The sequence below is a fragment of the Corvus hawaiiensis genome, chromosome 8, assembly GCF_020740725.1.
Source record: "Corvus hawaiiensis isolate bCorHaw1 chromosome 8, bCorHaw1.pri.cur, whole genome shotgun sequence".
In the NCBI taxonomy this organism is placed as follows: Eukaryota; Metazoa; Chordata; class Aves; order Passeriformes; family Corvidae; genus Corvus; species Corvus hawaiiensis.
The window spans coordinates 21,561,550-21,705,728 of NC_063220.1; the positions used below are offsets into that span (position 1 = coordinate 21,561,550).

Sequence of the window (144,179 nt, forward strand, 5' to 3'; positions counted from 1 at the left end):
TTGGGTGTGGGGGTTTTTTGGGGGTGTGTGTGTCTTTTATTTTTTGTTTTATTTGCTCTTTTCCTAATGTTTTCTTAATGTTCTCTTAGAGACACAGGTCTGAGTTGCAACTCTACTCCTTCCTATTTTGTGGGGGGAGAGAGCAGAATGGCAGCAGCCAGGATGCAGCATTTACACTTCCTCCTTCTCTCCCCAGCGGTGTAGACTGCTGCATGGTTCCATATGATCTGCTGATCTGCTGGATTTCAGTGCAAAGGCCACGGTCCCCCACTCATACAGCATCTCCGTGTTCATCTGCTTGCACCCACTAAAGGTTTTGTGAAAAAAGAACATGTGTCTCAGGACTAAAAAATCAGCATATCTGCTTTGGATTTTTGCATCTGTGATATTACTATTTCTTTAAAAATATATTAGTGTTCTTTTTGCACTCACTATTTTTTGCTGTTTTTAAGAAGACTAATGGCATTCGTTTGCTACTGTGGAATTGGATGTAATTTTTCTTAAAGCCTAACCAAAAATGCACAAATTCAACGACCTTGTTATCTGTTGTGTTACCCTGATCAATGTCACGGACATAATAATCTCTTTCCTATTCCATGTAAGAAAGACCTCATGCAATGCCATCTGCTCTTGCATTGGCAGGCTTATTTCCTATCATAACACGTGGCAATTGATATTTATATCTCATCTTAGCATTGGACATTTGACATGCAATCAAAGGGGTCCCCAGAGTATTGGAGTCCTTTCTACAGCCACTTGAAGGGCACTTGCTCTTAGGGTTTAAGCCTCACAAATCCATGAACCATGATTCTCTCTGTACTTCAGATATTTAACTAATGCTCCTGTATTGTGCAACAAGAGAGTTAAAAGGAGAACCAGACTTCAGTGTACAGTAGTGAAGGTTACTAAGGTCGCCCCGGGATTGTCTCAGCTGCAAGATTTGGAAAGCAACTCTGCCATGGTGATACACTTCATAACCATCGAGGACCACAATTAGTCCTCAGAAACACTTCCTGTACAGAGCTTTCCAGACAACAGCTAGCGCAGCAAATGGCCTTCCCTGCTCAAATTCACATTTGGAAACACACTTAGTGATATTATTTTAAACTCTTCCTGAAAGTTATAGAAGTAGTGGCTTCCTACAGCAGCAGAAGGAAGTTGACATCCCAAGGGATTTGTGTTGTGGACACCTGAACTGTTTGTACTCATATGTGTGTGTGCACGTGTGTAATTTCTTAAAATGCTTTGCCTCAGTTTTAAGCCATGTTTTTCCTCTCCTTTAATATTAATTTAAAATTAAATTATAGAAAGCACATTTCCTGTGTTCACTGTTGTTTCATGGACAAAAAAATCTCCTTTCACAAAATCTTTCAGCTACTCAAAGCAGTCCTGTCAGTAGAATGATTAAATTATGTTCCCAAAATAAATTTTCTCCATGTCTCAGTCCTGTGTTCAGAATCTGTTTTCTTTACCTCATTTTCAGATCTAATTTTCCCAGGGTTTCTATTGCATTATATTCTCTCTGCCTTTGCTTCCAGTCTCCAAGAGAAATGCTAATTAAAGACACATGGTATTTTTAGGCTGTATTAGTTAGACATTTTGATTGAAAATAGGCTTGCGTGAAGCCATGGAAAGTTGTTTCCAGGCTTCTTTTTTGGGAGAGAGATGCCATAAGCTTACTCCCAACTGACACGAAGGAGATGCAAGGAAAATATTTCATAGAGAGTGCCATAAGTACTGTCACCAGTACAGGCTGGGGGCTGATGTGCTCAAAAGTAACTCTGCAGGAAAGGATCTCAGCAGTTAGGTGGACAATGAGCTGTTCATGAACCAGCAGTGTGCCCTTGTGGACAAGAAAGCCATGGGTATCCTGGGGTGCATTGGGAAAAGCATCACCAGCAGGTCGAGGGAGGTGATCCTGCCCCTCTGCTCAGCCCTAGTGAGGGGCATCTGAAGCGTTGTGTCCTGTTCTGGGCTCCTCAAGACACAAGAGACATGGAGCTCCTGGAGCAGGTCCAGCAGAAGGTGACAAAGATGATTAAGAGACTGCAGCATCTCTCTTAAGAGGAAAGGCTGAGGTAGCTGGGACTGATCAGCCTCGAGAAGAGACCACTGAGAGGGGAATTCATCCATGTAAGTATCTAAAGGGAGAGGGATGAAAGGATGGATCCAGGCTCTTCTCAGTGGCGCTGGGCAATAGGACAAGAAGCAACAGGCAGAAACTGATGCACAGGAAGTTCCACCTGAACACAAGGAAGAATTTCTTTACTGTGCAGGTGACCAAGCACTGGAACAGACTGCCCACAGAGGCTGTGGAATTTCCCTCACTGGAGATATTCAAGAACTATTTGGATGCAAGCCTGTACAATATGCTCTTATGAAGACCCTGCTTGAGCAGAGAGGTTGGACCAGATGACCTCACCTGTGATCCCTTCCCAACCTTACCCATTTTGTGATAAGCATGTAAATCAGGTGCATGGGAGTACATGCATTAATATAGATATTTATGTACATATATTTAATGTATAATGTGCATATATTTAATATATGAACAATTCTTTTCTTACAGCTCATGTTTTGTGTGATAAAGGCAAGCATGGCATTTAGAAGCTTGTTCAGAAAGCAGTCCCTGCCACATGACTAGATGCAAGCCCACTCCATGACCTGATCCACGGCTGTGCTTCTCAGATCACTGTGTCCATGGTTATGCCAGGATATGACGACACAGCACGTGTTGTTTTCCCTCACATTATCACTAATTATCAAAAGGGAACAGTACTGTGTTTATACAATATATATCTTTGTTGCAACAGAGATGAGTCAATTCTAGGAGAGGAAAAGCTCAGTCACAGAAAAAAGGATGTAACAGGAACAGCAGATAACTTACTTTCATATTGCACATTATTACCCTGAAGTGTCTTATTACCCTGACACAAATTTTGGTCCTTCTTTCATGAATATAGGTGCTAGAGCAGAACCATTTCACAGGAACAACATGAAGATGCCCAATCAGGCCATGTGTGTCTTCTAGCACAGTATCCTGACTCTGATGGTGGTCAACAGTAAATGTTTATGAAAGAATACAAAAGAGGGACAAGAATAAAATAACAATTCCCAAAGTACATATGTTCAGCTGAAAAATCCAAAGCTGGAGATCTTCTTGATCTAGAAATAGTGTGTCTCTGTGTTCAACAGACCGTGATGGATCTATTTGTCAATTTCTTCAAATGGCTTTTGAACTTTTCTCCATGTAAGTTTTTGGAATCGATAATTTTTTTGATGATGATATAGTGAAAATATATCTCTAGTGAAGTTATAAGCACTTAATGTTCAGAAACCCTTATTTTGCAATTTACAGCTACAGGTAGCTTTTTTTTTTTGTAAATTCTTTGGAATGGAAGCTGGAAAGCAGAACCAAATCAGGCATCAAGGTTTAAGCCTTTTGAGACATAAAATAAAACTTTCAAACAGCAGCCACAGCAACGTCTTCTTACAGAATAAAGCCCAAAATTTCTTCAGTTAGGTAGAAACAACTTTACAAGTTGCTACATTTCCTATTTTGAACAGCTCTGAAATATAAAGGTGTAATTTAGTAGCCCTTCTACTAAATCTTTCACTGATAGCACAGTAGCAGAATCACTATGACTCGACTTTAACATACATTTGAGAGACTTGTGAATTGAAATTTAGGAGTCCTTTCCACTAAAACTTGCACTTTTCATCAACTTGAAAAATGTTGATGCTTTACCTAATGACACATAAATAATATACTCTTACATGTACCACCATACGACCTTAAAGGAACTCAAATTCAATTGCTGTTTAGACAGCAGAGTCAGTTCAAGAGGTTTGAAACACAGTGCAATCAATTCTCATTTGCTGACAGAACAAAGGATATTTCCTTTAAAAAGTTTGAAAAGAAAAATAGAATCTATTGCTCCCAACTTCACCTTGACAGTGTCCCAGGACAACAAGTACCCATGTCTCTTTCACAGCCATTCTTGCCTGAGCTATTCTAGAAAATGTATAGTTCTTTCAAAATCAGTAGGAAAAATAGCCTACAAATTATTTTCCTTCCTAAGAAGTCCACATCCACAAGAGGAAGGCTTTTCTAATGGCATTTCAATTTGTAAGACTTTGGCGTAATTTTCCTTGTTTGTTTCTAAAAGCCAGATTTATCCTCATGCTAACAAAAGGTCCTACGCCCAGTCTATAATGCAGTGAACAAGGGTACCACTTACAAACAGTGACCCACTAGAAATGTGAACCACATTGCACTCCCCTTCTCTGTCAGCTGCCCTTGCTGCTTTGGCTCTGTACTCCTTTGGCCTGTAGGTCACTGCTTCTCCATGTGCCTGGCTGACACACAGCTAGCGCTGTGGATCATGGAAATCAGATGCCTTAAAAATCTGCAACAGCTAACTACAAGTGAATCTACCAGCAAGTAAAATCTGTTGAGCCTTCACTTTTTTGGGGCTATGATACATGGAATATTAAAAGCTCTTCTCAAGCCTTTGAATCAGAATTTGCAGAATGTGGGGTCTAAATATTGGTGAATTTATTTCTATTGGGAGAAAATGTTCTGGCAGAATTTCAACCAGACTTGGCACTGAGCCCCAGTAATTTTCTCACAAATGTTCTTCATATGGGTTTTCCTGATAAAACTGTGATCCCAACAGATTGATATCGGCAGAGTTTAGATACACACTTGGATCTGGAATAAGTGCACTACTACACACTTAAAATAGAATTGAATAGCCGCACTTCTGTTGTTCAGGCCCTAGACAGTTAGCATAAACCATGCTTCTTTCTGCAATCACAGTGCTTGTATTTCATTCCATCACTCTGATGAAAACATGACAGCAATTACCTTTCTGAACAAATTCCTAAAAGCTCATATACTTCCAACTATTTTGTCCCTTGCTGTGCTGAGGATGGCTTCCCAGGCTACTACGGCTGCTTCTCTTCTCCCATATTTGGAAGTTGGCCTTCAGCATGGAGATCCCTTGTGGGTTTGTGTTTAAATTCCAGAGTCACTGTTGCACATTACCATTTCCTTCAGCTGATGTAAATCAAATACAGTATGAGTGAAAAATGTGAGTCTAGGCTTGGCTAACTGCTCTGCAAGGGGAACTGTGAAGAAGGCAGAAAGTTTGTCTCAGGAAGCAGCGTTTCACAAGCACAGCGGGACATTGCTGAAGCTATTGCCCCTCTTTTGGCACCAGTTTGCACACACTTTACCATTGAGCTGGCAATGCTGACACAGTATGCAACAGTAGACAACTCACATGGAAAATCTTGTTGCCTGGCATCAGGAACATTTTTCTATACACAGAACCCAAAACCAAAACAGGAATTTCCTTTCACCCCTGGCATTTTAGGGCATTTGCAGGAAACTTAGTTGTTTTAGAAGCTCATAATTTTTGCTTCTCATCCTCCAGCAGCTTCAAGACAGCAGAACCCAAACAGCTCCGAATTTCAAAAAATGTTACAATTTTTATGAATCAACTGTTGCATTTTGTAAGTGGACTGAATACTTATCATATTGCATATAATGCCTCAAATAGGAAGTATTTTGAAACATTTTAACAGAACTAATAGTTTATAGCCAAGCTCCTTTAGGACAGGATTTCCTATCTCTGAATATTGACATGGCAATGTCAGCTGTGTAACGGGGCAAAAAGCCACTAACATTTGACACCTACAGGAAAGCAAGGCAAAGCACAGGGATCTTCCCTATGGATAAGAGATTCACAGTTTAATTTCTAATAACTAGGAATCTAGCTATAGAGGAGAACAAGAGAAAGATGATCATGTTTTTGGTATATCGAAGAAATTCTAAAACAAAACTTATGGACATAACATGCCAAGCGAACAAATTTTTCAGGCCCAGTAATGTAGCATGAATTGATGTCATTCTGGATTCTTCCCTTTGCAGCAGGATAAAACTCTCACTACAGTCCTAATGATCTTTAAAACCGTAAGTGCCAGTGTTGAGTACACAGTCCTTTTCATAACACCACTGCATTTTATGTGGAACAGAGAACAAAAATGTTCACAAAGCAATCTTACAATGAGTCCTACTGAATTTTCCCCAAGTACAAGGTCCAATTATATGAAAATAACTGCAAGTTCAGGATCTGGGGGCAGGAAGAAGGAAGTATTTTTGCATCAGGTTAATTGCCTTTATTGTAATTACGTGAAGCTCCTCTGAGACACTTGAAGAGTTTTAGTCAAGATGTTTTACTGAATACAACACAGATAAGAAACTCAAAAGTGTGTCAAAAAAGTATATTTATTCTGTGGATTTATATCTCCACTGTATATGGAGGGAGTATATACATAGATACAGAAATTAAGTGCCATCTAGCATTTTCTCTTTTAAGTTTAATTTGGCCATTTAGTGTTTGCTGATGTTAGTAAACTCCTATACCTACTAATATATGGCTACAAATCTTTAGCCTGCATACTAAATCAGGTAATTATATAAGCCATAAAGAACCCATGAAAATGTTAAAGATCTCTACAATTATGCAGTTAAAAACCAATCACATACAGGCATATATTGAAAGAGTTCATTATTACTCCTTATAGTACTACTTAATTTCAGCCAGTGGCTTTTCAAGAAGCATTGGCCACTCTAAAGGCTTTGACTTTGTGGTGAATTTGAACATAAGCAGAATTGCGGAACCCCCGAGCCTGTTCATCCTGGAGGAGGGAAATAAATAACTTATGAGACTCCAAATCAGCAGAACACTTAAAATTTCAGACCAAACTTACATTTCCCAATACACACGTGCTTTAATACTTGAATAAATCAAACCCAGTATGAAGAACCACTAGGAAAGGAGTTGATACATACAAGCACCTAATATTAGAAGTTGGGAAAAAAGCCTGCAGAAGCACCGATGAACATGTAGCCGCACCCCAATTAAGTATTGTTTAGATTATCTTGGAAACTGATTTGGATACAGAGGTCTTGAAATGGAATTGAATAGAACTGCATGCAAAAAATACTTAGCCAAGGACTGAGTATCAAGATGAGTTCTTGCAAGGCAGACAAAAAATATGAGAACTTACTGTAGGCATCTCACCTGAGATATCTGACCATTTGAGTGCAAAGTAAAACAGGGGAAGCTTAAACTGATCAACAGGAGTAATTTAAAACAGCCTTTCCTTTATAAGGAAATACACCAAGACCATACAAGAAGCTAGTTGCCACATCTCAGCTGATAGATGCAGCAGCTCTGTAAACTGCTTGATGACAAGAGTCTTACTGCTCTCACAAACATGTTCTTGGAAAGGAATCGGAGAGCAGCAAAGGTCATTTAAAGCCAAATGACAACATCCATATGAAGTTTAATATTATTAACTTAAAACACATTTGAGATCTTCGGTTTATTTGCCTCAATTTCCCTGTGTCAGTGTGTAGAAATGACCATAAATATTAGCCAGAATCACTATTTGCAAAATGAATGTTTAAACTATTAAAATGGTCACCTACTGTGAATAAAGGACTTGGATTGTTTACCAGGTAGTCAATTATATTGACAACCTCTGAGCCAGTATACGAGTCAAGCTCCTGAAAACTACCTGTTCCTTTATGAAAAACCAAAGTCTACTGTAGGTTCATAGTAATGATAGCACAAGAGCAGAACGACCTTTTGTTTGCATTTACTGTGAATAGACTGTATAATTTTAACTGCACATACAGTACCATACGTGCTTTACATGTACATGATAATATATTTTCACTGGCAATTTTTTTAGAAGAAAAGTTGGAAAATGTTTTTTTGAATCTCATCCCTAGTTAGCAATTTCTAGAATAAATACACAAAAAATACATATTTAATATGCTTACCTTTCTTTTCTGTATGTTTCATGTTCTTAAAAACATTCTCTAAATTTTGTTGTTACAATTGTTGTGATACTTACTCCACAAAAAACCCACTTCAGAATGCAGTGTAGCTAATAAAGTATTTTGGGTTCAGAACAGTTGACACAGTAACAGAGAAGAAAAAATGAACCACATTTATACTCTTGGTTTCCCAGCAGAACTTCTAGCAAGAAGCCCCTTGCAGGAGACAGGGAATTGGTAGCAACCTTCTCTACTGACCTAAGCCCCACTACGTCTGCAAAACAACAGAACACAGCTAAAGAAGGGCGGCTGGGAACCAAGTGGTGTTGTGTGATGAAACAAAGTTCGTATTCTATTCAACAAAGGAGCTGGATGACAATTGTGATGTAAATTTTCCAGCTGTAATAGGCTGCTCCCATGTAGCTCAGATAGTGACTGATGATGAGTCAGTGTACAAAAATTCTGAAGTAGGTATCATTGCAGTTCCTAGAACACAGCCAGCCAAGACGCAGAACTAAACAGAACCTAACCTGGTTTCATGGCAAAACTTATCTAAATAATGGCAAGCACTTTGGCAGGCCATCGTGGTGAAGTTACACTATCAAACACCTTAGTAATCTGCTCTTTCTTTCTCCAAGGTTGTCATTTATTAGCCATGAAATGTATTCCTCCTGTGCCCGTTACCTACACACTAGAGCAGTATAGTAATACCATTCTACAACAAACTCATGACAAATTTAAAATTTATGTTTAAGGTGGATTTTACCACAGAATGAAAAAAATCCTTATTATTTAAAATTCAATCATCCATTTGTTACCCCTTAGATTATCCAAAGTTAATGCTTGATAAGAGGGAAATGCAGAACATCCACTGATCAATAGTAGCCTCCAATCCTCCAGAAGCTGATAAAAGAGACTCTAAACCTTAAATTTCAACATATGCTTAAATCTTCATAGGATCAAGACATTGATACAATCCAGTTTATGCAATATATGAAGATAGCATTCCTGTACATTTTCTCAGGCAGCTAATTAGTTTTTACTCAGAAAAGTTAGAAGTTGGTGCAGTAAAGGAACAACATCGGATCATTCCAGGGAAAAGTGATTAATCACAACCAAGTGTATTTGCCTAGAAAGCATAATTCTTCTCTGCTGTGGTACCTAATACTGAAAGTAACTACTGTAAGACAGAGGCTAGTGCTTCGAGCTAATCAGACACACTTCACTTCAATGAAGTATTAATACTAACAAAATACCTTATAATTGCAGACAACTGCAGGTTCACGAAGCTCTGCAAATAGTTCAGTTCCACTGCTCCTGCCACTTGCAGCTGCAGTGCCATGTACCCTGAGCATGGGACACAGAACTCTCCAAAAGACACGGCGGCAGAGGATGCATTGCAGCTACGCTTTGTGTAAGCACACGGTGTCCTCCCTTTTTCTACCTAAGCCTGTTACTTCTGCCATTCGAGCATCTCACTTACCTCAGTGGAAGTAAAGAGAGAATTCCTTTGCTCTGTTAAAAGACTTGCCAAAAGAGGAGAATTATTTGATCATTTGGGTCAGAGAGACATTATGGTCCTAAAGACAACGGAGATTTCTGTCAGAAGAGTCTGCTGACATCAAATTCTCTGCAGAAATGGGTTTAACTGGACTCACCTGAGTGCTTATGAAATACTAAAAGACTTGGAAAGAATGCCTTAAAAGCTAATCCTTTCATTCTAAGCACATTAACTTATTTGAGATGCTGGTCACCACTGCCATTCTAATAATATATACTACTTCTTAATAACGCTAACATTTTGAGTGTGTGGAAAGGAAAGGAGATTTTGCATCCCTTTGTTTTGTTTGATATGCAATACTTTATTGGAAGAGGACAAAAGAAATCACATTTCCATCCTGGGCTTTATAAACAGAAAATACCCCATCTATTATTACTTTCTAACCATCTACTAGGACCCAATGAATTAATGATTAATGTAGAATCTGGGGAAGCAATATCACAGTAAGAAACTGAACTTTTTGAAAAAAGTACCTGCCTCAAAGCTGTTACTCATATGGCATCAATGTCACAGCTGTGAATACTGCAAAAGAAAGAGAAAACACTGAAAATTTAGTACTTCAAAAGAAAAAAAAACAACCAGAAAAGCAGTGTTACATATATTGCCGTTAATTGCACAGAATTTTGCTGGATGTGGCTTCAAGAATTAGGCAGCCACAGCAACAGCATAGAGGAAATTTGTGATAGGCATGCAGTACAGTTACATAATACAGAGAATAAAATTTAAATTTTGTATGGGCAAAAATTACACCAATATAAGCAAAATAGTGAAACAAACCCTTAATACCAACACATCCCAAATACAAGTAGATTTTGGTTCTGTAGGTAGGAAAAGTTTCAGGAGGCCACCAAAAATTTCCATCTGTTCTGTATTTCAATTTGGCTGTAGCAACTGTACCTATTTGAGCCACCAGGTCAGACTTCTATAACGATCAGATAACACTTTTCCATTATATATGAAGACATATGCGTGAACATGCATATTTCAGCCATAAGTCAGTATACACAATTCTAAATCTAAAGCAATTATTTTTAATCAAAGTGCTTAGCTTATGTGCAAGTCCCACAAATGACTAAGTATGTGGGGTTTATTAAGTTTGTATACTTCCATAAAACAGAATTTAGCAGATTATTAGACATGGACTAATTGCTTTTTGTAATTCCCAGCTCCTGCACACTGCTGTCCAGAAGGATTTTTATCTATTCTCATTATAACTGATCCATAGTATGTGAAAGAGGAACTGCTAGGAATGTGTATACTAAAAATGGGACCTGCTATACAGCCAATAGCAAACAACATAAACAACTCTTACAGTGCACAGTTCAAATAACTTAAAAGACTCATCACTGCTGAAAGACTGATACTGTAATTATGTTTTGCATGCCAATAGCATAATTTGATTATCTGTTATCAAGCCTACAGGTATACTGCTTTGCAAACCAAACGGGAGTGTACAACATGGAAATTCGTAATATGACTTCTACCACTGGAGAATCAATAAATACACAGAAATATAATTCCCAGCATACTGAAAGAGAACAGTAACCAAACCAAACAAACTTCTGAGCTAAAGGTGTTGCTAAGATTTCTTAACCCTGAACAAAATCTGTTTTTCATCGCTTTTTAGGCCTACAGCTTGTAACTGTCCCTGTAACTTCAACCATGACAATGCTGGTACAAGTTACAAAGAGATCCTTGAGCCCACACCAGCCTTACCAATTTAATTGATCTTTCTATATGTCCCTGTGTCTTCTGGTAGGCCCGGCTGCGTTCAAACATTGCACAGAAAACACACTGTTTGCTCTGGAACATTTCAGAGTGCAACCTAGTCTGACAGGGACATTGATTTATGGCTTAAAATAGCAGCAGCACAAGGATAAAAACATCTAAAAGCCAGCAATAACTTTACAAATCAGAACCTGTGCTCGTGTCATCAAAGAAAAGAAGAAGGGCAGAGCGTAACTCCTTACTCACGTTTTATTTTATTACCACGAGTGCTGCCAGTGCCACAAGAGACCCTGCCCGGGGTACGCCGGAGGGCGGGCAGCGCTCGTGAGGGCTCACAACGAGCTGGGCTGGGACTGGCAGCCACGCTCTCACACCGGCGCCACGGGAAAGCGGGGATTTATGTTCCTCTCTGACCACAGTTAGTACTCCTTCTCCCAACACCACGCCGCTCACCCAAGCGTATTTAAACAAGCTCCTGCTGTTACCGCCAGTCATAGCGGTAAAACCCAAGCCGAGGTTCACTCTCCCCGTACATGCCACCCCAGGCAGCCCCACGGGGCTGCTGCCGCTGCCTCAGCGCTGTCCCGCCGTGTCCCCTCAGCCCTGAGGGGCAGCATGCGGGGGGCGGCACAGCGGGGACAGCCCTCCCCACCTAAGGCGAACAGGGAGCGGAACGGCAGGGACAACCCTCCCCACCTGAGGCGGAGCGGGGGTGGAAAGCAGCGCCCGCAGCCTGTCGCCACTTTTCCTCAGTGTGGGCGGAAGCTTATGGGGCCGCGCCCAGGGCGGGCCGCGCAGGGCGGGCTGCGGGGAAACCGCACGCCCCGCACGAAAGGGTGCGCCCCAAGCAGCGCCTGGGGACAGCTGGCCCGGCCAGGAGCGCAACCTCCCCTCGGCCACCCCCATCCCAGCGATGCCCAGCCCCACACACCCGGCGGGCCTCCACGCTCCGCCTCAGCCCAACGGAGCGAACTTGCGCCGGCAGCGGGCGTGGCGCAGGAATCTCGCCGCCCTCGCCCCCCGCTATCTCGGCACCCTGGCCTTGATCGTGTCCTTATATGGACACCAGAATGCCTGACGTCATCTTGACGCTGGGAAACCAGCGCCCGCGCAACCAAGCTTGGTTGGGAAGGAGGGTGGTGCGGGAAAGGCAGGGGGTGGAGGGGGAAGGAGGCTCTGGAATGTTGATGGACGCGGCGTTGCGCCACTGGGAGCGGCGGTCCCAGCTCAGCCATTGGGCGAGGCGGCCGGGGGCGGGAGCCGCGGGAGGGGCGGGTTGTGGCGGTTGAAAAGCCGCCTGGCTGAGGAGCGGCGCCAGTGCGGGGTGGGCGCTGCTAGCGGGCGGCAAGGGGGCACCGAGTTCGAGTCCTGCTTCCGTGAGCCTGAGCCGGCAGCCGCTTCTCCGTGTGCTGTACTCCGCACCGGGGCGAGGGGAGGTCGGAGTGGTCGTTTGGTTTTCTGTTCTTTCTCTTTTTCCTCTTTGTGTGGAGGCCCCGGCTTTCTCCGTGGGGCGCCAGCCCGCAGAGACAGAGTTTGCCAGGAGTTTGTGCTGAGTTCGGGCCCCGGCCCCCCGCCCCGCCGCCGCCATGCCCGTCTTCCACACGCGCACCATCGAGAGCATCCTGGAGCCGGTGGCCCAGCAGATTTCCCACCTGGTCATCATGCACGAGGAGGGGGAGGTGGATGGAAAGGCCATCCCAGACCTCACCGCCCCCGTGTCGGCCGTGCAGGCCGCTGTCAGCAACCTAGTGCGGGTGAGTAGTGGCGGCTGGCCCGCCTTCTCCCGGGAGCGACTTTGGCCGCCGCGGCTAACTTGGGAGTCCGGCGGCGCCCGCCCGCCCCGGGCTGTCGCGGACAGGTGTCCCGGCCTCCGCCCCGTGAGGACGGGCCGGGCGCGGTGGCGGGGCCCGGGTAAGGGTTAAGTTGGAAGTCTGTCTGGACCTCTGCGGCTCCCGCCTGGAAGCCGCCTTCGTCTTCCCGCTCCGGCTGGCGAAGGAGCCGGGAGAGCCGCGCTGCGGAGCAGTGAGTTGTCCCAACAGCCAGTTGCTCACCGTCTTGGGGCGAAGAAGCCTTTGCCCACCTGAGGAGCGGCATCACATTAAAAGTGCAGTCAAGCGCGGTAGTTGCTGCTGTTCCTACCCGCCCCGAAACTCCTCACAGATGGCTCTGATACGCTGTGTGGTTCTCTGCTGCCTAGGAAACTCTATTTTAAGTGTATGCGCTATAAAAGGCAAAATAGTTACTTGGCGTGAGCCTATCCTAAAAAACCCAAACCCAACCAATAACAAAGCTCAAATTTCCCAGGCATTTGGGTTTCATTTTTAAATTGGTGACGGCTGGCCGTTCCTTATCAATGCAGGAGTTGATGCAGGACAGACCTGTGGTTTCCAGGCAAAGTCTGGAGCTGTAAATTGTTCTTGTTACGTAGCCTCGAGTATGAGTTACTGTTCGCTTGTGGGAAGCTAAAGGTGATAGAAATTTGGCCTCACTCTCTCGACATCTTGAAGGCAGTTATGCATAGCATGTCTCTTTAAGATTTGAGTACTTGCAGTATGGACACTGCAGCTTGAGAAGTGCAAGTGACTAATACATTTGAAATGTTTTAGTCCTATTAGCACTTTTGTAATCAACAAAAGAATAACGAACTGTTGCAAGACAGAAATATTTTCTTTGATATAGAAAAAGCACTGTGACATTGCCTACTCTTCTATTGCATTGAGAATTACCTGGTGGTACTTACATTCACCTTTGTTAAGCTTGTTTACAGATACTGAACTCATTTTTGGACACCATGTGTTGCTTGCTCATTTTGAATCCTGTGAAATTCTGAAGTAGTTCTTGGCAAGAAATACCCTTTGCCAGTAAACTTTGCCTTAAAATGAATAGCTGTGCAAGTTAAAATACTGTGTCACTGCTAACCAATGTGTTAATGCACTGAAATCATGAGACTTGTGGGCATAAGAAGCTGTCAAGATGACTAATGTGTGTGATGTGTTTATCACGTTTTGGCCTGTAGTACTTGCTACCGCTAGAATAACTTGCCACTTAGAGGTTTTGCAGTTTACTACAGTGTAACTATATATCTTGGTCGCCATGACTATAAATATTACAGACTGTCTAGAATACTTGTGCTTCCTGCTGACTATAGAAGACATTCTTCTTTTTATGAAGAGCACTTGTTCTTCAGCAATTTGCTGATGTAATAGGTGTTTTGGCTGTAAGGGTGTGAAGCCTGTGTATATGAAATACTTTTCCTTGAAAGGAAGACATTGGAATAATGCTTTGCTTCTGTGAGCTAACTCTGTAACACTGGATTGTGTGACTGTTTTTCCCCACCCCACCTTTCTCTCAAAAGAAACTTGATGTGATAAAGTCTCATTTATTAGAGAAATGCAGAAACAGAATTGGTTTCTTTCTGCAGCTTGCTAATGCTAGCTCTTCCTTCATTTTGGACTGTTTTGGAAGCCTCTGGTTCTCTTGCCTGCTAGTTAGATAAAAAGAAAGATAGTTGAATTATTTTTTCTGTGTTTATCACAAAGAGCAAATAGAAGTGGTGTAATCTGCAGTGGTAATTACCAGGAAGATGCCGTGGTCTGTTAAAATGCAGCTTTGACTACATTAGGAAAAATGCAGAAGAAAGTTCTGTTTCTTGTCTGGAGCTGTGTTTTCAGTGCATCATTCTGAAGTGTAAAGGTGATTTATGAAACAGCAGTTTCACAGGAGCAGGAGAATTTGTGCAGACAGGTTCTCGAATTACGAGCCTTCTGGTGGCTTCCCAGGTGACAGCAAAGATGGAGTTGTTAGTACAACCAAGAGAGTAATGTAGCTGCTGGCTTGTTGCGTTGCTTGCTGTCTGGTCAGGGTTCTTAGTGTAGTGTGAGTATCACAAAGTACATAAAGGAAAGTACTGAGGAGCAGGGAGTTTTTAAATGATAAATTAATGATAATAAATTAATTATTATTAATAAAAATAATGATTAATAATTATAAATTATTGATAATAGCAGCACTACTTTTCAGTTGCCCAGCCTATAGTAAGGATTCTGCAGTTTGGAAAATGCAATATTTAATTGATTTAACTATTGTGTCTGTATTTAACTGCTGGTAGCAGTGTTTGAAGTGTTGAGACCCATTCTTGTGGAAGGCATAGAAGATGTACTGTGAGAGAAAATGGGCTAGAAAAAGACTATATGGCTATAAGGAAGGACCTATGTGCGATAACTTGAGCATTCCTGAGACGGAGTTAGATGGAATACACTATTCAAGATGGAACAGAGATTGATAGATATGAGAGTCTTAATTTAGGACTATTAGATGAGTCAAAAGGGAGTCCTGCTCCTAAACATCCTGACTACAGACCTCTGTAAGAGAACTTTCCTTCAGCATGCATTCCTGTGTTTTCTGTATTTTCTCTATTTTTCTGTATTTTCTGTCCTTCATGGTTATCCTGTATTTTAAGGCTTGCATGAAGCCATCTTAAATTACATGGGTTTTTTAATGTAAAGTTTGCACACTCAAGTAGAGCTACCATAGAGATGCTTCCTTGTCAGAACCTAATTGTAAAGTAATTCTGGGGAGGAGATAGTCCAAGTCATTGTTGAAGTTAATGAAATAACAATCTTTACAAGTTAGTCTCTCCTGTGGTAAAATACCAAAGAAAGATTTGGTATTCTGTTTGCAATATGCAACAGTTTGATTCCACTGCATCTTGATTATTCTGTTGAGGAATAGCTTTTGCACAATAATTCTGAAATAGTTTTGAAGTATTTTGGTGAAATTTCTTCACTGTGGGATAAAGTCCTTGTTGCCTGTGCAAAAATACAATGTAGAAGTAAGCATCAGGAGCTTTTTTGCCCAAAAATCAACTTGGACTGGAGCCAAGAATTTGAGGGAGAGGAGAGGCTTCAGATACCACAAGACTGAATGTATTACATTGGTCCTTTTTTTTAACTGAAAATCCTAATGTTTGTATTGGCTTATATTTAAAGTGGATGTGTGCCTCTTATGGAAAGGTTGGCGCTTGGTATTTCTTTAGGCTAAAAGATGTGATACTGTAAGTCAACAGAAGTGGTGCTGTTCGTGGGTAATAGTCAAGGCTACCTAATAGATATGGAATAATTTTGATCTTGCTAAATATCCTATTAGTTCAGAGGAGAGTGAAATGAAATTTTGAGTTCTAAGTTGTCAAACTTCTCAGGGAGGAAAAGAACCATGTAGTGATTTTCTAGCTGTTTCAGGCTTTTTTTTTTTTTCCCTAATTGTTTGATTTTTTGTTGGTTTTATTTTTTTTTTAAAAACTCATCAGACCTCTAGCCTATTTTAAAAAGAGGGATTTTTATCAAGGATGACTGCTGATGACGCAGAAATGGTAAAGCAATCACACATGTTATATAAATAGTTTTATTTCATGGAGGAGAAAAAAATTGTGAGTATGAATTTATAAGCATTTATGTTCAGACCAATGTTATATTATTGCCAAACAAAGCAAATTCTGCTCTGATGTTGTAAGCTCCATACTGCCTTCTATGGATTCTGGCATTCTGTCAGTACAGGCACAGCCCGCTCTGGTCACTTTTCTGCTGTTTCAGACAGAACTGCCTCAGAGCAGTGTTGCTGTTGCCCTGCCAAATACCAACAATACCATGGGTGAAGCTGCTGAGTTTGACAGATTGGGCAGTAATTCTCTGCATGAAAATTAAGGTAGTAGAAGGGACTTGGAAGGTAGACATAATTTAAAATACTGGAGCAGGCTCAGCAGCTCAAAGAGGTGTTGGTTTTTCAGAGTCCAGGCTGTTCAACAAGGTCAGTGGTCTGAAAGATCTGACCTGCTTTACCTGAGACCAATTACTTGAGACCTACTCTGTTTTTGTGTCTTTCATTTTCATAGAGCTTAGGACATCTGAGCAAAGTGATGCTCCTGTGAAATCTTCATAATGGAAGATTTAAGACCCTAATGGTAATAAATGAAGTGGCTGAGATCTTTCATAACAGAGATCTGCTCTGAAAAAATAGTGCTTGTCTATTTGATGATGCAACTTCTGCCTTTCTATCCTCTGTGCTGTCCTTTTGTATGTGGATCTGTTTCACAAGTGTCTATATGCAGCCAGTTTCTATTACATTATTTTTTAATGGGAAAAAATTGCTTTACTCTCTATTAAATGACTTATGACCACATTTCTTGAGAAGGTGTTACTGTTGGATGCTGTGATATGCCTTTATTTACCTATTGAGGTTTGGAGGCTTATGAAATGTTACTGACACCTTTCTGTATCTCAGTTAGTAGCTTTGACTAGCTATGTCAGGCCTGGCTAGGTCAGGCTAATCATCAGGAAGGGTCTCTTAGGTTATAAATATCCTGTCTCGTAGTCAGGGTTTATCAGATGTTTCTTTTAAGTAGATCTGGGCCAAACAGTATTTAAAAATGTAAATAAAGGCAGTCTAGAGTAAGTTTCAGCTTAACTGGAGGTTGTACTTGATGGGAGCAAGACCCTATAGTACTGGGTCAGACAGTCATGTGTGTCAAAGGTTTTTGTGACTTCCTGAAGTGGTGAGGTCAGTCTCTTTAAACTGCTGCCAGCTGAAGCCCACCCCATCTAGGCACAACTAAAACTACCCAGATAGCTCTTAAAACAGATGGAACTTGATACCAGTACTTTGGCAGAGACATGAAGTTTAAACCAAACAGAAAAGTTAAGTTTGGGAGTATTGCATTTAGTGTAGCTATTGCAGCTGTCCTATCTCTTCTTAGCAGAGGAAGAAGCAGTAATCACCTGAAGCCACTGGCATGTTCCGGCTGTATATCCACGGGCCTCTGACAGGTGAGAAGTTGCCTGGGGTTGCAGGGCCATTTGGAACAGGCTGTCCATCTTCCCTGGACAGGCTGTAAATTGCCTGCTGATACCTGCAAACCACCAACTTGGAAATCACCTGTTTAAATGAATTTGTGAGGAACGCAGCCTGCCTTGAAATCCTTGTCATTGTCATGATTCCAGCAGCAAAAGTCAAATACATGGATAAACACCTGGAATGAGGAGAAATGGTCTGATTGTTGTGGAGAGTGGATGGTAAAACAGCTTTATTATCCTAAAGTTTTCTTTCGGCATAGCTGACTTGCCTGTAACTCAGGGTACAAAGAGAGGAGTGAGCTGTTGTGAGCACCTTAGTGTTTCTCTTTTTTAAGGGGAAAAATCAGCTTGCAATATGTTTCTATATTTATGTATCTCAGAAAAGGATGGAGAAGAAAGGAAAAAGATAAGCTTTTTTCCCTTGCAGAATTTTCTGTGCAGCCAAAAGATGACTCTAAAGGGGGTTGTGGCTTCTGCATTTTTTCTTGATGTTTGTAACTTGTTGTGGGATATGTATAGATCTGTGCCTCCCCATCTCCAGTTTATTATATTGTTACATTTTGAAGCTGAAAGAAATGGTCAAAAGAGCAGATCTCGTGAGAGAATGAGTCTTTTCACTACAGGTTTCTATGTCTTATCTATGAGTAATAGAAAACTGTGATTAGTGTACAAATAATAAAAATTTCCTTTTTTTTTGAACTAGAGTATCCTTCAGTGTACAGCAATTTCTTCAGGGATCATTTGCCATATTGTGGGAACTGTCCATATGCTCTGAGAAAGGGGATAAACCCCATTAGGGTGTGTGTATGGGAGGGGCTGGGAGAAGAGTGATTAATCAGACAGAAAGCAACTTTGTAATAACAAAACACCTCATAAACTGCTTTCTTGCTTTTATCTGTTAGGAATCATCTTTACTTAAGTGATTAATTAGTTTCTGGTTTGAATGGAATAATCTCCTTGTTCTGTTACTGCGTTTGGATACACCAGTCTCCTCCGTCAGCTTTAGAAGGATTATTTTGTTCTCTCTTCCTTTGAATGTGCATAGAGATGGTGAATGTCTCCTCATATGCTGCTTAATTTTTGGGCATAAAAACTGGGACTATTATTGTGGAATGGATAGTCTTTAAGTGGCAGTTGGACTAAAAAGTTCCATATGCCAAGAATCTGGTGAATACCACTCCTGCTCTGGAGAACTTACTATATGCTTTCTGCTGCATAAGTCAATTATACCACCTCCTGTGGGAGGAGTTAAACCTGTGTTAAGGGCCAGTGTTTTTAGCAGTTTATTCTTCCTGATTTCTTCTAACTTTAGAGAGTGATGTAGTTTTGCTTTGTACTTTGAAACAAGAAGATGCTTTTCTCCATATAGTGATATTGGACTGTAGATGTGGAATTCCTTTTAGAGGCTAATGAAAAATTAACCAAACAAAATGGTTCAGATATGTGTAACTTCAGAACATAAATGAAGTAATTTATAAGTGTTTTCCCCTTCCCAATGTAGTTGAAATTTGGATTTATGAAACAAATCTTTGAGAGGACTAGGTGGGTGTGGATCCAGACAGTGGTTTTAAAGATGTGTTAGCAAATGTGGTCTTAATGCTAGTTACTGGAAATGATGCCAAATGATTTTTCAAAGGAGAGAATAGGCCAATTCTAGTCAGTTCTTGCCTTGAGTACTGCTTAATTTTGGTAGTGGCTTTGCATGTAGTGAAGACTAACTTTTTATCCCTGCTTCTCTGTTTTCCACTTGCGTGTGTTTCTCCTGAGCTCCTGTTTCTGACTGCATTGCTGTACTGAGCCTTACTGGCTTGACACTACTCACACTGAAAAGCAAGTCAGGCTGGCAAACTAGACCTTAAGAAACAATGTAATTTTTTTTCTTTAGTGACAAATTATATTTTATCGCTTGCTCAGTCAAATGCTGAGAAGTGGTTCTTGATACAGAACTTCTCTACAGCCACAGTTCTTAATTTCTGTGAAGTGATAGCCCTCCTGACATTTGTCTTTAAACACAGCAATAGGAGTATTGTTGTTATTGAATTTGAACAGTAAAGTGTTTTTGATGTAACTGTATAATTGTTAAAAGTTAATCCACTACATTAATTGTAATGTTTAGTTGTATAATTTCTTCCTTAATTTTTATGACAACAGGTGAGAGAATTAACTCTAAATATTGTCCTGTAATTGGAATCTAGAGTAACAAGTGTTGAGCCATGGTAATACACCAGATGAGTGAATATTGCAGCTACCTTCATTTCAGAAGGTACTCTGTGGATGCAGGGTGACTTGCTGCATGGGGAGATAAAATGATGAAACGAAGGCTGGATCTTTTTTACAGTTACAAATATTTCACCAATAAGTATTTCTTCCAAACACAAGCCTAGCATCCTAGCAGCTCAAAACTGAACTTGGGGGGGGGGGGGAATTGGGGCATGATCCTACATGCATAATACTTGGAAGTAGGTCTGGTTTGTCTCTGGGGTAAATCAGACCCTAGTGCTTCTGTGAGGATATGAAAGACTGACTAGACAATCAATAGAGGGGGCAAACTTTTCCTTTGCTTACTTTGCCTAATAATTAAAGTCTACTGAGGTGTGACTTGTACTTGCCCATATACTGAGACTAGAACCAAAGATTTGTGTCAAAATACATTGAACAACTCACTTTGTAACAAATCTCTTATTCAGAAGTCAGTATTGTTCTGATGCTTCAGGAGAGCTCTTTACAACATGAATAATGAACAGCAGTGGATAGTGAAGGGGACAGAAGCAAAAAACTGAAAACCTACTCAATATCAAAGCCTTTCCCGAGTTAATGAACCTGTCAGCATGTTGACTCTTAGTTGATGATATCCAACTCTTCCTCTCACTGAGAAAACATGTGTTGGAACAGTTTCCCAGTATCCTGATTTCATGGGTAGAGTAGGAAACTGGTGATTCATGATGGGTTTCTCCAGTAAAGAATGGAGAAAAGAAACAAGCTGTTTCTGTTGGTGTTGGCCTAGGATACTTATGAGGAGACCTATTGTAATAATGTGGTATTGCATTCTCAATCAATGGTTATACCCACAGAATAGCAAATGTAGTTTGAGCTTCTTTCACCAAATATAAATTTTCCTTGTACCAAGCTCTCAGTGGATCCTGGGGACCTGGGATTGCTGAAGGCAGATTGTGCTGGTTTGGAGAAATTGGAGGAAAATATCCTCTGATAGAAGGCAGGTTACAACCATCCCTCCCCCACCAGGTTCAGGGTAAAGAGCTTTCCTTAGAGGAAAGTGAAAGAGAGAAAAAAAACTATTTAACAAACACAGAGGAAAAGAATAATAATGCTGAATAAGAAAACCTCTCTCTGTGAAGAGAAACGTGGGAAGATTTCAAGAGTCCTTCTGTAGGTGTGGTCTCTCTCCTCCTCCTTGGAGTTGGGTCAGTGCTGTCCCACCTCTGGGGCCTCGGTGGAAAATTCTCCCAGTGTGTTCTGATGTTGAAACAGTCCAGAAGAGAAGAAGGGAAAAACCGAAGTCCCAGGAAAACAAAGTTCAGCTTTCTGTCTCCCTTTGGAGAAAAGGAGCCGAAAGCTGGCTGAAAAGCAGGAAGGGTGCTTCCTCTGCTCTTCTCGCTGCAGCAGCAGAATGCAGAGGAGTGTGTATCTGTGTCCTTGAACAACTGTTTTGAGGAGTTTGCTTGGTCTTTTTCTCTCCCCCCTCTTGGGCTCAGTTTAAAGGCACAGAAAGGCACAGGATTGATTTCTGGGCATAGAGCAGCAATAAGGGATATACATCATAAATTCACCCCAAGACAGATTTTCTCAGAAAAGACAGAGGTAAGTAAGTCTTTGAGTACATAATTTTGTGTGTTTTGGTCAGACACCCATACCTATCCCATGGTGGGCCTGCATTTTACCTGGTCTTTATTTTGCTGCTGTATTTACACAAGCATTTTTTGTTGTCTTTCATGCCCCTCCGGAGGTTCAACTCTAGATGGACTTTGGGATGGACCCCATCCTTGTATGCTCAGCTAATGTCTTTGTTCCTCCTGGCAGGAGTACTCTGTTCATTCCAGCAGGCCTCCTGCCACTTTTCCTTGTCTTCCTGCTCATAAGGATGAGCCAGCTTGGAGTAGGTGATCTTGAAAATCAACCAGCTCTCCAGAATTTCTCTTTCTAGGACTGTATTCCATATGATTTCTCCAGTTAGGTCCCCGAAGAGGCTAAAGTCTCTTCTGAATCTCGGGCTCAGATTTGTCTAGTTATTTCCTTTCAGGATTCTTAATTCCACATCTAATGGTCACTCCATCTGACATTGGCATTTCCAATCAATGCTTCCCTGTTTCTAACAGCAGAGCACCTCCTGCCTTTGGCCCCTCAATTTGTATCTACTAACAAACGATAATTAGAGCTTACAGTCTGTGAAAGGAAAAGTACAGGCAAGCAGTTTTTACATTAAACTGATTTTTTGTGATGGCCTGGGAAGGTTTGATTTCAGCAAGTATTGCGCTTAATATTTGTCCTCGGGTACATATGGTGCATAAATAAAATTATGAATAACAGAGCTGAGAAAGTACTGCTTTGGTGAACTTTACAAGCTTTATGCTCAGATATCTTTGTGTATGCAGCTTAAAATGTTTGCGTATGTTGCAGCTGTTCTGGTCTCATTGCTCAGTGTTTAACTTCTGTTTGTGGGAATAGTAAAATACAATGGTATTCAATTTGAATGGCATTTTTGTAGCTGAATCTTAGCATGAACTAGTCAAGCCTGCCCCTTGTTAAATGCTGAAAAGCATGCAAGAAAACAGCTGTGGTCATTAATTTCATAAATGGGTATAGTCACAGAAGTGCCATAGTAGCAGTATAAGTAAATGGTGGTTAGTTCTGTACACCTGAACTGAGAGAGGCATGCTGATCAGCTTAGTTAAGTCATTGTATAGTGGCAAACTTTAATGAGTGTTTTTAGCCTTTTTTTTTTAACTGAGTGCATCAGAATGGGAAGCTTGTTAAAGGCTGAGCCAGGGAAGTCCATATCAACTTCCTTGCCCATTCTCATCTTTCAGCCATTTGCTGGGTATCAGCTGTTCAGTTTCAGAAGTCTGACTCTTACTGTCAAGCTGGGGAGCTGTTAAAAGCTGTCATCTAGAACTTATTTTAGCTGAGCTGCTTCCTCTCCTGTCTTCCAAACTTTTCCTGAGTTTGGAAGAGGCTGCATATTGCAACTGTTTTAGATGAGGGAACCATTAATAAAACTCCCTTCTCTTATGCAGGCTTTGTTTTGTTCACCTGTACAAATACTTGCCAGAAGGAGCAGAAGCTAACTTTAACTAGGCTGATAGTGAGTACACGTGAGACACAGATATGTTGTGAGCTGCAAGAGTTTCTGGGTGGATTTGGTTCTTGGTGACCACAAACTTGATGGTTAGAACAAATGGACTTCTTATAAATGAGTATAGTACCTGTCTGTGCATAGGCAATGAATAGTTAAGCTCTTCAGCACAAAATGGGATATAGTAGTACATAATTGAGTGAAACAATTAATGTGTTAATTGTATGCAAGCTGGCATGTTCAGCCTTCCTATTTAAACTCTGGAAACCTTGTGAGTTGCTAACAAACATTTGTGTACTTGCTTATTGGAGGTTTTTGATACTGAAGTGTGTGATGCACTGAATATTTATCTAAAGAGTTATCCCTAGAAAAAGACTGCTGCATCAAGCACCCACATGGAAGTTACTGGAAGTTTAACTTGTTTTGGTGTGCTTGTTTGCTATTAAAATCATAGGGGTTTTTGTAACTTTGGTCAAGATTAATCACAAAAGAAGCTTCGTGTTTCAGCCTCTGAATGGGTGATACAGGTGTCTATTTGCCCTTCAGCTAAGTCTTCAAAAGCTTTTGTTTTTACACTTGATAAGTTTTCTTCCAAGTATTGAATGTGCTCTGTGACCGCTTTCTCAAATTACTGCATAACTCTTACAAGTTTTTAGGTGAACTAACGAATTAAACTGACTAGTGTTTGGGCTACAGTAAAAATCACTTTCATGAGCCTAGCTGTCTTTGCAGCTTTTGCAGCACAATAGTTGTGCTGAATAACAGAGATGAATAAATGGGGTTTCTCTCGAACTACAGAGTAGTGGCAAAACGGTCACTTTTTATTTAGCTTACCCTGATAATATGACAAAATAATGGATTGTGAAGGGCTAGTAATTGCCAAACCACTGGCTTAACTGTAGCAAGTAAAGTGCTCTTTGAGTCTTTGCCACACCTATAAAATTCTGTCTTTCTCAAAAAAAATCAAAGGTGGGAACATCAGTAAATTTTAGGTAGGTTTCAGTTAGACTTCAGTTTTTCTCTGAGGGGAAAAAAAAAGTAATAACATGGCATTTCTTTAATTTTTCTTCAGTTAATGCTGGCAAAACCTGCATTCGTTAGCTCTCAGACTACATTCCACTGGCCCTTGAGCTGTCAGACCAGCTGAGTCCAGCCCACCACCCATGCATCAGGAAGGAAGGAATTTATCTTTCTGTTGATCTGATTTTTGGTTTTTTTCCTCCTCTTCCCGGCTTGACATTTGTGATGATTGTAGTTCAAAGCTGGGGAATAGAAAGTGTTTTATCTGTCAAGTGCAAGTAAATTTCTTGCATAGCAACTTTGCTTTGACAATTTGGAGGAGGGGCTGGGGGATATAGTGGAATATCTGGCCTGTTCTCCAGTTACTCAGGGTAGTGAAATGCTAAAGATACTTTGTGACCCTGAAGTGGTCACTAACACTACAAAGCAATGTCGCAGCAGATTTTTATGTAGTTGTCTTGCACTTTTTTTGTTGCAAAGGACAAACTTTTCTGCATGTGGTTTTTTAATTATAAGCATCACCGAAATATTTAGAACTGACTTGGTTACTGTGTAGCAGTGGAGGTAATAAACTGAAGGCATTTGTAAACTTGATGGATCTAGCATCTGCTCTCAAAACTGAATGCAATTCCTTTCTCCAGAGAGATTTTCCTGTTAGCTTGCTAGATGGCCCAAACCCTTGTATTTCTGTTTAACAGTATAATGGTTGTTCAGAAAAGTGGTTCTCTTCTGTTCTGTTGCTATTAAATTTGGAGCAACTTCCTCAAATACAACAAAATGTTGGGAACAAGGAATTGCTTTTAGTTGGATCTGCAGCAGTACTGACATTTCTTTTCCTAACTACATTATTGTCACTAATACAGAAACTTCATCTCTAATATATTTATTTCACCAAGATTTAAAGACCTTTTCATTAATGTTTGTTAAACTTGTAAGGGGATTTTAACAGTTAGAAAGGGCCCTTTGATGTATTTTTCCTGCTGTGGAGTTGATTTGTCAACCTTCTTGTACTGTGACACAGTTTTGGTTTACTGTTACATGTGAAACGGATGATTTTGTGTGTTTGTATAGTGCCTGGTATGATGGAGCTCTAAAATGCTAATAAATTGCAGTGAAGAAAACAAAAAAAGCTGTTGTTTTAAAGAAGTTGAACTTTCTCATGTCTTTTTATGATTAAGTATCAAATTTAAATATTCCTTTTTAAGACCAGTTTATAGAGGCTTTGCTTCTCTGCAACTTCTGAACTAATGGTGACTAGGTTTATTCCTTTTGTATGCAAGAGGTGAACCCAGGCTTTGACCAACTTTGCCAATCACAGAACTTAAGCAGTTTTAGTCTACATATTTAAATGGCACTGGACTGTAACCTTCAAATTGCTTGCTTATATTACCTAATTTTCCCTCATGGTGTCAACAGAGAATTGAGTATAGCTCTAGCATTAAGCTACTACTGGTAAAGTCTATCCTGTCAAGCATGTGCAGAATCCACTGCCTACAGTAACAGGGCCAAACAAATCCATTGGTATAAAGAGAATTGCCACAGATTTCAGTATTATGTGAGCTAGGCTTTCCAGTAGGGACTGCAAGGGTAGGAGTAATGCTTTCATAATGTTTTAATTGGGTGAACATAGAGAAATTCAATGTAATCTATATTAATGTTAGTCCAAAGCACTGATTTAGAAGTAGGGTTGCTTCAGCAGTGATTTGGGTGGAAATAGGTTTTAACAGATCAATGCTGACTGTAAAAGTGGCTAAGAGTAGATTCCACTCTAGATACATGGAAAATAATAATTGTTCTGAGAGAGGAATTAGGTCTGTAGAATGCATTATATGATAAAAATTCTCAAAAGAATCAGTGACAACTCAGAATTGGATTATACTACTCTTACTGGTTATGTCATTCCTTAGTAGAAGATTTTAACTACACTGGTAACACTTACTTCTATGCCATAATTTATAAGCTTTTACTACACAAAACCCCAAACCCTTAGTCTCTTCAAAGTGTATATTGTTTTTCACTATGAGTCAATAAAGAAATAGCAAATGCCATTGAAAATAATTGCTTTTAAAGCTTTTTTATGTGAGAGTGGTTTGTTATATGGCCTTACAGTAAGCTTAAGACTTATTAAAAACTAATTTTAACAGCTGAATAAGTCTTCATCTAACTTGAACTAATGCTGAAGCAGACACAATTTGATTTTTAGTATCCTCTATCAGTTCTTTCTGCTGAGTGTCTGCTTTCTAATACTTTGCAAATTCTTTGTGGTGACTCCGCATGGAAGTGGGTCATCTTCTACATGTTGAATTCCTTTCCAACCTGGTGTAAGTGGTCATGAGCACTGAAAGCAAAATCAAGCTGGAAAATAATCACATGATATCAAGTTTCTGACACACGTTTTCAATGGTGCTGTAAATGAGTCCCTTGGAAAACAGCCTACCACATCTATATAAATTCTCTTTAATGTAACTAGATACTGTTGTAGCTAATTAAAAGATTGCATTTAACCTGTGAGCAGTGATTTACACCATGAACTTAGTGTGCACTAGAACTAACTATTAGTCAAGTAAAGTGAGGTTTATGAAAGACAAACTGTCCAGTGTGCTACAGAGGGTGGATAATTGCTATAAAATATTGTGTAGCATGTACCTTGCTGGTCAAGATACATTTGCTGTGGCAGAGCTTATTGCAAAAGATCAATGCTGTGAGTTTCTGTTGCTTCAGCCATATATTAGTGAGCATGTAAAGATAATCTTAATATATTAAAACATAGTGATAAATACTACTTTTATCAATAAAGGAATTCTACATGAGTGTTTTTTTTTCTTTGTCATGCTTATAAATTCTGTTTTTCTGCAGAGAACCGTTCCTGCCATGAACTTAGGGGAAAAACAAAAAAATCTGTTCTCTGGAACCACTGATGCTCTAGGTGGGAGCTGGTAAGGGCAGTGGTGCCACTGTTTCTGTGGAAAAGGGAAAATCGGTGTTGAACAGTCTGGTATTCAGAAGTCAGTACAAGCATATAACAACTGGAAGATCCTAAAATTCAGGGCCTAGTAGCCATCCTACGTTTTCCATTGTGGCATATTAAAATGCCTCATTTAGGTAACAGTACCTGTTAAATCAGCAGTGTTTTCATAAAGTAACATGGGTTATAAAAGGTAACAACAGATTTTGTAGTTAACTAAATGGCAAGGTGAAATTAAGGCACTTGTATTGGACATCTGCCTTGTAGCTCATGTAGTCAGTTACTACTTGAGTAAATTTCAGATGCAGAACCATAGAGAAAGAAACTGCTCTAGTGTTCTACGTTTGAAAGTTACCCAAGAAGTAGCAGAGAATACATTTTTTTGTCTTTGCTTTTATTCAGCTTCTTGAATATCTGTGCAAACATGTGGATAAGTGGAATACTAACTTATTATTGTTACACAGATCACAACATAAGCTAGTTTGCCCTTCTGATGAAGGGAAAAACAGGCTGGGGAGAAAGTCAGTTATTACCTATGTGTAGCTATAGCTTGGGTTGATTTAGAGACACTGCAGTACAGTATTTATCTGTATCAGAATCACAGATTCTCATAGGCAGCCCTGCTGTATCTGGAGCCAAATCTGCCTTCCATTTGATATAATCTATGAACTTCCTATGGTGAGACCCCTTGCTACTACTTGACTACCAACAAGGCCAAAAAGCCTCAAGATTAGTGAATTTTCTGGATGTTTCTACTTGACTTAACAGTTGAAATGCTGGAAGGACAGGATACAGCTCAATTACCTGGGTCAGGATGGAGATTCTTATCTGCCAAAACCCTCTCCAACATGGAGGTATTAGCAGATTGTCAAAGATGGTGTAAATCTAGCTGCAGAATCATGGTGTTCAGTTTCTTGTTTTTTAGACAGGCATCTGAATAATGAGAAAACGTGGCTCCAAAATCATGTTTTCTTTTAATACAGTGCTAATATGTGTATACACCTGCAGCAGGATTTATGTTAAGAGGTGCTCTGAAACTTGTGACCACAGATCTGTGTACATGGAAATGAACTGGAAGAGCTTTTGGAGTCTGCATGCTGTTTGGTATGTGGTGTTGTCTTTAGATTTTCTTGTAAGGTAAAGGTAGCTACTTGCAGCTGTCAGTCTCATTGGTAGACTACAGTTGCTGTATCTTATTTTTCCTGGTGAGTTTTGTAAATGCCCAAGGGCCAGAGATGACTTACATGAATTATGTTATTTGACTGAAGTAGAGTTGTCCTAAATGTCCTAAAGTAATTTTAACTTGAAGTACTGGTCTTGAAAAAGAAACTCTTCTCTTAATAAAATAACTCATTTCCAAATTATAATAGTTCTGTAAAAAGTCTCACATAATGAGTATGTGTTTGTTTCCCATGTGTTAAGTTAATCCTGTAATTAGCCAAACCATCCAGGCCTTAGCTCTGTACTGGTAAAGGAGTTGATAGGTACTAGCAGCATGAATAAGTCTTTTGGTATCCAAATGATGTTGCTTTCTATTTTCCATATGGTTCTTGTTTTATAGTTCTGTATTTTGTGAACAGCAGGATTTCCTTAGCCTTAAGCCAGTTAAATTTTTCTTAATCACCAATGTAGACAGGTAGGTCAGTTTGCTGCTGTTGGGGACCAGATGGCTGGTGTGTTCTAATTTGCTTGCCAGATGACTTTGAAATTGTACCTTGCTATGGCTGGAATGCAGTCTCCAGGGCAATTATGAGAAAACCAGGAGTCACTATGCAGCTTCCATGCTGGCTGAAAGGACAAGTGGATGATAGGCTCTGATTCAGCAGTCTCCTTAGCGTTCTGCCTGGCTTCAAGGAGGAGTCATGACTGATTCACTGATGGTATATGTGCAGTGTTCACTTGGTGTAAACTAAAAGCAGGAGGAGAATTTAGCTGCACATTTCTTTGGAGTTTTTTCCATCTCTAATTGCATTGGCTTATTCCTCTACAGAGAAGTAGAAAACTCTAAAAGCTTCTTAAACCAGTGGTAAACTCACTAATTGCAAGTGACATATCAATCCCATTTATAATTCAAAGCAAGATGAGTAGAATGATGAAGAAATTGGAAATTTGCTTTGTTAAATGCTTCTGAGAGCATTTGAAGGAAAAACAAAAGTTTGTGTTTTAAAAAAAGGTTGTAGCTTAAGACTGACTTTTGCAGGCTTATTGAATGAGAAGGATGAAATTGTGAGGAGTGACCTGTAAACCTGTTCACTTTGATTTTTTTAAAAACACTTCAACATTGCTTGACTTTCCTATTCAGAGTTTGCAAAAGTCATGTGTTTACTGGAAGCTGTTTGCGTGTGTTAATTTTTGAGTGACTTGTAAATTTAGATGAGACAAAGTAATTTCATGATGTACCCCAAAGCTGTTTAACTTGTGTCTGACAAAGTTTGATGCTAGGCTGCCATGCCAGGATGTACACAATCCTGTTTTGATATATTTGTTGTGGGGTATGCCCAGCCCCTGCCCTGGAGGGATGTCAGCTGAGATAAGGAGATTGTGTAATTGCCCAGCAGGACTCCCTGGAAAGGCAACCACTTCTTTGGTCACGGTGAGAAAAGACAGACCCACAATCCTTCAGGAGACCCTATGCAGATCCTTTGTAACCCACTGGCCTTTACCCATCCCCTGTATCCCTATAAAAGCTAGCCCTGTGCCCCTGTGAGACGCATATGCTCCCTCGTAGCTCCCCGTCGCCGGAGTACAGATAATAAAGCTGCCTTGTGCGGAACCAGCTACTCAAGCCTCTCGTCTCTCTCTGGTCTGGCTTGGCCTGGAGGCTGCCCTGCAGAGCTGAGCTGAAATCACGAGCTGACAATCACTAAAGAGCTGACAGCTTCTGCACGGGCCCTCCTAGGCAGCAGCTGAGGGAAGACACCGGGCCTTGGGAAGGCAATTCCTTTCCGGACTATCTCTCCGGACCGGTCACAGCTTCCTGGGTCAGAGCCACTGACCCCCTCACCAGCTGTAATAATTTACCACATAGATTATGGCAGCTAAGGGTTAGGCCATGATAAACATTCACTCCAACATCTGTATTTCTAAAAGAGCTGAGCAAAATAGATTGGAATACCAACAACTGCATCTTCTTGATAGTGTAAGTAAAGACAGCATGGGTGGCAATCAAATTACTGTGACTGACAAGAACAAAGGTAAACAGCCAAGTCCTGTTCTGCTTCTCTTTCCTGCCAGAGGTTCTTCCTGAAAACTTTCAGTGTAATTGTGAAACCAGTCATCAGAGCCCAAAAGGAAAACTGAACAACTGTAAAGTAGTTACTGAGCCCTTGCCACTTCGGAAGCCACTGAGACAAACCAGTGTCTGAATCAGTGTGGGATAATGGACCTGCTTTCTAGGCCTTCAGTGGACAAGCCTTGTCCAAGGGGTGAACTCTGAAAGGTATAGGATTTACAACTGGGTATCATTAATTTCAGTCATCATTTTCCTTTTGTTGTGTGCAAGTAACACCCCTCAGTATGGAACCTTAACTAAAAATTCTTTCCTGAAGATTTAATTCTTTCTGCCCATGTTGTATATTTCAGTCTTGACTGAAATGTATGTCATCTGTGCCAGCAGGGAATAAGCATAAATTTGGTGTAACTTTGGCTCACTTCTAGCTCAACTTGCATTTTTCCTAGTTGTGAGATCTGGGCCAGTGTTACTTTGTTAAAGTGCAGAATGTGTGGAAAGCCCTGGTAATTCTGTTTTGAGATGCATTCTAGATGTAGCTGTGCAATGTAGAGACTGTTGTCACTGTAGAATTAAAGCAAATACTTAAGTTTATTTTTTCAGGACAGACATCTAAAGAAGTTGCAGGGAACTTGATGGCACTCAACTGGTGAATAAGACATTTTTGATGTGAGATTTAATGTTCCTACTGTTGTGTCACAATCCTTCCTGAAAGCTTGCAAAACATGGAAGAATGCATAAACCAGGGAGTGGATTTTTATTGAGTTGTCCTGTGGTAAAGTTGCTTTTACAGCATACAGACCTAGGTCACTTTGTGTGGCACTTGGGTTTGTCAAGCAAAACTCATACTGCAGCTTATTTCTTGGGGGAGATGTGGGGGTCTGCTGGTGTAACAGCCAGGGCTGTTATGTGTTCACTGGATGATGATGAGGGAATATTTTTAGGCTCCTTGCTAAAATGACAGATGTTTTAAATTAAGCTTCTGGAACATTGCAAGAACTAATTCTTCTAAGGTCATCTTCCCTTTTAACAGGGGAAATCATATAAGCTGTGAGGAAAATGTTACTTCCAGCATTTGGCAAATTGTCAAACTGGTATTGTCAACACAGGCATTCAGAAGAATCTTTGTGTAAAAAAAAAAAAAAAAAAAAATGACCCTTAAACAATAAACTTTGGATTCCCATCTTAATTATTTGTGTTTTATTTGATATGATACGTTCAGGTTTTACTTTCAAACTGCAGAAGTAAAAAGGGCTAGATATTATTGAGTGCTTGTCTGTTTAAACATACTCTTATAGAATTACAGAAGCTGAAATTATTTCTCCTTCTCACTGAACAGCTGTTGTTTGCTATATCCAGCAGGCTAAGAAGGTGGTGGGCAAGGGACATTTTCTTGTTTTTCCTTCAGTAGAGGCAGACGTGACAAAAAACTGCAAAACTTGTTATAAGGAATAAACTTTTCCTGATGGAAACGTTTTCTTCCTTCTTCTCCAAGGAGAAAATTCTCCACATCAGAAAGCTTAAAGCATGTACTGGTCTTCTATTAACCAGTGGCAAATAGGACTTGCAGGAGACTTATAAACAAGGTTAAAGACCAAAAGCAGCAGGAAACATCAATCTCTTCTTCCTGCTTATAGCTAAATTCCTAGAAAGGCTTTCAGTGGCCATATATGCCCTCTGACTTGTGTGTGTCCCATTTCCTTTAAATTTCTTGACTTGGCTGCCTCTTGGTCCCTGCTTTTTTGAGCAGGGAGCAAGAAGGAAAATAGCTCACTCTTTATTCAACTGATTTGTCTCTATCTCCAAAGAGTTTGGAAATTATTATGGATGGGTAGAAGTTGTAACTAGGAAACTGTCTTGGTAAGGTTTGCTTGAGATCTCCCCTTACTCTATAATGTGCAGTGTTGAAATTAGGGTTATTTTAGTGTGTTAGTCAGGGCAGTTTCTTTGGAACCATGACTAATTGCCACTCCAACATTGTGTAATAGCAGGAGCTTCTATATCACTGTCACTTCCCAGTTAGTTAAGGAAAGATCATCTTAGTAGGTAAGAATATCTGAAACCCAAGTAGGAATCCTGTTGTTTTTTCTACATCTGTACTGTGGGCTAGAAATAAAATGTGCTTCTCAGATGATTGTTTTATATTAGCATGATGCTGGACAAGCTGCCTGTCTGAAATAAGGAATGTGTAGATACTACGTCTTCAAGAAAAAAGCCCCCTCATTTTCTTGGTATTGGATTGTGGGGAGGGTAGTTGTTACCTTGTGTTACGCTGCAGTGTGTCCAAAAATTGTTTAGGCCATGTAGAGTTCAAGCTGAAGAAACAGGATCTTGTGAAAACTAAGTGGGAAACAAAGCAACAAAAACCCCTAACCACAAAGCTCGAAGGGCAAACCCACTAAACTTTTTTGAGGATGTATATTTTTACTCATGAATGCGTCTTCATGTTTTGAGACTTTGCCTGTTAAATGTTATATGGAGTCCATTTGTTCTTTACATGCCATTTCTATACCTTGGCCACAACTGCGAACGGCAACAACTGGAAAGGTTAAATAACAGCTATGGCAACAAGGTTTTATATTTAAACAGATTCAGGAAGTGCATTCTGTGTTGGTGCTTAAAATAGGGTTGAAAGTCCTTTTTGCTAGACAAGTAGTGCACCTTTTTAATTGAGGCATCATAGAAGCTGCTTGAAATCTTGTGTCCTGTCTGTGTGGTATGTAGTGCTGAGGATATGAATGGACTTGGAAGAGAAATGTCATTGGAGTTCAGGGCAGTTTTTTGAGATTAAAAATCTCCAGTGTAGGCTTTATTTTTTTGCATTCTTTAAAGATTTACTCTTTTCGCTACACTGAATTATATGCAGATTGGTACAGCTGCAAGAAGATAAATCTTGAAGGCATGGTTCTTGTAAATAAAGTATTGCTCTTCATTTCTACCTGCTGCCAGTCTTTTGTCTAATGGTGTATAGTCCAGAGTTACTGGGAATTACTCAATTTTTTGTGTTGTTTTGATCATGCACATATCCATGCAAACTTGCGAGAAATATAAAGAATGTATTTCATGAGTGCAATGGAAATAATTAGAACAAAGCAGCCATACTCTGTCATGGGTCATGAGATACATTTAGGATCGTGCTCCTGAGGCATTGCCATGAAGTTCAGGAGTCAAAGCAACACTGCAGTGCTGTGCATTAGGAGGGTGCATGAGTGTTGGCGAACCTACTGTGAACGCAAGAGACAGAAACCTACCATAAAATTCCAGATCTTTAACTTTTTTTGCTCTTCCTTTCATTACTTTGAAGTATCTGTGTGACTAATTGTGAGTGTAGTACTAACAGATTTAAAAAAAAAAAAAAAAAAAAAGAAGTAGGCTAGGCTGAATCTGTTTGAAGCAAATAAAATACTCAGGCCAATGTACTTCTGTGAAGTTCTTCTGAAAAGGAGCAGACCAGGGAGAGACAGTTTTTGGCAAGCAGCAAAAATTTGCAAGGAAGCAGTGGTTCTGGAAGGCTGTACAGCATTAGAATTGGCAAGTGCTGTGCATACTGACACACTACATCTTCTGTCCAAAGCCAGTGAATCTCTTAAGCACCAGCTGATCAGGGATTTTCAGGGCTATCTTGTCTAGCTTGAGCAGGTCTGGCAGTTCTTAACACAAAGTAGTGTCTGGTTTAAAGACCTTCTGCTTTGTGATGCCTTTCTGAATAGCTTATTCAGCTGGAAAATACAGCGAACAAAGGAGCTGGAAATATTTTGTCAAGTTGGTGATCTCACAGTTCAGAGAGTCAGCTACCAATTATAAAGACTTCTATTGTGTAACACAAGAGCTAGTGTATAGAAAACTCCAGATCTTACTCTGTCTTTATTACCCTCTGCATAATTATTTTTTTGCCTAAAGGATGGTGTGGATGTGGGGTGTACTCTCAGTCATTAACTACATTTTTTCTAATAGACTAAGTTGATAGCAAAAGGAGGGTAATTTTTTTTAGCTTTGAACTTGATTTCTGACTTGTGGGGATTAGAACGGAGGGAAACCTTCAGAGTTCAGTGATTTAAGTTTTTACAACTAAGTGCAGGAAAAGTATAGTATTGTTTCTGTGGAGAGTAGGAAGAGGGTAAAGTGTCCTTGTGTGTCACCATTTAATTAGTAGAGATGTTGATTGGAAACAACTTACAATTTCTAAAGCATTAAGTTAACCCCAGTATATAGGGGTCTCAAAAGTAGACACAGCAACAAGAACCTGGTGAAAGGAGCTGTCATTAGTGCAAAGCATTTTTGTTGTTATTTCTCTGTTTGCTTTTATCTGGCCTTTACATTGAAATTTTGTTTCTTAAGTATGTCTTTTTCTCCTGCAGGTTGGAAAAGAGACTGTGCAGACAACAGAAGACCAGATCTTGAAAAGGGATATGCCACCAGCATTTATCAAGTAAACTAATTTTATTGTAAATCTTGTATTGTGGGTACAGGAAACCTGTTCAATGTCAGGAACAACCTCTGGCAGCAGGGATTTGTCGTGTTACATTCTGTATCTATGAGTATATACATATGGTATTTTTTCCTCTAAAAATAATAAAGAAATCAGAGTAATAATGGTACTTAGGTGTGTGTTGCTGTAGGTGTGCTTAACAGTGTCAGAGACAATGTGGTGTCTCAATCTTTTTCTGTTCATTTGGCTGATGGAAAAATGTGAATTTGTCAGTATAGGCAGCCGATAGCGTTACTGCCTGGAAACCTAAGGCACGTGAAGAGCTGCGACTTACTGCAGACAGTGCAGTAGAGACAGTAAGTCCGCTTACAGCAGGCATTCTTAATTCTGTGTCTTGGTGTAAAGGACAACTGACTTTCTCCTTCTGTTGTCTTAAGTCTTAAAAATGATACATCCCACCTTGCTGTGGAATTCTCAAGCTCCTTATTGCCACCTGACAGACTTCTATTGAAGTGACTTTCCTCTGCACTCTACTGTCTATGGTAACCTCTTTGTTAGTGTTGTCCAGTGTATATGCAATTACTGAATATTTTACTGTTATTTCCAAACACCAAACAAGCAGACAGTAAAAACAAGAAAACATTGAGACAACTGGGAAAATAGTAAAAGGAGGAAGAGAGGTGATGTCTAAAGAGAAAATTTATAGTAGGCAGTGAAGATGGATTTAGTTTATTGCATTGTAGGTTGACAAAATGAATAATTAAAATAATGCTTAGGACCAGGTGGTATTAGCATATGAGTTCAGGAATGAAATAGCTGAATTATTAGTGAAGTAGTCTGCCACTTGAGTATGTCAATCAAAGTGATGCTACAACCTGAGAAACTTTCTAGGGAACTCTGGGGAACAGGACATGTAGAGGTCTGATGTCCTTTTGGGGCAAATGATTAGAAATTCTGTATTAGAGAAGAGAGACACCCCACCTATCTATGGTGTGCTTTGGGTGAATTGACCGTGTTTCTGTGGAGGGAAATTCTCCCTTATAAATCTGTTGGTATTCTTAGAAATATCACAAACAGGGGAAAGGGTAGTCCATGTGATACAGTACACACTGATTTCTAAACTTGGCACAGTCTAGAGACCTTTAAGAAAGTGAAGTAGCTGCAGGGTAATTAGAAAGATTTTTGTATAAAAAAAGAGAAAATTCAAAGTGGAAGAGTATATGGTTAACCATGACAATGGCAGGAGGAAATCAGTAGGACTGTGGAGCTCTTTATTGGGGGTGTGCTTTTCACCATGTTAATAAATGCTCTGGAGACAAGGCTGACTTGTGAGGCAAAAGTATTTATGAGTGACCCCATGTCTTATGCAGGCCAGAGAGGTTAATGGATGACTCTGGGAAATTACAGTACCTTATTAATTGAAGTGACTTGATGTTAACTGTGGATTAAATTATTTTTAAGTACCTGAAATTATGCACACTTGGGAGAGCAGCAGGTCTAATGTCAGATAGGATGATTGAACCTACAATTTCCAGTAGTGAGCAAGGTCTTGGAGCTGTTACACATTGGTGAGAGCATCCTTACCTGGTCATAATGGTCAAAAAGTAAATAAAGTATTAGGTTTACCGTCACAGAATGAGAGATCTAAATGTCACGGTATGTTTTTCTTCCACAGCTTGAATACTGCGTGTACTGGTAGTCACACAATTTTAGAAAGGCTGTAGTAGTGCTGGAAAAAGCTCTTAGAAGGGCTTGGAGAACAAAAGCATGGAATTACTTCCGTATGAGGCAAAGCTGAGTAGACCAGAACTCCTTAGCATGGGAAAAGTGACAGAGGGGATTGAGGCCCTGACAATATCTAAGGAGGTATGAGTTGCATGGAGAAGATGAAAACTTATATTTTTTCCTGTGCAGAACTTGATAGGGGAATTACTTTAAGCTAGCAGTTTGTAAGCCAGCAGTAGGGAAGATTCTTTGTACAGCTAGTTGTGTACTGTTAAAACTCCTTATGTGGGTTTGGAGGTTAATAGCTAAGTACTTAGAGGAATCCATTGTGGGTTATCAAATAGACAAACTGCAGGAAGTCCCAAGAACTGAAAGTAGTTGAAGGATGGGAGAGTGCCTAGAGGAACTATGATAAATGCTTATCCTGTTCTTAACCTTCCTTAGGCTTTTACTTGCAGCTACTTTTGGAGACAGGATACTGAGCTAAATGGGCCTTTGATACAATCCACTACAGTATTTATCATGCTGTGTTCCTGCTGTGTGATCTTGTGTGGCTGTAGAGGAGTTCGATTTTTTTGAGGGCAGTGTTTGTTTAATGCAATAAGATCAAAGCTTTTTTCTTGCTTCTTAATTAACTGTATGCAAACATGTAATTTTGATTGTGCTAATTTTCTAGGATGTGGGGAATTTTTAGTTAATTTCCAGCTTCTTGTTCACCTAGACAAGTAAGGGATTAAGGAGAGAGATTTTTTTAAATTGCTGTACTGTATTCAGCCTTTGATCAAAATGTAGCAAACTGTGCAAGACTTCAATAATTAAATTACTGTAGAAATGTGATACAAGCACTGCTGAACAGTACCACTTTATGCTGGGTGCAAGAACTTTTTCTGCAGCAATTCACGACTGTGTGAACAATGATATAATGTAAAAAGGGAACCAAAGCTATCTGTTGTAGTAATGATGCCCACTTCACATAGTACTTACTATTCTAGATGCAGTAACATGAGCTAGGAATGTCCAATGGCTTTTATGAATGATAACATGTTTCATTTGTAGGTTTTTTGTTAATCTCGAGTTTATATCAAAATGAATTAGTACATGTTAACAGTTTCTTGTTAACATGGGGAGTATATTGTCCACGGGTATCTTGGTTATGGGGACAAGCGATAGTCGCAGGTGAGCTGCAAAGGGAGCCTTACCTTTTACTGCTGTAAAGGACAGAATTTAGATGCAAGAATTGAAAGAGATGAAGGTCTTTTTTTGGTTTTGTTTTCCTGAGAAGGAGATTTTGTTTCTAAAGCATTAATTCAGGAACTGGCATTCATTTTTAAGGGAGTGCTCCAGCAGAATTTTTACTGGCACATGGACGATGGGTAAGAAGCAGTACACGTGTACTAGCACTGCATTCCCTGTTTGTCTTTCCTCCATTCAAAAGGATCACCAGTCTTGGAGGATGGAGAGAAGATCTGTTTATTCTTTTGAAAGACCTGATACTGGCATTGAGGGTTTATAAGGAATATATATTATGGTAATCTGTAAAGCTTTTCAGTAGGAGTGTGATTGTGCAGCAAAATAACTTGCTGGCTGCTGAAAAGCTATCATGCATCCCTTCACTTGCTACTGACATAAACCACATTGGAACTGTTGACTTAGAGTTAAAAAATGCTGAGTTCTTTATCTTAATTGTCTTAATCACCAGGGAGTATGAGTAATGCATATAATTTACATCAGATGTTTTGCAATATGTTCCTATTACTTGTTAAGCTTCTCTTGTAAAGAAGGGAAGAACTGCAGTCTCTAGGCAAAGAACAGCGTTACACTATTTGTTTACACTGAGAATAAAAATTTATGTTTAACTTGCATGCACAAGCTCATGTAACAAATCAAGCAATAATGCTGTTCTGTGTTAACATTTTTTGGTAGCCAAGCTGTAGCTGCATTGCTGGTACCTGTATTAACAAATCACTGTTAATGTAAAATATTTACTTTTTACTTTATGTTTCTGAACTGCAAGTAATCTAAACTGTAGTGGTTAAACTGGAAAACAAACTCTGGGAAAAGCAGAGGTCAATCCTTAAACCTAAAACCTAAAATGATAGTTTAGCATAAGCTACTTTTTTTTTCCTCATGTTTTGTAAGGAATACATTTAACAGTGATGAAATGATTGACTACCTAAAGTAGTATGGTTAGGAATACTGTGACCAGTGTCTTCCCCGCAAAGAATCTGGCTGATGTTAAGACAGCTTTATTGTAATCGTGCCTCAAAAATAAATATACCTTTTTTTTATAAAGATACGTTGTTGGTTTTTTTATGTTGCAATATAATACAGAAATTAGAAACTTCACCATAGCAATGAACTTCTATTTGAAGCTTCTGAACGTGTTTGATTCCTGTGATAGAACAAGTGGTTCATTGCATTTTTAGGGGTTTTTGGTTGTTTGTGTTGTTGTTTTGGTTGGGTTTTTTTAATGGAAGTAAATTAATACCTTTTTTTCCTAATCTTTTGCTTCCTAGGATGTGTGCTTTGCAGGGGATGAAGTGTGTCTGATTTTCAGACACCACTGTGCTTTCCTTGTGCACAGCTTATACTCCTGAAGTATTTTAAGTGCATTGGGAAGTTTATACAAAATAGGCGTTATACTAGTGAAATTCAAATTTACCTTTAAGAGGTTCAACCCTAAAAACTATAAAAGAAAACTTTGAATCTTTAGAAACACTATTTTCACTAATTATGGTGACTTCTGGTGTAATACACATTTATGTTAATTCTTTTCTTAACAAATGAAAAAGCCAGCCTTGAGATAATTATTAGTATTAAACAGATACCCATGAAATTAAACTGTAGGAAATTAAGTATTTCTGAGCCTATAGCTCTGAGCTGCTGAATAGGTGATTTGTTTAATCCCTTTCTTGGCAGAGTTGAAAAGAATAAACGTGAGAAGCAAGCACGGAAATCTAATTTAGTGAAGTCAGTTGACTTTGATAATACAGCTAAGTGCATTGCATAGTAATGAGCAGACCCTTTCCACTTTCTGCCTTGAAGTCCTTCTGCATTTCTTGCTCAGTTATGAGTTCCCACCATCTGATACGCTGAGCAGATGTCTCAGAAAAAGAGCAGGTTATGATAATGCAGCTGGTCCAATTTGATCTACTCTAGGGAGCTATTAGCTGAAAACTTTACTTTCTGGACAAAAGTGTTTTCCTGTAATGGGTGTCTTATTTCTACTGGTTAAATTGAGATGTAACCATTAAGTTCTAATATTTGTGTTAGCAAAGAATATGGAGGGGAAAAATGGGTTAACTGTAACTTTCCAAAAGTACTTAACTAAAAGATGATAAGAGAGTGTATCCAAGTGTTCAGTAGAAAATGGGCTATGTGACAAGCATGCAGAAATGATGGTAAGAGGTAGCATTGTTGTAATAAAAGTGTTCAATGTTTGTTGGATCCTCATGTTACTGAATGAACACCTGGCACTCATGTGCGCAGAGCCTGTGTATTACACTACACTTAAAGGAAATGGGAGACAGTGGAGGAAAGTCACAGTGTAGTCAGTAACTACAGTCATGAGTAGCATAGCTAACATGAAAGGGAAGTCTGAATTTTGTATTTTGCAAAGTTGTCACAAGGTAATTTAAAGAGAACAAAACCAAAACATTTTCAGTCTTCCAATTTTTGATATTTTAAAATTGTTAAATGGTTTGATGGAACCTAATTTCAGAGCTCATTTTCTTCTTGGAAGTACCTTTTGTGTTACTGTAGTTACATACTGTAATATCTTGCTAAACCTTTCTGCTTTTATGTCTGGCATTGCAAGCTGCATTTGAACATTGTACCTTACCACTACATTTTGTGGTTATTTTAAATGCTCTTTCTAAGAATGTTAACATTCTGAAGACCTGGACTACAGCTTCAAAGAGTAGGGCACAGTGTCTTGGTTTTCTTAAGACTGTGTTATTTTGTCTTAATGTGTAGCTGTCATTTAATATTTATTAATGGCGACTGCTACTTGAATAACAATGCCTATACAAGGCTGATAAAAGTTAACAGTTACTTTGATTGTGAAGTCCTAAAAGAATAATTGTTTTGTTCCCTGTCCTTGAAGCCTGTTAAGGTATTTTGCTGGGTTGGGAGCTCTCCTTAGTGACACTGTACTGTGTGCTCTATAAGGGGTACATTAAACATGGGAAGATTGTGTGACCGGTGAAAAACTGGGTTGTATGGTTGCTGGTGACTTCCTTGTTAGAATAAATACAATAAATACTCTTGCCTTTTAAACTTAAAGGTGCAGAATGATCAGTTTGCTTGCGATGCTTCAGGTGGTAAACTTAAAAATAAATCCAACATTTCCTCAAGTCCGTTGTCATACTGACAGAAGCTAATCAGCAAGTGTTGTCTGCTGGCTTTCCACAGAGTGGAGAACGCCTGCACCAAACTTGTTCGGGCAGCCCAGATGCTCCAGGCAGATCCTTATTCAGTGCCAGCTCGTGACTATCTCATTGATGGATCAAGAGGAATCCTTTCTGGAACATCAGACTTGCTCCTGACATTCGATGAAGCGGAGGTAGGAATCCCAGCATGACTGACATAGGTGCCTGCACAACAGTTGTAAGTTAAAATGTCCCCCTAAATAGATGAGCTGAACCGAACTGTTGAATAGATTAATGAGGGTTTGACCATTTTAGCTTGATTGGAAGCATATTTTGCATTTCTTTCTGTCAGAAGGAGCTTAGACTTGTTGCTCTGTTTTGTTAGGAGCATTTTTGCATGACATAATGTTTAGGTGTTGCCTGTGATTATTGCTCAAAAAGGCCAGATCTCATCAGCTGTCTGATATCTTCCTGATGCTTTTCTGTATTTCCTTCACCACACCCCTTACTGATCCTTATATTTTCTGTATCCCTTCACTGAAAAGCCCCTAGGCCACTTTCTAAGTGTTTGTCTGGCTCATTAGCTCAGGTAATTTAATTGGCCTTGGGGCATGAGAGGTAATACAAATTTGGACTGGCTGGCTGGTCAGGCAGAAGATGTATTCTGATAAATCTAGCAGTTGCTACGTTTTGGCTTCTGCACAAGCCAAAAACTGACTCAGAAGTGCTTTTTCTCCATCCTCATATGTACAAAACCCCCCCCCCATAGTTGCAAGGAAGCTTAAATGTCTTATATTTGAAAATTTTTTTTTGTTACGAATCATAGTTTTGATGCTCTTTCTGGGCATGTGGAGTCTTGCTCATTTCTAGATAAGAAGTATCGTGCTACAATGAAGAGATAAAGCTCATGCTGTTAGAAACGCTGATGTTAATCCTAATTTTGCAACAATCTGTTAACCTATGGAATTGTCTTGCTCTTCTTGTTGTTGTGAGTGGTCTAACATTGTATTCTTGTCTAATTTAATCAGCTCATGGCACTGTTAGCATGTTCCTCTGAAAGGAGGAGAATGCCATGAGATTTCTCTGTGGCAGTTCTGATTCTCATTATTTTAAATGTTTTTTAATAGAAGTGTTACAGGACTTTCAAGGAAGTTAATAGCTTTTAATCTCTGTTTCTAGTGTTTAGGAAATGAATTGACTTTTGTGAAGTTAATGCTTTGTGGAACTCACCTGACAACTCCTTGCTAACCAAAAGAAAGACATTAGTCAGGAATGATTGACTTTTCACAAGTACTTAAGTTGGCATGTGTCTGTCCTGTGTTTCAATGTAAACTAACATTGGGACAAACTGAAATGAGTTTCTGAGGAAGCTTTGATCTGTTCCAGGTCCTGAGGACTGCATGTGGTTGCTACATATTAAATATTAATTAACTTTCTCTTTGATAAGAATTTTATGTAGTGATGTCAGAAGTTATGTGGTTCAGGAGGTTAGAAGATGTACTGACAGACTTATTTTGGAATCAAATGTGAACTGAAAAAGTTAAGCTGAGGCAGAGGTCCAGAGGTAAATTAAGTACAGCCTTCACAGATTTTTCTGGAAAGTTTGAGGTGTTGGATCTGTCTTCTCTGCTGGAATGCTGAGTAATGCTTTATCCATATGTAAAGCTGTATGGTGAATGATACTTCCTCTGAAAGCTTGAAGTCTGCTTTTTATGTAGTTTTGCTTTGTGATTTAAGTTAAATATTTTAATTGATGAAATTGCAATAAAAACTTCAAGCATGACAGCATACATAGATGAAGTTCTTTCTAACCTATTTTCTCAATGTTAGCGTTCATTTACCTTACAAAGTGAAAACATTGGAAGTAGGATTTTGCATTTCTGAGTAGTGGAAAGCTGATTAAATATTGGCTTGTCATTACGGAACTTGACTCATGGCATTTTGGGTAATTTACACAGTATTTCAGCCTTTTGTGATTGCCCATTTGTCATGTTAGCAAATGCTGTAACTAAACTGTTCTAATAACAGGTTTGCATTTCTAATTCAAGTGTAACTTAGCTTTACCTAAGGAATAATGGCATGTTCCTCTTTTAGGTCCGTAAAATCATCCGTGTCTGCAAAGGAATATTGGAATATCTCACTGTGGCAGAAGTGGTAGAGACAATGGAGGATTTGGTGACTTACACGAAGAATTTAGGGCCAGGTTTGGTTTACTCCAGTCTTTCATAAGTATACTAAGAGTAGTCTTTTCCACTACTTTGTTTTCCCTCCAACACCTTCCTCACCCAAGTTTTTGAATGTTGGGACAATGGTAAAGCAGTTGCTTTGCAAGTTTCTATTGGAAAGACTGACTCTGTGTGTTTCGTAGTCTCTTCTAAGAAGGCAGATGATGTTGGTAAATTATATGTGCTACATGGATGATATGTACTATACTTTTCCTATACTGTGAAGGAAGTAAGTATGCATTAGTAAGGATAAAACAAAAAAAAAATGAAAAAGCTGTGTAACTAAGCACTCACAGATATAAAATCCATTAAGCTGATAAAATGTCTGTACTGGCTGAGATAGATAGCCCAGTAGGAATTTCTTGGAATAGTATAATCTATATGTCATATATTAACATCTTAATGAGGTTGCAGAAATAGCTGTCTTGAAGTATAATACAAAAGCCCAGCTGTTACAGCAATTCTTTGTTCGCTTTTTGATGCTCCTTCACTACTCGTTTACTTCACTGTGTTAAGTCACACTTTCAGTGGTGGAAGTGATTGGTCTCAATCTCTTTATTGTTGTAGAGGAAACCTACCATTAATCTGCGTCATCTGCTATTTCAAATGCTTTAGCTTCAGCATGGAGTAGTTAACAAAAAGTTAACACCAAGTATTTAACAAAAACATTCTGTAAAATTGAGATGTGGTGGTGGCAGGAAGTGTAGGAAGATGCTGGAATTAAAATTACACTGAACTAAAGAACGCTTATATAAAAACCTCGGGAATCTAGTTAATACTTTATAGATACATGTGTAATGTGCTAGGTGATGAATGAAATGAGCAAGAGCTATCGTGGCACAGAGCATGTTTCTAGATTATCCTGTTTTTATTTAACACGTGTAGACTTGACCTTGTTTCTAGATGTGGAAAAACTTTAAAGTTCCATATGGAGGTAAAGTGTTCTCTAAACGTTTATTTCCCATCAGAAGTTACCTTCAAGTTTTTGTCTCATTTTGAACAGGAAAAACATAAAACAAAAAGGGCAATCTTCTCTTTTCCTGAAACTTTTTCTTCAACTTGGTATATACACTTCTAGTTTCTCTGTGGTTATTGTCTTACATGTCTTTAAAATGGAAGTTTCCCCTAACTTCAGTTTGCTCTGTTTGGCTCAGTTACCAGCATTTGGGTCTTTTCACTGAACCTCGCAGGCGTAATTTGCTGTTACATGTGTATGACAGAGGTCTTGGGCAAGTGTCTTAGAGTGAGATGTAGGCTTGCTACCTTTATTGCAAATAATCTTCTCTAAATTCACGGTATTCTGAATAAATAGTGAACCTTGTGCTTCTGGAATGCTGTAGAAGCTCTGTCTTTGCCTGAGCTGGCTGCTGCTCAACATTTGCAGCCCATGCCCACAAAATGCCTGTAGTTCTTGTTCCCTGTAGTTCTATTAATGGGCATCTGAACTCGACCATTCATGTCAGTACTATACGAATAATAGGAGTATGAGCAGGTACACTTAAAATCAAGGAAGTGCTTACAGGTTTTGTGTTGGAAGCAGAGAGGGGAACATGGTTACCTATTAAGGCTTTTGTCATTTAAAAGGAAATGTGGTTCTGCACAGCTTGCCTCTCTGTGCTGTCAGTGTGATGATCCTACTACTTTTCAGTGATATCACAAAAGCAGTGTTAAGATGCCTAAGATACTAACCAGCAGAAAGGTAATTCAGGCAAAGAATACACAGCTTCCTTCCAGTTTTATATCCTGTAGGAGGAGGAGTGGGACCACAACAGCACCAATTTAAATAATCTCAAGTTTTTATGAAGCTGTGTCTGAAGTTTTCATGTGCGCTGTGTGGTAAACCTCACAAGTCTTAGCTATTGAAAATAGATCTGCTCTAGAATAAATTTAATTCTTTTCAGGCTTCTAGGGTACTGAAATATTTCTATCAAATATGAAGTATAAATAAATACAGTTCCTGATCTCTGGTAGAACCTCAAAGCAAACAAACAAAATCCTGATGTTTCCTTTTTCTGTCCTTCACTTAAGGCATGGATCAAATCTTAAGAGAAAAGATGACACCCTCCCCCCCCACCCTAAATCAGCTTCCAGTGTTCATTAAATGACTTCATGTCCTAAAACAGTAATTTCAAGTATTGTCCTATTTTATTGATAGGATTTTAAATCAAGAATTTTAAGTAGTCCATTCTACTTTACATAGTGGCTAGGTTTTGAATAGGTGACTTCTCTGAAGTATCTGGAATGTGTTTAAAGTAACAGCTGCTAGCTAATAAAAAAATTTTTAAACTTCAATATAGTTTTCGTCAATCATTATGCCTTATTCTTGTTTAGAAATCTCAAGTGTTTCAATGTTCAATTACTTTAATCCTTAGGAATGACAAAGATGGCCAAAATGATTGATGAGAGACAACAGGAATTAACTCACCAGGAACATAGGGTTATGCTGGTAAACTCCATGAATACAGTGAAGGAGCTATTGCCTGTACTTATTTCAGGTATTTTTTGCTTTGCTTTTTAATACCATTCTGAATTACTGTTTTGAACTGGAGTTCCAATGTCTTACGTTTATTAAAAATAACCTTGACATCTGTAATCAGCTGCAAGTAACTGTGCTTCCTGTATTAAAACTACAATCTCTTTGAGATAAAATGGTCCATGCAAAAAAAAAGGTTGCATATGAATGCAGTAGAAGGAAAACTCAACCACTGATTGGTTCTTGCATGTACCATTTTCTAATCTCTGGTATTTTCACAGCTATGAAGATTTTTGTAACCACAAAAAATTCTAAAAGCCAGGGAATAGAAGAGGCCTTGAAAAATCGCAATTTCACAGTAGAGAAAATGAGTGCTGAGATAAATGAAATAATTCGTGTATTGCAACTCACTTCGTGGGATGAAGATGCCTGGGCGAGCAAGGTATTTTCATATCTACCTTTGTATATAGAAGTCTAATTTTTGTCTGCTGTGTTTTACCCTTATAAACTTGTGCTTTTGAGACCATGGAAATATGTATTTGTGCATCAGTTTTGCAACACTGTGTAATCGCATCATATAATCTCTTCAAGGTCAAATGTCTTCAGAGATAAAGATACTGATTGTATCTTTCAAAATGAGCTTTCAATGAGCAAAGTTAAACTAGTGTGCCATTTGAAGGTGGTTCAGTGGTTTACTGCATCTCAGTGGTCAAACAGAAGATAGATTTATTCACGCTTTAGTTTTGGCATCATTAGGAAGTCCTGGAATTCCACTCAGAGAAGGATTTTTTGCCTGTGTATAATTACCCTACCAAATCATTTTTGACAGAGGAAAGTTAGGTATAAAAGTTATTGTTCTGTACATTCACCTGGTCTTGTAGCTAGGCATTCCTAAGTGAGATTGAGATTTTTCTTCTAGATCCTGCTAGAAAAGATAGGCTACTGTTGTATTCTTTGTGCAAAAGGCTTGGAATTGAGAAATTTTAGTCAATTTGAGGGGATTCCTCTTTGAACAACTGCTCCTTTTCCCCTGCCTCATTTTTATTCCGGACATATGAGAGTAAATTTCAGGTGTTCGTCTTGTCTCAAAGAAATCTGTTAGATTGAACAGGCGTTCTGGGTGAGTGTGATGCCTGTGAAGCTGGCATAGGGACAGGATCAGTTCCTTACAACTCAGTGTTCAGCTGTGTGAGTGACTGCAACCACTTACCTGGAGCTAAGTGCTGCTCTGAAGTGATGCTGAAGCTACTGAAATGTCTGGAAGACTAAAACAGGTCTGACAGAATCATAAAAGTGTTGTGGGCTTACAAATAAATGCAGCTGCATAACTGAAATTCCTGACAAGTTCTTTTTGGATTTTTTTTTGAGTACTTGGAAGTAAATTGCTGAAGGTATTTTTTTAAAGGGTTAAGGCTATGAGCAACAAATAACAAAAAATTTATTGCGACCTGAAGCCAGACTATTTAGCAAACCAAGTCTTGCAGGAAATCTAACATTGATATAACCAAGACAAAAATCACTTTGGCCTATGTTGTGTGGCACTTGACCCTTAGTTTGCCTCTTGAGTTATTTTGTCACTATCACTTCCTTATTATGACTACTGTATGCATCTTTGTTTTTGTTGTCCTGTTTCTTACCCTTTTATCACCTTTAGAAGGTAAGCTTTCTTCCACACCCTCCACCTGTACCTTGTATTAAACCCCAAAAAAGCATGTCTGTGGGATTTTGTGCTGTGTGCAGACTGTGTGCTGTGCAGCTTCTTCGTGTTCCAGCTGTGACACTGGCCTATCTACTTACATATATACACACAAAGTATTAAAAGGATCCTAACAGCTCTGTTTAGCTGTGTGTGAATTGGCTGTGACTAAGAATGGTAATTGCAAGCTGATCTGCATTAAGACTCTTTCTGAATCTGATTAGAGTTAGGGCAAGATTTTACAGCACATTCTTGCTGAATGCTTTTGTGTTAATTTGTTATTAGTCTCTGTAGTGACAAATAAAGGGTCCAGTCAGGCAGGAATGAGCTTTCTGCATGGGCAGAAAGCTTTATTAAGCCAGGAATTTTGTCTATTCCTTAGTGTTTTACCCACAGCCTGCCTTTGGTTTAGATGGTTTGTATTCTTTAGGTCTAGGCCTAAAACTGCAGTCTTGTATGGTTGCTTTTTCAATTCAGTTTTATTTTTGGATTTAAGCTTTCCTGTATTTTATGAAATATGAATACAATTTTATTTCACACAACAAATTTGGAAATTTTTGTGGTAAAGAAAAATGTCTGTTGCAAACAGTTGGCAATTTAGCTTCAGGAAATTCTTACTCATCTTGCTAGTGAGGCAGATTAATAAAGGATTTAATTAAGAAAATAGTTGGTATTGGAAAATGTTGGTCGTTATGCTTAATGCATAGATATGTTGTGTGGATTAGTATAATCAAAGTATCATTCTGTTCTGAACTGAAAACTTTTTAGTTGCATTTTGTTTTTGAATTAAGGTATGCTGATGATTTGGAACTATAGCACTGGGCATTAATCAAACAATGATGACAAAGCATTTGAATTGAAAAATGCAGTGGGATGAAGAAGCAGAAACTAGTTTGCTAGTGGCCACCTTTTACAGACCTTACCCTGTATTTGCACACATACCTAACAATTGATTTATTATTTTGCTGGGAGGGAGATGAAGGAGCTATTTAGTTGTAGTTGAGGTCATGTTGCATGCATGTTGTGCCTGGTGGTCTAAGGAAAGATTTTCCCCATGCTTTTCTGGAATAAAGTAAGGTGTTTGGGGATGCCCAGCCTTGAATTTTTATTCGTGTAGTACATGCTATTGCTGATGTTGGACTTTATTTTATGTTTATTACTCTATCTTGAGGTATTTATACCTTGAACTATCACAATCTGTCTAGAGATAGTGGAGAATGAACAAGGTATGGAGCCAAAGTTGTAGGAGTTGTAGGTAAACTATTTTGTTGGTCTTTCTAGACTCTGGAATGCACATTATTATTACTGGATTGCAATAATCTCTGCTTACACTGGATTTTAAAAATAGTATGGTGCTTTAGAATTGAAATGCTATTTTTGGCCAAAATCTTGGGGGGAAAAAATGTATCCTTTTCTTTAATTCATAGCTTTGAACCTTTTTTCTTTGAATTTTTCATTTTAAAGAGGAATTTAATTTTCTCTTGTATATTATTAGTGCCTATTTTTAAATAAATTTGAAGTGATACTCAATGCAGACATCTTCCATTTCCATGGAATTGGAGGGAGTTAACAGCTGTAAAAAGCTGAGAAATATCTAATATCTTGCAGGATTGAACCCTGAATGGTGACTAAGCTATCTATCCTGCCAGAACACTGGCTTTGCCTATTTCTTCTAATGTTGCCTTCTTTGGTCATGAAATGCAGATATACTTAGACTAGACCACTTTATTGAGTCAGAGGTTGTGTCTACATCCAGCAAGGAATTGTGTAGGATTTATTTTGCTCTTTTGCATAGCAGAGCCAATACCACCTGCTCCCTGAATAAGCTCAAAATTCTTGGTAGTGGCAGAAATGATGCATAAAAGTGTCTTAAATAATATTTGCTTTAGGAATTGATTTGGAAAAAATCCAACTTGCTCTTTTCCCTTCAGACAGTGTTGCCCTAGTTGTTTAACTTGGTTAACTGAAATTGTTTATCTCTTCTGAAAATGTAGTAGTGCTGATTTTGTTAATGAAATTCCTTTTGCCAACAGGAAAACTGTTGGCAGGGAGAGGAGAGAAGGAATCAATTTTTGATGATAAAACTATATAACATTTTTTTGCAGGATAGCTGTAGGATTTAAAAAAAAATTTTCATGCTTGCAACTGATATTCTGTTGGCAAATCCCAAAGAGTTAAATTTTAAACGTATTTAACTGTTTAGGGAGGAATAAGGTATTTAAACAGCTACAGAAATCAGGACTATCAAGACACTTTGAAGCAGTGAGACCTTGAGCAAGTTGCTGTGTTTTCTTAGATTACTGTTTCTGCTTTTGTCTTCCTTCTTCTTTCTTAAACAACCTGAATTGGTGGATACGTCCAGACATTTCAGTATGGCTACACCTTTGTTGGTGGCCAAGTGTATCTGACACGAGACACAGCTCTGGCAGAAACAAAAGTGCTGTACCAGCAAACCTAGTTAAGGATGCATTCTAGTCTTCTATTGCATTACTCAGCTCATTGCAGTGAAAACTCCTTATCAGGCTGAAGCTGAGAGGGATTCCTTGGGCTGTGAAGATGGTAAATTGGTGCTTTAAGAGCAGTTGTATTGAAACACTTCAACTGCTATGCTAGGATTTCACCATGTTTTTTTAAACAGGAGAAGGGGACGGTGTTTTGACAACCTGAATGCAGATATGGGACACAGGGTAGCAGGACTTACCCTGCAGAGCAATCCAGTTATGTAACTTCAGATGGATCCTGTTGCTGCTTGGGTAGTGCTGGCAATTACAAATTCATGAATGCAAAAGCTGGAACACCCGTGATCTTGTCCTCAGATGTTAGACTTTAGATTCAGAGGCTTCTATATAATTCTGCTGAAACTGCAACCCTGCAGGCAGCTGAGACAACACAAAAGCCTGTGAGAGTAAAAAGGGAGGGACAAAGACAGTTTTCCCAACACTCTCTTCTCCGCCCACACCTATCATCTCATTGACACAATAAGAAACATCTGTTGCCTTTTAAAAAATTCATTTAGTTGTTTCAAATTATTTCTGGGTAGACAGGCCTGAATTAGACCATTCATTTCAAACTAAAGTGGCTTCAGCCTGATTTAAACAACAGAAAACAGTAACACCTACTTTCATAGGTAGTAAGATTTAGATATACATTTGAAAAATTCCATTAATATTTACTTGTCTCTTATCATACATTAAACGCACAATTCTCAAGCTATAGAGAAGATGACTTTTAAAATAATGAGCCCATCTCCCACCCCTAGCTGCATGTCCTATGTTTTGGACGTTTTTTTAAACAGGTCCTGACTAAGATCTGAGATGCAGTTTCTAGATTTGAGATTGAGTCAGCCAGGTGAAAATAATTCTGCTTTCGTTACTCTCTCTCAGGCTGTGATTCAAGAACCTTTAAAAATACTCAACAGTGACACATGGCATCTTAGAAAATTGATTGCTGAATTGTATTCTAGCACCTTATGAATAGCTGACAGACCAACATGCCTGAATAAAAATGCCAGAATATTCAGTGTTGTATCTTTGAGACTAAACATGCAGAACGAGCAACTCCACAAAAATGTGGGGTTTCTTTAGTGTTGTCAGGACAGCACATGCTATAGCAGATACTGACCACTGATGGTAGTAAGCTCCTATTCAAAAGGTTGGATGTGGGCAGTCTGATTCAGATGACAGCGTGAGAGCCAGGCTTGTTTTTATCATCTATATACCAATCATGGGATGTTAGATGCATTTCAAATAATTTCCATGATAAAAAGCTATTTTGGCTTTTCCACAACTTTTTATGTAGGTACTTGTTACTGTTTTCACTGTCCTGCCGTTTATGTAAGGTGGAAAACTCGTGGCCTCTAGTGGAGAGACGGCACATGAACAATGAACGGTGTGCAGAGAAATCAGAATTGGGAGGTTGTTTCTCCTGCAGCCAGAGGTGTTGGATAGTAGTGGCATACTAGTAAAACAGCTTCTTTGATGCCTCTGGCAGAGGAGTTCAGGGTTTTAAACAGTCACATGTAAATATGTGTGTTTATCTCTAAAGACATTCAACTCCGTATCTGAGACTTTCAGAAATTAGCTGTTAGTCTTATTTTTCTGTAAACAGTAACTGTTTGATTTTAAGCAGCAGAGCAGGTGAAAAATGCAGATGTGCAGCCTCTTACCCTGAATAAGTAGTAAAATTCACTGGGAAATTTCCATCTGTGGAGAGTTTACTCCAGTTACATTACAACTTTTCTATGTGCCATGATGTAAAATGGAACTAACTCCAAGATGCGTGCTTACTAGAGCTCCAGCTTTAGAAATTAAAGCACTAGTAAATGAAGAAATAGAAAAATCACTAAAATTGCATGCATAGTTTTTGCATTTTGAGTGAAATGAAAATGTTTGTTCTAACTGGAAAGAAGCAATTATGACCTGCTAGTTTGAAAGTGGGTTTTGAACTGCTTATACGAATGTGTTTTTATAAGTAGACTCTGCTTTATAGAACTTCTATCAGCTTGGGTTGCATTGATTGCTTGTGCTTCGATTTTTTGTTTTGAGAATAATTTTGCTGGTTTCTCTTTTGTAAAGGACACTGAAGCCATGAAGAGAGCTTTAGCCTTGATAGATTCAAAGATGAATCAGGCAAAAGGTTGGCTGAGAGATCCAAATGCACCTCCAGGTAATATTTAAACAAAAATGGCAGCATAAAGTATTTTGATTTTTGAAGGCCTATTATTTCTGTTGTTTAAGACAAAATTGTCTTTAAGCATTAATAACCCTTACATAGTGGATCATTCTGAAGGAGCCTGTATTCATTCCTTTCTTTAGATATCGGGTATTGAACAGGTTGTGTCTAATGACCTAGAAAGCTTTGCTGCTTCTCAGTGGTCTAAAAGATATATATTCTGTAGGACATACATGTTCTTAATTTGCATTCCAGCAGTAAGCCCAAAAACATAGGAATTTAATTGAACAGTACTTAATTGCAGCTGTGGCTAATATTTAAAATCTCTTCTGTTGTATTTTCAAATTTTTATAACTTGAGATTTACCTAACAGAGTCTCTTTAAGTGTTTTTCTTTCAGTCTTGACATAAAATTTCTAATATTAAAATCTGCCATAAATACTCTTAATTACAATCACCTTTACTTATATAAGGGGTTTGTTTACCTTTGTATGTATCTTTCAAGCAAATAAAATTTGGTAGGGGCCTGTTCCATTTGAATGTTGAAAGGCTTTATCAGATGAACTTCCTGTGCAATCAAAGCCAAACTACTACAGTTGGAAAAGTTGGAGGGAATTGTTGTTTTTTGGTGTATGTCTCAGTTTTTGATAAATGTACTTTCATGACTGAAATGAATGCAGTTCATATGTTGTGACATGGGGATACCAGGAGATTTCTTACACATGTCAAGGAATGTCTTTGTTGCTGTACTAACTGACCCTGCATCTCAGGGGATGCTGGTGAGCAGGCCATAAGGCAGATCCTCGATGAAGCTGGCAAAGCAGGAGAGCTGTGTGCAGGCAAAGAGCGCAGAGAGATTCTGGGCACGTGCAAAACCCTGGGGCAGATGACCGATCAGCTGGCTGACCTCCGGGCTAGGTAAAGCTCTTACTTGGGATGGACACTTCTCCAGTGCTGTTAAAATGTTTCTCCTTAACTTGCAGTTGTCACTTCCTAACCTGTAGGAAAGCAGGCCAGAAGTGTATTTTACCTTTTTTACTTCAGTCTCTTCAGTTCTCTTCTACTTTCAGTCTCTCTAATAATTGATAAGAATAATACGTTTTAAGAAGAGAAATGTTAATTGCATAACATGATGATCAGAATTGCTCAGGTAGATAATTCCGAATTTGCTTGCTGTCAAACACATAGCCTTCCTCCAAATTAGGCAGAAACGAAATTTTAAACTCTCCTGTTAAGTCTGTTCTCCAAAGAGGATATACCCCAATTACTGTAAGATACATACATATGCTACTTTTTAGGTGTTTTTTGGGATGTTAGACCACATATGGTGGTTGTTGTTTATCCTACATTGACAAATTCTGCTGAACTTTGTGTGTCACATGATTAAGGCAGCTAAGACATTTTATTTTATTTTTTTTTATTGACTTGCAGTCCTCACTTAGATGAGGTGAGGCTTTCACTCCTGCAGATTCTGACTCTGCAACAGTCTATAAATTAGGAGAGAAGAGGCCTTGTCTTGGGTACTTTAATGGAACAGTATCCTTAAATAGCCTTACTTTGTGACACTGAAAAATATTTATTCTTCTGAGAATGCTAAGTGTCACATTCTGGAATAGGGAAAATATGCTCTTAGTTTTTATCTCTTCTGTTCCTCAGTTTTTGTTTCCTTAGGGAGAAAACAAAATCTGATTACATACTGTATCTCTTGCAACAATTGCTGGGAATACTCATAAACAGATTTTGTTGCCTCTTCACTAGAAAATAGCTTTTGTCAATCCTGAGCTGAATCTGTGGTGCTCTTCTTGTCTTGGGCAGAGGACAGGGTGCTACACCCATGGCTATGCAGAAAGCCCAGCAGGTGTCCCAGGGGCTGGACTTGCTCACTGCCAAAGTGGAGAATGCAGCTCGCAAGCTGGAGGCCATGACCAACTCTAAGCAGGCAATTGCTAAGAAGATTGATGCTGCTCAGGTACCACTAGTGGTTAATAAATACTTCAGAACATGATGACATTACTACTGTTAGAGCTGTTGTACTGAACTACTGTAGTTGTTTCCAAACAAAACACAGTTACTTGGTAGGAGGAACATAAAGGGGATACTTGCTTTAACAAAGAAAAATCTTAAATTCAGTAATTTACAGCATTCTGTGAGTTTTGCTTCAGTTGATGATCTTTTTTGGTAACTAACATGGCATTACTAAAAATGTCAAGGTTATTAAATTAAAATGATGGAACTCCCTAAATTTGCGTATAAACTAATCTGATTAAAGAAAAGAATAGAAGAGTTTCAGATTAGCAGACTTACTTGTGGATAAAACTGGAGCCCTTTCTTTGGGCTCTGTTTTAGGAGTGGAGTTCCTAAACTTCGTATTAATGACAGAACTTCGTATTTATGACAGAAGTGAAACGATGTTAATGAAACTGCATTTTCTTTGAATTGATCCTTTATTTTTGTAACTCTTACTATCCATCAGTGGTCTGTCTCTTACCCAGTAGTGATTATGATGGTCATCAAATAATAAACCTTCTATATATACACCTTATCTAAATGTGTATATATGTCTATTATTATCAATATTATATATGTATCAGATAAAATGGTAATGGGATGTTTTAGGAAGAGCTCTGTGAAAATACCCAACTGGGCTCAAGAGCGTCTGTTTTCATTTTTTTTCTGAAAGCCACATATCAGTCTCTAAAGGCACTAGTTAAATTTTACTTCTAAAATATGGTTGGCAAATGTTGAGGGGAGAGAGAATGTAAAATCTTTGGGGAGATTTTATCTAGTTTGATGTTTTTTTTCAAAACAGAAAAACGATGAGGCAACAGAATAATTTCATGGTACCTACAAAACAGAAACTGCTTTTGAGAACTACTTCCTATTAAATAAAATTTTGAAAGCTGAATTGGTATTTCTTTCTCTGTGAGAGCATGTATAGAATAAACATCACTTTTTGTTTTCACTTGTACACAACTTCTTTCTATGAAGAATTGGCTTGCAGATCCTAATGGGGGCAGTGAAGGAGAAGAGCATATTCGGGGAATTATGGCTGAAGCAAGGAAAGTTGCAGAACTGTGTGAGGAGCCTAAAGAAAGAGATGATATCCTTCGTTCCTTGGGGGAAATCTCTGCTTTGACAGCCAAGCTGTCAGATCTGCGACGACAGTAAGTATTAGTTTTATCACAGTTTATTTATTTGAATGGCTTTCATGTGCAGTTCACGGTGCTGAGCAAGATCAGAATATTGATGATGATAATAAACCCTTTTTAGTTGTTCAGCCTAGTGATTTCTATCTCAAAGCCTAACTTGCAGTAGCTTCCTTAAAAAAAGGTAGCCAGAGACATATTACATGGAAGTATTTTCTTTCTACTGCCTATGGAATATTTGACAAGCAAACCGAAGCCAAAAGTGAGCTTGTTTGTACTGTCAAAACAACAAGGTAATGGGAAATATAAGTTTGGTTATACAGATGGATGTCATCACTGTTTTTTGCTAAGCAGCTTACTAATATCAAGGTGGAATATCTTCCACTTCAATCACTGTAAGTGTTTTAAGCTGTAACTGATGCCTTTTCTTGGTCTTAAAGTCAAGAGTCAAATACTGTTAGAAAGGAAAAAGGGATTTTACCTTGATATTTATTTTAAGGATCCTTAGGTGCACATGTCCAGGTCTAATGCACTGAAATGCACACTGCAATGCACCCCCAAAAGATCTGGCATAACATTACAGGTCTTACTAATTAGGATATCTATCCAAAATTCCCCAATGAGAGGCTTGAATGAGCCCCCCCCCCTCAAGGAGCCTTCCCCTGGATGGTTCTATCGTAGTTTACAGAATGTGTTCCGGAGAGGACCTTAGGGTCTGGGGCACACTAACCCCTACCTACGAAGCTTCTAAAATGTTTCATCTCTCAGCTGAACAAACAAGTCCAAGAATGTAGGCAAAAAGCACTAAGAATACAGAAGTTATAAAAAGGTATAACAGGGGTATAAAAGAAAAGGCAAAAAATCATCATGGCATCATAACTACAAATGATACAAAAGATAAGATTTTCAGAAATTATATTTCTGTATCAGTTTTGCAAAGAGGCTGATTGAGAATGGCAGAGGAGAAACAGTTATTGTACAGACTGCGATCTTCGTCTAAGGCTGGTTGCAATACAGCAATAAATATTTCTCTTGCTCCATTAGTTAGTTGTTTTAATCAAGTTTTTATTGAGCTTTAGCTGCAGTAGGTCTTAATGTGCTATCTTTTGTCAAGTTTATATATAGCCTTTGGTCTGTGGCTGCTTACTTTTCTGCTTGTAATCTGTATGGCATGATAGCAGTTGCTTGTAAGACAGCCATGGAAATGGGAAATCAGTTCATACACCAGTATTGGTAATGGCAGTACTGTGCCTTCCCCCACCTCAGTGCTGTGCTGAACATATGTAATATCCAGGTACCACAGCAGAGAACTGCTCCTCAGAGTCTCAACTCAAGTGTCAAAGTCAACCTTATTTAGAAAGACCAAGTACCTTTCATTGTGTCTTCCTGCTGAATTTGAGACAATCTGTAAATGATCTTTATATGACTATACTCTTTTTTTTTTTTTTTTTTTTTAAATACTTAGTGGGAAAGGTGACTCTCCTGAGGCTCGTGCTTTGGCTAAGCAAATAGCTACATCACTTCAGAATTTACAGTCCAAAACAAACAGGGCTGTAGCAAATACTAGGCCAGTTAAAGCAGCTGTCCATTTGGAGGGCAAGATTGAGCAAGCTCAGAGGTGGATAGACAATCCTACAGTTGCTGATCGGGGAGTAGGTAAGTGTTTCTCTGTGATTTTCCCCCCAGTTTTACAATCAAACTTGTTACTAATTTTTGTGGTGGAAACTACTGCTCCTGAGGATGCATTGAATGTTCACTGATGTGGAGACTTGAAGATTTATAGCTAAGTCATGACTTAGATTATAGAATTAAGAAAATTATAGAAATAAGCTGGCCCATGATTCTCTTTGTGTTGTTTCCTAAAGAATGGGAGAACATGTGCTGTAGAGAAGACAAACTTAAGATTGCTACTTGCTTTTCTTATTATGCAAATATTGTATCTCAAATTTGAATTTATACCTACTCCAGAAAATTGAGTAATTAACTCCTTCAGAGAAGAGAAAAACACTCATAAACCTGACCTAAAAGTATCACTTCTTGTATGGTTTCTGGGTTATCTGAGGAGAATGCTACTAATTAAAGAGAAAGGGGATCTGATAATCCCAGTATGCTCTCGATGAGAGCATGTGGTTCAGGAGTTGCTGGCACTTGGCAGGATACTCATAAGAAAAGTAAGTTAAGAATACAAGAGATGGCAGCAGTGCTGAGTGATTCTTGGATAGTCCGGTGCTGTGACAACTTCGTAAGTAATTTTAAGGTTGATCACTAACTTGGATTACTTGTGGGTTAGCATTATCTTAAAATTATTCTTCAGTAGGTCTTTGATGGACTTAATACACAATGAGTTCCTTTAAAAGAATACTGCTGTTGTATCCTTGAAAGAATAGAGAATTACATTCCTGTGAATGAGCAGGAAGCATCTGTAAGTGAATGAAGGAAATTACCCATGCTAAAAATAAATTTTTTTACAGAAAAACTTTCAACACACTGTGGAGGCTTTGTAAGGTGTTCCCTACCCCCACTGTCCCCTCCAATCCAGATTACTTGACACTTCTTACTTATGGCTTCTGGAATTCTTGGAGAGGGCATTTGGCTTTTTAAGTTATGTTTTCTACTTGTCTTTTCATTCCCTCTTGCTGCTTGTCTTCTAATGATGTGGGGATGAATTGCAGTACTTGGAATTTGCAAGTGCTTTCTATTGGAGTTAACAGAGCAGTTATGTAGAAGTACCTGACAGCTGCCATGGTTAATTTTTGTCAGACCACTCTAGTTAAAAAGGATGCATCTCTAGCCAGAGTTGGTAAATTAAGCAAAAAGAAACTGGAGACAGTTGAATTCCTCTGTGGTTTTGAACTGTAATTACTCAATGATAAACTGCAGAAGATCTTTCCTACCACCTAGACAAGTGTTCTGAAAACCCCAAGAATTCGGATGTGTGCATATACGTGTGCAGCTCTTTGTGGTGCCCCGGTTTCTGTGCCACTGCATGTTAATGGCCGGTGCCCTGTCCCCCTGCAGGCCAGGCGGCCATCCGGGGCCTGGTTGCCGAAGGCCGGCGTTTAGCCAATGTCATGATGGGACCGTACCGGCAGGACCTGCTGGCCAAGTGTGACCGCGTGGACCAGCTCTCTGCCCAGCTGGCTGACCTGGCGGCGCGAGGGGAGGGTGAGTCCCCCCAGGCCAGGGCCATCGCTGCTCAGCTCCAGGACTCGCTGAAGGTAAGCACCTGCTCTCGTGCAGGCAAGCACATGATACACGGGAGCACTTCTCTCCTCTGGGGAAGCCTTGTGTGTGAGAGGCATCTATGAAAACAGAAATGCAGCTAAGGACCTATTGGTTTAGCTGAGGTGTTTAAAGCAAATTTTCTAGAAAGGCCTTGTTATCATGCCATAGGGGTTAATTTCAAATGAACAATTTGGAAGGAAAATTCAAGTCTCTCTTAAAAGGAAATAGTATGCTAGCATTGCAGATTTGAGGGACAAGGTCTTGAATCATGCTGTTCATAGCTTCTAATGCTGCTTCAAGGAGTGGTACGTAAGCTTTGTATAGTTCTAATTATGTAAAAAGTGATTAATTGGTCACACTTTTAAGGTAATTCTATCTTAATGTCTGCCATTGGAATGGGCATTTTTCTTGTAAAAGAAGGTTTTATGGGATTTGAACCCCTACAACTTTATATCCTTCTATCATATGGTAATAATTTTCCACTTTTTTAAGGATCTTAAAACACGAATGCAAGAGGCAATGACCCAGGAAGTTTCTGATGTTTTTAGTGACACCACAACTCCTATTAAATTGTTAGCAGTAGCAGCCACCGCTCCCTCTGATGCTCCCAACAGAGATGAGGCAAGTATACCCAAGTATACTTTCTTTCCATGTACAGGTTCAGCTGTTGTTTAATTTTACCTGAATTGGTATTTTGAAAAATAAATCAGTGTTCTGAAAAATGAATTGGTATTTTTTTATTTTAAGTTTGTGATGCTTACTAATTCTGGCTACATAATGTTTACTATGCAAATCTCTCTGGACTCCTGGAGACTGTGAATTGTATAACCCTGGAAACAGTGGTAACAGTAATAACATTCAATAAATGGCAAAAATGTCTCCCTGTGTTGTTGGTACCACATGGCCTTCAGTGGGCTAAAAATTCTTGTGCAAAAACCACTGACACACTAGTTGGTAGTTTTTTATATCTCAGCATTACATAAGCTGATTACAATGGTCAAATTCATGCCAGAATTAATCAACAGATTACCGTTTTCTCTTGCTGGATATTGTTTCCTGTACTTCAAAGCCACTGGCTGCAAATGAAGTACCTAAAATGCAGTGTCTGGAAGTTCTGTTTGGCTACTTTGGCTTTTGGCTACATGATCAAAATAATTCCCAAGGCCTTGGAGAATTCAGCTTTATGGCAGGATAGCTTTTTGTCCAAGTGTTCTGTTCCTTGAATATCTAAGGACTGTGAAAGGAGGTAATTTTTTTCCAGTGTGAATTTTTGGGGTGAACCCCCTTATTTATCTTTCTAATATAGTTACTTTTGGATTATGGGTTTGAAGATAAATCTCTGAGCTAAAATAGTTTTAATAGAGTATTTCTTGCAGCAGTAGTCATCAGGAATTACTGAACTTCATACCTTGAAACTATAAAGTGTGTATATATCTCCTTAGTTGTCCCACTGAGTAAGTAAAGAAGCAAGTCTGGTAATGTAAAGATTAAAAAAATCAAATGCCTTCAAAGCTTTTGTGTCCCTTTGCATTCTCTCAGGATGAATTAAGTAGGGATGTTATGAAGGTGTCTCTGACACTTGAAAGAAATTTTGTATACTGTTAAGGTGGGTAGGGCTTTTTAAAATGTTTTTTTTTTCCTCTTTTGACAACTAGGTGTTTGATGAAAGAGCAGCAAACTTTGAAAACCATGCTGCTAGACTGGGAGCTACAGCAGAAAAAGCGGCTGCAGTTGGAACTGCCAATAAAACCACTGTGGAGGGCATTCAGGCAACAGTGAAATCAGCAAGGGAACTCACCCCACAGGTGCTTGCTGGGTTTGAAGAGCTGTTAAAAGGGCTGGGGATGACCTCTGGGGATTTTCCTTATGCTTCTCTTCTAGAAGAAAGATTTTAATACCAACAAGGAACATAGTGCTGACACTCTTAAAATGGGAATGGCAAACACTTGCATACATTATACTAAGTAGAACAAAATGATCAAATGACATGTTTTACTCTTCAGCTCTTGGATAGAAGTGTCTGTGACTTGAAACAAAATGATTTTGGGGCTTGGTAAAATAAGTAAGTAGAAAAAATGCTCTCTTTTTTTTTCAAAATAAACTTCTATCTAAATGTTGGTAGTGTGATAAATAGTGCACTTTAGTACTTTCAGGAGTTGTTTGTAAGATAGATTAGTAGGTAGTTGAAGTTCCAGGAGAAAGTATTTGTGCCAGCTAATTTCAGAAGCATGGTAGATCTTCAAGGAGCTAGATGTTGCTCTAGAATTAATGAACTAGTTTTTCAAATGTGGAGCTACACATCCAGTCCTGAAAAAACAAATGCATTTTCAAGAATATGTGTAATGTTGATGTGTACTGATAATTAAAAATGTCTTCTGTTGGCAGGTAGTATCAGCAGCTCGTATCCTCCTGAGAAATCCTGGAAATCAGGCTGCTTACGAACATTTTGAAACCATGAAAAACCAATGGATTGATAATGTAGAAAAAATGACAGGTAAAGTAGGAATTTCTGTTGATGATCCTACCTATGGCTAACTAGCTTGTATAGATTTTTCTCCATTCTGTGTGGGTTGATGAAACATGCAAAAAATAATGACTGATTAAAAATAAATTAAGAGAAGTGGGAATGTGCTCTCTGACTCCAGGAATATGTATATGTTAGAGGATACACAAAATAGCTGACTTCTTATGTGTTAATACTGAGCTGTAGGGGAGCAAATCCTGCTTTAGTTCTTTTTTTGGGAAAATCAGAATATCATCATTTTTTATTGCAGCTGCTATTATAGCAGTATATCACTGTGACAACTTGAGGTTTTCTTCTGTATAATCTTGGCATGTTGAAATAGGACAGATAATTAACTGAAGGAAAGAAAACATGTTCAAAATACTGTAACAGCCCAATGAATGCAGAGAATAAGACAAAGCTACTGATCCTGCTGAGGCACTGAAATATTCCAGTCCTTCCCAAGGGCAGATCCTTTGCACTGACCTGCTGAACAGCTGAATGTATAGTACCTCCTCCTTCATCCCAGTAATTAAATCCTGGGTATTTTAAATCTCACTGCCTTGTCACTGTGAATCACCCCTATGTAAAAAGCACAGCCAGAAGGATATTTCCTTTGGAATGAATGGGAGAATACAAAAAGTACTGAATATGCTTAAAGAAATTTGGTGTGAAGAAAGAATCTCTGCTGCATATACTATGTAAGAAAGTTCTTGAGTGAAACAACATTCCATGGTAGAGGAGTAGGAGCTTGGGGTGTCATTAACAAGCTTCAGCATGATTACTGTCGCAGAGGTACAACAGAATCAGAAATTAAACTGCAGTAGTACATTTGGGCTGATTTCCATGCACTTCTCTGCTCTTCTCACACCCCAGTTTTAAAATACTTACTTTTCTGGTTTTGAACTATCTTTGGAATACCAAATACCCCTTTCCACAGATGAAACTAGAATATTAATGCATTTAACTTTTATTCTAGGGTTGGTGGATGAAGCCATTGATACTAAATCTCTGTTGGATGCATCAGAAGAGGCTATTAAGAAGGACCTGGATAAATGTAAAGTTGCAATGGCCAACATGCAACCTCAGATGCTGGTAGCTGGTGCCACCAGCATTGCCAGACGAGCAAACCGTATCCTGCTGGTCGCAAAACGGGAGGTGGAAAACTCAGAAGACCCTAAATTTCGGGAGGCTGTTAAAGCAGCCTCTGATGAGCTGAGCAAAACTATATCACCCATGGTAATGGATGCTAAAGCTGTGGCAGGCAACATTTCTGATCCTGGTAAGGATTCAGTCAGCTAATTTAAAATGTGCCTTTTACTGACGAGAGATGATGTGAAGTAGTGCTCATTTTTTCTTATACAGCTGTATATCTCCTTTTATGTAAATATTGTGTACACTTACATCTCAGAATGATGAAATCAAGCTCACACCATTAACTGCTACATCCTGCTGTTCTAAAATGCAATCAGAGGCCTTTAGCATATTCAAGGAAAAAGCATTCTAGTATGATATGCCATTTCATATCCTTAATTAGAAGCATTTGTTCCTAGTTTTAAGTAGTATTACTTTATATTAAAAAAATTACACAATTTTTTTTTACTCTAAAAGTTGTTCAGGGAATTACTTTGGCTATTGATAGTGATTATTACTCAGCCAAGGCTTTATTTTATGCATGTTGCAGATGACACTAATATTTCAATTCAATTCATGCAAGTCCACTGTAAACAATTTGGTAGTTTTTAAACACAAATATAAGTGTACTTGGCACAGTACATTATAGAAGTAATTTTTGGGGGTAGTATTCTAAACATTACCGATTCTATTAAGTTGGTGTTAAACTAGTAACGAAATTTTTGTTTAGGTTTGCAGAAGCGTTTCTTGGATTCTGGATACAAAATTCTGGGAGCTGTGGCCAAAGTCAGAGAAGCCTTCCAGCCTCAGGAACCAGATTTTCCTCCTCCTCCTCCTGACCTTGAGCACCTTCATGTAAGTGCAGCTAGTTTGTAATAAAATACGCAGTTGTCATTGATGTGTGGACTGAAATTGCTTAAGTATATTACTATTCATTAGAAATAAAAGGTATTGTCTGGCTGGCCATGCATACAAGTAGCCTCAAGTCTAAAAAATACCAGTCCAGCATTCAAAAGGAAAGATTAAAACGTGGTATTTTCTTTAACAGGATGCACTTGAAAAACTGGAAAAAGACCTGAGGTCATACAGTCATGTCTTGCCATGACACCACCCTTTACTCAATCTTTGCTCTCTTTCATTGCACTGATGTTTGCCTTCCCTAGCTGACGGACGAGCTCGCTCCTCCCAAGCCACCGCTGCCAGAAGGTGAGGTTCCCCCGCCCAGACCACCACCACCTGAAGAAAAGGATGAAGAGTTCCCAGAGCAAAAAGCAGGAGAAGCAATCAATCAACCCATGATGATGGCTGCTAGACAGTTGCATGATGAAGCCCGGAAATGGTCTAGCAAGGTAAGAAGTTGTTGTAAGTGTTTTGTGCTAAAAGGATTCTCTTTTATTTTTATTTTCAGGATCAGAGTGTTTTTTCTTATGACAGTGTCTTTCATAGACTAAACAGTAAAAGCACTGCTCAAGTTCAGAGTGAACTAGGGTCAACTGTTCTAACACTCAGAATTGCTAGAATGCTTTATTAACATACCCCTGGGGACACAAATATGCCCTGTATGCTAAGCTGTTTGTGATCCTTGGTGTTGGTATTGCCTAGAGAGTAACTAATACTTATGCCTGTGCAGGCTGACAAGCTGATTGCTATATTTAAGTGACTTTGAAAAGTCTGTATGGAAAAATCAGTATGGATGTTGCAGATACCAGCTGCAGGGATCATGAGCTGGTTTGTCTTTATTCTGGAAGAAGCTGCAAGGTACTTTGCAGTTAATGTGATGCATTTATGATGGGAAGAATGACCACATATAGGTGGCCTGGTCTCATTCTTTTTTGGAGTGAGTCACATTCCCTATTAAGGCTGAAATCCTGAATTTCCTTCCCATTTCAGTGCTGTGATGAAGAAGTGTGAATTTGTCAGTCTTGTAAATGCTAACATCGCTTTGTTTTGCTTTTCTCTCATCTCCTCCTTCTCTTCCCCAAGAGCTACATTTTTCCTCTGGCAGAAGCTGAGTGCTGAGTAAGAACTTCAGAGATTTAGGCTTCTGCAAGTGTAAATTAAGGGGTCACAATTTGGCTTTTAAAATCTTACCCTTTCTCTGCACTAAATTAGGTGGTAAGGAGACAGACTTGAATAGCTTACAGAATCAACTTTAGTGCTATGGGCTAAAGGAACATCTGTTTCGGAAGTACAGATAAAATACAAAAGTTTCTGCAAATCAGTTTGGGTGTCTCTTATGCAAGATCAGAAGCTCTATTTTCCCCATACTTCCAGATATCCCAAACACATTTTTATATTACTAAAGGGACAGTACTGGAATGTATTAGTGATCTCAGAAGGTAATTTTAAGGCTAAAAGCCTTAATTTCAGTTTCCTAAAAGTGTTTTGATGTTGAAATCCCAGAACTGGTAACGTAACAATAGAGAGTAGGTAATAAAATGCCTTTACGATATATGCACTATATGCATTCTAAATTAAATAGTGCAAAGCCAAGCACCAGTCCTTAAAACTCCTTGCTGATTATGGAAGAGCTCCAAGCTCAGAAACTTTAGATTATAAAACACTCTGTTCATTGCTGCTTCTTTAATTTGAGACCAAGAAAGTTAGCCTGGCAATTGTCCTTCTAATTCTTCTTTAGCAGTAGGAGTTTAGTTATTCTCACAGTATGTGTTGGGAGAAGTTGTTTTAAAAACACTTCTGTAGTCTCTGAACTCACCTGATTGGCTGGAAGAGAGATTGATGGACAGTGCTACTGAGAAATATGGATTAGATCTGGAAAAACAGAACTATAAGGTCTTGCTCATATGAAGTCACAACAGACTATGTGTCAACTGTCTTTTGCCTTTTTGCAGAATCACTTTAGTCTACTGGTACTTTACCTGTAGGAAAGTGGGGGGGTGGGTGAACAAGTACTTAGTCTTTGAAAAATGGTGTAACATTGTTCATTCTTGTAAGAATGAAAATCTGATTTTTCTCCTTCTTTACAAAAGCTCCTCTTCACTGAGTGGCTTCTGGGCTTTCATGTACTCCATTTTTCTCATGGAGCACCAGCTGAACAATGTCTATTGCTTTAGCTTCCCCCTCATTTGGATAATCAGAAAATGAGGGGTATTTGGATACTTTTCATTAGATTAAGACTTAAATAAAAGCTGCCTTTGAAGGTGAGATGATTTGGCCTTACAAGTGTTACAACTTCCAAAATTCCTGTATGTTGTTGTTGACATAGATGGGGTTTTTTTCTATAAAATGCTGTATCTTAAGCAAAACACAGTTGCAAATGCAGAGTTTTTGGTAAGGGTACCTTTACTTTTATCACACTTGGCTTTAGTTGAACAAATAGTTATTAAACTTGTAGACTATTTCTGTATTGAAATGTTGCTGTGTTATTAATGCCTGTATTGTTATACCTCTTACCTCTTCCTTGAGATCTTCTCTAACAAAATTTATTTGCTTGAACCCTCTTTTTTTTTTTGTTTTGAAGGTAACAGATACAACATATTGTGTGGCAAAACAATATCATATATTTCATAATCCTCCTTTTTAATTAATTCCATTTCAGTCTTCTTTAAGAACTGTAATTCACAGTATTCATGGCATTCAGCATCACCTCTTCTTTTTCCAACCTGGTGTTGCTCTTTTACATGTTCTGTGTGGTACCTCAGTACTCGCTTCTACAGCATCTCCCATCCCATCTCTTTTTGTTACTCTACAGCAGTGTCAGTGGTTTTTCTGTGCTCCTGCTATCTGCTCTTATCACATACATGAATGGGCTTCCAAACAAAGCTTTGTATCTGCACAAATAACACAGTCATCAGCTGCTGTGCCTGCTCCTGTGCAGTCAGAACGGCTTCCATTGAGACAGAAAATCCATTCATTTCATTGTTGGCTTGCTAGTAAAATGTTGTTCTGTGGGTCAGTCTCTGTATGAGCTGAATGCTCAGATGGAAAATGCTGCTGCATATTTGAATTGTAACTTCTTAATATTTTTCATAACTTTGGTTAACAGGTGAACTGTTTCTTTCTGCTATATTCCTTCCCCTCCTCCCCTTGACCTGATCCTAGAGCTGCCTTCTCAGATCCTGAGAGGCCAAGAGGATGTTTTGGTCACTAAAACTGCTCAGTTTGTGCTCTTCTACCAAATTCTGCTTCTTGTACTAACTGTCCCGTTTCTCCACCCTTGCTGCCACCTGCAAAGCCTGATGTGACTGTGATTAATGAAGCGGCTGAGGCTGGTGTAGATATAGATGAGGAGGATGATGCAGATGTTGAATTCACTCTCCCCTATGACATTGAAGATGATTACGAGCCTGAGCTGCTGTTAATGCCAACCAATCAGCCCGTTAACCAGCCCATTCTGGCTGCTGCTCAGTCTCTACATCGGGAAGCAACCAAGTGGTCTAGTAAGGTACTCCTGAGTCCCCGGGGACTGATCCGCGTGCATCCGGCCACTTGGAACGCTGACACATTTGCATCACTCTTGATCCCTGCTGGGCCCCACCATCCTGAATGAATAAGTGTATCTGCACTTCATTTTAAGGACTGAGAGTGGCTTCACGAGTTTGCTAGATCTGTTTGTCAGTGCCGGATTGAAGCTTGATTGGGGTCACTTATTAATATTCAAAGACTTCCTCTCCCTTTGCATCTGCCTGGTCTTCTTTGTTATGGCAGTTTTCAAATTGTAATAGGGATTGTCTTCCGCCCCTTCGGTTCCTTTTTCCGTTCATGTGGGCTACCTGGGAAGCCATGGTTAATGGTTTCTTAATGACTTCCGGATACAGCAGAGTATACAGAATTCAAGAAGTCATTTAAGGTGTCTGTTGTGCTTGGCCTCAATTGATGCCGTCAATTAACATCCCTTCCAACAAGGAATGGCTTTGTATGGCAGTGTTTATGGAAGAGACTGCCTGACTGCTGGCTTGCACTGGGCTGTATTGCAAATGCTGGTCTTGAGAGAATTCGTTTCTGAAGAAGCTGCACTGAATGCTATTAGCTGCTGAATTGAGATCCTGTCTATATGAAACCAGTGGAAATCTAACATGAGGTTCAGACGTTCACGAGTAGCCTGTCTTCTGTCTAAGCACAAAATGTTTGCAAGACTGGGCACTTTTCGTAGCATGCTGCAAAAAATAAGGTTGGTGTCCCATAAACAAAAGTTAGGGGCGTGTGCATATGTATGTGTGTGTATATACTTATGTAGAGAGTTATACTAAACCATTTTAATAAAAAGGGCTTTAAAAATGTTCTTGTCCTTTTCAGATTCTGGTGCTTGGATAACTTGTTAGACACTGATCCTTCTACGTGAAAACATGGAAAAGCTTTGTGTTATGTCATTTATATCCTAACTGGTTATAGTAGCAAACTGTTTAGCTAATAGGTCACGGTAACGAATAGTTCAGCTGTTTGTGTCACTGTATCTGTAAAATGCCTGGGATATGTTCTTGAACTTGCTCCTAGTGAGTCACAAAAGTGCGTGCACAGCATAGAGGAGACCTTGGCTCAGCTGGGTTCTCACTGTGTACTCTTTGCTCTGAACTTCATTGGTCATCATCTGTGGGATTATTCCAGGGAAAGTGTGTGGTAATACTTAAACTCACTCTGCTAATATTTCATCCACACAATAGGAATGCTTCAAGGCACCAAAGAGTTCTCTTTTGACTAACAACTTTCTAAAGGGAATAATATAAATATACTAAATATGCTAACAGACTACTAACAATCAGCTAGGTCTGCTTTCCCTTGCACTAGGTTTCTCTTTGGAACAGTGTATAAGAAATGGGTTTGCCTTGGTCACAATTAATTCACATTTCAAATATTTCTCAGATGTATTTCTGTGACTGTAATTTTTGATGTACAAAAACCATCTTGATTTCATTCTAAGAAACATCACTAGATTATCTTTTGAACTACCATGTTCTTCTCTCCTGGAAGCTTTATTTTAAATGGAGAGATTGTATCAAAAAAGGTTTATTTTCAAGGAGTAACTTTAAAAAAGTAAAAGTTGCATCTCATTTCCACATTACTGGTGACAAAAGTTTTGTATTCTCTTCCATTTATCCTTTAACATTACTAGCAGCATAGCTGATGCTTTAACAACTTCAGTTTCAGATGCCACTGAAAATTTCATGCTCAACTGTTATGACTACAACTGGTTTAACAGGTTATTTAGCACATTTTTTTTTTAACTTTAAAAGAAGTCTTTTTTGGGGGGAAGACTGGAATTTCAAATGCTAATAACATGCTTTATTTTAAAATCTAATCAGCAGAGCAGTAACTCATTCCATGGACAAACTAACACTTTACAACTTCTTTTTCAGTTTCAAAGTGAGCTTTTTTCCTGAGTGTTAAGAAAAAAAATGTCAGAAACATGTACTTAGTACAGATCTTCCCTGTTCCTTGAAGAAACCTCTTCTGTGTTCACAAATGGTTCTTCCATCCTTAACTCCTTCAGAGTGTTCCTACCCAAACGTTCGCTGCTGCTGAGCGGTGGCTTGCCAGCGTCCTGGCAGGAGCAGTGACCGTGTTGTTCCGTGCAGGGGAACGACATCATCGCGGCGGCGAAGCGCATGGCGCTGCTCATGGCCGAGATGTCGCGCCTGGTCAGAGGCGGCAGCGGCAACAAGCGCGCCCTCATCCAGTGCGCCAAGGACATCGCCAAGGCGTCGGACGAGGTCACGCGGCTTGCCAAGGAGGTGGCCAAGCAGTGCACGGACAAGCGCATCAGGACAAACCTCCTGCAGGTAACGAGGGAACTGGGAATGCCTCAAATGCTGCTTTTGCTGTTCCTCTCTGTGGGGGTGAGCACAGGAGTCATGCCAGTAAATCAAGGGGATCTTCCCTTGGCTTGTAGAGTTTTGTCAAGTTCTGTGCTTTTAGATCCCATGAGAATGTGTGTGTGAATATATATATATTTATATATATATTTATGTGAATATATGTTCTGTAAAGCTATAATTTGATGTCGAAAGAGCTTTTGAAAAAACACTGTGCTACAAATACTGATCTGTCCTAGGTCTGCATTGTTTTGTATTTCATTCACTCATTCCTTTGCATCAAAGAATAGTACCAGAAATGCAACACTTCTAAGTTTTGTCAATCTCAGCCAAATACACATCATACTATTCCTAACCAAGCAGACCTTTGAGGAGTATATGGAAGAACAAAAAATGTTGGCTCTGTCCCAAATATTCCCGAAGCAAGTAAAATAAGATCCAAATATCTTACCAATATTTATCAGATAGTCTTAAAGGTTATAGGATCACCTCTATGCCCATTCATTTTCTACTAGTAAAAGAAAATAAAAAAGTTTATCTGAAAAAAATGGATGCATAATGTATTGGTTCAATTTACAATGTGAAGTGGTTTTTATTCCTACTAGGTCTGTGAGCGAATCCCAACCATCAGTACACAGCTGAAAATTCTCTCCACTGTCAAAGCTACCATGCTGGGCAGAACTAATATCAGTGATGAAGAGTCGGAACAGGTAAGAGGTGTAAAGACTGATGGTAGCATGGAATTGTTGATCACTTTTATGGGGACACATGTACAACCTGTTCTATCAGATGTGTTCTGGGAACTTGATCTTGAAGCTTACCTCAGTTGTTTAGGGAAGATAACTTTTGTACAGCACCTTGTTTTCTGGCTCAAACGCTCAAAGTTTAATAGAGGAACGAGACAAAAAGCTACTCGGGTTCCAGTTTTGCGATGAACAACTTGTTAATCTCTTGCTTTGCTGGTAAAAAGCTGAGGGAAATACTCGGCGCCACAAGACGCCGCAGGCTGGACCTGGGAGGGGCAGGGGCGCCCTCAGGTGGATTCTAGGGGAAACGTTTATTTTCCAATATCATCTCGAGTCTGCAGCTCAGTTACCTTCAAATTCATCTTTTCAGGAGAAATGCCGCAGCTTTGGCTTCTGAGAGAGTTTATTCTACTTAGTGACATTAAGCTTTTATTCAGATTTTGCACAAATATATGGTGAGGAAGAGGAAAGTTTTGTTTTAATGAGGATAACACTTGCTGGCTTCCAGAGACAGTTACTTTACTTATATTTTCATAGTTTAACTCAGCAAGTAGCAGACTTAATATATTTGTACTGGGAGTCTTTGTGCACAAAGTGTTTTACATGCTACTGTCCTAATCATGGTATTTACTGATATGTTGGAAATTCTTCTTTTTCTTGACAGGCAACTGAGATGTTGGTTCATAATGCCCAGAATCTCATGCAATCTGTGAAGGAAACTGTGAGAGAAGCTGAAGCAGCATCCATTAAGATAAGAACAGATGCTGGATTCACTCTTCGCTGGGTCAGAAAGACCCCATGGTATCAGTAAATACTTGCCACATTAGTATTGTTTTCTGTAACATAAAATGCCTTTTTTTGGAAACTTCAGAAGAGTTATATTAACAGCAGAAGGTGCTGTATACATGATCTTAAGATTAGCTTATGCTAATGCCCCATTCTAAGGGTATGAGTTATAAGATAATGCATTTCAAATGTCTTTGGAACACATTTGATATCCAACACCTCTAATTTGCTGCCAACAGTAGACAGTTCTTATAATTTAATTTTTTTTCAAGATTCTGTTAGTGAACTCTACTCCCAGAAGCACATTTCATTTACGCACTGTATATTCCAGTAGTTTCCATGTGATGATATAAAACATGGACCTCACTTAAGCTTGTCTTGAGAGTTTAGGACACTTGGTTACTTGGCAGTTTTTTAGGGACAATCTTTGATACAGAAACATTCAACTTTTCAACAGGATTTTAACTGGCTGTTCTAAAACCATGCAGAAATGATGGAAGGTGTGGGGTTTTTAATTAAAAGGGGGAAGGTGGGGCAGCCGAACAGTTGTAAACTGAGGATTAAAACTCCATGTCTGAAATGCTATTTTTTTTTTTGCTTTTGATTCTTACCTGGCAACAGTACTTTTACAGAAGCTGGAGCTGTCTCTGTCCCTCTCCTGTCACCCTGTAGGTAGGCATTCCAGAACTCTCATACTGTACTGAAAGGTTTTGCAGAGAATGTTAGTGCCACACTGTTGACAGCTTGAGCCTTATGGCTGGAGACCTTAAATCATGGAACTCTTTCCTTGCTCAATTCAGCAATGTATTGAGCTGAAAAATCCTGGTTCTCTTAACCTAGCTGCATGTCCAGGACCAGAAGATGCCACATGTTGGCTCTTTTCTTTCTGAAAACCAAATGAGCACATGCAATAATTCTTATTTCCCTCTTCCCTCCATCTGATGTGATTCCAGCCGCTCCAGGTGGAAATTAAAAGATAAAGATATTCAGTTAAAAAATACCTTTGGCTTCACTGCTCGTTTCCAACAATGCATAAGCTTTTTGAAACCTGAGCTCTGCAGGGACATGAAACCCTCTTTAGGTAGTCTGGTGGCTACCAGCAAATGATGGTTCCTAATGCAGCACATACCTCATTATTTTTACTGCTTGTGGAGTTTCGAGTCTCAAAATCTCTTTTTCAAGTTCTAGTAATAGTGAATTGAACAATTGTTCCTGTATCTTTAAAAAAAATCCCAAACAAAATGACAACAGTAAAACCCTCCAAATTCCCTCCCCTTACTAAAATAGATTTATGATGTTTTATCCTTCCATAATTGAATATGCCTTCATATATATATATATATATATATATATATTCATATACATTCATTTAATTGCCCCATAGAAAGGAAAACTTGTTTGAGAATGAGTTTCTGCATTTGCAAGGAACACTTGCAGACTTTTGCCCAAATCAGCACTGACCTCATAATACCCTCTTAATTTGCTGAGAATTGTTGCACGATCAAACCACCTTGAACAGAAGTGTCCTTGTGGAAAAACTTCTCAGTCTTAACAGCTCAAAGGAAGAGACACAGCACAGTCAGCCGTCCTCTACCTGCCTGCAACAGTTATTCTACACTTGGACCTTCTCCCTTCCACCCCCTTCATTGCACTGTTATCTAAAAAGGGAAGTTAAACTGTTGATAATACAACTGCCTCAAACTGACCTCAGCAAGAGAAGGCGTGTGTTCGTCTTGAATTTGCTCCTTGTGTCTGGGTGAAATATGTGGTACTTAGGATCTTTCCTGAGTACTCTCTTCCTGCAGTTACCTGCAACAGGAAGAAGAAGGAAGGGGTGCCAGAGCCTTAACCTGGATGCATTTGATTGGTTTATACCAGGTCTTTTAACATAATTTTAATGTAGTAATTTCTATTTAATAGTAAATAACACTGAATAAGTAGGGATTATTTTAAAGGGATTTTCTAAATAGTCTTCCTGTATTGCTTTTCAATGCTTCTCACATCCCCTCATCCCGCTCCCCCATCCAGGCTTCTCTGTGAGATATTTTTTTTTATTATTATTTTAGCATCACTGTTTAGTTGCTTGAATGATATTAATGCAATATTACTAATGCCTTTAATACATAATTGTTTATGCCAAAGATCACTTTTTGTTTATTGAGGAATGTTTGCAGGAGAGTTATGAATCATGGTTGCCTTTGATATTCTTCCAGAATGTTTGGTCTAAGTTCTCGAACTGTTCATAGAAGCCGAGATACTTGTCCACCTTATGCAATTACTGCATTTTTGAACACTATTGGTCTTTGGACCTGAAGTGCAGCAGAAATTTGAATAAGACCGTGAATGTCACTTAGAAATGTTTTACCACTATAAAACTTTGTTTATAAACCAAAATGTATTGTATAGCCTAATGTTTTCAACCTTTCTTTGGTTCTGTTAAAACAATAAAAATGCATTTGTATAAATGTCAGCTTCTGAGTGTTAACGATAACAGAGCAGTGGATGATGCTGTAAGAAGAGCAGCAAAGAGCTAAACCAAAGAACAGTTGTTTCTACATGTTCTGAACAGAAAAAAAGTGCAAAGTTTCTCAAACAGAAGATTAAACAAAGGGGTTTTGTCTTTTATGCCTGTCAAACTAGTAAATAAAGAATTTACTGGAAGCTGTGTTCAGTGGGAGAAAACAGGAGATTTTCCTGAGGCGTGACAGTAATCTGCTGTATTCTGAGAACTTGAAAGGGGGGGTTTGCCTGGTCCTGTCAGTAAGGGAAGAATGGCTACTCTGACCAGCATCATGTTAATCTGAATTTTACTTCTCAAATTGAGTGGCAAGGGTGATTAGCGTGAAACCACTGGTTTACTTCCTTCACCTTAAGAGCCTCTTATAAACACTTTTTCTTGCTAAAAATTTCTACCAGCACACAATGTTCTGACTTGGTGGAACCAATGTTTACTGGTACTGTAGGACCAAATGTAGCCCCATAGTGCCAGAGGGCACCTGGGATTTAGTAATAATTGGTAAAATTCAGAGTTTTGTACTGTTTACACAGTTCTCTCCATGTCTGAGAGAAGATGAGACCCTGACAGACAACCACGTTTGTCAGCACTCCCAGAGCTGGACACGTGGAGAAGGGGAGATCAAAACTTGGCAGTGCAACTCCTTGCCAACGATTTCCTGTGATTCCCTAAGCTCTACTCTTCATAGAGGTGCTGGTAATTTTTTTTTTTTTAAACAGAACAGGAACACAGGCCCCCTTCTGCAGTTGAACTTCCTGTGTTTGGAGATAGAGCAGGAACCAGCACATGTACAAGTAAAGGTATTGGCCTTAGAATACAACCATGTCCTTGACAAAACACATCTCCATGGCCAGGCTGGTTTCCTACCAGGTGAGTGCAATTCTTGATTTCTGGTGAGTTCTGGTGATGAGCTGGGAAGAATGGTTCCAGGCTTTCCCCCTAACAGCTTTTGCGCCACCTTCCCTGGTGCCCGAGGTCCCGCGGGCAGGCGGGGCTTGTTCTGTCACACGCGGCAGGCAGTGCTGGCCTCGGGGCTGGAGCTCTGACACTTCTTTATGTCCTAGCTCAGGGTGTCAGCTCTGAAAGGCCACGGTGCAGCATTTCCAGGCTGCTAATGCAGAGAGCAGCTCCAGCTGCTCAGACTGCAGCTTGGGATGTTACCAGTTACCTCTGAAGACAAGATTTCTTCCACAGTTACAGTAACTGAAGGATGATGCCATTTGCTGAAACGCAGAGCAGAACTGTAGGATGAGTATTGAATTGATGGATGTTTCTTCAGTTGAAAAAGGCAGACTAGAAAGTTGGTAGCTTTTAATAACCAGGGTTGTGTCTACACAAATGGAAGATCTTACTAGATGCAAAGTTACAAACAGAGAGTGTATGCTCATTTCTTTCTTACTGACTTGCTGCCAGCGTTTGGATGGATTTCTCCTCCTCTTTCCAGACTGAATCATTTTTTGTCCTAGTATTTGAAATTTTGACTACTAAATTATTTTAGTTCTTACTCTTCTTCTGAAGCAAAGTTAGTACCTACTTATCAATTTGTAAGCCAAACAGGTTAGAGAAATAAAGGGTCTCCAGTATCCCACCCTTACTGATCAAATGCATGGTTTGGAACCTGATAGCTGCTGTGGAGTATGTTTTGGTTTAGAAAGATGTTTTTGTTGGTGTGTAACAAGAAGTTCAGTCAGCTTTGCTCTGACTGCTGAATCTTTGAAGTATCCTAAATAAGTAGTTGTCCTGCATTTAAAAATAAAATATGAAAGGGACATTACCTGTCATGCTCCTACCAGCCTTTTTAGACTCTAAGCAGTGCACAGTGAGCAAGTTCAGTAGAGAGGTAGCAAATAGTCATTGTTTAATTGTGTATCAGGTGCCTTCTGCTTAAGAGCATCATGAATCGTTTACAAGAGCATGAACATTTCATAAGATGAGACGTATTTGCAGTAGAGTTCCCTTTATTTCAGAACATTAAAGCACACAACCATTAAATACACTTGACACTTCTATTGTGCTATCTAAAAAGCTACTCTTGAAGGTACACACTGCGCAGATCTGGTGGCATCCACTTCAAACAAGTGGAACATCTAAAAGCAAAGGCTTCACATAAAAAATAGATCTTACTCTCTGCAACTGTATTCTTAAAAAAAATGATGGGGATGATGAGATTGAATGGAAAGAAAGTGGATTACTGAAGCAACAATCACCTCCCAGATTTAATGCAGGATGTTATTTTTATCAGCTCATCTGCAGATGGCAGAAAATGAAAGCTGATTAAGGCAAATGCTTCTTAAGAAAGGCGATTTCTTGTAAACAACACAGAAATTATTTTTTACTTCATCAGAAGCTTTTTCAGGAGTGACACTTGCAATGTCCCAGGCCCCCGGGGGACCCCTGCCCCTCTCACTGCTGCTCTCTGTTTCTGAAGGGATTACATGCTGCTTTGTGGAATGCAGCTTGCAGCTGGCTGTGGGTGGAACTGAGCTTTCTTTGCAGGCGGCTGCAGCAGCAAAACATGCCACCAGAAGACTTTTCCAGTGACCTGTAGGGCCTTCAGAATGTGCTTGACCTCAGGGCTTTGGTATCTGACTGGCAGTGTAGTGTTTGCAACATTTTGTGGGTTGCCCATATCCAACTATTCACCAGCACAACAATTCAGTAAAAAAAGAGTGGAAGTGTAATAGAAAAAAAATACCTTACTTTAAAGCCATATTAAGAAAAACTAAGCTATGCTTTCATTTTAAGAGCTGCTGTGCACAAATACTTTGATCCCAAACTAATCAGTGTCTATAAATTAATGGGCACCTAATCAACATAAGTCACTAAGCAGTCAAGTTTTTTTAAGGGGAATTTCCTCAGCATTTTCTCATGTCCTGACTTGGAATTTTCCTGCTTTTGTAATATATTTGACACCTTTAAAAGGCTTGTATTTTTCTCCATACATGTCTAGGCGATTCACTTTCAGTCCTGAAAAAAGACAGAGACAAGTACAAAGTTAAAAGCAGAATACTAGGACAGGAATCACAGCAGTCTGATTAGAAATCCGGCTGTCTTGAAGCACATTAGGATTGGTAAGGAAGCTCATTTTCCTTTCTTTCACAAGTTCATCTGGTTTGAAGTGGCAGATGAGAACATTCTTGTCACCTAATCATAGCTGTCTTGGCAGGGCAACACCTTGTTTTTCTTCTACACCATATGCCAATATCCTCCTTCCAAGAGATGAACTATGGAACAAACGAGTATCTTCCACAGCTCCTGTACACTGCACTCATTGTCCATCATGGAGATGAAGCAAAGGACAAGTTTCAGAATTCTTTTCACTCCCAGTCGTAATTGCAAGAACCAGAAATCCCTCTACTATTCCCTGAGGAAGACCAGTAGCTATTAATTGCCTATGGTTTCAGGTTGTTCCATGCTTTCTCACAGGTCCATTATCTTTGGCATCCAGGTGCTGGACCAACTCTGTCTTGCTAGATTAAAACCAGTTTAGAGGTAACTGCAGGATTCTGTTCTTATACAAGAACTAAGTGTTACCTACTCAAGTAGTCTAGGACCCAAAAAGACCATAGCCTGGTCCCTGTCCAGAAAGGTACTACCACCAACTCTCATCAACTGCCTGCAGTCATCTTCCTGCTCCTCCTACTCCTCTCCAAATGTGAGTCCTTGCACTGTTAGAGCCTTAATCCTGCAAAGCTTGCTCGGAGAAGCATTTTACACACGGACAGCTCACATGATTTAAGCGTTTGCACACTGAGGCCTTGTCTGCTTTAAATTTACTTTTGCACTTACGCTATAGACTTCATTCTGCTTTTACTTGCAGATTGTTTTAAAGATGAAAATCTAACCAGCTCCAGAAGGAAAGAGTAAGAAGGGCGTTCTCCAAAATTAATGTAAGTTTATGACCACTAGAAAGAGCTTTAGTGATAGGAGGCTAAAGGAATTCAGGAGCAGCACACTAAATCATCATCCATTGATCTTCACTAAACAGATACATTGCATGTTTAATGCAGTAGTCAAAAAAGAAAAATCCATTCTTCTGTGTACTTCTCACAGTCTTTCTTGAGCAAAACAATTGGGAATTCACAATTCCCATCAAAGGAATCTTCCAGCAAGGGTAACTGTCAGGTTTGGGTAAATCAGACTTTGTAATTTTGGACCAAGCTGACTTCAAATCTGCATCTCCAATTAAATGATTAACAGTTTCCCAATTCATTTCCTACTACAACTCATTCTGCCAACACCAATTTCATGTAACACCCTGCCACTCACCTGAAATTGCAAGCTGTTGTATCTTAAACTGGATGTTTAGACTTGGGTTCTCCTCTGGCTTGGGGGCTCCAGACTGCAGATTCACTATACCCTTCAGGTTTGGTAGCTTTTGAGGGGTAATTTTCCCCACATCCCACGTTAGCACCTTGTTAGGAAGGAGAGAATAGCAGTAATAGCATTCTAGGAAACAACCTCTGAGGTCAAGTTCATGTCCAGTTTTAGTTTGCAGGCTGGGTACAGACAGTAGCCTGGTAGCCCTGAGAATTACCTGACTGGCTGTGAGAGGGCTCTTTCAGGTATGGGGTCTTTTTCTCACCCTGTCAGTGTTCCTTTGTGGGTCTGTGCACTGAGAAGATCTTGTTCCCTTTGCTAAGGATGCTTGACCCTGATGTCAGTTTGGGTCAGCTGGATCCATGAAGCCAAGACAGAAACCAGCACAAAGATCATAGAAACTTAAACACGAGAATGAGGAGGGTAGGAGCAAGGCCCTGGACCAAAGGAGATGTCTCAGACAGATTTTCTTAAGGCTCACTTGTTTGCCATTGATTCTAACACTCTGGAGAAAGTGGAACCAAGCAGGCACTTTACTCACCCACAAGAGGTGGTTGGTTTGTTCTTATCATAAACTGATACATGCAGAAAAACCTCAGTTCTCTCTGCTTCTACAGATTTTTGCAGTTTCAATCTACCTTGTTAGCCCAGCTCTTGACAAAAACACAGTTAAATTTATTTCTGCAGAGAGGAAAGCACACCTTAAGTGTTTTTGTCAGTCTTTTTCTTTTAAAAAGATCAAGGTCTATTGTTTTTGAAACAAAATGCTTCTTGGAGAGCTTTCCCTAACAGTTTTAATCAATTGCTGACTGTTATATTCCAAGGGCAGCAGAAAGAGCAGGGTATTAGAGCCAGCAGAATGGTTTGGCTCAAACTGCTTTTCAGCAAAATGGCTTCTGGGTACTAAAAGGCTTCAGGAGCTTTAGGAAATTTATGTCTCAAACCCCAACTCAGAGGCAAGAAAGCAGGAGCCCAAAATACGTTTTTTCAAACACTTTATCCTCCTGTGTGCCTTTAGGCAGATCTTTTGGAAGAAATTCTTTTCTCATCTCCTGCTCCCAGTTTTTCTGGCTACCTGTTTTCAAGGCTGGTGCATTTTATTCAGATAAATATGTTTTCATAAGATAGATTGCAAAATCTATAATGGCTGAAACTATCAGCAAAATACTGCTGCATCCACTAAGGAAAAATATTAGTGGGTGAAAGAGCAGGGTGAAAAGAGAGGAAGTGAAGGAAAAGGATACTGACAAAGTCAGAAATCACAACTGGTGTGCATCTAAGTTTGAAAAAGCAAATTTTAAAGTTAAATTTTTATATATAAATATGCTGAACAGAGTTTTCTGCTAAGTGTGGAACACTGCTCCAGTGTGCTGCAATATGGGTGACTTGTTGTAATGCCATCTTCAATATTTAAATAAATAAAAACGTAAGACTTACTTTAGTAACTGGGTCAAATGTATAGCTGCCTTGTGTAGCAGTGAGGTTCATGTTAAGTACGGCCTTTGGCATGTGAACTGTCATGACAACTCCTTCTACTGTTTTCCCCATATTCTGTTTTGGTCCAATGGTAACATCAAATCTTCCTGAAGATGTATTTTCCTTAAAACTGATCATGTGCTTCACATATACAGGAATTGCCACCAAGCTGAAAAGAGAAGACAGTAGCTGAATGCATCCTGGCTACTTCTCTACTTGAGAAATTAAAGCACTTTCTCATAAATAGTTCTTGTGTTTCTGGTAGGTGTTCAAGTTAGAACCAGTTTGTTTCAGAAGTGACAAGTGAAGTGATACTCTGCTCTTCAGCATCATTACTGAAGTGATTTTATTAGCAGAGAATCACAGGGAAAAAAAATTTCTTTATTTTCTTCCAAATATCTTGTCCTATTCTCTCTTCCTTCACCTGCTTTTTTTTTAAAGTAATCTCACTGAGCCAAATCTCAGAAGAGCCACTAGTCAGATCAAGCTTTAGTTTGCAGCTATCTGCAGTTAGACTTCTTTTGTTTTATTTGCTTTTATTTTTGCTCTTCATGAAGCTCAGAGTCCTCCATGTACACAGAGACTCACCCACAAAGCATCTAGCACCAACAATGATTACTAGGAATGAATAGCCCTATATTGCTGTCATATGTGATTTATTCCACTTAAAAATTATTGCTGAGTATCTGCAGGTCACTGAAAAATGGTTTTCTTCTCTTAGTGGGGATAGATGAGACAAAACCTGAGCACATGCATTTTAGAACAATGCAAATTCCCCCCTTAACCAGGAGGAATGTGCTGTCACTCAGGTGGAAAGCAGCAGGTGGTGCAGCTGGAGAAGCAGTGTGTCTGCAATGGAAACGTACTTCTGGGAACTGACACGGTAGGAGATCAATCTGAAATTGCCATCGGGAGGAATAAACGAAAGGACTCTCTCAGACTCCCAGCGTTTGAACCGAATACACGGATGGAAGCTGACATCATCCAGCAGCCGTGGGTTCTGGAAGGAGTGGCAAAATGGTAAGTGACATCTCACCAAGTACCAGCAGTTTGAGCTAGCTACTGAACTACACCCAACTCCTATTTCTTAGACTCTGAGTAGCCAGTATCAGAGACATGGTACTGAGCTAGATGGATTTCTGATCTGACTGGGTACAGCAGCTCCTGTGAGGGTATTTTTATGCACAGACAAAAGCCATTCCAACTACTGAACAATGCAACTGCTACAATATAATGCAAAACTTGTTACTTTTCATATGTGTAACACATGAAATAGTGATAGTGCTCTTGAAATTGTTTAACTCTGATCACTAAGAAAAATAAATCCTGAGCAATTAAGATTCCCAAACATAGGCTGAATTTACCATGAAAGACAGAGAAAGATCTGGCATTCCTGAGAGCTTAATACACGAATCAATAACGCCTTGGATTTCTGCAAAGACTGTGGAACCTGCAGGGAAAAACAAGATACTTGACTTAACATTATTATGAAAGGCCTAACAGATGTGGTGAAGTGCAGCTAGAGGGCACAGGTGACATTTGCACAACACTCAACAACATGCCAAGCCCAGCTAGGGAAGGTCATTCCAGTTACCTGTGTCCTGGGCAGCTTGCTAAAATACATGAGCCAGAGCAAACAGCCTGTCCCAAATTGGCTAAATTATACTTATACCAGCTGATACACAGGACTTGTGCTTGAACTGGTTGCCAGCAAAAAGCAAATAAGAATTTTGTGACACACCAGCTCTGAATCTTTTCTTTCACGTCTGTTCCCAGTCTCCAGAAAACTAGCAAGTTGTGTAGTGGTGCAGGGAAGTTGAAACACATCGAAATAGTCAATACCAAAATGCAGTAAATTGGTGCTATAAAGCTCCAGCTAACCTTGGCTTTCACAAATAAAGGCTGTTAAATAATGAAATTAAATATTCATCTTGATATTAAATAAATCTGTAGCAAAAGACCCCAACCCCCAAAGCAAGAATACCAAGCATTTTACCCAGGAAATGCTCATTTCCTGAAATACCTCCTAAGTACAGAAAGACATAAGCAGGACTCTGGACTAATTAATTAGCTCCACATGCAAAGGTAATTTTAGAAGATAGGTAGAAACTAGCTCATCCGGGGAAGGAGAAATGGTGACTTTCTACTTAGTTTTAAAAGAAGGAATCCTGTTCCAGCTTAAAGCAGTCAACCATATCTCTATGAAACAAGGTAACTTCCCTATTTTAGTGGAGCAACCTTATCTACTTCTTAGTCCTAGTGAAGGCTATAAAGAAAGGCTCTTGCATTGCTGGTCCCCAAAGGATCAGAGCAGAAAAGAGTAGCTATGACTACTGCAGCAGATCCTCAGTAGGAAATTAAACACTTGGTGCACACTGATTTGGTCTGAAATACACATAAAAACACACCATGGTCTTGATTGTACCTTCTCAGACTAAGCACTCACACTCCTGGGAATCCTAATGAGCTTGGACAGTTACACAGTCATCAGCATATTCTATAAGGGCCCTAAAAGGGCCACCTTCTTTTAGCTTCAAGATGGGGAGAGTAAGAGCTGCACAACAGCTATTTATGACTACCCACTTAAACAGCGGCCAAAGCATTTGTTGGTGTACAGAACCAAACCAACACTGACGCTGCTACAACAGCAGCACTGAATGAAATGATGAGAGGTTTGCTCCCTGCCCCATACCACCACAAAAGGGTGTCCTGCAGTTTTCAGCCTTGCTAACTGCTGGTCCCAATACTGAACAAAACAGCAGGTTCCTGCCCACAGCTTTGCAGTTCTCTTTTTGCATAGTTTTTTTCTTTTTCTTGGCACAGAAGTTATCAGGTTCCTCCTCCCAGTTAATCTCAGAAAAAAGACTTTTGTATTTGAAAATTGTATGTTTCATTCACAGAAAAGAAAGGAGTATTATTATGCTTCATAATATCTGGCTCCAGTTTAAATGTAAGGAAAACAATACTGTCCAGCTATTTTGCACCAAGTTTATCTTGCTGTCAGAAGAAAGCTAATGAAAGATTCTGTCTTGCTCACTTGAGGGCCTTCAAGGACTACAGTACGTTGTTGGCAGGAATGATGGGAGATATATACAAACAGAAAACATGCTTCTTGTGAATGTTCTTGAAGCAGCCCAGGGCATGTTGCTGTTTTAAGATAAACTGAAGAAATACATTTAGGCACATAATTTTAAATTGAATATTTCTACCTAAGATATAGATTCATGTACATAAAACATGCAAAAAATAAGACAGCTGGATTGTATCCTCTCTAAACATCATTAGCTATATGCAAACACACTTAAGAAACAAATATTAGTTTGTAGGGCGTCTTACCTGATTTGTCTATAATCGCATCAATTTCTTCAATGACATCAAAATAGGCTTCGTTGTTTGTGTATTTTACCCCTGCTCTGCGCCAAGGAATGTTGGACAACTGTCCAGTGGGAAGTGTGTCTCCCACATTACTACTGCCTTAAAAATGAAAAGGAACTCAAAATCAACAATTAATTACAAAAGGAATGTTTCAACTGCCAAAATTAAAAATCAAGGTAAGGCTTGCCCCCAAGAACTGTAGGCTAGAACCTGAACCCCTACAACATTATTCGTGAGGTGACGTTAAGGCACTGGGGCCATGTGCCCAGACTTAACAGCTTTCAGACTACATTTTGCACAGCAAAATACAATGCTCAAGTCAGCAGGAGGTTTGAGTGGGAGTAGATGTGGGGCTAGATATTGTGAAGGATTTCATCACTAATTAAAGACATGACAGCTCCCTGTGAGGGCCTTAAGCCTGCTTCCCCCTTCTCCTATGAGTTTTAGCAGTATAACTTCAGGGCTGAATAATAGGTAAAAGTCATTAGCAAGAAAGATGTAAGAAGCCTTGGGGAGGCCTCCCACAGTCTTTGCTTGGAGATGGTGTTAGGCTGAGGGTCTCACCCTTGGTACCCATCTGAGCTACCCTGCATCAACCTGACAGCCATGTCTCTGCCTGGCCATGTGTCAAATCGATCCAGACCCTGGCCCAGATTGGACTTTCTGGCTTGAGCTGTCCATTCTGGTGGATGTTACTGGCAGTCACTGAGCTGTAGATGACCTGTTATCATCTGATCCTGTCCCTGACCTGTTGCCTCAACTTGTGGGCTCCTGACCAATGAATGATGCCACTGTCCCTGCCTGCCTTGCTCTCACCCTTGGCTCCTGGTTCCCAGTGCCATCCAGCATGAGAAAAGGGCTTCCTGAGCTACCTAGTTATAAAGTAAATTGATGATGCTCTAAAAAGGGGAAAAAAAAAATCTTATCACTTCTGAGGCTTAGGTGACTGATGCCACAATCCCAGCACAGTGGAAACAACTCCCTCTGCTAGAAGTAGGTCTTGGGATAGGGTCACAGCTCATGCTGGCTTGTGCCCTTTAGCACAAAGAACGTGGTAGCATGTCCTGCCATGTGAATCAGCTTCACTGAGAAGTTGGTGGCCAGCAGGTATCATTTCTACAAAACCTGCCCTATCCTGGCAGGCAGAAAACAAGTTTTAACTCGTTTGAGCTAGTAGAAGTAGTTACTGAAAAAAAACCCTTCCTGAAGTCCACCCCTGTATGTACTATAACTCAGGGGGGAGGAGTTACAGCCTTTTCTTCACTCCCATTGTATCTCTGAAGAGGAGCAGTTGCTGTGTCTGTCCCTCAGCAGCCTTGCAGGGTGCAGCACTGCTGCCAGGCCAGGTAGGTAGGAGAGCTCTCGGGCTGCTGTTTCCACCTGCTCAGCACTGAGCTGTTGAGAGTGACAAGATGCAGGCTGCCTTGGGCAGGCGCTTTAGGCTCCTAGGGAATTTTAATAAGGCTTTAGATAAAACAAGAGGATTTGATGCTGCAACCCTTGGCTTCAGTAGTCTTAATTCTTCTTACAGAGGTCCATCTAGTCCATTAATGTCACATTTTTCATAAGTGTAAATACTAGCATCCAAACCCACATTTTAAAAAACCTAATCAAACTCCAAATAACAGAAATTAAAACTGATGAGATTTATACTCAAAGATTAAACCATATCTACTACATTAAAGACCAGCTCCTCTGAGTACTACGTGTGTGGCCCTGCAGCCCAACTACTCCCCTTCTCTAACACAATGTCCAGGCGACCGTCTCGCATCTCTCTGCCCCCATGTGACACCTCATGGCTCACCTCCCTTGCACCCGCTTGCCAGACAAACAGATTCCACCAGCTCAGCTGACAGACATTTGGCTTTATCACTGCAAGACAGACCCATTTACAACAGCCTGAAATCAGTTCCGAAATCAAATCCATATGAATCCATGTGCTGATTGCTGATTGGTATTGGGGGCAGAGTGGAGGATGAGGACAGCAAGGATTTATTAGGTATCTATTATATATCTTCCTATAAGGATTCCTTATAAAATGCTTAACCTTCTCCAATGCCCCTAAGTTATTCAAAGCTTGGAGTTAGCTCTGGTCCCAATCCCAGAGCACCTGTCTCCAGTATGCCCTGACTGTGCTAGGAGCTGCTGTTCCTGAGGGACTTCAGCAGCTGTGGCTGAACGAGACAGTGCCACCGAGGACAGCAAAGGGGCCAGGTGTAAACTGCAAATAAGGAGGGAGTTGCTTTTATTCAACCCCTATTTATGAGAAGCAGCAGGACAGTGCCCTCACCTTACAGATTCACCAATATATTATTTTTTAGCTATGAGGAATGATAGGCTTTACTTTTAAGCAGCCGTCACTGCTGAAATGATGTATTTTCATACCTGTGATGGAGTTGACAACAGAGCGCAAAATTGTGGGAGGCTTAATCAGCTCCTTCAGTATGTTAGATTCTGTTGCCAGTGGAAAGCCATTGTCTAGCATTTCTTCTAGAAGTTCATACACAATTACTACATTGTCCTTAATTGCGGTCTCAGAACATTCGCCGAAGTAATCCTAAACAAATTCAGAGATTACAAAAGAGAGGATTTTTATTCCTGTTAGAATGCTTTGCGAAAGGAAGTTTGTTTGGTTTTTTCTTCTTAGAGAAACCCTCCAATATATGAGGCCACTTTAGTGCCTAAACTGACTAGCTATTTCTATAGTCTAATGGCATCATGTAGTATAAGGTTATACTTATAATCTAATTGAAAATAAATACAAGCATGAACAGTGAAATTAATGTAATCTGATGTACTACTATTTATGTCACAAAGGTCCTTCCACTTGTGAACATTAACACATCTTCAGCTACAAGACTCTTCTAAAATAAAGCTACTGTCTTTTGGCAATGCTCAATCTTCACAGAGTTTTCTTTATATACAATATTTGTGAAATTGTTTGAGAAGTGACTCAAGCTTTGCAGCCCTTTCCTCACTACAGAGTGCATGCTGCCTGACATCTACATAACATGAACTGTACAAAAGCTTACAGAAAAAATCCCAGCATTTACAAAGTGGGATTTGGGTTCTAGTGTCTGTGAGTGCACAAAATAAACCTTTTTTTCCTTTGTACTCTATAAACCTGTGCTTGACTTAAAAATTGCAGATGGAAAAGTCACCAACAGAAGATGACTACTACCTGTCTCTAGAAGAAGTTTATATTAAAAATCCCTTGAAGTTATTTTAGAATCATAGAATCACAGAATGTTAAGGGGTGGTCCCAACCACCACTGCCATGGGCATGGACAGGTTGCTCAAAGCCCCATACAACCTGGCCCCGACCACTGCCAGGGTTGGCTCATCCACAACCTCCCTGGGCAACCTGTTCCATTCAATATTTTACCATCCTCACAGTATAGAATTTTTTCCTAATATCTAGCCTAAATTTCCCCTCTTTCAGTTTGTACTCATTTCTCCTTATCCTATCACTATAGTTCCTGATGAAGAGTCCCTCTCTGGCTTCCCTGTAGGCCCCCTTCAGACACTGAATTTTAAAATCATTTAATGGTGACAGACCTGGAAAGTATCTGCTACTCGGTGCAGAAATTCAATTACAAAGAGTGGTGGCACTTCTGTCTGTATGACAGACACAAAGAAGATTTTATCCCGGTAGATGCTGATGAGGTAGTGATGTGGAGTTGAGATGACAGGAGGCACATTCTCAACATCGATTGCTTTCTCCTGAGCTTCAAAGAAATAATCGCACACAGATTGGCTCACAACGCTCTTCCAGTGCTTCTCCAAGAATATATCACCAGAACAGTTTATAAGAAACAGGCTGTGGATCATTTTCTGTTGGAAACACATTAAAAGAAGTTAAACAAAAGGATATGTGGATCGACATTTCTTATCCCAGATTCCCTTACAATGGTTATTCTTTATTAACATGCAGTGTGAATTTAGGAAAAATATCTACTTTGTTGCTTTTCTTTGAATTCTATTTTCTTTATTTAGAAGAATGTTCCACCAAAAACTACTTGCCACTGGATTAAATTGCTAAGGTATATCAGAATGCAAGCAAGAAGCAAGCACCCTTGTCTTCCACTTTCATCCCTATCTGGTATTTGCAATTTATTTCTTAAAGAAAAGCTGACTCTCATGAGCTGGCACTCGCTCAAACGCATTTGCCAACGTGTAAGAGTAACTCATACATAAAGTTTCCTATGGCAGTGCAGTTGGCCTGGCAGTTACACACATAACTTAGAATTGCTCTATCTTAAAGATACAGCTCTTTGCTTGTCAGCTTTCAGTTGCTGAACTAGAAAAGTGCTTTTTATTTGCTGGCAGATTAGTCTTACAATCTATGCCAAGCTGCACTTGGGTAAAGGGTTGGAATTCATTAAAAGTACATAAAACTAGCCATTTAAATCTGATTTAATGAATGAAATTGCCTCAAATGTGCTTGGCATGCATGGAATATGTTTACATAAAACGTTTGTCACTTAAAAACTCACTAATGTAAAAGGGGAGTATGAACTGCAGGTAAGGAATGTAACTTTTTTCTTATCTCTTTAAACATTTACAAATAATATGCCTCAGCCACTGATCCTTCATTTTATTCATGGTACAAGAAGCTTATCTGTCTATTAAAAACATAACTCCTAGTCTATTTCTCAACTTCTAATGAGAAAGTGAACTAAGTTGTTGATAAAATGAATAGACTATTATCTCTGCATCTACAGAGGAGACAAATGCTAGCACACTTCAGTTTATCTCTTCAGCCTTTACATGAGACAGATACAATGCTTTGGCTAACCTGCAGCGTAATGATCCTCTTACAAAAATAAGTTCCAGTTAAAACTTGGGCCTGGAAAACAAACCAAACTGTAATCCCAACAGCAGCTTCTCAAGGTGAAGTTAACCTGGTATTCAATATCAAGCATAAATTAATCTGTAGCTGAAGAAGCTGCCCCTGGCACTGTCTGTTGTTCCCTTTTGCCTCTCAGGTATTGATTTGAGTAGGTCTGTGGCTCTGCAATTATCTACATTAGGAAAATGGTTCAGCCAGAAATTGACCCAGCAAAAGGAGCTGCTGGTCAGATCAGCTTCCTAATGCAAATTATTACACTGCCAGAGAGTGCTAGAGCTGGCACAGGGCAGGTTGTGGAAATGGGCAGATGATAGCAATGGAGATCCAGAATTGAAAGCCTTTGGAGGAATTCAACCATGACTGGAAAGAGACCAGACAATTACTGGGTGTTCACACCTTGAAATAGGAAGACCACCATCAACTCTGCATGTCCAAGAGAAGTCAAACACACCTACAAAAAACCTATCATAGTTTTCATTAATTTTACCATGTTTGGCCAGGATCTTGTCATAAAAGGCAGATAAAATTTGCTCCTTCGCTGTCAACTCTGGCACACTAATGTGAAGATAGCACGGAAGCATCTAGATGTACATGACCCAGTCCCACAGGGATTTTAAGGAGTCCAAACACTAGGACTAAATCTCATTCCAAACTACTGGAATAAGCACTTAGCTCTACCCAGAGTGAGCTTGAGTTGCTGTGTCTGAATCTAAACTACCCCGAGTACTAACTCATCTACCAATACACTTCTAACAATGAAAAATGGTGTGGCCCTCTAGATTTTGACGAAACAAAAGTATGTCTTCCAAAGCTCACCAAAGACTGTGAAAAGGACAGCTCAGTAAGGTTGTCAGTATGCTATTTCCCTCCACCTAAGTCAGCAGATGTGGGAAGAGAGCCAAGATTCAGCTTTTCAAATTCTAAACTCCAGCTGCTCCTTCACAAGTGTGACACCAATGTGCTCATCTTCACTGGGGCCTTGCCAGGTCTCAGATACCTCCTGCCAAGAGCATGCTGTCTTTGGTGGCAGACAAAAAAAGACCACTAGTCAAAAGGTGGACAAAAAAATTCATGTAAGCCAATATGGAATGCAAAAGGAAGCTCTTTTAGAACCTGTGATTGCAAATTTGCTTAAAAGTGGGAAAGGAAACAAAGCTACAAAGTGTTACTGCATGTTTCTACTATCTCTCTCCTGGACCAAATTAATCTCTAATTTAGTTTGTTAAAAAAACCAGACAATTTTATTCTGTGAGCACAGCATTTTTATAAAGGAGACTCAACACAATTGCTTTAATCCAGTTCAAGTAAACATGTTCTGAATTTAGCCAGCGCTGAACATTAAAGCCTTCCAAAATCTCCTGGATAGTCACACAACGGAGGCAAGTATAATCAAGCACTGAATGTCAGTATTGTTCAACACCATGGCTGCCCACACATATGAAGGTGCTCAGCTATAAAGCTTAGATCAGATCTCTGTACATTTTTAAATGGATACAATGGCTTATCTGTTAACAAATATAAGACCCATTTCCTATTAAATGCACATAAAGCTGCATCAGGGAGTCCAGCACAAGCAGCACTAGTAAGATTCCACTTCCAGAGGAGCCGATCCACAGCCTGCTCTGGAGGAACTATGTTAGACCACAGGCCACTTCCAATGATACTCTGACAAAGTGTATCAGACATGTGACAGAGTGTTTGTAAGCCCCAGCAGTTGTGCCTCTGTTAACATTCATCCAGATTCTATTCATCTACAGATCAGAAATGAACGCATTTGTCACAATATACTTTTAACAAGCACAGATTGTGTGGTCTGTGCAGCAGACCACACAATCACAGCAAGGTCCTGGTGCACCAAATGACTGTAAAACCAGGGCCCCTCCTTTTGCCCTAAGTTCCACTTAGAATATTAGACCATGATTTGATATGCAATCAAGGGAGGGTGTGGGTAGCCAGAAAGGGAGGTAGCACTGGGCCACTGCCCTTCTTCACTCATCTGCCCCAAGCTGCCTAGGTACCAGCTGTGTTCACAGGAGTGTTTGTGTGGCCTTGTGGTGAACCGGAGTAGCAAACTGATCCAGGGGACCATGCTTGGCAGATGACAGCTTTGTAGTACCTGTGGAAACTGAGCAGTAAAATCCCACCTAACTGCCTAGCAGCCTAGTTTCTGAGTAGGAAGATAGGGATTACAGGATTTCCCATGATACATATTCTGCTTCTAGTCTAAGACTTCCCTTCAAATCCTCTCACGTCTCTCTTCCTTCACAACTTTTAGCAGTATGCTAATTTGCTGCTAATTTGAAGTGCTCTGGAAAACTGAAGCTCTCTCCTTGCAGCCTAAGTGCAGAGCAGGCAGCCCCAGAGGCAGAAGCCCTGCCTTGTCAGTCAAGGGACAGCTCAGTTGGTACACTTCCCAGTGCTGACTAGAATAAAGAAGCTCTTATAGCAGTGGGGACATCAGTCTATTACACACAAGACTAAGTAATTTGATTTATCCCATGCACTGTCAAGCAATTGGCACCAGCTGATTAAAGATGGATTTCATGTTGAATATCTTAGAACTGGTAACACTATAAAAATATCAATACAAGATATGTAAACTATTATTTAACAAAAATTACTTACATTGCTCCAAATACTGAAGATTTCCCTGTTACTCTATTTTTGAGTGCCAGATTTCATTGCAGATATGTAGAGATCCCTGAATTAATTTCTCAGTGCCTTACCTTCTTGTCTCATCAGAACATTAGACTTGAAAAGGAAAAAAGACTGACAAATGCTCAACATTAGAAATCAATTGAGTAACATTAATTCCTCACACCAGCAGGTCACTATTTGTGGCCAACAGCAAATTGTGTTAAGAGCTGCAGCACTTCGAGGGTAAAGGTCTTGAAACAAAGTTCCCAAGTTTAAAAAAACAGTAGCAAAAGTACATCACCAGAATTCCTGAATCATGAGATTCTTCTACCCCTTTGAGATGTCAGCATAAAACCACTCTATGTAAGGTACTGAAGGTGTTTCTAGGACTATTTGAAAAGGACATGCCTCCCATCTCTCTGCTTTTAGGCCTACCTAAGAGCAGACTGAAGGTGTACATGGATCATTATTTGCATCTAGGCCAAAGCAAACTGTTCAAGCTTACTTTCAGAAGGCTGACAGCCTTTCATGTTACTGCCTGACTGAAAGGCATCTTACAGGCTCTGCAACAACAAGCAGCCCTACAGTTTTGCAGCTTCTTCTCACAGACTTCCCATCCTTGCTCTGACATGTAAAACTCCATGTGATTCTTCTCAAGTCATTCCCATCCTACCAGAATCTGAAGTCCACACAGAAGAAAAACATATTTTAACTAAGACGCCTTCAATGTGCTGTTTCCATGTCTCTAACTTTTCTTTTGACTAAATCTGGATTTGCAACGTTACTGATTTTCAAATTCTTGGCACGGAAACATCTGGACTAAAGTCACAGCAGGCTCACAAGACAAAAGCAGAGCTCATTGGCAAGAGAGAGAGGCTGCGAGCATGGGAAAAAAGACTGATTGCACATGCTTGTCCTTAGCTACAATTAAGTACTCTAAAATGTAATTAATGCAGAAATACTGTTAACAGCTGCTTTTCCGTAAAGCTGAGCTGAGTTACATCCAAAGCTCTGAAACCAGGAAGTGAGGAATTTATCACTGACCTCTGCAATGCCCTTTAGAGCTAGTACTAATTACTGGAAATAGCTCCAAACAGGACCATCACTGGGGAAGTATTCCACAACTTCCATGTTCCCTGAATTTGGCATAGCTGCTGTAAAGAGTGGAAGGATGAGTGGGGGTAGACTGTCTGAGTCTCTGTTATGTATTTGTGGAAATGAACTTCTAGTGACAAGTGAATGGAAAGTAATCAAATGCTTAAAGTAATCTGGAGAAATAAGCTAAAATAGGCAGTTCTGTTTCTATTGTAAAGCTAGTACTTTTGTCACAATCCACTAGTCAGAAGTTCAGCTTTTTCCTATAAATTCAAAATGTGCCACAAATGTGTTTCTGACCTCCCCAACCCCATTCACTGGCTTTCAAACCAGCAAACCTAATAAATAGAAGTCCCATTAAACACCTGAACAGCACTTTCAAGACAGATAACATGGCAGCTCTGAAATATTGTATAATTGGCTGGACCAACCTGACACATCATTAGGAGCTGTGCTTCAAGCTGATAAATCTGGAAGTCTCAGGTTCACTAAAACATGAATGTTCTGTAATTTCACAGGTTTTTTAATGCTCCTATTATTGTTTGTGTGTCTTAATGATGCTGCTCAAGTATCATGAATCTTTTTACATATAAGATGCTCATGGTTTAGGTATCTGCACATCAAAGTAAAAACATTTTTGCAACCTTTCTTAAGAACTGCCTATTGGCCCCCTCTGTTAGCCAAGCAAAACTTCGTATCTGGTCAACACCATGAAGTACATGTGTCTGTACAACTACTCAGAAACATATTTTATCAGCAAGATCATTCCTGTTAAAGACTAAATGTTTTGCTTCCCAGATGTTCAGTATACATTTATTTATCTTTGCTCTCATTTAAAACACTGTTAGTAACTTTCTGTAATTGTTTTTAAAAGGAAGTAGTCCTCTGAGAATACTCTGAAGTTGTCTTAAATCAATGTTTGGTATCCATAACAAAATTTGCAACTTCCTCTGTGCTTTTACCAGTACCGATTACAGCCTGCATGAGAATTTGTGCATCATTTCATCTACTGTCTAATGAGCTTTCCAATAATACACTTGCATGGTGCCTCTGTTCAATTCAGTTCCAGTATAAATCTTCTAATTGCTGGCAAGAGAGTTCCATCTCTTGTCAACAGAACAATATTAGATCCCGAATAATTGAACAATATTAGATTCTGAATAACTGCAGTTCCCTTTGGGACCTGCAAGAATAGAAAGCTTTGCTGTAAAAGCTGGAAAAGCAAGAGTTTCTTAGAAAAAAACCCACACCAAAGCAATTAAAAATTCATTGCTAAAACTACATTTTTACATGGAGGTGGAACATTTCGAACACAACTTACATCTGAATCAGTAGCTTTAGGACTACTAAGGGGTGACTTAATTCACTCTCTGAAAGCTGTACTGCATAGACAGAGGGCCAAATGGACACAGATAAAGTGAGTATCATGTCACTTATTTACTGTCCATGGTATTTTCAGGAAAGACTGATAATTAGGCTCATATTCCAGCTGAGGAACTCTGAATGGACAAGGCAGCAGGATTCAATCATAGGATATAAAAGCCCCAACTCAGTAGTTCTTCGTGAAGATGTTTTCCATCATGCTCTCTCAATTCACTCCTCCAGTAAGTTTGACAGGCCGGAGCAACAGTGCTACCAGCTTTATACTACTCTCTTTCACAGGCTCTATTTGAAGAGGCACCCAAGGTTCCAGGAAGGACAAGCACAGTGCCAGAGAGCCATGCACTACTGAAATACTCCATCAGAGCCAGCAAGTACCCACTGGAACTCTGCTGGACATGACAGCTCTTTCTAACGTGTGTGCCCTCTGCCACAACCAGTCCAAACACAGAGGGCAGAAAGAAGGCACTAACCACTTGTACCTTCCTTCTCCTCCAAGAAGAGAGAGCAAAGCAGCACTCTGATTCTTTCCCCCTGTATGAATCAGTCTCATGAATACTGTCTTATTCGAAGAAGCTCCTGTTAAAAGGTTGCCTTTCATACATTATGTTCAATAAGCATAAAAGATCTAACTTATCTTCTCTGTATTAATTTTTTAAAATTTATATGTGAAGCTGTAAGTTGAGGAAAAACTAAAGGGAAATAAGAGGAATGAATGTAACATTTTAAACAAATTTTAATTTGGTTTCTTTCCATTATTACAGACATCAAGTACAGCTACTACTTGTCTCCTGCTGTTCAGACTTCTCTTCCTCAAGGACTTCAATTTCTCTTTTCTGAATCCTCATGACAAGGTTTCTACTAAAGATTCTTCATGTAAGATCTTTATATGAGAGAATAACTGGCACTTGGTGCATAGCTGTCTTGCACAACAGAAAATTTAATTTGTGAATAAAACCAGCAAAACCAAACATGAGAAGACATGGAGTATTCTTAATGCTTGATTTGCCATTTCCAAGGCATTTTCAGATATGTGTACACAGGCAGTAAAGAATCTGTTTGTCCCTTGTTTCTTTCCCCAAAAAACCAAGTTTGCTTGTGTTTTTGAGTTAGCACCCAACACAGCACATTAATGTTCCAAGACATTTTTTCCAGGGAAACATCATTCAGATATTTCTTCTTCTTCTTCTTTTCTGTAACAAATAAATGAGAAGCTATGTATGATTCAAACCTGCTGGGAACAGCCACAGCAGAATCATTCTCATGGTTGGTATAGTCAGTTCTTTTGTAAAACATTGTTTCCATCATTTTACCTCTTGCAGAAGTAATTGACTTTGGTTTTGCTTTTCTTGCAAAATACCTTTTCCTCTCCCATACGGCAGTCTGCCTGCTATGAACACAAATTTTCATTATTCAAGTATGATTTTTTTGCCTGGTTGGTAATAGAAAAACTGCACTGAATGGTGATGCTATTCCTTCGGTTTGATTAACACTTAATGGGTACGAATCGTTCATCAGACTGAAAAGATGGTAAGTGCATTACTAATTCAAAGCAGATTTGACCTGAAACAAAAGAGAAGAAGTGGCAACCTCCATTCAGTTACCGCTGGGTATTGAACATGGCAGAAGGATGTGCACTGCATAGTGGTGGATGATAATGGGTTGATTCCCAGAGCATATTATGCAGATCTGCACTCACAGGGCCCCTTGCTAATTAAGCAAGTATACCACGAGTAGGAACACCATGGCTGCAACAATGCTGCTGAAGATCGACCCAGGTGAGCCGGCGTCGCTCCACCGCCCGCCCTGCCCCTCCCGGCCTGGCGTTGCTGCGGGCTCTGCCGCGAACGGCGGCTCCCGCATCGCCCCTCCCGCAGGCCCTGTGCTGTCTGCCCTGAGAATCACAATAAATGCCCTCCCGGTGCACAATCCCCCTCATCCCTGCGCCTCATCTTGGAGCGTGAGCGACGCAGAGCCGCCGGTACGGGGCTCTGACCCGACCCTCCTCACTCTCCGCCGGGCGGTTCCTCACCTTCGCCAGAGCCCAGAACAACGTGGGGAGGGGGGAGTTTATTCAAACAGGGCAACGATTTTGTATTTAAACGGCACCGAACAACGGAAACGGAGGCGGGTAAAACGGAAAGTCTCGGATTTGCGGAGCAGCCTCCCCGTACCGCCGCTGGCGGGGATGTCGCCCCTGCCCCACTCTGGCCAACCAGCGTGGCCGGGACCGGGCACGGGCAGCTCCCGCCTGGCGAGTATCCCGTCCCCCCGAGCAAGGGCCGCGCCGCCCCACTCCCTCACGGCCCGGACCCCCGCGCCCCACGTACCTCCCCCGGCCCGGCACGGCCCGTCCCGCTCCCGGGGCAGCGGCCAAGATGGCGGCGAGGCCCGGCGGCGGCGCGGGGCCGCCCCCCGGCGGAGGCGAAGGCGGCCGGGGCGCTGCCTGCGCCGAGCGCCCGAGCACGGCCCCCTCCCTCCCCGGGCCCGCCGGGCCCGCTGCCGTGGCCGCCCCTCACCGCCGGTTGGCACCGCTCGGCCTCGGCGGCCGGCAGGGACCGGGAGCAGCCCCCGGGCGCTAAACCCACCCGGGCCGGCGCCGCGGCAGCGCGCGGCTGGGCAGGGACGGCGGGCGGCGCGGGCTCCGCTCCCCGCCCCCCGCCCCGTCAGGCGCCCGGCGCGGCCGTACGTTCGTCCCGGCGCCCCCGCCCCCCGGTGGCGGTGCCGGCGCGGTCGGCGGGGCGGGCCGGGGCTGGCGGGCGGGCCGAGGGGAGCGGAGCGCGCCGCACGCCGCCCAGCGCGAAGATGGCAGCGGGGGAGCCGCAAGCCAAGAAGCTCAAGCTGGAGCAGAAGCAGCTGAGGTAACGGGCGCCAGGACGGGCTCTGTTTCGCGAGCAACCCCGGGGGATGGCGGAGTGTCGCTGGTGCTGCCCCCGGCGGAGGGCGAGACACGTGCCGCCGCCGCGGTGTGGTCAGAGTCCGCCGGCAGGGTCCCGCCGCGCCGGGCTGCGCTCGGCCGGGCTGCGCTCGCGCGGGGGTGCGGGCGGCCGCGCCGCGGCACCGGGCGCACGTGGAGGCGGCGGCGGGGCCGTCCCGCCGCGCTGCCCCGGCTCCTGCCGCGGTACCGCTGCCCGGGCCCGGCGGGTGCCCGCGGGCGCCGCCGCACTGGGCTCCCCGCAGCCGGGGCAGCGGCGGGTGGGCGGCGCGGGGGCCCCGCCGTGCCCTGGGGTCGAGTCGGTCAGTGCGAATGAGCTGCTGAGCATCTGGATGGGGTCGTGCGCTGAAACAGAACGCTGCCCGCAGCGATGGCCCCCGTGCTAGAGCCCGGCTGGGGTTGTCATTTCGGCTGCTTCCCCTTTGAAAACAGCCTCTGAAAAACGCCCCGATAAATACTCGTGCGAGGGTCTCTGTCCCCGTTAGACAGGAATATGAAAACCCGCGTTAACAGTTACATTGTCTTCAAGACACGTGGATATTTTAAAATATTTTCATACTGAAATAATCCGTGCGATTTACTATACTTCCTTATTTCTGTGATCACAGTATAATAGCACTGACTGAATCCCATCTGAATGATGGCTTGCACAGACACAAGTCATTTATTTTTAAGTGTCATAGCAGAAAAATGTAAGGTTTCTCAATGGAGGATGCACGGTCAAAATGAGAACTCTTGAGTACTGAGAGCTGTAGAGCAGCTTTTTTTTGGTGCAGTTTCAGGTTTGTTTTCTCGAGATTATTCAGATATTAATATAATTGTAGGATAGCTGACTTCCAAGTGTTCAGCGTATGAAGAGAATTAATGACATAAGGCCCAAAATTATCTTGGCGATAACTGATAACTAATAACCCCCTCAAATATAGCATAAAAGAGATGTACTTTAGTACTGAGATGAGAACAGTCTTTTTTAGTTCTGATGTCCTTATTGAAAGAGCTAATCCTATTAAATTTGTCAAAGTCAGGGTACTTGCTTCTTTGGCAGCCAAGTGACTTTTCAAGTTTAATAATGGTTGACAAACTCAGTTGCAGATAGTAGAAGAGGAAAGATGTAACTGAGCTCTGAAAGCAAATAAATGGCAGGCTGCTAGCAGGATAAGGTTATAATCAAAAAGCAACAGTTATCTCAGTTATGGGCCTTAAAGCAAGACGAGGCAAGAAACTGGCAGCTGCAATGTTTCTGTTTATAAAGTTTATTAGAGGAAATAGCATTTTAACATGAAACACAAGAAAAAATTTAAAATTTGAGAATATTACTGGTGTACTGAGTTAAAAATTTAAAGGTTGTTTGCAGTGGAATGAAAGGCAATGGTGACGTGCTCTGGTAACAACTGACTGAACTGCAAATACTACTTCTGTAAGGTATGATAGCTAAAACATGAGGAATGTTGTTAGAACTTGCATATGCTAATTCTGCTGCAAGTTATTTCAAGAGGAAGTGTAAATAGGCTCCAGCTCTGTTTCATAAGAGGAGAAATGCCATAATTAACTGGTGATCAAATAAAGTTAATGTGTGCTGTGGGCCACAGGTTGAACTCATGAAGCAGTTGGTGGTTGGACTAGATTTGGCAGACCTCAACACTCATTTGAATGTAGTGGCAAGAACATGTTTGGCTTAGTGCTATTGTGGGACTTAAAAGCCACTAGGAAACGTACCAGACTGGTTGAGGTTCCATGACTTGGTTGTATTTGTAATGAGGTTAAGTTGTTAATGCAAAGCACTGGTACCTATGCTTGGAAACAGTTCATCTATAGATTAGAAAAGAAGTGAAAAATCACTTGAAAGTTTTGGGGCTCAATAACTTTGTTACACCAAGAATTTGAGGCGACTGTAGAGAACAATTCCTTGTTCTCAACATGTAGATCTGAGGCTCTCCAGCCTCTTCAGAAGACCACGTCTAATGGATTCAACAAGGATGGTTGTTCTGTATTTATCCTCCCATATGATATCAACCTGAACCTTCCGTCTGACTACCATGAGAACTATTTTAGTATTAAAAAGTGACAAAAGAATTTAATTCTGCTGTGCGATATAAACTGTATCTCATCAACAATAGCAAATGTTTCCTTTCCCTGTTGTTTTTTTTGGTCATCATTTTCTCTGTCAAAGTGGCTTCATAGAGGTTTCATGGATACATTTTTAGACCCTTTTGATCTTTTCAGACAAAGGAGAGCAAATATCGCTCCCTTGTGAGGTAGGCAAAGCTGACTGTGTTCAGGAAGCTGCACTTGTTTGAAAGCAGTATAGGATGGTTGGCTTTTGCCACCCAGTGAGCAGCACACAAAGCCCGAGACCCAAACTGGCATTCCCAGCTCAACAATGTGTTATGCTGACATTCATCTGCTGGGCGGCAGGTTTTGCATTGTCTTTATTGACGGGTGCAAATCCCCACTATAAACCAATGGGCTTTAGGCAAGGCCATTAATGTGTGCTGCCTTGTTTCGGGCTTCTGACTGCATCTCTGCTGTGTGAAGTGGAATATCATTGTATGTGTGTAAACTATACTGTTTGAACAGAAAATGGGCTTGCAAAACTGCAAATGGCTTGTCACTGAGTGGCAGCATCAACTTACTAGAAACATCATGAGGTGTTACTTTAGAGGAGAATTACTACGGATTTGTGTCCTTTTATATTTGGTTTTGTTATGGAAGTCTGGGAAAACCGCAAGCAGATTCTGTTAACGGCCTGGTACAGTTATGAAAGAATTTGGATGTCTTCTGTAGAAATGTTTGAGCTTATATGTACGTGTCTGTATAGAAATATGCATGTTCATTTTTTCCTTCTGCACACAAACTTGTCAAGTCTCCTGTGCTGCATTATGACCTTCTGGCTGTTCTGCAGCTGCTGTATTGATTGAATAGTCATGACGTGGCTAGTTGTTTGAACAAATCAGTTTATCTACATGAAGACAATGTAAGCGTTGAGTTTGGCAAATAGTTCATACTAAAAGTACAAAGTACAGTATTCCTCCTCTTCTGTTACTTTTAGACATCTTTTCCTTTTAAGAATAAATTATCAAATACTCTGTGCATAATTGTTATCAAAAGCAGTCCTTTGTCATTACTGTTCCACTAGATTTTAGAAAGCTCGATACTAGCAGCTGTAAAAAATATTGCTAATTTCATCCATTTTTAATTTTCTTCATAAGTTGACTTTTAATTTAGCTTATTCTTTAATCAACTCTTTATAAATGAAAGAATATTCTAAATATTTTAAATTAGCTGTGACAAAGCTTTGAGTTAGAATTTAGTAAATAATTTTTCTTTCTCTTTTATCTCTTCATTTGTTGGTTTTTTGTTTTTTTTTTTTGATTTCACCTTGCTCCCAATTTGTATTCTTTTCATTTTTTGTCTTCATGGCTTATAGTTTTCGTACTTTCCTATTTCTTATATCTGCAAATACAGGTACTGCAAATACAGTGTTTTCCATGTCGGTACTCGTAATGTCCTCAGGTCGAAGAATGATCTGAAGCTCAAGCACTTCACCGTGTTTGTTTGAATTAAAGCAATAGATTTCTTCTTTAGATGAATATTTAGTCCCCTTTAGAAACCAGACAAACAAATACACTTGAGGACACTAGCAACAGACGTGGCTAATTTTGCTTTGTTTAGCATGTAACAGCAGTCACCTTCCTTTCCAACTTGTGTTGATAGAAATATACCCAAAACCGGAATGACTGCAGCATGGAAACTACCCCGCTCTTACAGTTCGGGCACTGGTTTCCATTGTTTAGATGTGTAACTCTCAAATTACCCTTTCGGTTGACACATGTCTTCACCTGGCCTTTGATGTAATCCTCTGGGATTTTGCACAGCATGTGTCATGTTTCCACAGTTTTGTGTTCTTGTTTTGGATCAGCTTGCTGTGGTGTTTCATCCTTTTAATTGAAGTAATTGCTTGCTTTATGGTAGGGAGTGTGTAACCTGAGGAGAGGGGAGGTTGTGAGAAGGCTCTTTGTTCTCTGGACCACAAGCTCGCTCTCTCCCCTGATGTTACCTGCAGCCCACCTGTCCAGCAGAGTGATGCCCACAACAATAATTTAGACATAACAGTCTTGGCCAATACCGTGCAGAAAGGTGCAGCTCTGCCTTGCTGTGATGCCTTCCTGAGGTCACTAGGACTAGTCCTGTCCCTGAGGCTGCTTGCAAGCTGGATTACCTGGGAGAGAAGAGCCAGGGTAAATAGGCCTATTTCATCTTGAGTCTTGAAATTGTGAATTTTCCTGAGATTTGAGTTCCTTCTTTTTCAACTAAAAGAACAGTTTGTGTAGAATTGCTCACCTTATTGGATCTACTAATATTGCTTATAAGCAGACAAGGAAGACACCCAGGAAAGAGACTTGACTGAATGTAGAATTAGCTGACTATAGTGTTAGTGTAGCAAAGTGAAGTTCTGTAGAACAAGACCTTGGCTTACTCTACTAAGGTATATTTCATGTGGAAATGTTTGAAGCAAAATTCTGGCTTGTGATTCAAGGTTGTGATATTGAATTTTAGTAGTTACTTACACAGGCATGGTACACAAATATTTCACAAAACCAGTTTCAGAAGCAGGGAATGGGTTGCTATCTAAAGGTCATTAATTAGTATTTGCTGACAATGCATTGGAAAACCTTATCTTCTTGAAAAAGGTAAATGGAACTTGCAGATACCATGTGAACATGATGTTTTTTTCAAGGCTGTTCATTTTTTATTTACATAAATTGATTCTTAAAAAGGTATTATTCATATAATGCATAACAGTAGTACAAAATATTATTGTTTACATCATATCAATGCATTTTGTGTGAAGGAGAGAAGTCTTTGGGTATTACTCAGATTTCAGGGAAGGGAAAGAGATTTTTTCCATTTTGAACTGTAATAATTTCCATAAGGATTGTTTGACCACAGTCAAAGCTGTCCTGCACTTGAAGGATATGGTAAGATAAAGCTACTTGCTGGCTTTATGCTACCTTGGGATTTCATTTACAGTGAAAGATTGTTGTGGGGTTTTTTTTCCTTGTACATTCAGTGGTACAAAGCAGTTGTAACTGTCTCAAGGGCTATGCTATTTGATTAGAATAAAATAGAAGAAAGTATAGGTGTCTGCAGTATGCTGAAGACTTAGCAGATTTACAGACTTTCCTTTGCTTTTACAGCAGAAGAGTCTGCGAAGCTACATGAAAAGAAATTGGATGATATTATGGAATTTTTAAAATAATAAAAGATTTTTAATACTTTGCAAGTAGAGCCCATACAAGCTAAAAATACATCTTATTTTATGTTGCAAAATATTAAATTCTCTCTGTAGAAGTTTCCAAAACAACCGTTACAACAGAAGATATCTGCAAGCTCTGCAAAATGCTGTTATTGAAAGAGAATTTGTGGATTTGTTGCTCACTTGTCCCATTTTATAATGTCTTCTGGGGCTATTATGTAAAAGATCATCCTTTTGTCTTGCAAACACGGATGAACAACTTACCTAAGATCAACCTTACTTTTGTACTTTGAAGAAATTGAGTGAAATATGAGGGTTAATAGGGAACTTTTTGTTTATATATTGTAAACTGGAAGATTTATACCAAATATATGTGGTGTAAAACATAACACATTAGTCCAAGGCTAAGGCCTAGATTGCCTATTTTTGGATACACGAGTTACAAATATATAACATGTAGAGTTTCATGGAGTACTTCAATAAAGTACGAATTTAAATGTTCTCACCTGCCTGCCTGTTGTTTTATCAGGGAGGGGTGGAGTTCATTTTGAATTCATAGTGTGCTTGAAAGGAAACATTTTACTAAAATCACCTAAGGAAGTTGTCTATCATATATAGAGAAACTTACATGGTCATGAAGATTTCTCTGTTGTAGAGTAACCAAAGCAGTTGAGAAATTGTGGCTAGACCCTGTCAGGCATTATCTATTTTTAGATGCAAAAGCTGTGAATTCCATCTCAGGGATTTCTGAGGCCAAATCACATGTGAAGGCAAGGTCAGCTGCCCCACGCAGGCAGAGGGAGTTTGGAAGGTCAGGAGTCAGGAAGGCTGAGCAAACTCAGGCTGTCTGCCCAGCACATACATGGTGGGACTGCAAGTTTGAACTTGTGGCACAAGCATGAAGTTCATCTATGAATGACCATAAGTCAAAACTGACCGTTTTTCCAGGCATGCCCTGGTGGCTGTTTCTCCACTTATGTTTGGATGTCTAGAAGTTCCCTGGCAAATGACTAAAAGCCCAGTGATAAGTCGTAGTAGGGGTAGGTGGTGTCTTGAAGATGTCAGTAGCAACAGAACCTACGAGTATGTGATAGCACAAGCAAGATGATTGGGCATGGGGAATAGCTGGAAGCTTATACAGTGCTACTGACAGATGTTGAGGTGTCATACATGCTATTTCATGAAAAGCTATTAATTTTTTTAGAAAAAGATATGCTTAAGTGGTAAAAAGTTAGAAATGTGATGGTACCTCATTTGGCCTCTTACTCTGTAGCTTACTAGTCGTAATATGCAGCTGTATGTTACAAATTACTGTAAATAGTTCATGTTAAAGTATTATATCTATTTTTCTTTACATATCTATATGTGCTTGTTAAAATCAGGCAATTATGAGGGAATCTACAACTAGATTTTTTATACAGTTTTTATTATTTTGAATACAGTGATAGAACCAGCAAGACCAAGCTGCATTCTATAGTTATATACAATAGCAAGTTATGTAGCTATTATTATATTTGTTGGTGATGGGATCCTCCTCCCCCACCTTCTAGGTTACAAAACAGAGATTTGGCTATTAAGCACTGAAACTGTTAAACTAGACATAATAAATTGTTCCGCATGAATCAGAGGATACAGCCATTATAGATCTATGTATTTGCATTTCAATAGAGTTCAAAAACCTTCCTCAGGATTTGAGGACCTCTTGCACCTTGTGTTGCAATAACAGTAAGAGGATGGATGTGTTTCCCACTCTGATTTGACTTTTCAGGACCCCGACACACTTTAATAATGAGAATTTTGTGGCGAGTTCAGTAAGTGGTGATTATTTTTTGAGTGTCTGGTTTAGAGAACCTAGGAGATTCGTCCTACATCAGATACTGAGCATAAATTTTCTTGTTATTTTCATGTGACGATGTAGGTCCTTGACCTTCATCAACATGTCATATTTTGGCATCATCTCCTTTGAGAGACCCAAAAATCAGAAATAGATGGAAAGTTTGGCTTCAGTTTTTCTGAGGACAATATTCCCATTTTGTAGATGGAAAGGAAGGGAGACTTCAGACTATGAAGTTGAGAAGTTTAAATATTTAGTTAGAGGTGACACAGCAGTACGTAACAACGTGGGATTCACTCTTGGCAAAAACAACCTATTGACTTCAGTTTCATGAATCAGTGCTTCTGGTGCTAGTACGTTAACAAAGTAAATGCCAAATCTGCACAGTGTGGCACTAACTTTGACAGCCAAATGAGGAGTAACGATAGAAACCTGGCTTTAGCGAGGCTTTCTTTCCCTTTCTTATACGACAGTTCTGCCAGAGTGTCAGGCGAATAAGAAAAGGGAGTAGGCAATGCCGGGCTGCCCTTTTCTCCCCGTGTGCCCTCTGGCCGGCTGGGTACCCGGAGCGCTGTGTTCCACAGGTGGCTGCCAGGCGCTCCAGCAGCCCGGAATGCAGAGATGTGCTGCGGGGGCTCGCCAGCCCGGCCCGCGCCCGGCGGCCGCCGCCTGCGGAGGAAGGGAGGCTCCGCAGGTCTCTCGAGGCGGCTTCGCGTCTGACCCAACGCACATTTAAATAAAAAAAGAATGAAAACGCGTTCGTGTCGAGGGTATAGCGATCGTGTGTCGCGACAGGCGTCAGCCCGCGGCCCGGACAGAGCCGGGGCGGGGGGGTCCCCTCGGTTCCCACGGCCTCGTGACACCCGAGGGGCAGCGCTGCCAGGGGCTCCGCTGGCCATCTTTACTGTGGGCTGTGCGGCTCGAGCCCCGCACCCCTGCGCTACCGCCACTAAACTTTTTTTTTTTTTTTTTTTTGTCAATTGTCACTGTCTCCCACACTCGCCGCCGGGGCTGGCAGAGGGGACAGCAGCAGGAGCTGTGTGGGAGGCGCGCTCTCCGCCCGTACCAAAGATGGCGGCCAAGGAGCCCGGGGGTGCCGGGCGGGCGGCGCCGCTCGGTACCGGGCGCTGCCGAACCGGGGCGCGGGGCCCGTCGCCAGCGCCCCGCGGCTCCTCGCGCCGCGCGGCCGCCGCTCAGGGCCCGGGCCCGCCCCCGCCGGCCGCCCGGCCAATGGTGGGACGCGGGAGCGGGCGGGGCGGGGCGCGGGGTGGGCCGGCCGAGCGCTGCCCGGCGTTCAGTCGCGGCTGAGGCGCGGGCGCCGGGCGGAGAGGCGACGGTGCTGGTGCTGCTGCCAGTGGGGCTCCGCCGCTGGCGGTCGGGGAGCCATGGCCACCCTCAGGTAACGCCGAGCCCCCGCGCAGCGCCCGCAGCACAGCCCTGCGTCCCGGGGGAAGGGGCGGCGGGAAGCGCTCCCGCTGGCGGGGCGGGGGCGTCCGGCGCGATGCTCCGCCGCAGCCGGACTCTTGTCCCCGCTGTGTGATTAGGGTGTGGGGCAGCGCGGCTTCGTCCCATCCCTCTCCCTCTGCCGCGAGTTGGATTGGCGGCTGCACGCCCGCTCCCCTGGCGCTATGAAGAAGGGAGAGCCGTGCCGGTGCCCTGCCGGCCCCTCAGCCCGGTGGGGACAGCGCTCCCGGGGCGCCGCGTTGGCTTCTGGCGGGCAGGTGGGTGCGCCCGGCCGGGACTCCCGGCGGCGCCGGGCGAGGCCGGTGCCCAGCGGCATCGGGAGCGAGAGCCCCGAGCAGCGCTGAGCCGGGCCGGGCCCGCAGGTGATCCGCGGGGCGGTGGCCGGGGGCTGCGTGCGGCGTCGCTCGGCGGCGGTGCCGCTGTCACAGGTAGCGCTTGGGCGTGGGCGACCGCCGCCTGCCGCGGGGTCCCGCCCGTGGGCGTGGGAGGATGCGTGTCGTGGGGCTCCGGCAGTCGCGTTGGAACCTTAAACCCTCGCTGTAGCTTGCCATCACTGGAACCTAATTTTAAAAGAATCCCCAATAACGAGAAGCAGGGTCTTAATAGCAGGCTAGGCTCTTGGCAGGCTCTTGGAACTGTGGTGGTGTCAGCCTGTCAGCGATAGCTGGAGAATGACAAACCCGTAACTTAACATGCAGTGAAAGGAGTTAACTCTGAACAGTTTTTCCCCCAAAAGCTTCATCCTCAGATGGGGTTGTATTGTGAGGTAAATCGCTAACCTTTGATCAGGCCTTCAGCTGCTAAAGAAATGCCTAAAATTACAGACTCCGAGTTCAGTTTGATCATTCAAGGCAATTCTCCCATCTCTTCTCTCCACCCTCCAAACTCTGTGTATCAGGTTTCATTCACACCGTTTCTGACCGAGACGGTAACTTTGAAATTGCAGTAGTATTTCGCTGTTGGAGCTTGTGGAGTTAGCGCAGCTGTGTAAGGAGCTGGGTAGTGGTGGAACACTTTTTTCTGCGGCAGCTTTGCTTACATAAGGCCAAAGCTTTTAGGCTTGTTTTCAAAGTTGGAACCTGTGAGTGCGTCACTTTAGAAGACTAGAAAAATTTCATAATAAATGAAATCTTCACTGAAGATGTTGTTCCTCTAAGTCAGTATGTAAATGTGTAACTGCTTAGCCAAATGTTGTCTTTGCTTAAGACCTATGTCAGGAAAGCATGTGAGCAGTCCTGCAGGCCACCTTGTGTGTTTAAGGTCTATATGCTAAAGTGATTTGCTGACCAGTGATGCAAGAAAATTGCCTGAACTCTGGAATAATAGTTCTAAGGTACTTTTGTGTTAGGTGAGTTATGGTTAACAGTAAGTATCATCCTATTTCTAATGATGTTACATGGGTAAGTGGGATGAGAGAAGGATGCTCTTAATTGAGAGCTTATAGCTAGTCAAGTGCTATGAATCTGGTACTATTGGTGTTTTGCTTTAAGTACACATTTAAATAATTTTTGGTGAGTTCAAATTTTGTGTTATATGGGGTTTAACGCTGTTCCTTTGTGACTGAAAGGGATATGCTGAGAACAGGCTTAAAACATGCCTTGTTTTGCCTTACTTTGAAGGGCATAGTGAAACCCTTTAGAAATACTAACATGTTAGATCTTACAAGACCGTATCTTAAATTTGTAAGAGGAAGACTAGGCATATAGCATGTTGCCATGCAATTGCACACCCAAATGTGTCAGTTATCTTTTAAGGCTTTCTGACTTGCCAGTATCCAAAGGCCCAAAATATTCCTCTGTCTCTGTGCCAGTAACTAATAATAAGCTTTCACTGATATTTTGATGTTGCTCTTCCACGGAAGTGTGCAGCAGCATGGGATGATAACAATATTGTGTGATAGTTGGATATAGTACTGCTGATGTTCAGCAGCCAACTTGAATCAGGACCATATTTTTTAAAATGCCTGCAGCAGTAGAGCATGATACTGGACACAGCTTTCCAGATCATTCAGTTGCAGTTAATTTTGTTGACTTCTTAAAAAAGCTTGAAGGGTAGTTCAGTACTGATGTTGTGGGTTCTTTTTTGTTTGTTTGGGTTTGTTGTTTTGTTTTTACATGGTTTGGCTTAGTTTTATTACTTCTGCCACTTGTGATAAGAGTAAGGTGTGAAACACTGGCCATTTGTGTAAAATCAGTCATATTGGTAATGTCTGAGCAAAACGGCTAATTAACAGGCGGAGATTTATTTATACTTAATGAGTTACATTACTTGAACTTGTAATTGCAACTCACACTCCATCTAGTCCAAAGTTAAAAGCCAAACTCATAAAATATATTGCTGTTTTTCAAGTGTTTAGAATGTAAATGTGATGTACATCAAAGCTTTCTGTAGTTACTGTTCTGTAGTTTTACCTGCTAGATGGACAGCATATTTTTGTGTCCAAACAACATTTAGATTTGTATGAACATCTTACTTGTAGTTTAGAGTTTAAAAAGTATATATCTTGTTCAAATATATGTACTTTCTGTGTTTGTATGTATATACACACATACATGCTGACTGCATAGTCAATTACATATGCCCTTAATTTGTGCAGGCGAAGGAGTTGTCACCTGCTTCTTGAAGAGCTGATCCAGATATTCTTTTGCAATAAGTTAGTTGGGTTAAACAAGAACATCCTTTTTGAATGATACCTGTACTCCAATGAAAGAGAAGGGACTGGGGAGAGTCAAGGAGGCTGGGGACTACAGGTGTGTGTTCTGTGTCTGTGGCAGAGATGTGTTGCCAAATAACCTGTGTATTGTGAAATCTCAAATTTCAGGAAATTATTACTGCTTCCTCACTATGTTTTATTCCTAGCTGGTTGGAAATAATCACTGCAATTTTAATCACTGCATATGTCCAGTGTGACTGAACAGCAAACATAAGGCCTGTAAGGTTCAAAGTCTTCAGCTTGGTGAGAATGTGACAGTTTAATACCTCAGTTTTTTGCTCTGGGTACTTGTAAATTTAGCATTCTCCAGAATCGTAAATATTTGTTTTATTTTATGCTTTTACAGAGGCTTATGTGGCTTTACAGTGTATATGAGATTTAAAAATATATATATTTTGAAATTTTTACTGAGGACCAAACTGAAGCCAAGTAGCTTCATATTGTGCCACAGAAAGTGCAGTAGTGTAACAGTGCAGAAACTTTGCAGCTCCTCAAGAGGGAAAGGGGGATTTGCATTGCACTAAATGTAGCCACTGTTGGGTTAGTCAGGTTGAAAATGCTAATGATTTACATAGTTGAGTCTTCCTCTTTAACAGTAGGACTTTCCAGATTGTTGTATTAGAGAATGCTGATCAGTTAGATTGGGAAAGACCTCTGAGATCAAGTCCAACCTCTTAAATATTTGCTTGTTGACTTTTAAAAATTTGTGACTTAGAAATTGTTTAGACTTTTCCCGTTTTGCCCATAAAGGTATTTTTGTCAAATGCAGTGACAGTTAAGGAAAGACACAACTCCAGTCCCCAGAATAAATGAAGCGTATGGATTTTTCTTCTTTCTTATTTTTTTCCAATGGAATGTTAATTTATATTTTTAAGCATGGAAGTTCTAGTATCTTGGGACTTAGGTAATTCTAACATGTAGGTGAAGAACCAAAAATGTAGAAACGTTTTAATTGAAGACACAGGGCTAGAGATTAGTATACGTTAGCTTGTGTGTTTAGATTATTTGCAAAAATAGGTAAACAGCTTATAACACTTAACTTGATTTCTTCTTAGAAATCATAGTTAATCTACTCTAAGTTTTATGTGTTTAAAAAGCTGTCAAGTTCTGCTGTCCTACATTTAGTTGTGAGAAACAGCTATACTGAATTTGGGGAGAGTTTGCCCAGTGGAATGTTTCTGAACATAGACTTACTAGTCTCTACTGACAGCTACCTTAGCTTTTAAAACTTGATTCCAAATGGCACCTTACATACAGGCTCTGGAATACTTGAATGGAGATGATTATAAAATAATGTGGGAGAAGGAAGGCTTGGGAATGAGCAAGACTTATGTGTGATGGAAAGAGCAGCCTGGATTAAATGGCACCGAATGTGCTAGTGCCTGCCACTGCTGACATGTGAGGAGTTTGTACCCATGTTTTTGGCTTCACAGAGCTTCTGCACAAAGTTGCTCTTGTGCTGCTTCAAACATATTGACCTGCATGTTCTGCAGCCCACAGAACTTGGTAGCTTCTATTTTGCTTTTCCATTGAACACTGTAACTTCTTCATAGGTGGTGACCTCAGCATGGCAGCTGTATTTCAGATTTTTTTTTGAGTACAGCTCCTGTTTTCTGGCATACTGACCACTTAAGTGCTGGCTCTTGTCTTATGTAGAAGTTATCCATGATGAGTGTTTTTTTGTCAAGTGTAGTTATAAATCTGTTGGTGTGTAGAATTTCACAGCATGTGAGAATCAGGTAAACATTATGTACAGGAACACAGAGCTTGGGACAAATCTGCATTCAACACTTGGATAGTTCTGACTTCATTCATTGTCCTACAGTACTACTTATGCAATACTTAGGTTTTACAATGGAGAGAACGTTCTGTCTTGTAACTTCAACTGCAATCCCCTTTATCCTTATGTCTTCTGAACTGTCATCTGTCTCTCGCTCTTGTCTTGTAGCCAGGTGTAACTTATGGTTATGCTATTTAGAACACTGTGTTGTTTGTCACACTGACGAAAGTATTTAGTCAGTCTTACAGGTTTTTACCAAGCAGATGTTAACTATCCCTGTTAGGAGTGAGCTGGATCTCTGGCTCCACCTTCACGAAGAAGCTCCTTCCACATTTTATTTACAGTGAAATGGGCTCTAAAGGCCTGCCTTTAAAGCTACAACAAAAACTAGGATACTTAAAGTGTGGTTAGCTGTGTCTCAGTATCAAGATTATTAATCATGTTTTCCACTGCAACATGGGTCACTCTTCCACTTAGTGCAGTCCTTCAAGGACAGGCTGCTCCAGCATGAGTCCTCTATAGGGTCACAGGTCCTACCAGGAAACCTGCTTCAGCATGGGCTCCTCTCTCCATGGGCCTGCAGGTCCCTGTCAGGAGCCTCCTCCAGCATGGGCCTCCTATGGGGTCCCTGCCTCCTCTCAGGCACCCACCTTTTCCAGCGTGGGTCTCTTCCGCAGGCTTCAGGGGGATCTCTGCATCCCCGTGGACCTCCGAGGGCTGCAGGAGGACATCCTGCTTCACCATGATACTCACCATGGGCTGCAGGGGAACCTCAGCTTGGGTGCCTGGAGCATCTCCTGCCCCTCCTTCTCCACTGACCTGGTGTCTGCAGAGCTGTTCCTCTCACATGTTCTCACCCCACTCTTCTCTGGCCGCATTACATCTGCACAATAACTTTTTTTTCCTTTCTTTTTAAATATGTTATCACCAAGGTGTTACTGTCATTTCTAATTAGTCCAGCCTTGGCCAGTGGCACGTCCAACTTGGAGCTACCAGGGATTGGCTCTGCCAGACATGGTGGAAGCTTCTGGAAGTTTCTCACAGAAGCCACCCCTGTCATCCCCTGGCTACCAGAACCTGGCCACATAAACCCTGTGTAGGTGGTGCTACTGAAGCTACCTTTGGTGGCTGGAGCAAGGGTGTGCCTTGCTGACTGGAGACATTAGGTGTCAGTTTGGCAAGGAATGTGATGGGTTTGGATGTAGTTTTAGCCTTAGGGAACTGCTGCATTCACTCCTACTTGACACTAGGCCACATATCTAATCCTTTGGTATTACTGCATTATCACCCATGTACATGCTATTCAGGAAAATGTAACACATGGTTTCTGAATTAATCTGAAAAAAAAGTTAAAGCTGTCCTTCTCAAAAATACTGTCTCCAGTATTTTGATGTCTTTTTTCTGTGTGACAGAAGTTAGTGAATTTCAAATCACTTAAAAGATTCATACATCCTACCAGTAGCCAGCTGCACTGTTTAAAATGGCTGACAATGCAGAATCCATAGTCTCTTTGTTTTATTTTATTAGAACAGACTTAAATTGTTAATTATTTGTTAGTACCCAACAACTGAGTGGGTTCAGTGAAATTCTTATACCCTGGTGTGATGCTCCCCCTGTCTAAAAGTTGGTATTACAAGTTGAATGTTGTCCTTTATAACTACATGGTATGGCATGCAGCTCTAGTTCTTTATCTGAGTAAATGGCAGTTTAACAGAATACATATATGTTTATTATTGCAGTCTGTGTATTGATCAAAGATCACTGTAGGATGGTACTTCACTCAAATTTGACTGTGTATATGCTAGGTCTCCATGTGTACTGTGCTGGGCAAGATGTGTATCTTTTTGTTTTTCTCTCTAATAAAAAAATGTCTTTACGTGTACTAGGAACAATAAACCAATGCCAAGCTAACTTGAAATAATTGATTCTCTTACAGTGAAAATGTCCTGTTTGGAATGGGAAATCCTCTGCTTGATATCTGTGCAGTTGTGGACAAGGACTTCCTTGACAAGTAAGTCTTGATATCTTTTTTTTCAAACGCCAGCTTTGTTTCCAGAATGGTGCCCATAAATAAATGGAGGGCTACCTGCCTGTGTAATGCTATGTTGGTGCTGATCTCTGGGATTCTGGCCTTACGCTGGAAGTAGCCAGCATGGTATCTGTCGTTTGATTGTTCTTGCTCTACGAAACTGTGGTGGTGGTATCTATGAAAACCTTCAGTGTTTTCATGTGGTTTTTAAATCAATTTATTCTAGTCTCCTCATGCTGTCTTTGCTAGCCTTTAACTGGAAGGAGTCATCAATTTCAGTAAGATTTAGATAGCTCTTGTATGAATCTTTGTATGCTAGTTTTGATTTACTATTACTGTACTCTCTTCAGTGATGACTATGGAGTAAATATGCCATTTCTGTAAAACATCAAGAAAAATTGTGCACATGCACCTTTTTAAAAAAATACTCCAATTTATCAGTCAGGAACAGGACTGCTTCTTATCAGATTGTCTGTTATTTGCTTAAGCCTCCTTGTTACGCTACCATCCATATAACCATATTGCTGGATTGCTTAACTGGCGTTAAGCTTACTTGTTCTTGAGTCATCTTAGAGATCTGTCTTTTCCAGAGGTGTAAAATACAGGTGTGCTTTTAAATCTTTCTGTATGAGCTCCATTTTTGTTGTTGCTGCTTTTTCTCTGGTTCGTAAGTTGATTTGATCTTTCAGAGTGCTTGCAATTCTTTCTTTAATTTTTAAAGTGTTAATTTTTTTTCTCTAATTGTTCTTTATTTTGTTAATGGGAATACTGCATCAAAACTAAATTTCACATCACCAAATAAAGAACGGGTGCAGAGTTTGTATTTTTGAATGTGTATTGTCAGCCACAAATCTTTTGTTCTGCAGCTTTTAATAATAGCAATAATTTGTTTTGTCATCGATATTTAATCACTCAAATTTTATCTAAAGGTGTGTTTAAGTGAAAGCCTCTATACTGTAAGCTGGAGACAAAAGACAATGTAATGGAGTGTGTCAAATTCAAACATCTGGAACTTTAGAAATCAGGTCTGTGTCTTCAATATTCAAAACACTAAATTAATCTGGTGTAATTCTCTGCCTCATGTTTCCACTGAAATAAGTTGAAAGCCAGTAAAAATAAGTAATGCCCTTCTCCCAACGCAACAATACCCCCCAACTAATCCTTATAAATTGCTGACGTAAAAGAAATGATAGGATCTCTACTGCAGCACTGAAATCCTTCAGGAGTGCATTGTGCTTTTCACTGGATGTGATGTGCTGTGCAGAATTTAATTTAATTTAAAAATTAGAAGTCTTACGTACTCAAATTTGAGTCCTGTCAGACAAATTAAATTATCTCCTGGAGCAGCATATGCTCTCTGAGCATTTCTTTACTGCCAAAATGCGTTTGTGGGGTACTGCATTATTTAAAGCTCAGCAGTTTCACAGGGAGCCTGCTGATAGTGTGATAGCTCTGGTAATAACCTCAAAACTGAGGAGCTTGTTCACCTTCTCACGCACCTGATTTGATATCCCTCTCCCTGTTTGTGAGCATGTGTAGAGAAGTCCATTTAACAAACCGACAAGAGTGTTTCTGCTCCACGTCCAACTACCTTTTGCAGCACTTCCTGAAATGGGAATCAGATCCCACGCTTCCTCAGCTTGTGAAGGGAGATAAAATAGAAAGTGTAGCCGTAGAATGACTGCTAGAATAAAGTTATCTATTCAAATGCTGCAGGGAGATGCAAGAACGCAGACATTTCAGGACTGTGAAGCATTTGAAGGAGAAATTGTTGATCATTGCAGTCCCTTTTCTTGTCAAGCAAGACATGCATCCATCTCTAGCCATGTAGTGTCAGATTTTGGTATCTTGGCAACCTGGAGTCTGTTTCTCACCTCTTCTACTGGATGGGAATGTTTAATGGGGGTCATCAGGCCAGGAGGGCTCTGACTTGAGAAGGTAGCTTAGGAAAATAGGAAAAGAGGTAAACATCCATAAGAATTTTATACATTTAACTTTTACAGTGTTTCTGTTAGTTTATCCACCTCTCTGGTACAGTCAGTTTTAAGAGCGAATACCTTTGTTCAGAATAAAGGACTTGATGTTGCAAGTTTAATCATTGTGTATTGTCAATGAAATGAGACTATTAAAATGAGTCCTGTAATCAGCTTATTTTTGTAACTTCCATTAAGAAAGTGCAAATTGAAGCAGCATAAGGAAGTGTAGGAAGTGGTCATTTTAACAATATTCAATTGGCTGACAATCCATCTTATAAATAAACCTGAAAATAAATATATAATGCAGTCCTACCCCTGGCAGATTCTAAACAGCCTGCTGCCATGTAATACTGGTTTGAGGAAATGAGCAGTGTTGGAGGGCTGGGTGGGTATTTTCGGCTTGGGTTGTAGGCACAACCCTGTCACTTTGTTTTCAAAGTGGCTTTTGGTTTAATCTGATCTCCAAAGTCTTTTGCTCTCTTGACAAGTCTTGGAGGGCTTTAAGCCTTTCCTAGACTATCTGTAGGAGAAGCAGTTTTAATTTCTATCACAACAGAACTTCACCATGCCCATCTGAGCTTTTCAGACCATACCAGCAGTCTGGCATTACCTGAGCTGGAGAAGCTTTAGCCTCTGTTAGGTTTTGATTTCTGAGTCCCATTTCTTGCATCTCTTCAGGGAGACAATCTGGAAAAGTGTTAGCAATGTTGATGGCAGTGTTGAAAACTGGTGATATCACAAACCACTTCAGTTTCTGTTTGCAGAGCTGGAAAGAAGTCTTGAAATAAATATAGTCTATCATATGTCCTTGGGTTTTTTTAGTATCTGCATGAAAGAAATACCAGAAATGTGGTTTTGTTTTGGTTTTTTGGTCTCCTTTTAGTTTGCATCAACTCCATTATCCGAGAGTATTTTTGTTTAATTTATCAAGATATGGATAGTTGCTCAAAGAGCAGCTTCTTAGGGGTGAGAGGGGAAAGAATAGAAGAAGAATTAATGTTGTGTGGGTGAATTGCTAACTATAGCTATGCTAATCTGTGGAAATTACTTTGCTAACAGGTATTCATTAAAGCTTTTTGTGTATTCTCTTCTACCCATGACATTTAACAGGAATGATTCTTTTAACTTCTGACTGTAACAGGCATTTAAGAATAACTTAATCTACACTACATATACTAAACTCTGCTAAAATTGGCAAAGGAATTCTGATTAACATGCCAATGAGATTTTAAGACACTAAACAGTACTGCTAACTCCTGTAAATACTCCAGTGTCCTACTGTTAAAATTTGGGAGATAGCATGTGTTCCACTGCTCTCCCTAGAGCACTCTGTTTTGCAAATACTGGTTTTGACACTGAATTCAGCTTACCTAACTGTAGTTAATTGTTAGGCTGTAGAGATCTGGTCATTACTTGTCATCTCAAGTGCAATTGCAGTGGTTGAGAAGTGTGTGTTCACGGTATGGATAAATCTTCACTTGCTGGGTCTATGACTGCATGAGCTGAGGAGGAGAAGACAATCAAAGGTGACAAATTGATGTTGACAGAACTATTGTGCCAGTCCTGAAACTTCTAAATATGTGAAACCTTGTATCTTCCCTAACTGATCAGTGGGACGGCAAGGAAAATATTTGTAATTGCCAGCACCTTTATAAGCATGTAAATATCTTTCAGCCCATGCTCTTAGAACGGAGTGGAGATATAGGGGAAAATTTTGATATACGTTCTATTTATCACATCAAGTTCAAAGAATTATATTGCTTTATTTCACTCTAATTTATGGGCTCTTGACCAGACAGCCATGATCTCATAAGTTGAGGTATGTTTACTAGTTGGGCTGCCAAATTCCATTATAGTTATAATGTGCAGACTGACTATTTTATCACCATCATGGTCCAGGATTACAAGTTTCTGTGTGATTATTTGTTGGTTGTCCAAGCAGACAAGTATTTTTCTCGTTAGGTCTTTTTTTCCCCCCCCCTTAAAATTACGGTCTGTGGCGATCTTTGCACAAGTTCATTGAGGATGCTTAGCAAAGATCTGTAGTTTTCAATAGCTTTCATGCCCTCTACCATCTGCTCTTTAGTTCTCTTCCCTGTCTTCTCTGTTACACTGGTGTAAATACAAACTATCTTTAAATCAAGAAATGGGTTTATATTCTTTTTACTCTTCACTGGGAAAAACAGGTTTGAAAAAACAGGAAAGGCAGAATGAATGGGATCTTTGGAGTGGTGGTAATGTTTGCTGTATGAAAAGAGAATATCTCAGTGAAGGAAGAGGGGCTGTCATTGTAATCCATAATTTCACAAGTATGGATATGGATTTCCGCAGTGTGCTACCGACCTGACTGTAGCACTGAAAGTGATTGGGTCATTCCTGAAGATCCCAAGATGCATGGGCATGCTTTACCTTTCCTCACTGCAAAGTACTGTCAGAGAGTGATGGATTAGTTGAGCACAAACTTTAGTAATAGAACAGTGTTGACATCTGGTACATTAAATGTTCTTGTGTGAGGCTATTCAAGTGTTTGCCATGATGAAAGTGAAGAAGATATACGTATTTGATCTTTTTCCTACTCTTGTGGGAATTTGGAATGTGAATTAGGAAAATATTTGCGAAGCAGCTTCAGTTGACAGTGACAAAAAATTTCTGCTTACTTTTGTTAAATTTAGGTTGGTCTGTATAAACTGTGGCTTGTGTTATTCTCAATATTTTCAGTTTGTTACCTTTGCTCCTGTCTAACAGAAGCCTTTGTAACTTCCCGTAGCAAAAAAAATCAAAAGACCATTCATGCAGGTATCTTTGCTAATGGTCTAAATAGCTGTTAGACAGCCAGAGGTGATTCTTTGTTCACCAAACTCGGCTTCAATGCAAAACAACCCCTTCCCCAAAAATGCATGCTGGAGTGAGCTTGAAAAATGAGAAGGACAAACGGTGATTCTATACTAGGAGGTGCATATCAAAGAATGCACAGGCTGCAAACATGGGCTTTGCTGTCAGATTTAAGTGGGGACCCTCCACCCCCTTCAGACTTGCAGCTTTTCCAGTTTCATTAATGTGTTAACTTAGATTCTGTGCTTCATCAGCCCTGGGGGAGAGGTTAATGGAGTTTGGTATTGCTTTGAGCTGGGAATTGTGTTACCTGTTGTCCTGGTTTTGGCTGAGACAGGGTTAATTCTCTTTCTAGTAGTTGTCACAGAGCTGTGTGTTTTGGATTTAGTATGTACTGTCCATACAGTGATAAAGGTATGGAAAGTACATAGTAAAAACTTTAAAACCTGTCCCTGAAAATTTGCCCCTGTATTTTTCCTCCCCCTGCAGAAGGTAATTTGGTGTATGATGTTCTATTGTTTGAGTAATTCTTGTGAAAGATTGCTTGTGAAAGTATCTGTTGCATTGGGTCATTTGGCAGAGAAGCTGAATGTTATATTATTACCTTGTTTTTTAGTTGTATCTGTAGAAGTCCATTTAATTAATCTCAAGGTCTGAACATAGAACATTGTTGAAACAGTTGAGCCCAATTGCATCATCTGACTGCTGGTAAATTATAAAAACTCCAGTGTTTGCTTGCAAAAGCTTAGGGTAATGATAGCTGTCTTAAGAAGGTCTTCTTACTACTAATATGCCTATAAATTTGGTAGTATTCCTGACAACATAATTAAAGCTTTCTACAACCCTAATGCTTTCTCCTAGTGCATTTAGTTAAATGTGTAGCTTAAATGAGTGAAAGATTTTAGTTAAGCTCCATTTAGAAAAGGCTGTTTGAAAAATCTACTTATGGAGTGACAGTATTGCATGGAGAGCTGTGATGTTTTCAGGGTATATAGGGCTTGAGCAATGTTTATAGAGGAGCTTGTAACTACTTATTTACCTGTAAAATAGAATGTAAGATGTTCATGAATAGCAAATATTCCACTCTTCTCTTTATTGTGTGTTTTCACCTTCTTAAATACTTGTTTAGTAATATACTGTAAATCATGAATTATTCTTTTAATTCTCCCATTCTTCAGAAGACTTGCAGATTTAATGCATGTCAGTAGAACATGTCTAGTTAATGGACTAATTGTATTCTTTAGAATAACCTTAAGCACATGACAGACACACACAAACAGCTTACCTGTATTTTCCCTTTGCTTGCAAGTGAAAATTTGTTTAACAAAACTTTGGCACTGCATTACAAGGCAAATGATGAAATAATGGGTTCTGTTTGCCTCTTCAATGCAAACAAAGATCTTTAAGTGAAAGAGGTCTATGAATTAAGTAAATGTCTCTGGTTTTAATTAGGAAATAATATTAAATGAGAAGACCCTTACTAAAGATGTCTTTGATGCAAAAAGCTGGGTCTTGTCAGCAGACAACTGGAATCCATCCAAAACTTAATGGTGAAACTTTCTCTTGGAAAGCGGTACTTCCTGTTTGTACTGAGAAGCTTTGCATATTAAGAGTTTCCAGATTATACGATTACAAGATTGATTTTTATTTAGGATACAGTAACCAAAATTGTGATTCATGTTCTGGATATGGTTTCAGGCATTTTTTTTAGTTACAAAGTACTAAGATGTGATTTTATTACTGTTTTCCATTCCCATCCCACTTGTCCAACCCAAAATGTCCAGTAGCATAGTACAGATAGAGGGGTTTTCCTACTGTAGTAATAAAGCAAAATTGGTTGTTCACTTGTGACTTGAAGAACAGAAAAGCCCAGTCAAATATTAGCGATTATTTGACACAATCTCAGTTTTTTTACTCTACATGAAATTGATCTGTCATCTCTTAGAAAATACGGCTTTTCAGTGATAGCATTTTTGAGGTGGTTGGAATACCTTCATCTTTCTGAAAACTTCAGTTTCTAAAAGATTAGATATTTAAGTAAATTGTAATGCTCATTACTGCTTGATTAGTTTTGCTTCATTCAGGTCAGGCAATATGCAATCTCAGTAGTTTTCTTCCTGAGGTAAATTAATCAAGAAGAGAGAGATTCTGTCCTTCCTTTTGAAGTTAAATACTAATTGTTAACATTTCTTTTTAGTAACTTGCTATTAGACCAGGCTGTTCCTGAACAAAGTGCAGATACCACATCAGTGTTACGAGTACCTGTAACCTAAGGTATGAGGTGCTTATGCTGCTGCTGATCCCTGATCCTGTGCTTCTGTTTTTCGGCACAGAACCATGCCCAGGCCTGTTCTGTGCTCTGCTGTTTCTTGTCCTGTTCCTTTTTGGAGTGTTGGCCTTGTGGTCTCTGCTGTAGCCACAGGGAAAGGGCGGAGGCAGCCTGTCTTCCTCTTAATTACTGGTGTTCTTGTTTTCCCTTAGCCAAGAGCAGGGGTAGGTTAAACTAGCTGTTTTGAGTGTTGTTTTATGTTATTTTTGTCAGGGCAGAATCATCAGTATTCCAAGTTACTGGAGATCTGGTTGTGTTGTAGATGTCAAGATGTTATGAAGCCTGCAGTTCCCTTATAAATTCAGACTAAATGCAGAGCTGGGGACAGATTTTTTTTCATTTTACAAACCCTTGACTCCTCTCTTCGATGTGTTAGCATACAAATTATTTCTGTTTTTTAGTTCTACTTTAAACTTGTGGGTTTATGGCGCATGAATACTAGGGAGCAATGGCTAAACAGTTTCTGGTGATTATTTTACCAGATTGTTGAGTAATTTTTTTGTCCTTGTATTTTTTTCCGTGTTTTGTGACAGCAAAAGTAATTAAGTTTCAGTGCAGGAATCTGAGGTGCATGGGACAAAATGTAAAGGGGAGCATATGACTGTCTGACATGACAAGCTGTAAAAAATGAACAGTAGTATGAAGTTGCAGAAATACAAACATGACCATGAACATTTTTTCAGTTCTTGTATTATTGAAGCTATTTATTTCTCCAGTGTTGAGGCTGGGTTTTATTCTTTTTAAATAATGGGAACTTCCCACTGGTAAGAAGGTAGGCAATAAAGATTACTGTAACATTAGGCTATCACTGTAGTCTGGATGTGTACAATCAACTTCCTCCATTAGAAATGGAACTGTACCCAAATTCACTTCCAGACCACTCCAAGTAAAGGCTGGATGCAGTCTCAACTGTGAATATTAAGTTAAGCCCAGTGTCTTACATGGCTTCAGGCTAGCATGCCTTATCTGTTCTGAGACAAGAACTGCATTTACAAATGTAACTCTTCTAATTTCTGCTATTAATATTTCCCTGGTTTCCCAGCAAAAGTGACAAAGTGTTCCAGAATCTCACGTGTCTCCTGAACGTTTGTTTTGTATAGTTACTGTGCAGAAAAGAGATCGAAGACCTTTGGGATTCTGATTGCAATAACTCCCACTTTTGCCAGAGTATCTTCCAGTGTATTTCATTGAAGCTGTTTTGAAATGTGCTTGTGATGTTATATGCAGTAGTGTTAAAATGTTGAGTGGGTTGCTCTTCTGGGCCAAAAAACGACAGGAACTGTCCAAATACCTCAGTCAGTCTCTTTTTTCCCCTGCCAGACCCTTGGATGTCTGGACTTGACGTTGCAGGTAGCACTGTGGGCGAAGAATTAATGCATTAAACAGTGGTGATGTCTTGGGGCAAAAGGGAGGAACAGTTCTTCGCAGAGACAGTAATTGCAGTTTTCAGTATGTTTGGTCTCCCAGTGGCAGCAGAGCAAGGACTTAATCTCTCAAGAACACTTCCCTAAATCTCCATCTTGGTATACCTCATTTGTTTTTCAGGATAGAATTTAAATTTTCAGTGCAGTAAAAAAGCTTTCTCTGCCATTTTCTATATGCTACTTTTTTATTAAAGCTGATGATTTTAATGGCTTGGATATGTTCTTTCAGCATGGCTGAAATTTCACAGTAGCTGTAACGTTTGTCTGTAGCTTTCTGTTTGCTCTAATCAGTGTTAAAAATATTTTGTAGAGAAGGCAAATTAAGGTACATGAATTCCCTGGTAATTAATCTATATAAGTTTCTATAAGCTGGACTGTCCTGTAACGAGCCCTTGGGTACAGACACAGGTGATGGGGATGATGTAGCTTTTAGACAGCACTGAGACTCATTTTGGTTGCAGTAATAATATGAAATTAGTACTTCAGCCTAGCAAACAGAAACACATTGATAAAACTGTCTAATAGGAAAATGGAATACATTTTAAACTATATTTTTAAAAGAAATAAGAGAGGTTTTAACTGATATGTAAGACTTGCTCTTAGTTTTCTTATCATTTCTAAATGGAACAATGTGGCTTTTATTAAATATGACACACCAGTCTTTTTCTGTGTCTCCCTGTGAATGATGACAAGGTCAATTCTTAGCATTTTGAAGACAGTTAGATGTTTAATATCAATCAAGATTTAATACAACCTTAGAACTTTCAGTTCCTTCCTTTTGGAGGATTTTGTTGCTTCTGGTCTGACTTGGTGATTCGTGAGGTCTTCACTGGTGAACAGATGTCTTTTGCTCTGTCTTAATTAATTTTTATTAGTGTGGCATTTATTTTTTTGTACTAGAGCTGCTAAAATAATTGTATTTTAGAGATTCTGTTTTCATTTGTTCTTTTAGAGATAGAACAGATCTAGTATGGAGACAGAGTTGTAATTTAGCTATGAAATGTACTTCGTGCTAATGGAACCCAACATGGTCTTATGTTTGCAGCAGTGTGATGTTCCTGCCTTTGTTAGTGTCCAAAGTATTAACCTGTATTTTATTGTTGATGTAGAGCCTATTGAAGTTCATCCTGATAGCATTGTAAGTCTGCCTTCTCCTGAGAAGGCGATGAAGGGTTTGTTTTCAAGTATAAATTGAGTAGCTGGCAGTGCTATTCATATATGGCAAACAGGGAGACTTTATTTAGGTGAAATCAGTAAAATAATATATAAATCTGAGGGTCACATGCAGAACCACACTACTGTGCCTTCTCTGAATGATATATATGCACATATATATATAAATAAATACAAAATTCTCAAAGCAGAGCTCCTTATGGGGCAGGGGAAGTGTTTGGGGATTTTCCATACTTAGTGGTGACAGGATCTGTTGTAGAACTGGTACGAGTTGGTCTGAACAATAAATTTTAACGTGATAATAGCAAGTAATTGTGGGTGACTAGGAAAAGAGCAGGAGCCCTTCAGTCTGGATTATGTACGTGGTACTTCAGTTGGTGTTTTTCAATAAGTTTTATGCAAATAAAACTTTAATGCATGATTGTGGAAACTGCTTTGTGTTTATAATCAAAATGAATTAAGCTGCAAATGAATGTTTATTTCTGGTTGAAGAAAATATGGGTGTAAATATTAGATGATCATTTCAGAACAGAATGCAAAAAGACTGGTAAAACTAAAGAAATGGTTAAATATTCAAAGCTCAAAGGGATAATATTAATGGAGTATGTTAGAGTTCAGTCTATGAGGAGAATACCTATAGTTCTGCACAAATCGAATTGATGTTTTATCCCCTGATAAAGTTACTAGAGATCAGCAAAGTGTATTTCTACTGGTACAATGGGTCTAGAATTCAGAGTACCAATTAAAAAAAAAATGCAGAGTGTGTACAGCTTTTAAAAAGATGCTTATATTCAGATATTTTAAAAATGTTGACCGAAAAACATTTTTCTATATCTATATACAGCAAGTGTTTAGCTGTCTTAAATTTTTAGCTCCCTAGTTTGTAGTTAAGGAAACTGTTTTGACAAGGCCACTTCTCTATGCTTAAGTCCAGAGTGATAGGGCTGACCCTATTAAATGATCATAGTTTTTTGCAGTCTGGTGATTAACAGGCTTTGAACTTTCCTGGCTTTCTTAATCCCTTTTAATCATTTAAACCTATTATTGTTTTGACTTCAATTTCAAAAGCCCTTTAAATCTGTCTTACAATATTAATAGCTGATTAAAGTCCTGATTTCCAACCATGTTATCAGTGGGGCGTCTTACCTTATTACACGGAATAATTTGGAAACAACTAGGAAAATATTGAGCAAGGATGAAAGAAAAAAATATCAGAAAAAACTGTACTTTTAGTACAGTAATTTTTAGTAATTTTAATATTTAAATTAGCGATCATATCCATGCAATAAATGGGGGAAACAAAGTGCTTTAATTTATGCCATGAGAAACTGTATTTCTTTTTTCTTTTAGGTTTCAGTAGTGTAATTTTAAGTTAATTCTGTGTTGATATTTAAATCCATCTTTCATAATAAGTAATGTGGTAAAAATTTTTTTTCTGCTAATATTTTTGTGATCCCTTTCACTCAGAAATTCAAATTTTTTTTCTGAAAAAGAGAGATTTGTATAGGAAGTGAGGCAGCCAAATAAGACTCCAGTCATAACAGTAGACAGGAACTAAGTAAAAAGGAAAACACTAGAAATTTGCATCATGGCTTCTCCAAGATGGTTCTTCATTCTCTCAGCCCTGACATATCTAGTCCCATAGTAAGGTTTAAACTCTGGAATTTTTTTTTTTTTTAAATGAAATGCCCAGTATCTGTGATTTGAGTTGCAGTTATTTTTTTCCCTAAGCAGATGCTTTAGTTTAGTTCAGCAGTGTAATTCTCTGCCAGTCAATGTACGTGCTCTTTCCCAAACCAAATTTGATTATTTGTCATTGATAACTATGAAGTAATTTATTTCTTATTAACTATGAAGTAATTTACTTTCTCTGAAGTAATTTATTTTCTACATTTTTTAGAAGGTTAAGATAGAAGTATCTTAACCTTCTGTTGCTGTTTTCTCAAGTCTTCTTCCCACTAGCACTAGTGTGTGCTTTACTCCTACCTACATTTCTTCTTCGGAAACTGAACACTTTGGCTACAAAGTTTTCTGTTTGAAAATTGAATAAAATGAAATAATTAGTGAGGCTGAAAGCTCACTCTGGGGTCTTTTTGCTAATTTTTGTTCTGTTTGTTTGCTCATTCCTATTTCTGTATTGTAGTATCACATTGCTGTCTGAAATGCTTGATGTGAGTTGGAAGCTCAGGTTGAGTTAGTTGCAGTTCATAAGACCTTATTTCTCCTCTCTCCAAGTTACTACTCTGTGGGATGCCTTTACCCCTGCCCATGTTTTTATGCTTTTAATTTACCTATTTAGCTTTGCATGTATTTGTATTTTGAAGTTTTACTGTCTGCTAGTGTGTTCTGTTGTCATGACATACCCTTGCCAGTCTGCTGTCATCTGTGGATTTCATCAGTTGATGGAGTTTCCATTTCATAGCTTCTGTGCTTAACGCCAGATCACTCATGGATGTGTGGCATAGTGTTGGGTCTAGCACTGATCCATGTCATGGAAGTCAATCTGATTTATGCATTCTCTCACAGTTTAATATTTTCCTAAAGGAATATCTAAAAGGTGTTTTAGGCAATTTCCTCTTCTGTTGGTATAAGTGGGCCATTGCAAAACTTAGGATTTTGTTCTGGAAGCAGGCTTTCTTTGGGGTTGTATTGCTATTGTACAGTCTACCTTTAATATTTCAGTTTTTCAGGGATGACAATCTGGACTTTTATATTTGTCAGCAAAGTAGAATCTATTCAGTAAGGAATTTTTCTAAAATGGTCTAACCTGTTACAAGATCATCCTTAAGTAACAGTGAATAATGATGAGCTGTCACTAAACCCAGAAATTAGTGTAGAAAAGGTCTCTGTTCTGCTGTCAAGTTGAGGCCAAGAAGGAATGTGAACAGATAGGGAGGACCAGCTGCCCTGTTATGGAATAGGAGGGAGGTTAAAGAGGGGGAGAAATTTTGAGGGAACCAACAGTGTGGTGCATTTCAGATGGTGAAACTGGGAAACCAGGCAACAATGGAATTTACAGGAAAAAAATTAAAAAGTAAACATATTAAACTGGTGGAGTAAAAATAGTGCAAGTCAGGCAAGACACCAAGACTTCAGAGTATGAATCAAAGGCCTTTACTGTTTGGGTTTGGTTTTGGTTTGTTTGGTTTTTTTGGTTTTTGTTTTGTTTTGTTTGGTTGGTTTGTTTTTTAATGGAGGGAAGGAAAAAACATGTCTTAAATATTTGGACTAAGGTCCTTGTATCTGCCAGTTACAGAAAACTTTAATTTGGTTTAGCTGGTGTCATCTTGTCTATGATGAATTGGGCTGCTAAATTTACATACCAGGTGTGGTCTGGGTTGTGGATTTTTTTTGGTCTGGATTTAGAAAATTCACAGCCCGAGAATCTGGCTTAGCTCAAAGTAATGATCCAAACACATACAAGTTATGTCCCTCACACTGTATTTGTGTGCATGGGAAAGATTATTGGGCTAATGGGAAGAGTAAGGCTACATTAGACTTAACTGAAATTTCTAAGCAGCTGTAGCCTTGTCAAAAATGCAGAAATACTTCAAGTACTATTTTACTACTGTAGGAAAAACAGTTTCCTTACTGGTTTTTGATCTCTGTATAGATCAAGTCAGAAGAAATGGAGTTAGCACTTATGGCAGCATTACTTACTAGGTCTGATCAATTGCAGATGGAACTTGAGTAACAGACTGACCTTCTGTACCCAGCCCCCGTAAATCTGATGCGCTGGAAATATTTTGGGAGCTGGGCTTACTGTATGCATTGGCCTGTAAATGCTCACGAGGATGCACTGTTGTAGCAGGTTCACACATGGCTGTGTTTCTGACCTGAAAGATCTCGCGGTATGTGAGAACTGCATAGAAATCAGTCAATATACTCTGAAAGAGGACACGTGAACACAATGTCCCAAAGATGCCTTGTTCTAGTTATGACAAGATTAATCATTAAGAAAAAGTAAAAGAAAAAGGACTGTTACCTTTTTTTTTTTTTCAGACTAGTGAAGGTATCCTTAACATCACTTGAAAGTTGAAGCAGCAGGATTGCTGAATCATTCTTATGCAACCTTCTTTAGATTAATCTAAGATACAATAAGACTACAGGGAAATCCTTAAAGTTCCTTAATGACATTTTTGAAAATCTATGAAGAAATGCTTCAGCAGAGCTTTGTCTTAAAAGGTTTCTTCTTTTATTGATGAAGCATAGCCTAGTATAAATAAAATCTACTTGTCTTGTCCAGTTAAATGCAACCAATGCACTTTAGGTGTCTGATGGAGAAATCACACTCTGTTCCTCTTTTTTGATGACTTTTCTGCAAAGTTCAAAGAACATGTTGGAGATCTGCCCTTTCATGTATTGAATTTTTAATCGATCTGGGGAATACTTAAAGCAGTAAGTGCAGCAAAGCATGTCAAATGCAATAAGCTTATGGAATGCCAAAGCCCAAATGCATTTAAAGGTGAGTAAGGTTAGTCAGAGCCATGTACTGAGGCAAGAAGTTTGTATTTATTTGTACATCAAGCAAAGCAGAGGAATGTCTGTGCAGATAAATATTTAGGGCTTCTGGGAATGCTTTACTGCCCCAGCTTTGTATTACGGAAATAGTTTTACTATAGTTTTTTTTTGCTGACTGCTCACATTGATGGTTAATCCCAAAAAATACTTTAATCTCTAGTGTCTTGTTCATCACAAGTATTCTTGAAAATAGTGATCAAAATACTGCTCTCATACTTCTGCAGTTTTTTTGTACATCCTTGTGGGTAGTCTGCATTTCATCTTGGCTCTTCTGGCTCAAGCAGCATGTATATGTGTGTGCTGATTTTCATTTTGATATCTGTGCAATTATTACTTATTTTTTCTATAGAAGGTTTTGCTTAGATTGATGGATTCAAGTCAGAAATTTTGAAAGGTGACTTAATCTTCAAGCTATGAAGATCTATTGCTGTTTTTGAAACCTGTTTGCTCATCACCAGTTTTAATTTGGACTTTAGAACAGGTGAATTTTACCATCTTTTCAGTAAATTCTTGATAGAGCAGATCTGAACTTGATGTATGTTTGGAGTTTATTAGCAGTGCATATTTAATGCAGGCTGTGTTTTCTTTTTAATTTGGTTAAGGCTTTGTGAAATTGGATGCTGCCTGAAGGGAACTGTGCCTTATGGCTGTTTGTTACATTAAAAACATTATTGTAAAAATGCTGACTACTGTCCAAGTACATTAATTTTCTATATTAGGAGCTGGGAAATAAAAAATCCTGAAGTTGTAGGAGTACTATTTCAAAAGGATTTTTAAAATGTGTTGCACAAGTTGAACTTGGAAGTTCTGGTATGCTTAAAAAATGAAAAGCAGGCATTTAATAAAAATTATACGTTTCTGCAAAAATTGAAATTGAGATGATAAACTTGCAGGTGAATGCTAACCATGTCATGTACATGAAGAAGCAAAGAATAGACCACCTTTTTTAGCACTGTAACCAAATAGAATGTATTGGTCAGCGTCGTACCTCTAGCTGTTGGAATAAATCTCTTCCAAGTGGCCTTGGCATTTTTTTCATAGAGTATATTTAGCAAATACTTAGAGCAAATTTCCTTGACGCCATCTGACTCCCCAATACCATGTCTGCAGAATGCCCGCAGTAATGTTTTAGTCTGGGTCTGTTACTTTATTTCCAGGCTTGTGGAAAGGAAAAATATTTAAGATTTATATAGTTGTGAATTTATAATTAGTTGGGCCTTTGTTTCTTGGTGAAATATAGGGGCATGAGATTGCTCATTTGTCCTGGTAAGTTAAATGTATAAACATGTCTTTTTGTAAGGTCAGAAAGAATACTGTGTAAAAAAATTACGTTGAAACTGAAAATAGTGATGTATAGCATTGTGAAACTTTTAATTTAAACTTCATTAGAGATGGATGGTAGAATTATGATTTCTGTTAGCACCTATTTGCAGCTAGGACACCTAATCTTTGATTAAATAGGGTATGTTGGAGTGACCATGGTACAATGACATCTAGAGGTTAAACCAAGCTGCTGTGGCTTAAGAAACTTCATAAGCAACTGAGTTTGGGGAAGAAGCTGCTCTGAGAACTGGAAGTTTTGCCCAAGGTGCAGTGACTGTGGGGCTGTCAGAAGCCATCAGCTGTGATGCTCAGAGGCCAGGTGTGCATACGTATCGGCACCGGCAGCTGCGCAGCTCTGTGCACAGGGGCAGCTGTGCACTGTGATAATTCCTGGAGGCCTGACCCTTTGCTGCCCAGCTTCATGGACAACTGCTGTTCTGAAGGGAGTGTCTGGAACAGTGGCTACTCTTCCAGTAGATTAAATGTTTGTGAAGGACAAATCAAAGGGCTTAAATATATCATTTTTGAAAGGTACTGCGGTGTGTTTTGACACTTACCTACAGTTGGGCTATAGACCCTTTTGCATGTTTTTACTCTTAAGCCCCCTTTTATTAAATGGGAGTTCAAGCAGTGCTGAAGAGACTAGTAAAATTTTGAAGCTATCACAGTTTGCTACTGGGTAGTTGAAAAGAATAATAATTATTTAATGCTCTAGGATGTGTTGAACTTAGAATTTCAGAGTAGAAAAAAGTGAAGTTGCGATCACTCCTTTGCTCACTTCCATAGCATATATGCTTCTCTTCTACTCACTAGTTTAATACCAGGCAATTAAATCTATAATACATTCACAATTTGTTGTTCTGGTTGCTTAGAGGGTTTAGATGTCCTTATTTTAAATTTTTTGACTGCTTATCTTTAGCTTCAATTTTGCACTTAGTATTGTTAGCTCCTTAAAGTTTTTTAAGAGAAATTCTAACAAGTCTAACCTTCATCAGTTAGGAAGACCCAACTGGTGCTTATTAATCTTGCCTATGAGGCACATGTTGGGAAAATACTGTGTAAACTGCTCACTGTTATAGTTGCACATTTAAATTTATTAAATAGTTCAGCAGCTGTGTATGAAATACAATATACATCTTAATGCATAAAGTACTGATAAAAGTTTGAGCTCTATAAGCATGTTGCTTTGTGAGAAGTTTTCTTTGACAACTTGCTATCAAAGCAATGTCTTTAGGGATCAAGGAAGAATATTTTTTAAAAAATGGTTTTCATAGTACAAGAAGGTAGTGGTGGTGGTGAAAAAGATTGTGTAGCTAAGTTCACTGAAGGATCCATTCTGCAAACCTTAGGGGTAGCAACTGTGTCCCTCCCAGCCCCTCCGTGGTATGTCAGTAACATAGCCCAAAATCACACATCTCTTGAGTAACATTCCCCTTATGTTACATGGTTTCTGTAGTAGCTGACTTACTAAGCTGAATAAGTAGTGACAGGTTTCATTTGTTTGGGTTTTTCCCCTCTAAATAACTGTGGAGGTGAAATTGTGGTTAAAAAAAAGTGTAGTAACAAGGATTCTGGAAGCTTTGAAAAGCGCAAAGGTAGATTTTATTTCTATATTCTCACCAGAGAAAACTGTATTCAGGAGAAGCTGAAGTAGTCTGACTATTGGTAGAGGAAAAGCACGCAGCTTAATTTTTAGTGAAGAATGTCTGTGGCTTTCTGTGGGTATATTTGTTAATGGACTAAATGATCTCCATTTGCAAAATGGATTGCATATTAGTGTATCTATCTATGCCAGATAAATCCTTTGGACAAAGGCCTGATTTCACCTTATGTCAGATTGCAAGTTTCATAAGAAGAGGTAGTGTCATTTCACTTCTGAAAGATGTTCCTTTTAGAATTTCCTGGTAACTCCTTGTGTTTTCTCTGAATATATGAGTGTTTGCTATCAGTGAAATGCTTAGTAAGACAAGACACATGAAGATATCAGGGAGGTGTAGCAGCATTATGAAGAGACTGGTATTGGGCTAGACCCTTTTTCATTAAAGAAAAAGAGCCTGATACTGTTGATTTCTGAAAACATTAAGTTGAAAGTAACTGTAAGATCATAGCAGTTAAAATTTGTCGTAAAGACTGACAGGATGGTAAAGTACAAAGAAGACTGGGCAATTAAAACAAGTGACCTGAATCTGTACAGTACAGTCTGCTTACCCTGAGTCAAATGTGAGCCCTGCACTTGGAAGGAGATCATGGATGAACTCCACTGTATCCTGATTAGGAGTGTCTGCACCAGGGCTTTGGCCGCAAAGTGGATAAATGGATTCAAGTCAGCATGATACTGTAGCAAATAACCTGGGGCAGTCTCTGCATTTGTAAACAAGAAAAATCAGCCACTCAGTGTCTTGTACATCTGAATGTAGTGAGCACTAGTGAGTGAGCTTGAGAATGTGTCCGGCATCGGTGCTTGCATTTTATTCAGAGTGTATCATCAGAAAATGCTGTAAGGAATAGAAAAAGGGTATTTTGCCTGTTTATTATAAACAAAAATCATTTTGCAGGGTAGCTTGAGTGTAGTTGTTGGTGACCAGAATCTTTCCTCAGGAGGAATATTTTGTGGTTTTGCAGTTGTCTGGAGCAAGGAACAAACCCACAGGGCAAAGGGACAGTGGGAACCTTCTGCAGTGGGAGCAGATAGCTGTTAGCAGAGTTGTTCAATGGACACTTGACTTTTAGCTGCTTACATTATGAATGACTGTCTTATCAGCCAAGCAACCCACCAAATCCAAGAGAAAAAACCCAAACCCCAGAGAATACTATAGCAATAATGGAATATTTTGAGATGTCAGAAGATTTTGCTCTGAGGCAGAACAAAAGTGAGGTCACTCTGTAAAGGTTTTCCAAAGTGAGTGACAGTGCAGGCTGCAGCATGGCAAGCAGTAGGCTGTCCTGGCAGAGACTGCACTCTTTTTTCCCTCTGATCAGGCAGTGTTGGCAACCTATTCTGTTAAATTAACTATTAGGTTAAGCTAGCGAAGAAAGTTGCTTTCTCTCAAGCACTTAGTTTTATCAGAAGTTGCTTGTATGGACTGCAGAAGTTTTCCTAAATAGCCTGTTGTTAAAGTATATTTTCTTCTTCAGAATTATTTTGGTGTTTATTTTAATAGTTTTATTTGGTACAGGGAGAAACACTAGGGCCACATTTAGTGTTTCTATTGTCTGTAATCCTCACTTTCATGTTTTGTCAGATTCAAATGGTAAGATCGATGTATAGTTCATGGTATGAAGTGCAGTGATTTCTGGTAGATAGTCAGCCAAAGTATCCAGTAGAGTTTGAAGCCATGATATAAAGCAAAATTTTGTGTGATGTTAAATTTACTTTGACAAACGTGTAATAATCTTTTAGAAAGCTTTGTGGGTGTCTTTGCAATACCTGAGGTATCTGAATCAACAAATGCATAGTTTATTAATTTGAAGCTGTAGAACTACATTTTATGGCTATATTCTCGTGTGAGTAACTGCTTTGTGTTTTTTCTTTTTCTTTCCAAGGTATGGGCTGAAGCCAAATGACCAGATTTTGGCAGAGGAGAAGCACAAAGAACTGTAAGCTTTTTTTATGGTGATATACATGCATGTTACCTATATACTTTTAAATGTATATACATATCTTATTGTTAAATACCTGAAGCAAAAATGTTAGCTTTTGCTCTTTAGTATTGTCTGCTGTAAATTGCAAAGTTTGTTTGAAAATTAATTGTTGAAAAAAGAGATTTAAAAATCTTTTCATTAATTTTGTTTAAAAATTCTTTTATTAACTGCTCTTAGTACTAATGCAATTTAAATACCCCATTTAAATGTTCATCCTAAATGCCCATGTTAATTTCTAAATTAGATACAGATTTGTGGCATTACTTTCACATTTCTTACTTTCAGGGTAGAGATAGTGGGGATTTTGGTCCCATTTGTGTTCATCTGCATGCTTAGATAGAAGACAAACACTGGGTTTTTTTCTTACTATTTTAAACTTCAGGCTCTTGCACATAATTGTCTGTTTCCATTATTACATTAGCATTACTTTGCATTATTTAATGATATATCTAAAAGACTTATACAGTTTATCCTCATGTAAGATAATGTACCTGTTTCAGATGAATTAATATCTGCAGCTGTCAGGTTTTCCCATGTTAAAAGTTCGGATGTTTCTCAGTAAGGTCACAGATTTCAAGCAGTAAAAATGTATTCTGGTAACAAGGATTTAATTCCTCTGGAAAAGATTTTTTTCTAAAAGCCTTAGTGATAGAATTACTAACCGAATGTCCCATATTCTTTCAGAGAATGGAAAAAGACATTTAACCTATGTTAGTACATCATGGTAATGTACCTGTGACATTAAAACTGCTTGAGCTCCAGGCAAAAGACACGCAACAGCAGTTGCCTTTGAAGAGTAGATGAGATTGGTTTTATGCAGACCACACTCTCTAATGATAGAACACTTATGGACAGCGTAACTATGATTAACCCATTTTGGATGCTATAAGCTAGAAGTGTTTAAAGTATTAGCATGCTGAGAGGTGAAACACAAGTTAAATCACATACAGGTCTGTATTTTGGACAGTACAAGTTGTACTGAGTACACAAGCTTTATTTGCTCAATAGATACTTATTAAACCATTTGATGTGAGATATTTCATTTGAAGTAGTTAAATGCTCTTTCAGCTTTTTATTTTAGGTATATTGCATATTAGTTAATTGTGTGTTTGTTATTGGTATGTTTACAGCATAGTCACTTCCTAAATGGAGGGTTGAACTAATTTTATTAAACTAGTTCTTTATTAAATTTTGTTCAGTACAGAAAATTCAATAAAACTCAAGATTTACATGAATTAGCTGTAACAGAAACCCTTCTTTGGTGTTTTGTGGTACACACTGCATTAGCTCCTGAGATGATTTATATGTTGTTGGGTGTAATGATAGAGGTTGAACATGCTTTTGCCATTGATCTTGTCATCTTGAATGTCACTGGATACTTGACCAGGGAAAAACTCCCGTAGGTCAGTGTCACGTTGTTTTCAGGAGAGACCTTTGGAACTTTTCTAATACTATGTGCTCTTCTTCTTGGACCATGTGAACACAACAGATTGCACATTGTTGAACTTTGGAGCACTTTCAGTCCTTCAAGCTAAATTTTCTAATTTAACTTACAGATGAGTTGTTAGATACTTAATTAAACTTCTCTGATGTTTAACTCGACTTCCATATTTAAAAGAAATGCCAGTTCTAGGAAATGAGCAAGACAACTTACCACTAGGGTAATTGTTGCTGGTTTGGTTATAAACTTATTCTTAGGTACAGTGCCCTTATAATTAAGGTATTGTCTTGATATTGTCCTAATGTTTTTGAGTCAAATACAAAGTTAGTCTGCACATATTACTATTCAGTGCCAAAATCCTCCTACTTAAAGTAATTAATCTTTCAGTCTTTAAAATGTCAGCAGCTTTTATATTGTCTTCCCTAGTAGTAAAGAAGACCTTTTTGGGCATTCTTCATCTAGTAATATCAAGGTGATTTATCTGACTGTCAGCTGTCCTTCAGTTTCTCAGAGATCACTTCTGTAGTTGTTGTTAATAAAAATATAAATTTTGTTCACTAATGAATGCCTTATCTCCAAAGGTAACTGAGCCTGTTACCCTGACTTGGCTTGATGTTTAGTCCTTGAGTCTTAGTTATCTAGAGAGATAAGTACAGCTCTAAGACTGGCATTGGTTTACAGGCATGGCATCGTGCTTAACTTCTATTTTAAGAGCTAAAGTATGAAAGATCACAATTTTTTTTTCCTGCTTTCAATTCACTTTGACTGTAGCAGCCTTCTAAATTTGTCTTTTCATTTTTTGTACACTTCTTTTATCTAACAGGAATTTATAAGCACTAAAGCTGTTAAGTTTGTGCATATATGCACTGTTTTCAGAACTCAGCTGGAAATATCTACCCCCTTCCCGGCCCCAACTGGCTTCTGAATGTAGCTCATGAAGGGTGGAGGGTACTGTCCCACAGCTCAACCTGTTTCCATGTAGAATTAGCAGATTAGTTAGAAGATCACCAACTGAAGTGGTGATCAAACCAAGCCATGCCCCTGTTGTAGGGAATCAGATGAGCAATGAACATCAATTAACATACTTGTTTTCAGTGGCGAGTCTGCTATTCTGCAGCGGGAATAACAAAGATGGGGGAACAGGAGTGTCTTCAGTTTGCGTGGGTGTTTTGCAAGGGAACCGTGCATTTGTGGGTCAAGGGATGTCCTGCAGATGTTTCCCCACCTTCCCTAACCCAACCAATCCCCTTCAACTCCTTCAAGTCCTGCAGGACTGCTAGGGAAACTCGGACATAGTAAGGTTGGTGAGGCCTTAATGTTGCATATATTTCTTCTCCTTCTGAGAACAATAAAAAAAAATATAAACTCTGAGAAAAATGGGAATCTTTTTCCTGACCTTTTGTATGGTCCTTTTACAAGAGTTGTTTCTATTTTTAATTCTCAGAATTGGACTGAATGGCTTTAACCGAAGGTCATATTAGCCAAGTATAGATTTGTGTATGCTGTTGCCTAGGCTGATTTTTTTTTTTTTTTTTTTTTACTATGGTTCCACATCAAAATTTTTTTAGGAGAATACGTTTAAGGTAGCTGCAGCAAATGGTGGGGTGTGATTTAAGTTGTCTTGATATTGAAGTAGGAATGCTTTAATACAGAGTCCATCTTCACTGTGTAGAGTAAGTGTTGACAGAGGAGTTGGGAGTTTCTTACTAATATTTTACTAAAATTTTAAAACTAAAATATTTAGTTTTACTAAACTAGGGGCTGTTAGCAAAATTCTGGTAGCTTGACTAGCTTGTATGAATAGGGGACTAAAATATAGTCATTGTGAGTTTTAAAAATATTATTTGGAGTTCAGTAGTACCACTGAGTCTGTAAGCAATGCTTCAGAACACTTGTTTTAGTGCAGCTTTGACTGACTGCTTGCTCATTGTACAGTTTTATAAACTGCTTTTTTTTCAGCAGTTCCGGCCGTGATGGGACACGACTGAAAATTAGTTGAAGGAGAGAGTAAGAAATGTGGCATCTGCATTGTATTTCTGATTTCATAAGCTTTCTTTTTACAGAGATCTGGGCCATGAAGTGAGGAAGAGGAAGAAGGTAGATATGAGCTTGCTTTCTCTTCAGTCAGTTTTTGATGTGCTGGTCAGAAGGGAGAGTAGATGTGTTGCTCTGCTGCAAGTTAGCTGAGAGGGATTCATTTAGGTATTTCGTTCTTACCTGCATACTTGCTATTTTTCACAAGGGAGAGGGGGACTCTTAAATTTGAGGACAGCTATTTTGGTGACTGATGGAGTTTAGATTTACCTGTAACATCTGGCAGGAGGTGGTGCGTGTGTATTTTCTGGTTTTGCTTAGGCAATATAAATAGATATTTTAAGTGGAAGGGTCAATCTTGGAGTCATAGTAGGGATGTTTTGGGATTACACAGGGCCTGTGATGCTTTGAAAAGAGAAGAATCTACAGTAGGGATTTAGAAGTAGTCTATGTATGTTAGAGAGCTAGAGGATGTCAAAGGGATTGAAGCACGCCACAGGAAAGTTGTAGAGGCTTTTCCTTGTCTTTGGGGGTGAGGGGGTTACCCCATGTTAGTCACTGTGTATCACAGTACTTCAGTACAAAAGCTGAGGGACTCGACCTCAAGCACAATTACTGTGCAACCGTGTGTCATTGATAGTTCAGCTTGCAGGGAGACAGACATGAATTCTGGGGTCACCAAAGGGATGCTGCTGCCCACCCTAATGCTTTTGGAAACAGCCGAGGGTTCTGTGCCACTAGAGGGGGCAGTTTATCTTCGGTAACGCTCGCAGAAATCCTTCCTTATGTGTTGGGTTTAGGATTTGTCCTGTTGGTGTTAAGTCTCTCTAAAATACCTTTGGTTTTTTATCCATCTTCTTCCCCCCTAAACCTAAAAAAGAGGGTAGAAAATTGTTTGTGGAAGCGGGGGAAAGAGAGAGTAAAATATCGGAAATACCAAGCTTTAAATCTTTTGTTGGCCTTCTCAACATATGCTGACAGTATAGGTGATTTGTATGGATGAGGTGATACATGAACCTGTCACAGCTGTTGAGTTACTTGATATAATATACCTCACTTTTAATTACATTTGAGTGGATTAATATATTATGAAATATGATTTGGCAATGAATTAATGTGGAAAACTGTTATGGCAGTTATAACAAGGTGCCCAGATTCAAGAAGAAATTTGCCAGCTGTCATCTTTACACAACTTTATTTTAGATTTCCTTCTCTTTTTTTTTAGATCAGGTATCATATTGACCTGTTTCTTGGTGTAGAGTCTTGTCTGAAAACTTCAGTAAAAGTCTCTACTGTGGAATTGATATTCCTTTTTACAAAATCAAATATTTTTAGAATTGCTGCAAAGGAAAACTCTTAAACTTCAATTTTAATGACTAGATAGTAACTTAGAATGACCAATCTCTTAAAATGCCACCTTCTCCCAAAGCAAGTAAAATTCTATTGTATATTGACACTGCTTGTTCCATGACATGTAATTAAGCACTTCTTTAATTAAACTTGCATTAAATGCTTGGGAATTCTGTAGAGTAAGAATCTGGGTGATTTGCTGAGGATATCTGAAAAACTTGTAAATGTAGTGAATGGGCTTGATGGTTGGGAAGAACTCTGTGCTGATCTGGAATGTTTTCTTAATCCAGTTCCTTGAGGTGTTGGCTCCCTCTGTAGAAACTACTTTAAATTGCAGTTTGATTTCTCTAGAATTGTTTTATCACCTCTGTGTGATACATATATATATATATATATATATATATATATATATATGTACACATAAAAGCTTGAGTCAGATGGACAGAAAGAATGATTTATGGTTAGCTACAGAATTTCTATTAAAGATTCCTCCCTCTGTATTTTTTCCTTCATTTTTCTGCATGTCCACCCTTCAAGCAATTATTTTGAATTACAGCACCAATCCAAATTAGCAGTATAGAAATCAACTAATGGAATTCTTGGTAACAGGCAATCCTCCATAAAATTTCTAGAAGTTAAGGTTCTAAGTTATAGCAGAAATACTTCTACCTTCTTTCATGGAGCAGTCTTTACATCTGCTTAAATTTAAAATCAAAAATTTCAAGTGTTACTTGTAGTGTATAATTTTATTTTGCATCCTGCTGTTGGAGATGTTAAATAAGTAAACTGCACAATACTTGTACAGGGTGGTTAGCAGGTTGCATCAGTATTTTAAAACTGTGCTTATGTATCAGTACAGTGTTTCAATTGAGTCTCCTGTCTCTGTTCATGTTCCTTTGTGTGTATAGTATATTAAAGCCCAACTTTGTTATGTAGCTTTAAAGGCTCTATTAGAATAGTGTCTATTGTTAAACAGCTCCTGGAAATCAGTATCAATTCATTCTGGTATGGCACAGTGCTTATTTGATGTAAAAGAGAAGAAAACTTCTGGTAACAGAAGATTGGCAGTTAAGAACAAGGCTCATGTTCCTCTGGGGAGCTTGGGTTTGTAGCCTGAGATGTGTATCTGAGGCTGTTGTGTGATACAACACTTCCATGGTAGTGGGAAGGAGTGCTGGAAGGGAAAGGGAAGAATGGATATTAAAGCCAATGGAGAATCCAAAATATTTTATGTGGCATATGAAGTCTAAAAACAGCTGCTAAAGGATCAAAACTGTATTTGCTTAAAAGTTTTTAGTGTCAGATTCCTTGTTCTTCTGTAGTCTTGCTCTTAAGCTCATATATAAATTTTTCCTCTCTGACTTTCAGCAGAAGTTTTCTTGTGTCATCTGCTTTGATTACCACAGCCATATTGTAAGTGGTACAGAAGAGAGATCAAAAGATCCTTTAAGGGAAAGATGTTTTGTAATATTCCAAATGGTAATTCCAGCTCAAATTTCATCGCTTACAGGAGCTCTCGTAGTACAGGTTATTAGGTTAAATTGATCTCTCATAATGATTTCTTGCACTTTGACAATTTCTGCAGGAATAGTCGGACTGGCATGGATCACCTCTTTGGCTCTTCTGTGTAGAGAGCTAATCAGGGGGATTACTCTGTTTTTCTTCCTGATAGTATTCCTGACAGCGATTACTGTTACTCGGTGTGTACTTCACATGCTTTAAAGCAAGGAAATAACATTTTTCCTTTTGCTGCCTGTTCTGAGCTCACCCTCTTGCACAGAGTGAGCAGAGAACCCACAGCCCTGAACTGAACTCTCGGACTCGGAAGGTTCAAGTGATCTGAACTCCTGTACAGCACTTCAGCTTGCCACTCCCCCAGTGTTCATAGCAAAGGCTTCACGGACAGCACAGGAGGGCTGTGCCCTCCTGTCCTCCTGGGGCCTGTTTCTAGTAAATGCAGTTTGGGCATTCAGTAAGAAATTATTGTCCGGAAGAAGGGGACTTCCCTCACCACTTCTGTTGGCACTTTTCTTATATTTTCAACACATTAAAAAATGGTGCTAATGTTTCAACTTCACTGACTCCTGGTGTTGACGAAGTGTGGTGTTAATGCAGTCGTGACAGGACTGTGTGCAACCTCCGATGTATTTGAAGACTGAGTTTTGAATATGCAGAATGATTTTTTTTTTCCATACTGCTGCGTATTTCTGTAACTATAGTGGTTTCTTTCCAATTGAGAATGGGGTGCATACTGAGAATAAGATGCAGTCTTGTGCTGCAGAGCATGCAAAATCTCCTGAGATTACTGCTTTTTAGCTAAGGAAGCTAAGGTTTCTGCGTCTTTATTGCACAGAATGGTATTGCACAGTTTAGAATTGGACAAAGTCTGTCTCGTGAGTATTAATTTTTGTGTTATGCTATGTAGCACTAAACCTGCAATTTTTCTAAAATTTAGAAATCAGTAATTGGACATTTTAATAGCCTAGAAGATACATTGTCTTAGTATCTCTTAGAAAGAGAATGTATTAAAGATTGCTGTGGGATGGTTTTGAGCTGTCAGAGTAATTATTTAACTTCAAGCTGCAAGTTACACTGCAAGAGCTGCATGTTCCAAAATAAAGAGTGAGAATTTAACATGGGATTTTTATTCCATTCTCTTAGTGTGTTTCTTAATGAAAAAAAAATTACTGTAACAGAGGGTACGCTATAACTGAATTTTAAAATGCAGACACATTTCATTTGATTCTTGAATAGCTTCAGGCTTTTGTGAACTCTTAGGATTCTAAGAATAGAATGTATTTCTTGTTGGCACTTGTGTTTGCCTGCTCTGTTTAAATTAATAAAGTATTATTCATTGTGTATTGTTTTTTCATAATTCCATGAGAGACATAGGATATAATGCCAGCATTTTTCCTAAATACTCAGGTAATGATGTTGTAGCTTAGTCCTGTTGTTCTGACATTTGTGTGCAGTGAGTAACATGGTATATATTTTTCCTGTGCTGGGACTTCAGTTCTCTCATTTAAAGTGATTTTTTAGTGAAACTCTTTAGAATTGACTTGTCAGAGAATTTCCACTGATGCCTACTTGTTACCCTATTATAAAAATGGCAGAATCACATCAGATATTCCATTTCCAAAGCAGTGAATACAGTATCACTCTCTTCACTTAATTTGGCTCTAAAAGTATCCTCGTTTAGAGATGTAAGCACCACAAATAAAACATAAAATAAGCTGTACCGTTTGTTAGCAACTGAAAGAATAGATAAGTCTCTATTGCCAGTTCAGTCTTTTCTGAGTTAAGCCTAGCCCCAAGAGTACCAATTAGTGCTCAGAACAGTGAATTCTGCTGTTTTAAAGGTGGTCATCTATCAGAGCAGATTAAATGGCTTGTGTGAAAATAATTTAGTAGTTGCCCATTAATTGCCTTTCCTTTCATAGAACTGTAGAAAGAGACCTCAAGAGATCATTTAGTTTCAATCCCCCAATCCAGCCAGAGATGCATTTCTGTCATTCCTGGCAGATATTTATCTAGCCTCCTCTAAGGGTCTTTGGAAATAGTAAGATGTCATGTGGAGGCAGTGCAATCTTACTGTATAATTTGTAATGGTGTGCTGCTTCATTCCCACTGAAAAGTTTGCTTGCAGGTGGAACAGAGAACTATTGCCTTTAACAGTGAAGAGGGAGTTGGTTGGATTACAGAATGCGTAGGAATTGTGATGGGGAAAAAGGGCAGTGGTTCTAAGTGGGGAAGCCAGGACAGTGCAGGACAAAGCTGTGTGCAAAGAGAACATGTACATGTATTTTTGCTAGGGTAAGGTTCTGTGCATCTATGCACCCATGCACCCCTACAGACAAAAGCATAGAGCAGACAGAGTAGCCTGTAGTGTGAGGAAAATACTGAGACTTAAACCATTTTAGTAGTGTGATGGAAGAGGTCACCTAAAGTTGACCATCTGATTTAATCAGGAGATCTGGAAGCCCCTGCTTAGCAGTCTATGTGTCCAGTGTGGATGTGCAGTTTTGCATTTGCAGGGAGAGAAGTACATTTTGCTTTCCTACTGCTCATGAATAACATTGAAGACTTGCCAGGAAATATCTTCTGATCTACATACTTATATAGCTCTGTAATCATTGTATCATGTAATCGTTTCTCAGACATCTGAATTGATTAGTTCTTGAAGTTTTGTACCAGATAAGATTGTAATTTTATGGATTTGTGGCCAAAGCAAACAGGGAATGTAGCCGGCTCTAAACTGCATGGGAAACTTGCTGCACATTCAGAAGCTGTGTGCCTGAACGATGGAGCCATCTGCTTATTCTGAAAGGGGTCTCCTGCCCTGGTGCTGCTGTGACTGTATGATCAGATGACCTTGTTTACAAGAAGTGGAAACAGCAACTGACACACACTGCAGCTTCTGTCCCCAAACCAGTGATCACAGATGGAGTGCAGCTGCTGCAAGGGATTCAGTGGTACCTTCTGGTCACATGAGTCAGCTGGTGCAGTTGCAGCTGCAGATGCCAGTGCCTCTGCTGAGCAGCTGAAACACACAGACCTTACACAGGCGAGTGCAGGGGTGTGTGGGAGGTGATGGACATAAGCTCCCTGTGCCACTTAAGCATCTGAACCACCCTGCACCCAGTATGTCAGTCCTGGCCTGTCTCTTTAACTGATGTCACTGGTTCTGGTTTTGAGGGGATTAACAAGAGAGCTAAAGACAGTGGATAATGGTATTAATTAATTTCAATTACTTATTTCTAATATATGTGTAAAAAGACCTGAATACATACATGTTCTCCTATCTTGCTTGTCCTAGATTTAGGTCAGTGGGATGTGTGCAGGTCCAAAATTGGACTATCAAATATAGGAAAGCAGAATCACAGTCTTCCACTATATGGGAAAAAAATATTTTGGGAAATTCAGTATTAGTGCAAAAATATGTAGGGTGCTTTAAGTTGAAATTGAATATTGAATTGAAGAGGCTGTGCAACTCCAGTAGTTAACACAGTGCTTTTAAGCTGTAGTAACAAGTTATCTTAAAAATTTGGTGAAAACTTCTGAACTAACTTAAAGAACTTTTCTAAAGTAGGCGATCTCTTGAGCTAATATTTCTAGCACTCAGCAACAGAGATAGATCAGTCTGTATGCATCAATGAATAAGCCTGCCATTCCCATCTGTTGACACAGTCCTCCACAGATTTCTTGAATTCTAAGAAAATAATTTTGGGTTAGAATTCCAGCAGCAGCTATGAGAATGTTTAGGAACAAACAGCAGCTTTGTTAAAACTTTGCAGTGTCTGAATATACCACTTCACAATGAAGGGGAAATCATGCCATTGTAATTGTCCAAATTCATGTGTTACTGGTTGATATATTTTGTGGGAATCCTTCCTAAGCTGGAAGGATGTGCCTGTGTCACGGGTTGGACACTGAACTATTAAACTTTGTGACTGTTTATTTTCTGTCTACTCTGAGAAAAACACCCTGCAAATGTCTTTCAGAAACCAGTACTTTCTTCCTCTGTTTCTGTTGTTCTGGCTATTGCAGTTGGCAATTATTGTACAACAGCCTTTTTGCCCTTTTATGTCTTACGGGATTTCTTTGGCTCTGCCACAGGTGCTTGCTATGAGTGAAGGTCACCACTCTGGTACCTGAAAATACTAATTACTTCTTTTTCTGAGGAAATAGGACATCAAATGAGCAAATAGAAATTAAGCAAAAAACTTAAATTAATATGAATTAAAAAACTAGAGGGAGGAACAAGCAGGTGTAAAATATACAGGGTACAGTTGTTGGAATGTATTTTTTGGTGGGAAGGGCCAGGGTTGTCTTTCTGTTTGGGTCTTTAATTTTAAAGTATATACTGAGAAGACACTGAATAATTTTCTGCCTAAAAATCAATAAGAAGCAGCCTAGTTCAGGTGAAAGTATTTTCAACTTTGCGTGAATATGTTAGAAGGTTTCAGTATCAGAATAAACTTGAATTACAGATATTGCAGTATTTACAAGTTGCACAGTCTTATTTTTGTTACTTTGTTCAGTATTCTTCCCCCCCAGTTATTGGTATGTGCGGTTGCTTTTCTCAAGCTCCTTGCTAGTACCGCATTTCCTACCAAGATTCCTATACTTTCGGGGTGCTGGCTGCTCAAAAAACTATGATTAGAAGTGGAAGCACCCTACTTACCTGTTTTACAGTTGCTTCAGTGGGTTCACCCTAAGTGTTATGAGTGATGAATATCTTAAAGGGAAGAGATTGCCACTGGGTGGTGCTATTGTTATGTTATTTAACTTACCTTCTGTGATATTGTGGATAGCATGAAACCTCCACCCCTGTCCTCCAGAAAGGTTTTGTAAAGATCTGCTGTGAGAAAGTCCTATGTATACAGGTCACAGTACCAGCAGTAAAATAGTCATCCACCTGTACCTTCACGAAGGCTGGGCAAAGGTAATTCTATCTGGTGTGATCTGTATTTGAGCTTTACAGATGAATGTTTAGTACAAGTTTGGATGACAGCCTGCCTTTGCTAATACAGTTGTTTGTAGGGAATGTGATGTTCTTGAGGAATGGGGTACATTTGAGCCAATCAGCTGTATGAAATCTGCATATTCATAATACATCTAATTATCCAGAAAGAGATGCTGAGTTACTGAAATTGTCACTTTGAACGGTTTCCTAACGAGGGGACTGTCTTTTAAAACGGCAGGGGTTACATAGTTAGCTACCTATTACATTACAAAAAAAAAAGTTTTGACTGTTTTATGCAAATATACTGCATTACCTTGTATAAATGAGAAGGTAAATTAGCTTTTGAAAGCCCTTCATGTTTTTTTGCGGGAGGAGAAAATGAATTCTTCTTACAAATTTGCATTTCGAGAAGTAAATAACTACTTGAAAAGGTGTGCCTTCTTTTAAAGATTGCAGTATGATAAGCTAGAGATTTGAGTGTTAAAATGGCTTTAGAAATTTTTGAAATTCATCTTTGAACGTCCTATGAACAATTGAAAACATACTTCAATTTTCTTTTAAGCTGGCTTAAAAATTATTTTTTGTGCTTGCTCTCTCTTTCCCTTCCATTTTCATTCACATATTTTGATCTGTCTGGAGCAATTGGAGTAAATTTTTTTAAGAGGCCTGGGAGAGGAGAGGAAGAGGAGGAAAGTCCCTGGAACCTAAGAAAACTATTGCTGTTGTCAGTCCTGACTTGAGAAGAAATTATGAGATTTGCAAAGACTCCATCTTGTCTATTTATTGCCTGTCTCTTTTACCAATTGAGGTATTCTGTGTCTGTCTTCTAATAACTCTTAAGCTCAGTGGGCAATATCGGAACCATATTTGACAGGGAAAAGAAAATGTGTAGGATAAGAAGTTACCAAAGGTCTCAAGCAAGTTAGTGGCTTGATAAAGAGAGTTGCATGTAGGGAAAGGGGGGTGAAACACAGACCTTTTTTCCCCAGCAGGATCGTGCCTGCTGGACTGGAACAGCCTATGGGCACTACCCAGTCAACCATAATGCAGGGAACCAGAAATCAGTGAGTCCTTCCTTTTCACCGACCAAGCAGCTGGGTTGGAGGAGGTGGGGAGAAGAATGAGGGTGACAAGGTACTGTGAAGGGACTTCAAGAACATGACAGAGAAGTAAGGCTGTTGGTATAGCAAATACAGAATATGCATTGTTAAGAAACCAGGCTTCTTTATTAGAAGCAGTTTTACCTTCAGCAGGTATATTAAGAGTCTATTTCTTGGATATGCTTATTACTTGCTGAAATCAGAAGCTGTTTGCTTGCTCCATCTGCACCTGAAAGACCTTAGTTTGTTTATGCTACATCCATCCTAGATATGAGAGTAGCTAGCTTTTTTTTTTCTTTTTTCTTTTTTTAAATTTCTTTTTGTTGTCAGACAACCTGTTCCAAAGTCTCTGTTTTAACAGGCATAGATTTCAGTCTTCTTCTTCTGGTGCAATTATTTCATATGATTAATGTTAATTTTTCTCCTTTCTGTCTCAACACATCATCTCTTACTGTGTTTATTTTACTTGCTGTTGTAGATGTTAGCCCTATCTAGTACAGACATAGGCAATCTCACCTTAAACTTTTGAGGTAACAGTAAGTGTGTAGTCATAGGAAGTAATGCTATGTATCTTGAATTCTCTGAGAGAAGACAGTTCTCTTCCTGGAGCTCCGATCAAGAACAGGGTTGGGATAAGGCAGAATGGAATTAGACTGTGAGGAGCTGGCTTGAAGTGTTGACAGGCTATTTCTGAGAGAAGTCTGGGAGAAAATTCAGAGGCTTAGGGACATGGTGTAGTACTGTTGGGTCTAAATGGAGACGCTTGGGGCCAGGAGGGGTGCAAGAGAAGATGCAAGGAATCGCTGCTGGAAGCTGAAGCGCAGGAGTTTAGAGGAAGTTGACCAGCTTTGGAGCTTCATATTTTGGAGCTTCATATGAAAGTTTTTTATGACAGTGATAAGTGGTATCGACACAGGTATCGATCTTATACTTGGAGTGTCTGTTGGGCTGAAGGTTGTACTTACTTGAAGCAGGTGATCTATGTATAGATGTTTCAGGTGGTAGAAGTTGAAAAGACATGCAAAGTATTAGACTAAATATGTCTAGGACATTATCTAAAAGGATTATGAATTAATGGACCCATTTCTCTTGCATTGAGGGTTAAGAAGAGATTTAATTCTAGTTGAAAATCCCCTTTGTTATGTTTAAGTACTTTAATGGAATATGTAACTCTTCCCACTTGATACAAGCAAATGGATCCTGTTTTGTTTTGTTTTTAATTTCCGCTTGGCTGAAGCTTTAAAAAATTGCTTAGCATTGAAAAGGACCTAAAACGCTTAAAAGTAAGTGAAGATCTTGGTCAGTGACAATCCTATTCCATGTACACAGCACTGTAAGTTGGACAACTCCTTTTAGTGTGACATATTTTTGTTTCTTCATCTCTTGAGTACCTGAAGATGATGTGTTTCAGAAAGAAAAAATGAGAAAATTACCTTTGCATTCTTCTTTGTATCACTCTTCCTGGGACAAACTGAGATCATCTGCAAGATCAAATACCTGCAGAAATCTGTGTTCTTTTAATTGAGTCTGAAGTCTTCTGTGGATGTTTATTGGACAGTGTCATGTCTCTGTGAGGTATTAATGAAATTTGTTTAATGTATTTTATGATTTCATTGATCGTGCTTTATTTCACTTTTTTTTTGTAGGGTCACTATAAAATAATATGTCACTTAACAGTGGGGAAAAAAGCTGGCATTATTCACCTCTCTAGGTCTTGTCAAATTCTACTTGTTTTACTCTAGGCTCAGAAATGACCAGGCCATACAAAAAAGTGTCATTAACTGGAATGAAATTTCTGAATCACTGTAGCTAGGTGTGTGATTCCAGATACACTTCAGTTTTTCAGGTTTTTTCTTGATTATTTGGTCTGCATGTGGAAGAGTCATTATGTTCTATTGTGCGACTGCTGCTATGCTGTCCAGCTTCTGTATGAAATAATGAAGCAGAATGATCCCTTTTTTCAAGGAGTATGAAATCCTAGGTACATTCTCACATGGAGTTCTCATGTTCAGTGTGTCATAGGTCTGTCTCACTTAAATTCTTATTACTAGAGATTCATTTTCTGAGTGTAATGAAGTAACACATCACAAACTCATGTTTTAGTCAGTGTGACTGTGAATATAGATAGGGTGTTCAACAACCGAGATGTAGTAGTGACATATGTCTTTTTTAAAATTTATAATGTACAGTAGTCATGATAGATTTTGTAAAACAGATATTGTTTGACAGCATCCAACTTCATTTGATAAATAAAGACAATTCTTTAAAGATAACTTCTGTCCAGGCCTCATGTTTTAGGGTTCAGTATCTTTGTAGTGGAAATTCATGAATCTTCACTGATTGTTAGAAGTCCCTTCACCAACTTTTTTTCAGTTATCCATTTATTTCAACTTTCCCAACTATCATTTCTTTTTTTCTGTTTTCCGATCTCTTATGTAAAAGCAGTCAGAACTCAGGGTTACACCTCAGTGCCCTCTGTCACCTCTTGTGT

The 144,179-nt window shown here is 39.6% G+C and overlaps 3 protein-coding genes and 1 long non-coding RNA gene across 7 annotated transcripts in view; 2 read left to right on the plus strand and 2 right to left on the minus strand.

Annotated features, from left to right (window-relative positions):
* Positions 1-6,331: 6,331 nt before the first annotated feature.
* Positions 6,332-12,328, minus strand: LOC125329701. The gene is made up of 3 exons (XR_007205237.1): positions 11,394-12,328; positions 9,893-9,941; positions 6,332-6,708 (listed from the first exon to the last, which is right to left on the minus strand). It is a non-coding gene; the product is annotated as an uncharacterized LOC125329701 (long non-coding RNA).
* A 127-nt stretch (positions 12,329-12,455) lies between these two features.
* Positions 12,456-72,880, plus strand: VCL (vinculin). 3 transcript variants are annotated; one of them, XM_048311024.1, is made up of 22 exons: positions 12,456-12,901; positions 34,876-34,946; positions 41,085-41,235; positions 43,136-43,244; positions 45,639-45,761; positions 46,021-46,181; positions 52,010-52,100; positions 52,876-53,023; positions 53,921-54,074; positions 55,094-55,269; positions 56,717-56,907; positions 58,270-58,469; positions 58,969-59,097; positions 60,132-60,281; positions 60,862-60,970; positions 61,959-62,261; positions 62,844-62,968; positions 63,277-63,462; positions 66,309-66,518; positions 68,647-68,850; positions 69,489-69,593; positions 70,294-72,880. In XM_048311024.1, exons 1-22 carry the CDS (start codon positions 12,734-12,736, stop codon positions 70,438-70,440), a joined length of 3,411 nt encoding a protein of 1,136 aa, XP_048166981.1. In that variant the 5' UTR covers positions 12,456-12,733; the 3' UTR covers positions 70,441-72,880. The 3 variants fall into 3 exon arrangements, with proteins under 3 accessions (XP_048166981.1, XP_048166982.1, XP_048166983.1); XM_048311025.1 differs by lacking the exon at positions 66,309-66,518; XM_048311026.1 differs by lacking the exons at positions 68,647-68,850; positions 69,489-69,593; positions 70,294-72,880 and adding an exon at positions 67,370-68,640.
* Positions 72,881-74,870: 1,990 nt separating this feature from the next.
* Positions 74,871-94,498, minus strand: AP3M1 (adaptor related protein complex 3 subunit mu 1). The gene is made up of 9 exons (XM_048311029.1): positions 94,396-94,498; positions 85,660-85,935; positions 84,487-84,658; positions 82,063-82,200; positions 80,091-80,176; positions 79,593-79,726; positions 78,688-78,895; positions 77,200-77,344; positions 74,871-75,897 (listed from the first exon to the last, which is right to left on the minus strand). Exons 2-9 carry the CDS (start codon positions 85,930-85,932, stop codon positions 75,797-75,799), a joined length of 1,257 nt encoding a protein of 418 aa, XP_048166986.1. The 5' UTR covers positions 85,933-85,935; positions 94,396-94,498; the 3' UTR covers positions 74,871-75,796.
* A 318-nt stretch (positions 94,499-94,816) lies between these two features.
* Positions 94,817-144,179, plus strand: part of ADK (adenosine kinase) — a 274,629-nt gene continuing 225,266 nt past the window's right edge. Inside the window, exons 1-3 of one of the 2 annotated variants that reach the window (XM_048311027.1) lie at positions 94,817-94,926; positions 109,985-110,059; positions 129,199-129,252. In XM_048311027.1, the coding sequence (XP_048166984.1) occupies positions 94,871-94,926; positions 109,985-110,059; positions 129,199-129,252 (185 nt within the window). In that variant the 5' untranslated portion in view covers positions 94,817-94,870. Of the gene's footprint in view, positions 94,927-103,382; positions 103,491-109,984; positions 110,060-129,198; positions 129,253-144,179 lie in introns of those variants that run through there. The other variant, XM_048311028.1, reaches the window with a different exon arrangement.

Excerpts from the sequence above, each read along its gene's own strand:
- VCL (XM_048311024.1), top strand. The coding sequence starts at position 12,734 with ATGCCCGTCTTCCACACGCGCACCATCGAGAGCATCCTGGAGCCGGTG. Across the intron at positions 54,075-55,093 it reads AGAAGATTGATGCTGCTCAG|AATTGGCTTGCAGATCCTAA; the intron begins GTACCACTAGTG and ends CTTTCTATGAAG. Across the intron at positions 60,282-60,861 it reads CAAGGGAACTCACCCCACAG|GTAGTATCAGCAGCTCGTAT; the intron begins GTGCTTGCTGGG and ends TTCTGTTGGCAG.
- AP3M1 (XM_048311029.1), bottom strand. The coding sequence starts at position 85,932 with ATGATCCACAGCCTGTTTCTTATAAACTGTTCTGGTGATATATTCTTG. Across the intron at positions 82,201-84,486 it reads TGTTGTCAACTCCATCACAG|GCAGTAGTAATGTGGGAGAC; the intron begins GTATGAAAATAC and ends TTCATTTTTAAG. Across the intron at positions 79,727-80,090 it reads ATCTTTCTCTGTCTTTCATG|AACCCACGGCTGCTGGATGA; the intron begins GTAAATTCAGCC and ends CACTCCTTCCAG.